General features: G+C 54.7%; 9 protein-coding genes and 1 long non-coding RNA gene across 22 annotated transcripts in view; 2 read left to right on the top strand and 8 right to left on the bottom strand.

Moving 5' to 3' along the window:
• The window catches only part of SYT2 (synaptotagmin 2), a 44,481-nt gene extending 31,142 nt beyond the window's left edge, over positions 1-13,339 (bottom strand). The window contains exon 1 of the mRNA XM_080650935.1: positions 13,191-13,339. The gene's annotated coding sequence lies outside the window, so the exon portion shown is untranslated. The remainder of the gene's footprint in view (positions 1-13,190) is intronic.
• Positions 13,340-21,634: 8,295 nt separating this feature from the next.
• Positions 21,635-62,735, bottom strand: KDM5B (lysine demethylase 5B). 2 transcript variants are annotated; one of them, XM_080651109.1, is made up of 27 exons: positions 62,397-62,735; positions 51,601-51,678; positions 50,178-50,300; positions 47,977-48,147; positions 44,863-44,997; positions 43,908-44,004; positions 42,257-42,366; positions 41,427-41,585; positions 40,917-41,036; positions 39,566-39,724; positions 38,403-38,584; positions 37,224-37,386; positions 35,642-35,761; positions 34,383-34,577; positions 33,585-33,766; positions 33,313-33,437; positions 32,388-32,538; positions 32,145-32,259; positions 31,501-31,856; positions 30,363-30,501; positions 28,029-28,208; positions 27,359-27,517; positions 25,692-26,177; positions 24,607-24,715; positions 23,838-23,992; positions 22,729-23,049; positions 21,635-22,285 (listed from the first exon to the last, which is right to left on the bottom strand). In XM_080651109.1, exons 1-27 carry the CDS (start codon positions 62,598-62,600, stop codon positions 22,148-22,150), a joined length of 4,632 nt encoding a protein of 1,543 aa, XP_080507235.1. In that variant the 5' UTR covers positions 62,601-62,735; the 3' UTR covers positions 21,635-22,147. The 2 variants fall into 2 exon arrangements, with proteins under 2 accessions (XP_080507235.1, XP_080507234.1); XM_080651108.1 differs by having other exon boundaries at positions 21,635-22,215.
• A 9,843-nt stretch (positions 62,736-72,578) lies between these two features.
• Positions 72,579-74,837, top strand: LOC308238734 (alpha-1,3-mannosyl-glycoprotein 4-beta-N-acetylglucosaminyltransferase-like protein MGAT4E; the record flags this gene model as incomplete). Its single annotated transcript, XM_080651057.1, has 2 exons — positions 72,579-72,681; positions 73,690-74,837. 2 exons carry the CDS (start codon positions 72,579-72,581, stop codon positions 74,835-74,837), a joined length of 1,251 nt encoding a protein of 416 aa, XP_080507183.1.
• Positions 74,838-79,477: 4,640 nt separating this feature from the next.
• RABIF (RAB interacting factor) lies at positions 79,478-85,476 on the bottom strand. 2 transcript variants are annotated; one of them, XR_013959594.1, is made up of 3 exons: positions 84,873-85,476; positions 80,048-81,972; positions 79,478-79,921 (listed from the first exon to the last, which is right to left on the bottom strand). XR_013959594.1 is itself a non-coding variant. In XM_080650838.1 (2 exons), the coding sequence occupies exons 1-2, from the start codon at positions 84,996-84,998 to the stop codon at positions 81,727-81,729; spliced, it is 372 nt and encodes a 123-aa protein (XP_080506964.1). In that variant the 5' UTR covers positions 84,999-85,066; the 3' UTR covers positions 79,478-81,726. The 2 variants fall into 2 exon arrangements, 1 of the variants encoding a protein (XP_080506964.1); XM_080650838.1 differs by having other exon boundaries at positions 79,478-81,972; positions 84,873-85,066.
• A 1,261-nt stretch (positions 85,477-86,737) lies between these two features.
• Positions 86,738-100,571, bottom strand: KLHL12 (kelch like family member 12). The gene is made up of 12 exons (XM_080650837.1): positions 100,422-100,571; positions 98,050-98,283; positions 97,444-97,597; positions 95,936-96,153; positions 93,204-93,353; positions 92,856-92,970; positions 91,437-91,543; positions 90,519-90,714; positions 89,719-89,877; positions 89,294-89,392; positions 88,373-88,559; positions 86,738-88,194 (listed from the first exon to the last, which is right to left on the bottom strand). Exons 2-12 carry the CDS (start codon positions 98,242-98,244, stop codon positions 88,068-88,070), a joined length of 1,707 nt encoding a protein of 568 aa, XP_080506963.1. The 5' UTR covers positions 98,245-98,283; positions 100,422-100,571; the 3' UTR covers positions 86,738-88,067.
• Positions 100,572-104,136: 3,565 nt separating this feature from the next.
• Positions 104,137-118,317, bottom strand: ADIPOR1 (adiponectin receptor 1). 10 transcript variants are annotated; one of them, XM_080651352.1, is made up of 10 exons: positions 118,164-118,272; positions 117,260-117,415; positions 115,061-115,113; positions 112,269-112,502; positions 110,446-110,565; positions 109,296-109,467; positions 108,617-108,803; positions 107,489-107,676; positions 105,656-105,849; positions 104,137-104,961 (listed from the first exon to the last, which is right to left on the bottom strand). In XM_080651352.1, the coding sequence occupies exons 4-10, from the start codon at positions 112,407-112,409 to the stop codon at positions 104,833-104,835; spliced, it is 1,131 nt and encodes a 376-aa protein (XP_080507478.1). In that variant the 5' UTR covers positions 112,410-112,502; positions 115,061-115,113; positions 117,260-117,415; positions 118,164-118,272; the 3' UTR covers positions 104,137-104,832. The 10 variants fall into 10 exon arrangements, with proteins under 10 accessions (XP_080507478.1, XP_080507484.1, XP_080507486.1 ...); XM_080651358.1 differs by having other exon boundaries at positions 117,196-117,305; positions 118,164-118,268; XM_080651360.1 differs by having other exon boundaries at positions 115,061-115,159; positions 117,196-117,305; positions 118,164-118,267.
• A 510-nt stretch (positions 118,318-118,827) lies between these two features.
• Positions 118,828-126,491, bottom strand: CYB5R1 (cytochrome b5 reductase 1). 2 transcript variants are annotated; one of them, XM_080651350.1, is made up of 10 exons: positions 126,365-126,491; positions 125,979-126,128; positions 125,790-125,862; positions 125,202-125,308; positions 123,994-124,123; positions 123,278-123,361; positions 122,364-122,449; positions 121,853-121,952; positions 121,326-121,541; positions 118,828-119,614 (listed from the first exon to the last, which is right to left on the bottom strand). In XM_080651350.1, exons 1-9 carry the CDS (start codon positions 126,377-126,379, stop codon positions 121,369-121,371), a joined length of 918 nt encoding a protein of 305 aa, XP_080507476.1. In that variant the 5' UTR covers positions 126,380-126,491; the 3' UTR covers positions 118,828-119,614; positions 121,326-121,368. The 2 variants fall into 2 exon arrangements, with proteins under 2 accessions (XP_080507476.1, XP_080507475.1); XM_080651349.1 differs by having other exon boundaries at positions 118,828-119,132.
• A 212-nt stretch (positions 126,492-126,703) lies between these two features.
• On the top strand, positions 126,704-137,625 carry LOC308238697. The gene is made up of 3 exons (XR_013959605.1): positions 126,704-126,828; positions 136,252-136,336; positions 137,053-137,625. It is a non-coding gene; the product is annotated as an uncharacterized lncRNA (long non-coding RNA).
• LOC308238665 (alpha-1,3-mannosyl-glycoprotein 4-beta-N-acetylglucosaminyltransferase-like protein MGAT4E) lies at positions 127,427-130,229 on the bottom strand (the record flags this gene model as incomplete). Its single annotated transcript, XM_080650934.1, has 3 exons — positions 127,427-128,634; positions 129,060-129,216; positions 130,128-130,229. 3 exons carry the CDS (start codon positions 130,227-130,229, stop codon positions 127,427-127,429), a joined length of 1,467 nt encoding a protein of 488 aa, XP_080507060.1.
• Positions 132,929-137,202, bottom strand: LOC308238696 (alpha-1,3-mannosyl-glycoprotein 4-beta-N-acetylglucosaminyltransferase-like protein MGAT4E; the record flags this gene model as incomplete). The annotated part of the gene is made up of 3 exons (XM_080651019.1): positions 132,929-134,025; positions 136,169-136,325; positions 137,098-137,202. 3 exons carry the CDS (start codon positions 137,200-137,202, stop codon positions 132,929-132,931), a joined length of 1,359 nt encoding a protein of 452 aa, XP_080507145.1.
• Positions 137,626-138,310: the final 685 nt, after the last annotated feature.

Here is a 138,310-nt window from a genome sequence, read left to right as displayed (position 1 = left end):
TCATCATGACGCACCAGCCACACTTCAAAACCAGCTAAAGACACGTTAAAAGATCTTGCCTGGGAAGTATGAACCCACCCGCCGTATTCACCAGCCCTTGCTCCTTCAGACGACCACTTGTTCAGATCGATGGCACACACACTTTCTGAGCAGCCCTTCAACACGTACGAAGAAGTGGACAATGGGGTCTCTGAATGGTCTGCCTCAAAACAAGAAAAGTTCTATTGGGACGGTACCCACAAATTACCTGAAGATGGGGGAAATGTGTAGCTAGCGATGGACATTACTTTGAATAAAGCACTTTTGATGTTTCTCTTGAAATTACCGTGTTTTCTTTGATGACAAAACCCGCATTATTAACCGGTATCCGAATTATTAACCGGTATCCGAATTATTAACCGGTACACCTGGTAACTGCTAAAGGGGCCACAGGTTAGGGGGGACGGGCCGAGGTGAGCGGCTGGAACTGGAAAAGGCTTCGGGACAAGGTGGGGTCTCCTGGGGACCTTGGACAGGGGCAGAGACTTGAATAGCCACAAAGGCTCCTGGGAAGCAATCCCATAAGGAATAGTGTGAATGGGCCAGGAGGTGGGACGGGACGTGGGACGCCGCGTGGTCTGGGGCGGGGCGTGCTCTGAGCTGGCGATGAGGCCAGGGCGCTAACGTGGGCTGAGCCTGGACCAGCCCACACCCTGGGCGAGCAGTGAACTTGACCCAACAGGAAGGGCTGCTGGGAACCAGGATATCAATTAACCTGGTTTCCAAAGCGACCCCAGTTCTTCTGCCTTGGGAAGCACAGCAGGGGTGGAGGAGGAGAGCGGGGCGGCGGGGGTGGGGGAGCCTGCAAGAGAGGGAGGGGGAGAGAGGAAAGTTTGGGGGAAGGCACCCTTGAAAGCTGGTGTCTGGGTGAGCTGTCTGCCTTATTCCTTTTTAGTGCTCTGTTGCAAAATACAGGGGTTTTATTTCGATCCACATTTCAGGGCAAATCTCCTAATGCCTGTCACAGCTCCGGGGAAAGAAGGAGTGCGCATTTCCCAGCTCCATTAGCTGGGGAGGCGGGCGCACGTTGCCGAAGGCATGTTCCCTGGGAGTGAGGAGAGGCCAGATCGTTGGGAATCGGACTCAGAGGGTCCCAGGTGCACAGAGGACTCGGGGTGAGTGCCGGGGAGCCCCTGGGATGGGGGCAGGCACACCCACCCGAGAGGCCTGGTCCGCCATAGCATTGTGGCCCGCAGGTTCACCCCCTACTCCCCCACTCCGTCACCTTCTGGCCCTCCAATGGTCTGAGGGACAGTGAACTGGCCCCCTGTTTAAAAAGTTTAAGGACCCCTGGTCTACACTCTGCAGGACATGAGCAGGCGGGGAACCACCCCTAACAGGCCCAAGAGCCACGGTACCGGACTCCCTGAGCCTCAGTTTCCCCATCTGTAAAATGGGTTGATGCAAGGCGCCACAGCTCCCTGCATGCCAGCCTCAGCAGGTGTGGATTTGAGGACGCGGTGAAAGCTTCCCTCGACGACCCTGTGCCCGCTTGTGGGAGGGCACAGCTGGGTCTGCAGAAGGGAGGACATTTCTGGGAGCCCTGCCTCGGCCTCCTGGCCTGTGGCCCAGTTACGGAGCAGAGAATGTGTCCAGTTGGAGATAAGCAAGCTACAGAGGGACTTGGCTCAAAACCCAAAATCCTGAGTTGCGTTTTCCTCCCTGTCAAGCGAGCACCATTCATCCAGGCCCACACCCGAAAAATTACAGGAGACCTTGCAGGGAAGCGTGAGCCGAGGGACCCAGGTGCCTGGTGCAGCGGGAGGGCCTCCAGAGCACGGGAGGAGTTGAGAGACGGGGACGTGGAGGGTCCTGACCTCAGGGGGCCCCTCACCCAACCTCCGGGGGGTGATAGGAGACAATCAAGCAGGTTCTGGTTGTGGCCTGGAACCGCGTGGAGGTTAAATGCTCACAGGGCCGCTCCAATGGGGCCACTCCTACAGCGACACAGCGCTGGGTTCCGCAAGGCAGGCACCCCCTCCACCACCTGGAGCCAGGCCCCCTGTGAATCCCCTAAACTGCCCTTGCTGCTGAGCCCACCAGGACAGGGCAAGTGGACGGAGGGGAGGGAAGGAGACCAGGGCTGACCCCTACGCCCACGTACAGAGCACATCACTCCCCACTTCACAAATGCAAGGGAGAACCCGCACACACTCCCCCAGCGCGTGCACACACACACACACACACACACACACATACACACACACACACACACTGCTGCTCCCATCATCCCCTCCCCTCCCCCATCGGGGATCAGACAGTCTTCTCAAGGCACAGGGCGAGGGCTGGGCTGCTGGTGGCTGTAATTCTATCCTGGGATCCCAGTGACATCATTCCCTCAGGGTCAGTGGGGAAGGGGAGGAGGACAGGAGCTGGGGGTGGGGTGGAGCAAAGAGACCAAGAGACTGAGGCTGCAGACACGCCTCTGAAGCAAGCCCGTTGTGCGTGTGCGTGTGCGTGTGCGTGTGCGTGTGCGTGTGTGTGTGTGTGTACCACGCCCTTGGGGGTGGGGGGAGAGGGAACTGGGGGCCTGAACTCCTAGCATCAGGAGCACCCAGTGCTCGGGTCCATTCCCAAGGCCATTGCCCAAGCAGGGAGGCAGGCAGTGCTGGGGTACAAGGCCAGCCTGCGGGGAGCAAGCTGGGTCCTAGTCTTACCGCAGTGAGCCCAAGGCATCGGTCTTCAAGAGAACTGACGCTGCATCTCATTTCTGATGAGGCTCAGGGAGCACAGGGTCCGTGAACATGCGTTTGGACCCACTCTTACAAAGAGGGTTCTGGTAGAACAAGAGCTTGGACCCTGACCAGTGTGGCTCAGTGGATGGAGCATCGGCCTGCGGACTGAAGGGCCCCAGGTTCGATTCCGGTCAAGGGCATGTACCTTGGTTGCAGGCACATCCCCAGTAGGAGGTGTGCAGGAGGCAGCTGATTGATGTTTCTCTCTCATCGATGTTTCTAACTCTCTATCCCTCTCCCTTCCTTTCTGTAAAAAATAAATTAAAAAAATTAAAAAAAAAAGAACAAGAGCTTGGTCTGCTTGGGGGTAAGCCTGGGGTCTTGTTCTGGGCCTGGCACCTGGGAGATGCTCGGGAAATATTTACTGAATGGATGTTGAAGGATTAGAACCGTCCACAGAGGCCAGGTGGCCATTCACCTGTGTGTGGCTGAAGGGCGCCTGTGGCACTGCCGGCGTGGCCTCGAGGGCCTTTTCTCTTCAGCTCTGAGAACCCAGGAGTCTGGGACCTCTTTTGAGGAAAGGTGACCTTCCGATGGGGCTGGGGCTGGAGCTGGAGCTGGCATCTTTCTCAAGGACACATCGCCCAGCACCTTTGGCCACGTCTGCTCCATCAACTTGCCACCACATATGCTGGTCGGCTTGGTAACGAGAGCATGTCTGTGTCTCGTTCTTGGAAATCCTTATGGTGAGGCTCCTGGACCCCAGTGCAGTTTGGCCTGTGACTGGCTGGCCCTCTGTTCTGGGGTGTGATGCCACCTGACTCCCATGGGCACTGTTCAGAGGTGGGTGCCCAGGAGGACCCCAGGGTGAGCGAGGGTGGGGGAGAGTGCTGGCTGCCTTCGGGGGAGGAGGTAGAGTGGGTGTGGGGTCCTGGCTGCAGCTGTTCCCAGGCTGCGTCCCTGGCTCTGGCCCTGGATGCGGATGAATAATTGATGGTGACTAATGGATCATTGCTCCGGGGTGAAATATTCAGCAGGGACTGTGGCGGGTGTGTGTAATCAGATGTTTCATGCTGCCCTCCTGGTTGGCGTGGGACTCCTGGGTTTCCCTGGCTCGCAGAACCATGGAGGGGGTCGGTGGGGGTGGGGGAGGAAATCGTACCCTTTGGGGCAGCATGGGGGACCTGGACGGTATTATGCTAAGTGAAATAAGCCAATCAGATAAAGACGAATACCATATGATTTCACTTATATGGGGTATATAATAAACAAAATAAACTAACAAATAAAATAGAGGGGGTGGGTGTGGAAGGCGGTCAATGGGGGGGTAGGGGGACATATGTAATATTTTCAACCATAAAGATTTTTAAAAAACAGAATAGAAACAGAGTCATAGAGAGCAGACTGGCAGCGGTTAGAGGGGAGGGAGGCTTGGGATTAAATGAAGGGATTAAACAAACAAAAACACTTCATCGACACAGGCAACCGTTTGGTGATCGCCAAGGGGATGGGGGCTGGGAGAGGTCAAAGGGGTCAAAAGGGGAATAGATGGTGGTGGAAGGAGACTTGACTTGGGGTGGTGAACACGCACACACATACACACACACACACACACACACACACACACACACACACAACCATGGAAGGGGGTTACTTCCCCAGAGAGAAGTGGGTTTTGTGCAAGGGGGCCTGTGGGGTAGCCTTCTCGGGTTGTACTTTGCAGGGGAGGGGGCAGGGGCCCACCGTTCTTAATTCTTGGGACTGGACTCGCCTGCTTTTTGGGGTGTCCACACTGCCCACCGTTCAGAATAGTGGTGGGCTCCCAGGAAGGGTCACTGGGGTAAATAAAGGTACAGCATGCAGCCCTGGGGTGTCTGAGGGGCATGTGGGATGCTGATGGTGGACAGGGGCAGGAACCCTGCTCTCCTAGGAGGCTCCCGCCCCCCCCCCCCCCGGGCACTTAGAACCGCCCTGCAGAGTAGCCTTGCGGTGCAACGGAAGGATGCTCAGAGGGGTCCACTGATTTGCCGAAGGCCACACAGCCCGTGAGTCCAGGGAGAGACGGAGATGGGGGAGGGCGGGGAAAAGAGACTAGAGGGGGGGGGGGAAGTTCCTGCACCCTGCAGGGTTCCCTGGGGCCTGGAAGTAGAACGACCCTGTTTAGCTGAGCCAAGAGGCCTGTAGGACGACTTTCAGACTCACGGGCTACAGTCACAGCCTGGCACTCTGCCCTCTCTCCCACCATCACAGGTTCCCCCAGGCTCAGAGCTCTGGGCATTTCCCAGCTTCTGCCCACCCTCTCCCCACACCAGGCCCCTGTGCCATTTGATCCAGCCAGGGCGCTCCCACGGCAGCCCAGCCTTCCTGCAAGCGAAGTATCTGGAATGCGCCTGTGTTCTCAACCTTTCAAAATGCTGGAGAGAGATGCGAGTGTCACTGACCACAGCCAGACTCCGGGACCCGCGGTCCTGAACTCCTATGGCCTACCACCCACGCTTCCCTCCTCCCCACTCCGCCCTCACCAGTCCATGCACGTCCAACGACCTCCAGGGAAGGACAGTCCTAGGCACTCAGGTTCACAGTGTAAAATGGGAGCTCACCCTCCCCATTTTACAGAGTATGAAGTGGGGCCCAGAGAGAGGAGGTGGCCTGGCCACGGTCTAAGTCAGTAAAAGGTGGAAGTAATTTTCACAACCCTCGCCCCTGCCTCTGTCTCCAGAACTGGAAAGTCAGTGAGAAGGGAGTGGCATGGGCTTTTGAAAACCAGCCTTATCTTTCCGTGACCATGCTGGATGGGGGGGGGGGGGGGTGGGGGCTGGGGAGGCCTCTGTCCGTGGTGCTGAAATCCGGCATCAGCTTCTCCTCACAGTCTTGTCGGTGATGGCTCTGTCCATGGTGCTGAAATCCGGCATTAGCTTTTCCTCACAGTCTTGTGGGGGTGTCTCTGTCCGTGGTGCTGAAATCCGACATCAGCTTTTCCTCGCCGTCTTTGTCGGTGATGTCGCTGTCCGTGGTGCTGAAACCCGACATCAGCTTTTCCTCACAGTCTTGTGGGGGGACGTCTCTGTCCGTGGTGCTGAAACTCAGATCCCCTCTTTTTTTTACGGTCCTCTGGTATAGAGTGGGTGTCTTTGTGCTCTGTCCATGGTTCTGAAAGCCAGGCCTCTTGTGGGGGTTGTGCCGGGTTCTGTCCGCAGTGCTGAACCCCGGTCCTGAGACCATGGTTTGCATTTCTAAGCATTGTTGGGGCCTTCAGTGCTATGGCGGGTTCAGAGAAAGGAGGCGGAGACTGAATCCAAGGGGACAGGGCGGGGAAATGCCCAAGAGCATGGGGAAGGCGTCTGTGCACCATCCCAAGCCATCGCCTCTTCTCATGATGTTGAACTGAGCATGGCCACCTGGTTCAAAGGGGAAGCTGTCTAAGAAAGAAGTAATGGGAAGAGAAGGACAAGACAAACTGGGGGGGATATGTGGACAACAGCAGACTCTTTAGAAGATGTGGGTGAATTTGAATGGCCCTACCAAGAGGCATTATTCTCCTCCTCTCTTCCTCTTCCCCGCCCCCCCCCCCCCGCCCTGCACTGCGATACACTCCCAGCATTCAAGTAAACCATGACGACTGTGTACAGTCAACTCTCTCCAGCATGTCTATCCCCACATCAACCCTGGGATGGAGGGGATCCTTTCCTCATACCTCCCCTGTCCCTGACTTTCCTTCTCTCTGAAGGAAGTCTTAGTACCTGTTCGGTCTTCTCTCACAACTGTCTAACCATGCTTACAGTTCAGAAATCCCCTTTGTATCTACCCGAAGTCCTTCATGCTATAGGTTAATTCTATTGCCTTTCTGACATTGTGCATATTTTTTATGATGTGGAGTATGTTTCACAGAGGAAATGAGGAGCAGGGTTCCATCGGACCTTGTGTAATCTGCAGGCAGACACAACATGCACAAGAGCAATACCCCCCCGCCCCTCCCCCCCACACACACACCTACATCCACACGAGAGCCTGTGACCATGGGTAACAAAACAAAAAAAATCACAAAGGATCCTTGATTCATCCCCCATTTCTAGAGATAGGACTGCTGTGGGGAAGAAGAGTTACCTCCAGCCCTTGTTCTGGATCTGAAACACGACGCGCCTTGGCCTTCCTTAACCCCCCAAACCCAGTCTCCGCAGCAATCACATTGCCAACAACGAATACACTCCTCGGAAGCCATGTCTACATTACAGCAGGACAAGAGAGCAAAGATGTAATTGGGCGCGATTTGATTGAGTGTGACAACTGCACAGTCGGCCACATGTGTCACCAAGAGATGTGAGCTGGGGATCGTTTACGCTCAAAAACTCATTTCCAAGGGGACCTGACAGGTTCTAGACAGCGCTGACAACAGTGGCAAGGCGAGGAGAAAAAAATACCGGGGCTGGTCTGAAGGAGGGACGAAGGCCATCCACCCGCCCCAGCCGTCCTCTGAAAGATGGCTTTGCCTTGCTGGGCCATCTATTTGACACGCTCTGTCCATCCCTTCGACCGCCTGCCCGCCATCACTGTCCCACAAGCAGGAAGGTGCTGCTTGATACCCAGCCAAGCCCTGCTTGCTTCCGTTCTCAACCACTGCTCCAGGGACGCCCTCCGTGCAGGGACGGCAGCCGGCTCCTACCTGCCAGGAGTGGTCCAGGGGCCTTTGCAGGCCTGTTCCTCAATCCCTTTCTTGTCTTCTTGTCTTCCCAGGGGAAGAACTTGGAAAACTTCTAAGACTTTTCTGGGACCGTGAGAAAGAACTGCCAGGACTTTCTGGTCTAATCTCGCTTTACAGAGGAAGGAACAGATACAAAGAGGGGAGGTGACACGCTCAAGGTCACCTGAAGGATGAGAGGCAGATCCTGCCTCCCAACTCAGAGCCCACCCTGCCAGGTGTTCTGTCCCATAGGCGTGCCCTCCACACACACCTGCCAGTGTCAGGCGTGCCCTGACATCCCATGAGAAGGCCCAGGAGTGCCTGTGCCCTCACCCCATGGACCATGAATCATGGTGGCCACCCACCCACTATTCCCATTCTGCCAGTGACCTCTTATCAACCCTTCGAGTGTTGAGCATCTTTTCCTTCGCCCCAATTATCATCATTGTAATGCAATAATCAATTCTGTGATCCTTTTGCTTAATGTCTTGCTTCCTTCAGACGATAAGGGTCATGAGGGCAGGGACCGCGTCCATCCTATCTTTGTCACCACCGTAGCCTGGCCGAGCGTGCTTGCTCATGAATTCTTGTTGCATAAATGAATGAATGAGTGAGTGGGGGACTGGCCAGTGTGACACAGTGAGAGGCTGCAAGGCCAGGGGTCCCAGCCTCTCGTCCTGGCTGCAACCCTGGGGACAGGGAACCGGCAGAACTTGGCACACAGGTGGAACCTGTCACCACGGGGGAATCTGAAGCAGCCCTTGCTTCAGGCGAGCCCTTCATGTCCGCGAGAGGGTTTACTCAGCCCAGATACTATCTTACATGCCTTTCTCTCCCTCCCCTCTCCCCCACGACCTCTGTCACTAGGACAGGGACTGGTCCCGGACCCACTGTCTCGTCCACCTTCCCACCATGCCTTCTGCTCTGAGCTCCACAGCCCGCCAATGCCGCCTCCGGAACGCGCTTTGCCGCTGGTCGCAGCCAAGCAACTTCGCCTGCCTTAGCTCCTGATCACAGATGGCTGCTGCAACGGTTTGGTGTCTAAAGTTTGCAAGCAGATCGCACAACTGCCAGGCTGAACATTCTCGGGGGCTCCCAGGGGCCCACGGACCATGCTTTGAGAATCCTGGTCCTAGGGCATCTCATGTAATCACCACAAGAGCCAGATCCCACCTGCTGTCCCAGCGAGGCCTGTGGAGCCTGGGCCTGGGGTGCTGGCCTCTTCTGCCTGCCCTCTCCAGGCCTGCAGATCTCCCTGTCTACACCCCAGGGAAGGCCCCATCCCCTGCAGTGGTGAGGACCTGGCTCTGTCACCGTCGTGGCCCCGGGGACAGCCCTGCTGCTCCCCCACCAGCCGTCCTGAGAAGCCCAGACCTCTGGCCCGGCTGTGATGCAGGCCAGGCCTGGTTGCTCCCCTGCCTCCGGCAGCAGCCACAGCTCCCAGCATCCAGGAGCTAATCCAATTTCTCGGCTGCGTTTTCCCTTCGCCTCCTGCAGCGCCAGGATTGATGTGGAACCAGGGCAGCTTATTAACTCGGTGAGAGTCAAACTGGGAGAGGGAGTGTCTCCGCTCCCCTCCTCCCCGCTCCCCTCAATTAGCTCCACGCTTCTCGCCGCCAGCACCGGTCCTAGCCCTAGCCCGGCCAGCCTGTGCTTCCTGGGTCACCGCTAACTTTCTGTGGTTCTCATTTGTGAGGTGATGTCAGCCCCCCGGGGTGTTTCCCCAGGACCCCAGAGCCTCTCCCCTAGGTTCTCACCCATCCTCTGCAAGCTCCGCGGGCAGGCAGCAGACGAACCCTCTCAGGTGGAAACAAAAGATCCCAAGGAGACCCTCTCCTGACTTTACAACAGCAGGGTACCCCCCCTTCTTTTCCTTCCAATTGGGGGGCTGCTTGGTAGCACCAAAAACCTCTGAGGTTCAGGGGCCGGTATTCTATGCTGCTAGTGGGCAAAGTCTGGGAGGGACCTGGAACTCAGCGCCCCCTCTCCCCCCCCCCCCCCCCGCCCCGGTGTGGGCACTCTGTCCTCATCCGGTCCAGAAACCCTCTGGGGGAGGAAGTTTGCCCGCTCCCTCTGTGTCCTGACGTTGAACTATGGACCCTTTGCTGAAGTCCAGGCCTCTTTAGGGGAAGCCAGCAGCCAGGCGCTCCCTGCAGTCCAGGCTCCCAGGGACTGGTCGGGGCGCTCTCAGCCTGGGGTGGGCCAAGTTTAGCCTTTACTCGGGCCACTGCCCTGGACTGTCAGTTCCAGGGATGAAAAGGGTCGCAGGGGCCGGCCCTTCGCAGAAGTTAAGCTTCGGCCAGATCGTGAGGCACGAAGAACGGCCTGAAGCTCAGAAGGGTGAGGTGCAGAGGGGCCACCAAGGAGGCTGGAGCGGCTCTTCCCGCTGCATCTTTAAAAAAATCGGGTGGAAAGTGCTCCCCCATCTGGGGACCCCACGGAGCCTGGCCAGTGGGCATGGGCAGGGGAGGGGCCTACTTTACAGGGATTGATTCCTTTCACCCTCCCCCAAAACAGCCTGCGTCACAGACAGGAATTCTGTCCCCATTCTACAGATGGGGAGGCTGAGGAAGATGGACCAACTTGCCCAAAGTCAGGGTGAGTGGCAGAAGCAGACGGAAACCAGGCGGGCCGTCCGGCTATAGCCACCCTGCTGCTTCAGAGGAAGAATATCTCTGACTTGACTTTTCTCCAATGAAGTGTAGCTCCCCACAGGCTTCCTGTGGCTGAATCCAGGCCTCTGCTTTGTGCCAGCGGAGAGACGACGCCGCTGGACCTGTCCAGCCGGCCAGGTAACAGTTACCCTTGACGGTGGGGTGGGTATCGTCACCTGTTCTACAGGTGAAATTCTCCAGACCTGGTCAGATGACCCCATTCGATGCTCTCAACACATCCTGCATGCCTTCCTAACACCTGTCACAGTTACGATGCGTTCTTTTAAAATATATATGTGTATATATATATATATATATATATATTTTTTTTTAATATATTTTATTGATTTGTTACAGAGAGGAAGTGAAAGGGATAGAGAGTTAGAAACAACGATGGGAGAGAAACATCGATCAGCTGCCTCCTGCACACCTCCTACTGGGGATGTGCCCGCAACCAAGGTACATGCCCTTGACCGGAATCGAACCTGGGACCCTTGAGTCCACAGGCTGACGCTCTATCCACTGAGCTAAACCGGTTAGGGCTAAAATATATATATATTTTTTAATTGATTTCAGAGAGGAGGGGAGAGGGAGAGAGAGAGAGAAACAACAACGATGAGCGAGAATCATGCATCGGCTGCCTCCTGCACATCCCACACTGGGGATCCAGCCCACAACCTGGCCATGTGCCCTGACCGGAATCGAACCCTGACCTCCTGGTTCATAGGTCGAGGCCCAACCACTGAGCCACGCCGGCCGGGCTCTGCTTTTGAAGAGCATGGCTGCCACCCTGGGCTTCTGCGTTCTCTGGCTCAAGGAGAGCAAACCCAGCTCCACTCAGAAGCTGGGTCAGGAAAGCCCACACTCCAAGTTCTGAACGGACTGGAAGCATTTCTGCTCACACATGGCCGTGCCTCCCCGAGGACACGCCTGTCCGGGACGGCTGACCAGCCATTCTTCCCGTCCACCGAGCCCCCACCTTTCCTCCATGTTCACTGTCCTGCCCACACCCACTCCCAGGCCTCCTGCCACCCCTCCCTCTACTCGCTCTCCAAGAGGCTGCACAGACTGGGGGTGGAGAGCGGAGACCCCACCAACAGGCGACCTCCTCCAGAGAAAGGAGAGGGCCTGGGGCTGGTGGGTGTGCGCTCCGGGAGGGCACCAGCGAGGCCTCTCCAGGGGTCCTCAACGCCCACCCCCGCCCCCACCCCCGCCCCCAGGTCCTTGCAGCCCCGTCCCATCCACCTGGAAGCTGCCTGAGGGGGAGGTCAGAGGCACCCAGACCCAGCTCCAGAAAGGGCCTCCCTGCCCCTGACATGCCTTTGACGCGTACATGCTCTGCCCTGGAGAAAGCCAGTACCAGCCAGAGAGGAGCTGCTGCCGGCTTGTCTGTGGGGAGAGAGCCATGTTTGTGAACCCCAACCCCGCTCCCACCCGGGTCCTGGGTCCTGGTCTGTGGGTACCAGGCTCATCAGGCTGCAAAGCTGAGAAAGGGATTGTGTTGGCATCAGCACCCCCTCCGCCCGCCCCCTCTCCCCCAATAAAGTTGCTCCTGGAACAAAGCTGACTCACAGGGGCAGGGTGAGGACCAGGACCAGGGCCAGGTGAGGTGGGAGGTGAAGCAATTCTCTCTGCCCCCCGCCCCCAGCTTCCCTGCAGCACCCCCCCAGCCCCTCCTCGGGCAAGACAGGAAGGGCAGGGGTGAGGACCAAGCCTGAGAGGCCCCCAGAAAAAAGCCAGGCCCCAAGGGGCTTCCTAGAAGATGAGGCCGGAGACCTGTCCAAGAGCCAGTTGGGCAGAGGCAGGCCACGTGGCGGATGGAGGCCAGGACTGAGGGTTCAGGCGGCCCTGGTCCTCCCCAGGGGCCCATGCAGGAGGTGGGGCTGGACTCCCTGGGCCTGGCCCCTGACGCCGACTCACCCCCCAGGCCCCGGCACAGGCTGCAGCTGGCAGTGCCCACCAGGCCCCTGCCTGCCAGGACGCAGGCCAGGCCAGCACGTCCCACTGCATCAGAACGGCCCTGCCCCTCAAACCCGGCCCTTGGGGGCGCTGGGCATGGTTCTCCTTTGCAGCTCGTCCTGCAGCCTGGAGGCTGGGCTCAGACCTGAGCAGGGGAGACAGCCACAGGGCTAAGGGCTGCCCTGCCCCTCACGGTCGGTCACCCCCCTGAAGCAGGGCTCGATGGTCCAGTTGGGGACCATCTATACCACACGGGGCAGCAGCGGGAGGAGGGGAGAGGGAGCCCTCCATCTCCCGTCAGACCCTCGCCCACCTGCCTGTCTTTCTGGGCACCCAGACCCTAAGGAGTTCCCCTCCTCATGCCCACCCTCCCCATCTGGGTGTGCCCACCCGTGGGCCCTGCTCTCCCTTCCTCTTGCTGGCCTGCGAGCACCCACTTCTCTCCCTAACTGGGAGGGGGTGCTGCCAAGGGGAGGGGGGCTCTGGCAGCCCCCACATACCCGGGGCTGGGGTGTCCCAGAGGCACCTTCAGGATGTGGGATGAAAAGGGGGGACGGTGGGGGAGGGGGCCTAGGGTCCAGGGCTGGAAGCATAAGTGATGTCTTTTCAGTTAAAAACCCGGTGCCTTGAAATAGGGGTGAGGGAAAAGCAGGGGCGGGGGGCCCCCAATGGGAAAGGTCAGGGAGGAGTCCAAGCGGGCTGAGTGGGGAGCCAAGCCTTGGGGAGGCGCTGGTGCGGACAGGACGCCCTAGTCCTGCTGAGTCATGAGATTTGCGGAGAGGAGGGGGGGCCGCCATCGCCCCAAGTTCCTGTCCCAGCGCCTCCCGACCCCGTCGTGTTTCCCACCCTCGCCAGGATCCAGGGCCTCTGCTTCCTGGGGCCCCGACCCTCCCCGCTCTCCCACCACGACGGGACCAGGTCCCCAAGTTTGAGGCGGGGGCGCCCTGCGCTGCGGCTCATCCTGGGAGCCGGCGGAGTCTGCGCCCCCCTCCCGCCCTGAACCCGCAGAGAAGCCGGGTCCCCCAAACGAGCCTCCCGAGGGGACACGTCCAACTCGCCTGGCCACAACTTCCCGACCACCCAGCCCCGCGCAGGGTCCCACCCGCGCCCTCGGCTGCGCAGAGAGCCCGCCGGGAGGAGAAACTTCGGGGGCAGGGGTGCCCCACAGGCGCGGGGGGTACTCACCCGGAGCGGCCGCAGCAGCAGGAGGACCCCCGCCTCGCGCGAGGGCGAAGTGAGGGGCGGCGGCGAGGACGCGCTGGCCCAGCCCCAGCTCCAGTCCCTGCGCCGGCCCGGCCCCAACTCGGCCAAGAGGCTCTGCCGCAGACTCGCGGAGCGGTGCCCGCGGAGCAGGGAAGGGGGAGGAGGGAGGCGGGGAGGAGGGGGAGGGAGGAGGGAGGAGCGGCAGGGCGGTGCGCGCTGCGGCGCGGGGCGGGGCCGGAGGGGGAGGGCCGAAGGCGGAGGGAAGAGGAGGAGGGAGAGGAAGGAGGGAGCGGGAGGAGGGAGAGCGAAGAGCAGGGAGGAGGAGGGGGGAGGGGGAGGAGGGGCTGGACCCACCCTGCCCACCCTGGCACACCCTGCCCACCCTGGCACACCCTTCGCTTGCTCCCCCCCCCCCCGCCCACCCCCTGCAGCGCAGCCCGCGGCTCCCAGCGCCCAGCCTCCAGCTGAAGGTCAGGAAGAGTCAGGCCTCTTGGCCCATTAAGGCCATATTATCGGGAGCCCCCACCCCAACAGCCATTTGCGATCTGAGCCCCTCCCCTCCCCTCCCCTCCCCTCCCCTTCCCCTCCCCCTCCCCCCCAGGACACCCCCGCCTACAGGTGTCACCTGGAGGGCAGGGGCTCTGAGCCTGAGGGTTGGTGAGGAAGAGGGGGATCCTGGGGAGAAGTTAAAGGGGCCTGGAACCCGGGAGGGGGAGGGGGAGAGGAGCGGGGGGGCGGGGGGGACAAGGAGGGGGCGGGGAGGAAGAGAGGGAATTGGCATTGGTTCAACACCAGGGTTTCCACACAAGCTAGTTTCTTCATGCTGACATGTCCCTGTATTTAATTTTATTATTTTTAAAATATATTTTTAGTGATTCAGAGAGGAAGGGAGAGGGAGAGAGAGAGAGAGAAACATCAATGATGAGAGAGAGTCGTTGATCGGCTGCCTCCTGCACGCCCCCCACTGGGGATGGAGCCTGCAACCCAGGCGTGTGCCCTTGACTGTAATCAAACCCGGGACTCTTCCGTCCACAGGCCGACGCTCTATCCACTGAGCCACACCGGCTAGGGCTGGCATGTCCCTTTAAAGCTTAAAGCGGGTAGTTTGTAGTGGGGATCGTGTGGCGGTGGGAAGGGCCTGGGGAGACAGCGGGGGGGGGGGAGGGGGGAGGGGGGCCTGCACAGACAACTGGGGCCCCTCCTGGGAGGAGGGGCAGGCCCCGCCCTTCCCTGCAGCACAATTGGAAAATCCACTTTGTCTGGGAGCCAACCTTTATAGCAAAATCCTGGGGGGAGAGGCAGCGGAGGTGTTTTTCCCATCACCTCGCCAGCAACGCCAGGTGGAACCTGGAGGCCATCCTGCCTCAGAGCACAGGGCGGGCAGTGGCTGCCACCTCCCGGCTGTCAGGATCGGTGATGACAGACCTCGGGGAGTCCTGGGGGAGGCAGGCGGTACCCACCGCCCTGAGGCCTGGAGGTCGGCCCCCCAGCCCCACCCCTGCAGCGCAGCCTGGGCACGGGCAGAGGAGGAAGGGGGAGTCCGTCTGTCATCGTGACGGGGACGGGACGCCGGGCCCCACCCTTCGCCAGGCGATCCTAGGACTGTGGCTTGACCAGACCGGCCGCTGTACCCCGTTCTCTCCTTCCTGCTCCCCACACAGACAGTGAATGTGCAGGACGCAGAGCCAGGAAGGGCCGCAGCCTCCTGGCACGGAGCCAGGCGCCCAGCCGAGCGACTGGCCGGCTCGCTGCCCCCCACTCCACCGGAAGCCTGTTCACAACCGGCTCGCGGGGAAAAGCCTGCCAGCCAGGGAGTCAGCGCTGCAGTCAATTTTATTCCGTGAAAAATGTGGTGTCCCTGGCCACGGCCGCAGTTTCTTTTAATTTGTCAGGACCGGGAGCGTCTCCGTTAGAAACCCAATCAGGAGCTCAGCATTCCTTCTTGCTTATTCCCCCAGGCCTCCGGTGACAGGAAAAGGAAGAACGGGAAAGACCCACACCCAGCCTCTCAAACTCTGTCCCGTCCAGATCAGCTCTTGGGGTCTCCACCACTGCCTCAGGTGATCCTTCTGAACCTCGAGGGTGAGGAAGGGCTGGCTGTCAGTTCTGACAGCTCTCCAGGGAGGAGGGGTCGTAACCTCTCCACGGCTCTTTCTTTTCTTTTTTTAAAATATTTTTTTATTGCCGAAACCGGTTTGGCTCAGTGGATGGAGCGTCGGCCTGCGGACTGAAAGGTCCCGGGTTCGATTCCGGTCAAGGGCACGTACCTTGGTTGCGGGCACATCCCCAGTAGGAGGTGTGCAGGAGGCAGCTGATCAATGTTTCTCTCTCATTGATGTTTCTGACTCTCTATCCCTCTTCTTTCCTCTCTAAAAAATCAATAAAATATATTTTAAAAAAATATTTTTTTATTGATTTCAGAGAGGAAGGGAGAGGGGGAGATAGAAGCATCCATGATGAGAGAGAATCATGGATCGGCTGCCTCCTGCACGCCTCCTACTGGGGATCGAGCTCACAACCCGGGCATGTGCCCTTGACTGGAATCAAAACCAACCGGGACCCTTCAGTCCTCAGGCTGACGCTCTATCCACTGAGCCACACCAGCTAGGGCTATTTTTTAAATTGATTTTAGAGAGAGAGGAAGGGAGAGAGAGAGAAACATCGATTTGTTGTCCCACTTATTTTTTTAAAAAAAATTTTTTTATTGATTTTAGAGAGGAAGGAAGAGGGAGAGAGAGATAGAAACATCAATGATGAGAATCATGGATCGGCTGTCTCCTGCAAGTCCCCCACTTGGGATCGAGCCCACAACCCAGGCATGTGCCCTTGGCCAGAATCGAACCTGGGACCTTTCCGTTCCCGGGCCGACGCTGTATCCACTGAGCCACACCGGCCAGGGCTGTTGTCCCACTTACTGGTGCGTTCACTGGGTGCTTCCTGCGTGTGCCCTGACTGGGGATTAACCCTTGTGTCTGGATGATGCTCTAACCCACTGCGCTACCCGGCCAAAGCATCCACTGCTCTTCCTGCTGGGTCTCCCTGGCTACGAGAGGGCACGGCAGTGTCTCCCCTGCTGGACCCTCCCTGCCAGTGGGCCCACAGCACCTGCACTTCACACACCCGCCTTTACTCCCCCCGCCCCCCCACCCTGTTCTGGTGAGGACTTCTCACGACGCTTTTCCAAGCTCTGCGGTCCCCAGCCCGGCAGTGTGTCCGCGCTGCAGGCACTGGACAGCTCCCCCTCCCCGCTCTCAGCGCCGCCCCATGGTCCCAGCGTGGACGCAGACTCCTGGGGCTCTGGCCCCAGCCTCCCCTGACTGGGCCGTGAGTGCAAATCTAGAACAAAGGCTCTTAACGCTTCAGCCTCATTCGTGTAGCCATCACCCATCCGGTCCATAAAACCCTACCTCCTCCTGGGATGCGCCTGCCAGGTGCCGGCCAGGGCTGCGAGGAGGTGCCTGCTCTCACCTGGACCAGCTCAGGCCTCGCGGGGGGAGACAGACTGAGGCAATCAGTCACCTGAGGGAGGGAGGGAGGGAGGGAGGTGCACGGGAACCTGAGAGAGAGCACCTCCTCCACCTGGTAGGAGGCCGGGAGTTGCCTGCCCACGGCCTCCAGGGCAAGGCCCTGGGGCAGGCAGGACTCGAGCGCGGAAGCCCTCACCGAAGGCCCCGGGGTTGGTGAGGGAAACTGTGACCTTCGGCATGTTTCTCAGCCTCTCCACAGCCTCAGCTGCTTTAGCTGTTGGACGATGAAGGGATTGCAAAGGTTCAATAAAACGTCTGACGCTGAGCAGGATCTTAGCACAGGGAGCCACACAGTCCGGCTTCCGGCAGTGAAAACAGCTCGAAAGCCGACAAGGGACAGCCTTGCCCTGAAGTCCCAGCCACCCTTGCCCACACCCACAGGGAAGGGTGACCTCATAGGTGTTAGGGTTACGTCCACGTAAAGCCTAAGAACAGACAGTGTGGGCACTCAGTGCTATGAAGCATCTGAAGAACTCAGCGACCTGGCCGAGGCCACAGAGCAGTGGGAAGCACGGCCCCGTGTTAACCGGACCTGGGTTGTGGTCTGGCTCAGCCACCGGCTCCAAGCCCCGTAAGTCCTATGTGTGTCCCCCCACTCCCGCCCACACACACACAACTGCTTCCCCGCGCTCAGTCTGTGGGCCAGAAACCGATCAGCACCCATGTCTGCCTTTCCTGAGGCCCCAGCCAGCCCTCCCGCAGGTCCGTCCTGGCCCGTCTCCTCTGAGGAGGCTCTGGGGCAGCAGTAACAGGTGCCCGGGCAGCACACCTGCCCTCCGACCAGGCCAGCCTCTCCCTGTGACCTCCCAGGATCCAGAGGACCCACGTCCTTAATCTCTCCTCTTCCCAGCAACAAGCCTATTCAAAGGCCAAAGCTGGGAAGGTGGTGTTCAGGAAGGGGAGGGAGCCCGGTATGCCTAAACACACCGAAGGCTGCCTGCACTCACCCCCTCTAGGTGTACCGGTTAGTAATGCAGATTATTAACTGGTTAACGATGCGGATTAGGCATTAACCGGTTAGTAATGCGGATTTTGTCATCAAAGAAAACACGGTAATTTCAAGAGAAACATCGAGTGCTTTATTCAAAGTAATGTCCATCGCTAGCACTTTTCTTCAAAATAATGAATGAAAACTTCCCACAAATGCTCTTCTTTTGGCACAAAATTTGACATTTTTAAGCGTAAAAATATCCACGATGTTAACACCTTCAGAAAATTTGACATATGAAGTTTTGAAGCTTGTTGTCAGTACAATAGCATACATATCAAACCGCATGTAGATCAAATGTGTAACCCCATCGATTGAAAAGAATCCGCATTATTCACCGGTTCACCTAGTAACTGGCAAGAGCGGGACAAACCCTGAGTGGCAGGAAGATCCATGGCTCTTGCGGGGACTCATGGTGCCCTCTGGTGGCCAAGCCTGGAGTGGCAGCCAGAGTTGCCCTCAGCCACAGCTCTCCTCTGGGCGGCTCAGTGGAAACAGGGCCCAGGCGAGCCTTTCTATCCAGGCACTGCCCCCCCTCCCCCCCCCCCCGCCCCAATCTCAGTCCCTCTCCAAACGGCCCTCCTTTCTGGACGCAGTTCCCACCCAAAGCTGTTCTCTCTTGTGCCTGAGGAACTTATTGGGGGGGGGGGGCAGGGCCAGCGGAGTGGGATGGGAATGAGATGGAGTCAGGATGGGCACGCATGGCAGGGCCCAGACCTGTGCCAGCCTGCCTCCTGTAGGACCGCCCGAGGCACAGCCCGGCGCCGCTGCCGTGGAAACGGCACTGGTCATCTGTCCTGTGTCTGAGGGGGACACCTCAGGCCTTTGTCCTTTTGACTATGGACATTGCAGCTCAAGACGGCGCTAGATTTCTAGATCTCGCTAGAAAACAAGCGCCTCACAACCTGGGCCACAAAAAAAGCAAATGACTCCTGGTGGCTGTGGCCCCAAGCCACACGGCCCACTCTGTGTCTGGGAACAAGAGGAGAGGGTGGGCGGGCAGGGACAGGCATGAAGCAGGCTCCCCAACACTGGGACCCCATGTGCTCAGGCCGAAACCCAGAGCCTGCAACCAGGAGCCAGCCAAGCGCTCGGAGACGGGCTCCCCCGGAACGAGGTGCAGGCCCAGGCTGGTCTCATCTCCTCTGATTGCAAAGCCCCCTTGAGCACCGGCCACCTCTTCAGTGAGACGGACACTAGCCACGTGCCGTGGAGGGCCACCGAAGGAACGGTGACCACTTACTAGTAGCGTTAAGAGGGCAGAATCCCCAGTCTGCCGGAAGGGCCGAATCCGTGGCTCGGGATGGCTCCAAGAGCCCCAAGCGTCTCCTCGGAGCCTCGGAGCCTTGCCAGCACCAGGCCCGGGGCTTCCCGCCGCCCCCTCGCCCGAACCAGCTCATTTCTTCTGAGAAATCACCCCTGGCCCGGGCCCACCGAGCACCCACAGCCTCCTCTTCTCACCGGTTCAGCTCCGTAATAGTCGATCTATTTTAATAGGGACCGCTTTAATTATTACATAAACCACTGAAATGAGTGCAAGAATTTTTTTAAATTTTTTATTTCAGAGAAGGAAGGAGAGGGAGAGATGGAAACATCCATGGTGAGAGAGAACCACTGAGCGGCTGCCTCCTGCACGCCCCACACCGGAGACAGAGCCTGCAACCAGGCATGTGCTCTTGACTGGGAATCGACTTGTGCATCCGTGACCTCCTGGTTCATAGGTCAGTGCTCAACCACTGAGCGACACCAGACGGGCTACACGTGTCTTTCTCGTCCTTTGTCACCCTTCCTATGCCAAGCCTGTGCAAAAGGGTCTTTCTTTTGTCTGTGTTCCTACTAGGATTATGGAAAAGTACTGGAAAGGGCAGGCTTGTAACCAGGGACGCTTGCCAGGAGCTCGGTTTTCTGGGGAAGAGAGGGTGTCTTTGGCTCTTGCTTTAAATAGAGCAAGGAACTCGGTTTCCTCAGAAAGGCCATTTTTAAATGTCTCTCCTTTCCCATCCTAGGGAAGAGCAGGAACAGGCCTTTCGCGTCCACTCACCTGGACGGGCCACGCGGCTCTGTCCGTCCTGTAGCGGTGCAGCAGGCGGCCCTGGAACAAGACGCATCCAACCCGCCGGGCCCGGCCCCGCGTCCTGGCACAGGGAACCAGAACCAACGGAGTGGGCCGGCTCCTGCTGACTTTCCATGCTCACTTGAAGATAAACGCGAGGCCGCATGCCTCCTGCCGCAGCCCTGGGACCTGCAGAGCTGCAAGAAGTGACACGCGCTTTACAAATCGGCTCCGTAAGCTTTGGAGTGGGCTTACAACCGTTTTCCTTTATGCAAGTTCCTACCCGAGACAATGTGTTGTTTGGGCGGCCATTTGTTAACATTTCTATTACAATCCCGCCCCGCACGCGCGCCCCCAGCACAGCCCCCCGCCCCCCGCCCCAATCTGGGGAAGCTGAGGCTTAAAGGGCCGGGCAAGGCTGTGAGGCCCGTGCCAGGGCTCCGTGATCTCCGCCGTGGCCTCAGCTCTTCTCCCCGGCATGCGGTTCGAGTACGAGGTCCTGAGCTCCGCGTCGCAGAATGAAGCGGGAGACTCAGGTTCTACCCGCTTCCCCCACAGGAGGCCGCTCTGGCCTTAACCTCCAGACAGAAACCTCCTGGGAGGCTGGAAGGAAGGTGCCAGAGACAGGAACCTCCTGGGAGGCTGGAAGGAAGGTGCCAGCCGCCGGCCTCCCACAGCGCGTCCGAGACCCTCAGGCCGGAGGCTGCACGAGAAATGCCGAGTCTGACCTGGACGCGGGGCCGGGCCTCGCCCACCAGGCTCTTTACCCGACGACCCTGGGCGCAGGCCCCTCTCAGGGCTGAGGGCCGACATGGAGAAGGCAGCGTGTTTGCCTTTGCTGCCATGTTCAGGCATTTCTGTGGGACACAGCCTGGCCTCACAGTGAACCCTCAACACACGGTTTAGGGAACCCCCTGCAGTCGTCCTGGCACCCCGGCACCGGCTGGAAGGCCATGTGCTGAGACAGACATCAGGGACGCGAGGTCTGTGGGATCGGTGCCCGGGCAGGGCTGGCGCACCGCCCAGCGGCTGGCGTTCTTGACCTTCGCCGCATCCGGGACCCGTGGCTCTCACTCCTGCCTTTCCCCTCAGCAAGGCAGACTCGCCCCAACACAGGTGCTTCTGGCTGGGACTGTGCACGGCCCACAGGTGAACAACAAGAGCTGGTGGGCAGGGAGCTGGGCACCAGGTGGGCAGACGCTCTCTGCAGCTAAGGCTTCCTCTAAGCTTCCCTCTCATCTCAACGCCGCGGGACAGCGGGCATCCTGTCCCAGGGCCGAGGGCTCTAAGGATCGGGACATTTAAAAAGGCCGCATCGCCGTATCCCAGACTGCACCCGGAGAGTTGTCTGTGGGCCCCGTCACCCGTCAGACAAGGCGACACCCTGCTTCCCAGGCCCTTAGGTGTCCTGACACTTCACCCAGCTCCCCGTCAGCTCACAGGTAACGAGAGGCCACTCCTGCGCGGAGCACGGAGCACGGAGCACGGAGCACGGAGCACGGATTCCGAGTCTGGGAGCGACTGCCCGCGCTGAGGAAGCAGGGCCTCAGACACCGTTTCTATCCCGAACACGTGGGGCAGGGGCAGCGGCCCGAGTGTGAGCGGCACCGCCCACGGCCGCGGCGCCCGGCGGAGCGAGAAGGGCTGCGGTCCGGTGGCTCTCGCAGGACCAAGCCCTAATCCACGAAGTGACCGCCACCTGGAGACGAGCTACCGAAAAGGCCGGGGGCGGAAGCGGCCGGAGACAGCCACTGCTGGGTGCCCTCGGCACTCTCTCCGGGTCACGGGCTCATCGGGGACACCGGGACCGACACGGGCGCTCCGCACGCCAACCACATGCTGAACACCAACACACTGTTCGGAAGTTTGTTTTGTTTTAATTCCAGCCACTGAAACAACATGGAAGTTATTGCTCAGATAAATAAACCTAGTCTACGAGGAAAAGAAAAGCGGATAAAGAAACAAACAAAACCCCAAAGTGAAAACTCAAGTTCCCAATATGGTAACAGTAAACGGAGAACTCCTCCCACGAGGATTTACGGAATTCTGTGCCTCTGGGCACCAGACGGAGCTGGGCTGGTGGGGGGTCCGGCAGCGCGTGGGGTGCTGTGCATGAGAAGGTGCGAGCGCCAGAGCCTTCCAGTGGGTGGGAGCCCTGCCACACAGCCAGCGTTTCACCCAACAACCACAAACAGCTCTTACGGAAAAAATACAAAAGGTGTCAAAAAATTTTTAGTTGTTTTTTTTCTTTTTTCCAAAGAGTTCTGGAAAACGATCCATTCGGAATAGAAATAGCACCGTGTACAGGCTGGTGTGACCCAGTCCTGTGGCTCCGCTGAGGAACGGCAGCGGCCCCTCCACAAGGGCGGGTTTATTTCCGGCTCGGCGCGGCCGTCCCGGCGCAGCGCGCACAGACGTAGTCCTCCTTCGCCGCCATCTCTGGGGAGACACCAACACAGACCTGATGGAACCACTGGTTGCAGCTGCCATCACACTGGACCCAGTCCACCTGGTTACAAAGAGCAGGGAGACGGGTGTTGAGGGGAGAACGGGCGCATCCGGGCGGGCCCCGCACAGCATCCAGGCCGGCGCCGCCGCGGCCGCCCCACCACGGGGACAGCAGCGAAGCAGCCGAGTCAGAGCCACTCTTCGGTCGTGGCTGCCTTGGGCCGAGACAGCCGCCCGTGACTCTGAGCCACGGCGTCATCCGCACCCCCCACCTGCCGAGCGCCAGGGCGGCGGCGCCGGAGGAGCAGGAAGAGGAAGGAGGGAGGAGAAGAGTTTCTTCAGGAAAAGGGAGAAGACCAGGAGCGCTGGTGAGGGCGGAGCCGGGCGGAGAGGAGATCACTCAGAGCAGAGCAGGCAGCAGGAGAGACAGGCCCGGCGGGTGCGGGCGGGCGCCAGGGCGCGGAGCTAAGGGGACGCGCGTCCTCGAGGCCAAGCCGCACTGACCTCATCTCCCTCCGGCTGCAGGCAGCTCCCAGCCGGGCAGATGGCGTCTTCGTCCTCAGAGTCCTCCTGCTCCGAGGAGGAGGTGTCCGAGGGCAGGGAGCGGGTGTCGGCCGCGCGGACCGACGCGTAGCCGCGCTCGCCCTCTAACTGGAAAGTGTCCGTGTCCTGGGGGTGGCCCAGTCTGAGCCGCTTCCGCCCGGGGGCCCACACCTTCCGCACGCGGCCCCAGCGCTCGCCGGCGAGGCCGTCTCTCTCGGGGCGCCGCTTCGGCTTCCTCTCCAGGCTGCTGCTTCCCTCCCGCTTGGCGCGGCAGCCGTCGCTCTGGGTGGGGGAGAGCCAGTGCGGCTTAGCCTCCGGGCCGCCCACAACCAACACCGCGAGCCGAGGGTTCGCCGTGACAGAGCCCCACGCGCCCGTCAGTGCTGAGAAACACTGCCTGGGCCCCGCGGCACCCCTTCCCCGGGCCCCGCTAGTGCCTCACGGGGTTCTGGGAAAAGATGCTACAGACACGCCTGACCCCCAGGCGACCACCCGCACGGGCCGTGGGAGCTGCCCCCTCCTTCCTTCAAGCGGCAGCCGGAGGCGGGACTGACTGCAGAGCCTGCCCCCGACCCCAGCTCCTAGGGAACCAGCCAGCACCCCCTCCTCTAAGGACGGGCCTCCACCCGCAGACGTATTCCAGGCCCCAAGGGTTACGGGTCAGTGAGCGCGGGACAGGGGGACGCAGCCCCTGCACCCGGTCAGCACTCGGCACCGACACCTCGGCTCACCCCGTCCTCCCACCAGCTGTCTCATGAGGTCAGAGGCGCGAAGCAGGTGTTAAAGAGAAACTCGGAGAACATCTGTGAATTCTGAAGTTTTCTCTCAAAAGGCCTTCCCGCTATGACCGCATCTCATCTCTACCGTGAGTCTCTTACGGGAGAAAGATAACCGCTTCTAGCTGCTTTTACCCCGAGGTGGTGAGAAAAGAAAAACCCAGACTCGCGTGCAGGACCAGACCCCGGGCGGGAGCCCAGGCGGGTGGTGCAGACACCTGCCCCTCCAGACGAGAGAGGCGCTCCGCCCACCAGTCTCTCCCCGCCCCCCGCCCCCCCCCCAGCCACACTCACCTTCTCGCCCCCGGGTCTGCCTGGGGAGCTGCGGCCCGTCTGCTGGGCAGGGCTGGGCTTCGCGAGCAGCGTCTGGTAAAGCTCCTGGATCTCAGGGAGGGTGACCTGGAGCAGCTGCGCCTCCATCAGCAGCTCGCTCACTTCTGGGCTCACACCTGCCACAGGGCAGTCAGGTCACCATGCTGACGGCCACGGGGTCGCTCACAGCCAGACCCGGGTCCCCCCCCGCAGAGGGACCCCGCCAGCCACCAGCACCCTGTCCTTCTGAGTCCGGCTCCCCCGAACGCCTGAAGCAGTGAACACACTGAGCCCAAACTCCATCTCCTCAGTCTCCTGACGACCGACTGGGGGCGCACCGACCCTGCACCGACCCTGCTCCCTCCGCTCCTCTAACGCCGCGGCAGCTCTGACAGACAGCACAGAGCCCCGGGCGGGCGCTACAGGCAGGCAGGCAGGGAGGAGAGGAGGCAGCTCCCCATGGTCATCTCCCGGACCCCCGTCTCCTGAGGGGGGAGGACCCGGCGCCCACGGCCTGGCCTCCGAGGGAACGCTGCCGGATCCTCACGGAGATGCTTCCCCCTCCCCCTCCTGGGGGGATGGCTGCGCGGCCTCCTGTCTCCGGACTGGAGCCGTTCACAGGCTCCCCCTCTGCTGGCCAACGCCTGGTCCCCTCTCCCGCGCGAGGACCAGGCTCTCGGCTGTGGTTGGCGCTCCTCGCCCATAGCAAGGACCCCTGCGCGACCCAGCCTCACACAAGCACGGAACGCACCCTGGAGGGGAACGCAGCTCCATCCGGCCAAGAAGGGGGCGTGCAGGGACGAGCTCCTGCTGTCCTGGTCGCCGGGCTCGGGGGACGCGGTGCCGGGAGGCTGAGGCGCCTGCAGGGAGGAAGCAGGGCAGTCAGGTCAGCACCGCCCACGAGCCTCGGCCTCCTGACTCCAGGGGAGGGCACCACAGGAAGTCAGCACCAACAGCCAGCGGAGGCCCTGCTGGCAGCCACACGCCCTCCCCGTCCCCACGTCCGCGGGAGGGGCCAGGAGAAACGCTCCTCGGACCCCACATCAGTAAGTGAACAGTCGTGCTCTCCCCTCGACGAGCAAACGCGCCCCGGCAGAGCCTGCGCACAGGGACACGCGTCTCCCGCGGGCTGCCCACGACCACCTCCCACCTGGGCAACAAAAGTGTGACCCATCGTGAGCTACGTGCCAGGCCTGGGTTCCAGACGCCTGGACAGAAACGTAAACCATGAGAAACACGAGGACCAGTTTTCTGTCCTGCTCTCTGGCCTGCTGACCTCTGAACTCACAGGATTCGTACGGCCCGTGTCCCTCGCTCTCGAGGGCGCCGTGGCCTCCTGCTGGCCAGCCGGTTCCCCTGGGGGAGGAAGCTGCCTCCGGGGCACTTCCCAGGGACACAGACTCGGCCCGTGTGGTCAGCACTCGGGCTTTCACAGGGAGCTCACAGACGGCGAGACCTCAGCCGCTCCCTGGTGCCGGACCCTTCCGCCTGTCCTTCCCCCAGAACAGCAGGCAGAGGGCCAGGTCCCGTTCTACTCAGCGAGTCCGAGAAGAACGGGGAAACAAGCAAAAAATACACACACACACACACACGTACCAGACACGTGCCTGGGCCCCACAGACACGGAACCATCGTGGGCACCTGCTCTAGAGACAGAGAGGCGGAGACGAGTCCTGGCCATTGGAGCTGAGAAAACAGCCCCGGGTGGGGGCCAGGCAAGGTGGGCGCTGTGCCAGGGACGGACAAGCGCCAGGACCAGCAACCCCGGAGCGCAGGCTCCGTGGGGAAAGATGCAGAGGAGCCGCTCCCACAGCCAGCAGAGAAGGCTCGGCTCACCTTGCTGGTCTCGGACGCCGGTCCCGCCGCGGCTGGCCACCTGCCGTGGGACAGCCCGGGGCCCGTGCGCGCCTGCACGGGCGTGAGGCTCCCGGACGCCAGCAGCTGCTGGGCCCTGTGCTGCCAGCTCACCGTCCTCTCGATCATGTAGCGCAGGGCGTCGCCCTCGGGCAGGCGCACGCGGAGGCGCTGCAGGGAGGCCAGCAGCGGCAGGATCTTCTCCAGCGGAGGCTTCTCCGAGCGCCGGCAGAGGGGACACAGCCAGATGCGGGGGCCTGGCGAGGCGCCGGGCACCGCCACGCAGCCCGTGTGGAAGGCGTCCCGGCAGAGCTCGCACTGGACCATCGGGGCGGCCGGGGCCTCCTGGCACAGGCAGACCTTGGTCTCCGCCTCCTGGCCGGGCGCCAGCAGCTTCCCCTCGTTGGCCAGGCGGAGGGACTGCAGAGCCTCCATCTCCCGCAGGCGGGCTTCCCCCAGCGCCGCCATCTGAAAGGCATGACAGAGGACGGCGTCACACGTGTGCCGTGCGGGGACACCGTGCCTGCCTGCCCGCGGCCGTGGGAGAGGCGTGGCTGGCACGCGCCCGGAGCGTCCAACTTCCTGCCCCCTCGTCTCCTACAGAAAGGCCTGCTCTGCGCTCGCTCCGTGCACTGACTGCTGAGCTCTCTGCCGGCTTCCAGCCCCGTTGCTGCAGACGGAGGCGCCTCCCGGAGCAGCCACATGACCTTTGGCCCCCGTCTACCACCTGCAGCACCAGCCGTGTGTGCGCTGGACCCAGCAACCACAGGCAGTGACCCCGGCTCCTCGTGAAGGGTCTGTGATGGGTGATGGGGAAGATGTGGCTCATACACAGTGAGACACTGCTCGGCCGTGACGAGGAGGAAGCCCCGACATTTGCAACAACAAGGAGGGACCTGAGGGCATCAGCTACTGTAAGTGAAACAAGTCAGACAGGGACCAGTCGCGTACCTCACTTTCACACGGAACCGAAAACCCCAAGCTCAGGGACAGAGAACTGAGTGGTGGTGCCGGGGCAGGGTGGCGAGTGGGCAATGTGGGTGCAGGGGGTCAAAAGGTCCAGACGTCCAGCTCTCACCGCAGCAAGTCCTGGTGCAGCACACGGGGTGGCTGCACGGAGTATGGGAAGGCGCTGAGGCCAGCAGACCCTAAAAGTTCTTATTAAGAGTCTGTGTGGTGAGGGGTGTTTAGACGCTGTGATCATTCACAACACAAATAACCCGCCGTGCTCTGTGCACCCAGAACCAAAGCCACGTTATACGTCGATTGTACTTCCATCCAAATCACACTCCTCTGCCCCGGAACTGTGCTCACTGCACACTGGCCACGTGGCTTCATCCTGGGACGGGCATCCTGGATCGCAGCGCCCGCTCAGCGCAGGCCCGGCAGGCGCCCAGCCCGCTCTCGGCATTTCTCCCTGAAGGTCGTCAGCGCCCAGGCCCCCGCCCCCGCCCCCAGGTCTGCTGGCCTCTGTGCATCCTCCCCAGGACACTTCCCTTCCAGCAACTCTCAGGAAGTCCTCCTGGGAAAGCTGTGCTTATAACTGACTCTCCTGCCCGCCCTCCCCAGACGTGTGATGGGGTGGGGGGTAGGGGGGAAGTGGGGAAGGGGGGAAGGGGGAAGGGGGAAGGGGGAGGGGGGCCACGCACAGCGGCGGCCGTCTCCTTGCTCTCGGCCAGGGCGCGCTCCAGGTCGCTCAGGCTCTCCAGCCGGCTGCTCCGCTTCTTCCCGCTGGGCAAGGGCTCCTTGAACTTCCTCTGCTTCCGCTTTGATCCCAAAAGGCCGACATCACAGCGAGGACACAGCACCTAACGGGGCGCAGCACAAGCTCGGCCACGGGCTTCAGACACGGCCCCACGGGCTTCAGACATGGCCCCGAGGCCCGGAGCTGGGAGGGGGGGGCGGGGCACGTTTCTGACCGTCCAGCATCTTATCTGCGACAAGCGGCCCTGACTGAGGAGGGAGACAGGGGCGAAGGGAGAAAGCAGCACGTCTCGCCAAGCACGGACCTCGATTCCAGGCCTAAGACACGACCGGCCTCAGCTCATGGAACTAGAGAGTGAGCGACAGCCCTCCCCGGGGCGGGCAGTGGTCAGCTCCGCCTGCAGGTGCAAGTCCCACCTCAACACGATGGGGAACGTCAAGGAGAAAAGCCCTTCCCCAAACACAGCACCTCCTCGCGACGCCCACAAACGCGTGGCCGTGGAGTCGCTGGAAGCTCAGGAGGAGCTCCTGCTCCGCGGAACGGACCGCTCCCGCAGCACAGACGGGCCGCGGTGCCTGCTGGGAAGCGAGGTGCGCGGCGGCCGCTGCGCTTACCTCCAGGAGCGAGTACGGGGAGTTCTCCATCAAGAACGTGTTGGCAGCACATTCCTTCCAGGCCTGGACCTCGGCCACCAGGGCCTCCAGCCGTGGCAGGGAGCTCAGGTGCACGGGGATGCAGCGGCCGCGCGTGACCAGCTCCACCAGCGTGTCCAGCACGGGCACACGCCCTGCAGCCTGAACACCGAGGAAAGGAGAGCAGCTCAGACAAGCCCGGTTCGGACGGGGCCCTCCACAGCGTCCACAAGCTCAACGCAGGCAGGACCCCCGGACCCGCCGGCTGACGCACGGCAGCGCGAGGGGGGGGGTCTTCTCCCGGGACCAGTGAGTGGAGAAGTCAGCAAACAGCCGGGCCCAGGAACAACCGTGAGCCCGACTCCCCTGTGGTCCCTTCGTTCCAGCCAGAGGCCCCTTCCGCTCACCGGGCACCTGGCTGCCACGGGAAGCAGTTCGGGACCTCTGCACCCCTGCAGGAGCCAACGGACTCCACACGGATAAAAGCAACACAACCATCTCTTACTCCAACCCACTCACCAGTGACCAGCTAACCAGACGAATTACCCGGGAAAGGACCGTGAGCCGAGCAAGCCCGCGGCCGTTCCCGCGCTCCCTGAGAACCCGCGGGAGGGCTGGGCAGCTTCCTGGGGCCCCACCCCCAGGACTTGACTCAGATCCCCAGGGAAGGCGGCCGTGGTTGGCATCTCTACGAGAAATGGTGCTAAGGCTGCTGGTACTGGGACCAGGCCTTGAGAATGAATGAAACGCCCCTGGAAGGATCGAGCATTGGGTGGGGTGGGGACAGCAGTGAATCACGGCATCACTGGGGTCTCCTGATAGGATGCAATAGACATATCCAGACCACAGGACAGACCTTTTTAAAATTGTTTTTACCCATTTTAGAGCGAGGAAGGGAGAGGGAGAGAGAACATCAACTGGCTGTGTCCTGCGTGCCGTGCCCCCTCCCGGGATCGAGCCCCCCACCTGGGCATGTGTCCCACCGGAAAGCCGACTGGCGACCTCGGTACCTGGGACGACGCTCCACCAACGTGGCCACGATGGCCAGAGCTCCCGGAATCCAAGTCTAAAAGGGGCAACTGAATCCTTCAAGGCTTCGACGCTAACTTCCAGTTCACAGGAAAAGGAACACACCACCAAGAGCCAAGCAGACAACCCGGAGGCCAGACGCGCTACACGCTACACGCTACATGCTAACGGTTCTGGATGACGACGTGAGGGAGGAAACCTATACCGACACCTGGGCTGTCCCGATCCCACGGGCCCACATCTCCTCGGGGCGACGACCTCACCTTCCGCTAATTCCTCGCGCTCTCAGACGCAGCGGGAACTTCCCTGTGGCTCGCTGGGCTCACGCCTTAACTGTGTGTGGACGTTCACCACCCCATACCCCGCTCTTCCCTGTTCACCGGGATGGATGCCCACACGGTGCAAACATCTGGCTAAAAATGTCCTGTCTGGCATTTGTCGGCAATTGATTAATTGGCACCTCTTAAAATAACACAAATGTTCAGAAAACAAGGTGGTATTTTATTCCTAGAATCTGATGGCTTTAAAAAAACAGAATTTGAGACTCAAAAACAATATAAATTAAAAACTTAAAGCACAGCTCATTGAGCAGTTCAAAGACCCTTTTTCTCAATAGGTCCAGAAGACCTTTTGGTCCAGAAGACCTTTTGGTTCACGAAGGTTAGAGAGAAAGGCAGACACTCCCACATCAACCAGATGAAGGTGCCACTGAAGCGGGGCAGGTCCCCGAATGCACTGTCTGTCACTCTCTCTTTAGCTGACAAACCAGCCAGTGGGTGCAGCCCCTGGCACCGGGCACGAGCACCGAGGCCAGAGCCTTTGGAACTCGGAGCGTCACCTCTGAGGGACCGAGAGGCACTGCTGGTCACGCCCCGCCACCTGGTGCATTTTCTGGGCCTCAAGGCCGCGTCTGGCTCTATGATCACGTAACAGACAGACCGAACCCGTGACCCTTGATGGCCTCCATCCAAGTTGCCGACACGCCAAACACAGACAAGCACGCTCATCGAAGATGAAAAAGCTCCATTTCTTTCTGAAATTCTTATTTAGCTCTTTTTCTTCGATCCCCATTTGTTACGAAAGACTGTAAATATTTGTGACAAATGGTCACCCAATAGGTGGATAAATACGTGGATAAATACATCAAAACACGGTTGAACAGAGTTAGTAACCGGGCCCACCCAAACACGGAGTCTGTGCAGTGAAATCCAGCGTAGTACCCTTCACGAATTTTCAATGATTCCTCTCACTGACACACGGACCCACTCGCGACCGTTGTAGACTGACCTGCAGGGCCTCCACGTCCTGAAGCCAGTCCCTGGCTCTCTGCACCGCGTCCTTCAGAACGGCCCCGCTGGGCAGGTAGGCGGGGATCTCCTCGATCTCTTTCACCGCCGTGGCCAGGCTGGTCAGCGACTGCCGGGGCCTGGCAAAGAGAAGCAAGCCGCTCAGCGTCTGCATGATGTCATTTCTCTTGGGGTTTACCAAAGAAACGAGAAAAACCATCTCGAAGGAATTTCAGTCTAGCAAGTCAGTTTTTTAAATGGCAATAACTACTAAATATTCAACTAATTAGTTTTAAATGGCTGCCTAAGACTTAAGAGCATCTAAGTGACAGCGAAGGACTTAGCAAAGCATTTCAGTTCTCCTCAATCCTCGCTGGATGGGCGTATAGCCACACACCTCCACTCGCAGCTCAGCAGTCCTTCATGCTAAACCCGATACGTGTCGAGACACAATTTCACTAAGAAAATTAAAGTCATCCAGGATGTCGCAATAGACAGATGATGTTTGTAGACCTGAAGCCTATATAACTTAATTAACCAATGTCACCCAGTAAATTCAGTTAAAAACCTTTAAGAGTTCTCTAGGGTAGCAACATACCAAAAGCAGAGCATGACAAATCCTTGTCCTCTGCCAATGACCACCACGTTAGGGCTAGAGAATGTCTGTGACTTAGATTATTTCTTGTGCGTTATGTTGTCAACTGGACCAAGCGACCATCAGACAGACGGAGGATGGTGGACAGTTTGCCTGGTCCCGTGCCCTCTCGGGAGAGACGAGGCGCCGGCAACTCCTCTGCGGCAGCCCCGCCGTCCAGCCGGCCCCTCGTGCCACAGAACCAGCACGAGCTCGGACCCTTCTCTCTAAGGCCCCCCGGGTCCCAATCATTCACTGAGTCAAACAGCAGCTGCTCTTGTTTGTCAATATTTCCTCTCTCAAAGATGGTGTCACGTAGAAAAGGCTAGAAAAGGCATGTCTATTTGAATGATTCCTTTCATAATCAGAAAGAAAAAATTAACCTTCTTTTGTCCAACTTTCAAGCCAGCCCAGCACCTCCGCGGTTTCTCCCTGCACCCCATGCACAGCTGAGCGCCCGAGCGCCTGTCCCCGCTCCCCGGCCGCCCGCCCGCCGCCGGCTCACCTGGCTCTGAGCAGGCTCCGGGCCTTGTCGTCCCAGTGCTCAGACACCGTGAGCAGCTCCTGGAGCCTGGCCATGGCTTTCTCCACGGCCGCGTACGGGGCCAGGCCCACCCCCAGGTCTATGAGGCGCCTCATGTCGTCCAGGGTGAGGGAGCTGGGGTCCAGGCACGCCTGCTGCACCTCCTCCAGCCAACGGGCCTGCTCCAGGCGGACGCGCACCTCCGTGAGCTGCGGGAGGTCGACGTCGAACTCAAAGCTGACGTCCAGCAGCTCCTGCAGCTCGGCCGCGCTGGGCGTCTCCTCGGAGAGCACCCTCTGGCTCTGCTGCTGGAACTCTTCTACGCGGCTCAGAAGGTCCTGGAAAGCACGGGTTGTGGCATCAGAACGGGGATTTCGGTCGCTGGTTTCCTCCGTACTTAGCCTCCCCCGCATAGTCAACACGCCCCTCATCGCCTCACCGAACGTTAGAAATAACGTAAACAGGGTAACGCACGGCTCAGTGACGCTGAGACAGCGACTCGGACAAGACCCTGCCAGCTCCTCTCCCCCTGCTGTCCTCGCCCTGCACACGCCCGTCAGCGCCACTAGCAGCACTGCCACGAAGACAGCGCAGGGTCCCCAGGCCTCCGGGCGCCGGGCAATTACCTTCAGCAGTGGGGCCTGGCTGAGGGCGCAGGGGAGTGCGTACAGCTGCGTCACGAACTGCCGGAGCTCGCTCACCGTCAGCTGGTTCGGGGACTTGCCTCCCCCAGATCGGAATCTTTAGAGACACAGGCCCGAGGCCACGTGAGCACACACCCACCCCCTCCCGGATCCGCGGAGCCAGGGCAGCGGGAGCCCCAGCTCCCCACCCAGCTCAGCCACGAGGCCGGCGGCCCCGGCACACACCTGGTCTGCCTTTTCCCGTTGAGCAGCTGCTGGGCCACAGAGGCGCACTTCTCCGCGTCCTGCGTGACCAGGCGAAGGTGGCGCAGGAGGTCGTTGTCCGGGAATTTCTTCATCTCAGACTCTTCGATCAAAGCCTTCAAGCTGGCGAGGCCTAGGAATGAAGGAAAGGCGCCCTCCTGTGGCCACCGCGTCGGTTCCCACGGACGGGTGTGCAGAGGGGAGCCCGCGTTCACCAGCTCTGACCCACAAGCACCTGCAACGCTTTGTCACGGCACCGCTGATGCTCAACGTGAGCGTTTCCAGCAAGTGCCTCGAGCTGCCCTGCAGTGCGAACCCTTTAGAGCCGAGACGTTTACATGGGAGCAGCCGACTCATCAGAACAAAGTCGGTGCAAACCCTGTCCGTGCCACACGCCCCCCCTCCCTCCGGCACCCCCTCTGCAGCTGGCCGGCAGCGGTGTGCTCACCGCAGGGCCCCGTGCCGCCCCTGAACACCGAGGGCACCCGTGAGGCTCAGCCAGGGAAGCCCGGCGACCTGAGGGGACAGGGAGGGGACGGGAGGCAGGAGCCGATGAGAACAGGACTGACACCAGCTCTCCAGAGGCGCTGCCTCTATCGCGACATCTCGTGAACAAGTTCCTAAGGTTCCGTGTCAAACGTGAAACACTTTGTTTGAGACAAAGAGGTGAGGGTCACTCTGCTCCCTAACCGTGTGGCCATCATGAAGCACGCCATCGTGCACTGCCCCCCACCGGGGCCTCGCTGGATGCAGGGGCACCTCCCCATCACTCGGGTTTAAACCTCGTCGGCTCGGGCTGGGTGAGCCGGGCTGCAGAGCCGGCAGGACCAGTTGCCGGCTGTGCCATCTGGCGTGGCTTCTTGCCACCAGCCCCCTGCCGGTCACCAAGTCCGTCCTGACCACGTACTTTTCTTCTTGCTGATCTTCGCCTCCAGAGCGTCGTTCACAGTCACGGCCCATTCGTTGTACGACTCCGCTCGCAGCTTCAGTGCGTTCATCATGGGGTAGAGGTCATCCAGGGTGTACCTGTACCTGCAACCGGCACGTGGGTTTGGAGGAGTCAGTGTCACACGCTGTACTTCGCCCTGGAACAGGGCGGCCCCTGAGCTTTTACCACAGGTTCCGTTTCCCACAGAAGACAGCCATCTTCCTAAAGCAAAGGCTTAAAAACCTACTCACCGCAGCTTGTACCGGCCGGGAGGACAGGAGCACAGCTCCGGCACGTGGTGCAGGCACACCAGCAGGCCGGGCTTGCAGGCACAGGACACGGCCGACATGAAGCACGTCGTTTTGCACTTTATACACTGACGCTCATCGTCCGGCAACAGCTCAAAATCCATTCTTTCCGAATCAATGACGCCCTGCAACAGAGCGAGCTTGGCGGTCTCTGCAGGACCGTGTGGCCACCGCCCCCAGGACAAGCACGCAGAGGCCGCTGGACCACCACACGGGCACAGACCTGCTGAGAGGGGGACGATGCCAAGTGGCACAGAGCCCTGCACCCCACAAGTTATCTGAGGGACCCCGTTCTCTGAAAAGGTCAGACCGTCTGTGCCAGGACGAGGCCCCATAAAGCATCTGCTAGCGGAAAAGGTGTCGAGGAAAACCAAGGCTGACGCCAGTGACCTTCACCTGCAGCTGCAGCTGCAGCTCGTGCCAGCCAGACCCGGACGCACCTCGTGGTGACCGAGCGAGCCCGCCCCCTTCCTCCCTATTGGGCCAACCCGACATCAGGGTGCCGTCGGCTCGTGAACCTCAAGCTCCTGTTTCACTCTTTAATTCTGACTGTGGGGTTCTGAAAACCACCCGTATTTTAGAGAGAGAGGAAGGGAGACAGACAGACAGACACCTGTTGTTCCGCTCGTCCGTACCCACGGAGAACCAGACGAAGACACGACTTTTATAAACGGCACTGAAGTGCCCACGAACTCCGCTAAGTAAGACCCACAGCCCAGTGCTGGGCTTCCAGAGCCTCACCAGCTTGCGGACGGTCTCGCGGAGCGCCCTCTCGTCCTCGATCATGATGGCCATGTCCTTCTGGACGGTGGAAGCCACCACCACGTCCAGCACGCCGGCCTTGGCGGCCATGCGGCAGATCATCTCGTCGTGGGAGAACACGCAGTAGCGGTGCAGCAGGCGGTAGTGCTCCACGCACTGGCGGCCCAGGGGCAGCTGGGGAGACAGGGAAGCACATGAGCCACTGTCGTTGGCGTCCTGCTGCCAACGACACCGACCTCGTGACACCATCCCCAAAGGTCACCTTCTGGGTCCTGCAGAGCATGTGTCAGCTCTAGGAGCCTTGGGCCCCTTTAAATCCTGCATCTCCAAGACTGGCATGAGTCACCTTCATTAAAAAGTCATTTACGCCCTGACCGGTGTGGCTCAGTGGATAGAGCGTCGGCCTGCGGACTGAAGGGTCCCGGGTTCGATTCCGGTCAAGGGCATGTACCTTGGTTGCGGGCACATCCCCAGTGGGAGGTGTGCAGGAGGCAACTGATGGATGTTTCTCTCTCATCGATGTTTCTAACTCTCTATCCCTCTCCCTTCCGCTCTGTAAAAAATCAATAAAAATATATATTTTTTAAAAAGTCATTTACAAGGCCCCAATGTATTAACATTGCATTGCTGTTCACAACCAGGAAGAATGGAATTGGAAATGTGGATTTACACATTTTCTGAAGCAGCTGTGCCGAACGGGGCGTGGCTAACGAACTTCAGGGACCAAAATGCTCCGAACGACACCCAACAGTTACAGGTGCAGGAGCCTCGTCCCTCAGAAACAACGAGCAGCCATCACTCGTCAGAGCTAACGCCACACTCAAGCAGCACCTTGTTGGTGAGTGACAGTGAGAATACTGACAGGAAACCCGCCCTCACACACAACTGAGACCAGCGGTGTCACCGGAGCGGCTGCTGGGGACACTCAGTTAGTGCTCAGCGAGGACCGGGCTTCAGACTGGACCGCCATCCGTTTGCAGCGAGATGCTGAGCTTCAGTTAAAGTGTGAATCAAGAGACCGTCTGTCGAGCCTTTTACACAAGAAACAACTGTCCGCTGACCCGAGCAGAGGGCTCAGGACAGGCCGTGGGCGAGCGCCTGGTCTCGCCCCGGGGACGGGGAAGGGGCCACTACCCGCCGACCAGCCTTCTGAGGGGCAATAGGTTTAAGCAAGCACACTGCCCGCAAAGCCTTCTGCCCGAGAGACAGCAGCAGAGGCTCCTGGGCATCTCCCATACCCAGTCCACGGTGCAGAAGTTCACGGCCTCAGCAAAGTTAAAGCCTTGGTTGAAGCCGCTGTGGTAGGCTCTCGGGAACGTGATCACAAACTCCCCGGCACACTGGTTAGTCCGGTAAACCTAGGGACGGAGAAACGGGAGGTTCTCAGTGACACTCGCACGAAAGGCCACCTGGACGGAGACATCAGAGGAGACGAAGGGGTGGCTTTCCGCTCCGTAAAACTGAGCCGGAAAGAAACAGAACCAGCTGCTGGGTGAAGGACAGACACAGGGTCTGAAAAGGAAACATGGCTACACTCCGGTCAGGACACACCTTCCCAACGCAGCCGCAGTAAAGAATACCCTAGATCATTAAAACAAAGCAGGTCGCTGGTTCAACTCCCGGTCAGGGCACATGCCCAGGTTGTGGGCTCCATGCCCAGTGGAGGCATGCAGGAGGCAGCCGATCAACGATTCTCTCTCATCATTGATGTTTCTACCTCTCTCTCTCTCTCTCTCTCTCTCTCTCCTTTCCTCTTTCTCTCAAGTCAATAAAAAAGAACACATTTTTTAAAATAAGCCCAGCCTGGCCCAGCCGGTTGTGGCGTCGCCCGTGGCACTGTCCCCACCCCAGGGGACACTGCTCCCCCACAGGCACGCACCTCCTAAACTCTAGGGCTCCCATGAGACATGCAACCAGGGGCGCAGTGAGCAGCAGCAGCTCATCCCAGACTCACCCCTTGAGCCCAAAGCCCCCTTTCCCGTCGGCCAAGCCGCCGTGCCGTCTCTCCGGCTGCTTCCTCTGGCCTAAGCCCTCCCTTGTCACACGTCCCCAGCTTAATACACGTGCTCCCAAACACAACAGATCGACAGGTAGATAGGTAAGTTAATAAATTAATAAAGCTTAATTGGGGGGATTACTGTAACCGTAATCTACCAAACATGCTATTTTCAGTTCATCATTGAAAACTAGGATCCTATAGGTTCAATACATTATTTTGTAGAGCAGGGACAGAGCATGGATTCTGACGTTCGAGTTTAGTTCTGATCATAACAGAATCTAGCCTTTTCCCCAGTGCTGTATACTGACAGGTAACGTGTGTTATTTAAGGTTTTGTCTTTTTTTTTTTTTTTTTAATATATTTTATTGATCTTTTACAGAGAGGAAGGGAGAGGGATAGAGAGTTAGAAACATCGATGAGAGAGAAACATCCATCAGCTGCCTCCTGCACACCTCCTACTGGAGATGTGCCCGCAACCAAGGTCCATGCCCTTGCCCGGAATCGAACCCGGGACCCTTCAGTCCGCAGGCCGACGCTCTATCCACAGAGCCACACCGGTCAGGGCTGAGGGTTTGTCTTGTTGCAGAAAGAAATGAGGCATAAACGAAAGGACAGAGAGTGTGCGGTGGTGACAGCTGCGTGACCTGTGAATGGACTGAACACAATGACGGACACAGACAAAGCCTCTTACAGTGTGAGGACCCCGACACCTCACCGAAGCCGCCGAACAGCTTCGCCGCCGGGCTGCACTGCGGAGGGCACCCCCCAGCCCACCCGACCCCCAGCGCCCCGGGTTGAAGCAAGAGGAGGCTGAGACGTACAGGCACTTCATGTGTCATCAGGGTGTTGGGGTTCATGATGGTCACCAGCTGGTGCAGCAGGTCCGGCTGGGAGACGAAGAGCTCGGGCGCCAGCCTCTTCATGACGCTCTCCAGCTGCTCGGCCGCGTACCCGGGGACGCCGTACCAGGTCTTGGGCTCACCCCTGGTAACAGATTAGAAACACCAACCCATCTCAAAAAACATGCAAACGTGCATTTCAGTAGCGTCTTCAAACCACACATTCACAACATCAACCCCCAACATCAACACAAGCTGGCTGAGCGGGCCCCATGCCCGGGCCTGCGCTGGGAGCTCACCACCAGCTCACACTGGGAACCTGGGGAGATGGGACCCGAGTGTCCGTGCGCACGCCTTTTCCCTCCAGGCATGGAGGCTGAACGTCGACTCTCCACCCGAGATCCCTGTCCGCCCTCGCTTTGTATGACCCTTTAGAAATGCAGGTATCTAGAATTTCTAGGAGTCTCCGGTGTCACCGAGTATAGGATACTGGGTTACCACCATTTCCTAGGCTGACAAGGAATGACAGCTCTCCATCTCCCTTTCCATTAAGGCAAACACTAACGGGGCAATTAGCATTTCTAAAGGGCTCTGTTTCTTCAACGCACTTTCGATTGTCAACCAATTAACCTGAGCATCCCGTGAGGCATGGTACACGCAATCCTCATCTTACAGCTCAGAGCCATTGCCTGGGGACGCAGAACAGATCCGCTACAAATACATGACCACGCCCTTTCTTGTGGTACATCCTTAAGTTCCCGGTGTTGGGATTTACATGAGTTACAGATCTTCAATATCTTTGTACTTAGAAAAGAAGGGAAATGGGGCGGAGGGGGGGGGGAGACACATGTGGGGAAAACCCTCTGTGAGGAAAGCCTTGGACAACTGGGTAACAGCTGGTACCCTCCCCTCAGAAACACGTCAGACGTGAAAACAGCGTGTGCGCGATTTCAGGGGCTCACGGGCTTCCTAGAAATAAATACTTGACAACCACTTCCTTAACTTGGCAGGACGCCTGTTCCAACAGCAGTGAAACATCTTGAGGGAAAAAACACAGGCCATCACTCTTCGTACAGTTAAGAGACGTGTCAGTCAAGAGCTGAGACATCAGAGAGAGAGGGTCCAGCGGCTGGACCGCTGCCCGGGCTGGGGGCCGCTCACCAGTGCAGGTAGTTGATGGAGTAGCTCCAGTGGTCCTCGATGTGCCAGCAGAAGGAGGAGAAGCACATGCCCACGTACAGCCAGGGCAGCTTCATGCCGCAGATGTCGGCCGTGATGTGGGCCAGGACCGACTGCTCCATCACCGGCATGTTGTTCAAGTTCCAGCCGCTGTCCAGGTATTCCTGCACACAGAGCGCACACGCACGAGGATGGGCTACGGCATGCTCACATTTCAGAGCGGGGCTTTGTTTAAAACGGTGGTGAGTGCAGTGCCCGCGGGATGAAAACGCTGGGAGGGAGGGAGAAGCCACTCGGCTGACCCGCGGACGCCACAGCGGCTTCTGGCGTGGCTGTAAATGGACGCCCACAGCGCAGGTTGTGTGCGTGCCGCCTCCTCACGTGACTACCGAAGCGTCTAGACAACACGCGTGGGTTTGCATAAGTTAAAAATGGGCCCATTATTCTAAGGTGTCGTAGGTCAGGACAGTGCTGTGGGGCAGTGGCTGTCTGAGACGGGAGGGGGGAGAGCAGAGGGGGCAGAGGACCACGGGGCAGCGGGTACCGTCCAGGATCTTCCTGTGCGGGGAGACGGGGGTCAATGGTGAACACGCATCAAGCTCCACGCGTGTGGTTGCGTGCTTTTCGGTGCCAAGATTAGATTTCAAGAAAGTTTACCCCAAAACCCCGCCTTCTTACTAGGACAGGACCAGAAACCAGGCCAGGAGCTTGCTAGTGTGGAGAACGGTGGACTTGAACCTTAACATTCAGAGACAAGCAGGTCTGGTCCCAAACCCTCCGATTCCCTCAGAAAGAGAACCGAAGTGAGAGCGTCTGAGGGCCAAGGGAGCGAAGCCGCTGTCCTGCCGTCCCTCTGGGTGGCACAGCTGGGACCAGGGTTACTTTGTGGGTTCTCCCTGCTTCTCTTTTCTTTTCTTTCTTTCTTTTTTTTTTTTTTTTAAGTAATCCCTACTTTTCTTGAAATCATTAAAAACCTGTGCTTAAGGGTTTTCCTGAAAGCAGTCGCCCATCGCTTCCGGCCGACCAAGGGGAAATGGAGCCGCAGCGTCCCTCGCTGTCTCCTGTGCAGCGAGGCCGCCGCCGGCCCAGGACGCCGCCCCCTTGGTCAGAGACAGGCTCACTAGCCGGCCGCGAAGGGCACCCACCTCCTCCTCAGGGGAGAGCTTGGCCTTGCCGTCGCGGACGGGGAAGCCACTGCCAAACTCCTTGGAGGCGATGTCGGCTCCGTACTCGACGGTGACGTCTTCTTCAATAGTGCTCACCAGGCGCCAAAATTCCTTCTCAACCAGCTCAGTGGGAACCATCTGGAGACAAAGCCATCGTGAGCAAGAGCAGGAGCGCATTTCCGGCACGCACTGCCGGCGGCCAGCCTGACCGGGCCGTGACGGGCCCCAGGGCCGCACCGAAGGAGCGCGCTTCTCTGCTCGCTCCACCTTGGAGTCCAGACAGTAAAGCTACTTAACAACGAGAGTAACGATGGTTAAGAGTTCATGTTTCTCGCCCAAGCCGGTGTGGCTCAGTGGATAAAGTGTTGGCCCGCGGACGGAAGGACCCCGGGTTCGAATCCGGTCAAGGGCACATGGGCCCAGGTTGCGGGCTCCATCCCCAGTGGGGGCGTGCAGGAGGCAGCAGGTCAATGACTCTCTCTCATCATGGATGTTTTTATCTCTCACTCCCTCTCCCTTCCTCTCTGAAATCAATAAAAATATTTTTTAAAAAATACACAAAAAAGCCAACCAGAGACGGACGAGGCCATGGACAAGCGGCAGGACTGGGTGAGCAAACACCTGGGCAACGAAGCAGAAGGGGCCGGAGAACAGAAAGGGGAGCGTCATCGGAGCTTCAGCCCCATCACGTGAGCACACACTTGACGTCACGAACGTCACAGCTGACGTTCGTGATGTCAGGGGGCCAGGGTCCCCCAGATCCTCGGGGCCATGGATGGCCAGCAGCGATGTGACGTCACCACCCCACGAACACGACCCAGCGGCACGATCGTCGTGCGGGAGGTTCCCGCAGCACCCGCCCCGGGGGGAGGAGCAGCTCAGGAATCCACCCTCACGGCAGAAGCCTGTAATTCCGTGTGCGCCCGTGATGAGCGTTAATGCTGGATGAAGCACGCTCGACAATGTAACAGTGCGTGAACGTGTCTCCAACGCCTGGCGCACTGAGTGGCACACGGATTGGTCATTCAGTAAATCTTGTGAATTTTTCTTTAAGTTACATTTGCTGAGCTGGGGGGATTATTGGAGATCTCGTGTATTGACATTGTTACCGCTGCTGTGCCGTCTGTGTGGCAACACCGACCTCTAGAGAATCAAATGAAACCCTGGAATGCATGTGACAGTTCTGTGGATGTAACACCCCTAAACGGATGGCAGGTGTCCGTGCACGAGCAATGACTACCAGAGGAAGTGCCATCTCCAATTTGCCTTCAGACCCACCTTTCCCAAAAGTTATTAAAATCCTAAATCAAAGCAGTATGTATGTACATACGTGGACTGGCATGTTGAAGTAGTCAGACTTGAACGCATCTGCCATTTCCCCAAAAGTACGGAGCGTGTAGTCTCTGGCTGCTTGCTCGAAGCCAAATGCCTCCTGTGGCTTACTGCACTCCTGCCCCAAACACAGTAATTACATACACACCCAGCAAAGCAGATCCCTGCAAGTGCTCACGTGATACAACCCACCCCTTTGAACAGAAAGAAGTCTGGGTGAATATACATCAAAACGGCAGCCGTGGTTACGTGTGGATCATAGTCACACTTTCCTTGTTAAAGCCGTTCAGCATTTAGGAATCTCTGCAAAGAGCGCACAGCGCGTCATTCGTGGAAACAGCTCCGAGCGTGTTATTAGCGCTCCCCTGCCCTCGCTCGGCTCAGCGTGAGACGCCGCCTCCCTGCAGAGGCAGCCCAGTTCCTCGGCGGACACGTCCCCTAAGGCCACGTCTGCACCCAGAGGCACGGACAGCGCTCACCGCCTCCCTTGCCCTGCTGTCCTTCTCACCTGGGCCACGCACTTAGGGCACCGCCAGTCTCCCTTGGGCACGTCGTGCAGGGGCGGGACCAGGCAGAAGGTGTGGTAGCTGTCGTCACACCCATCACACAGGAGCAGCCGGTCCTCGTCGCTGCCGCTGCCACACAGGAGGCAGACGTACAGGTCCACCTGCAGCCAGGACACGGCACGGGCACTGGGTCACCGGCTTCATGGGATTCCAAGCACTAGCTGGCCACAGGTGTGACCCAGGCTCTCCCGGCTTCGAACAACGTGCCCCCGCCCCCCCGCCGCCCACAGGACCCTGTGCACACACAGGCCGCCCAGCACCTGTCCCCACCCTCCCTTTTCCTTCCGAGCTGCAAAGTTGGAAAACACCTGCTTGGTTTTCAGAAAAGTGCATTTGAATTCATTTCAGAGAGAGGACGGGAGAGGAAGAGAGAAATGTCAGTGATGAGAGGGAATCATGGATCGGCTGCCTCCTGCACGCCCCCTGGGGATCAAGCCCACAAGCCAGGCCTGTGCCCGACCAGGAATCGACCGTGACCTCCTGGTTCATGCCAGGTAGGTCGACGCTCAGCCCCTGAGCCACGCCGGCCGGGCAACACCCGCTTGGTTTTTGATCTGGCCTCCAGCTCATCTGGAGGAGCTCGTGATGCGTGAGCAATTCTGAGTCGCCAGCTCCCCGCTCAGTGCTCACGCATCCGTGTGTCTCCTCATTTACAAGCTGATACGATAAGCTGGCTTGGAAAGGTCTTCCCATTGTCAGACACCGAGCTAGCAGGCCTAAGGGAGGCACCCAATACGAGCTTGGGGTAAAGTGTCAAAGGAGGTCAACTCACAGCACTGGTGGTTTTTTTCGGTCGGCTCTTGGGTTTCTCCCTCTCACTTTCCAGAAGGTGCTCTTTCTTCTCGGTGGGCTCCTGCTTGATGCTGCTTTTCATGTCTTTCTCTGCAAGAGGTAATCCACTCAGCGCTCTGTCCCGAGCTCAGCCTCCTCCCCTCCTCACTCCCCCCACTCGCACACAGGACGCCAACACAGCCTCCCGATCCTGCCCGCTCAGCAGCAGTGGCGCCCAGCGTTACTGTGCTCAGCTCATGATAAACGCTCACCCCATTCACACCCAAGAAGGGGTACGGATGCTGCTCAGATTTGTGACCGATTAAAGCACCGTGTACTGAGGGTGAGGGCGGCAGAAGAGGGTGAATGGAAACGGAGGGAGACCTGGGCTGGTGAATGGGGTGGAGCACGCACAGCACAATATGCAGATGCGGGTTACAGACTTGTACACCTGAACCCTGTACACGACAGTCCTCGGTCACGTCGGACTCGACGTGCGTCGTTTCGTGGTTACGTCGCCATCTCCCATTTATTTATAAAAAAAAAAAAAAGTTCCGTCATTTCGACGTATGCACACACGTGCTTTATGTTCCTTATTATTTATTTACCAAAGTAAAGGTCAGGAATGGCTCTCTTTCTTTTAATTTTTTTTACTGTTTCACTTCATTACTGCCGTGTCTGTGCTCCACGTGAGTGACTAGGTGCTCACGTAGGTGGGTTCCGACTGACGGCGAAAATCGCCTCACGTCGCCCGTAGGCACGGATCTCCGCCGTAACCCGAGGACCTACTGTAATTTTATTAACCAACGTCACCCCAAAACATTCAGTAAAAAAGTAAAACCAACAACAAAACACATACTGTGTCAAGCAAGCTCTCGTGGCCCCGACTGAGAACCTGGACCTGTCCCCCCCCCCCCCCCCCCCCCCGCCTGCGCTGACTCACCTCCCCGACCTCCCGGTTCCAGAGGAATGGTGGCTGAAACCCTGGCCGTGTGAACCACCCTGCAGTGGGGACCGTGCTAAAGGCTTCCCATAAAGCATTAATCCTTCGCACAAATCCATCCCGGAGATGAGAAAACCAACGTTACAGGCCGTCAGAGTATCTCTGAGGCCATAAACAGCCAGTGGCCAAGCCAGGGCTCGGTCTGTTTTTAAAAATCACTTCCCATTCCACGGCACTGCCTCCGTCTCCCTCGCCCATCACCAGGAACCAGGCCGTGACGGCCTGCCCAGGACACAGGACTCCTCCTGCGAGTCCCAAGCCCACACCTCTCCGTGCCTGGCATCCAGCAAGGCCAGGCAAACGACTTTCCGCCCAAATTCAGGTTCAGAAAGCTGGTCCGCCTGCCACGCGGGAGTGAATCTATCAGACACGCACAAAGCACAGGGCTTCCCACGAGCCTCTGCTCCTGCACTAACTGCTGAGCCGTTTCAGAGCCGCAGCTACATTCCGTGTGCCCGCGTGTGCCCGCGTGTGCCCGCGTGTGCCCGCGTGCCTGGCCGACGTCGCTGTGAGAAGGACATTAACACGTGACGCCAGTTCCTAACCTCGTGCTTCCTAGGCAACAGCTGCCACAGTGTTTTCTCAACAAACAAAACAGCGTTTTTACTTCCTTTTTACGACTTTCCTAGTCACCGATCAACCTCCTTACCATTTTCATATTTTGGAGCTGGACAACCCATTCGACGTCTCAGGTTGTGAGTTCTGGCTTCTGTGGTCTCTTCTGGTTCTATTTTAATATTCATGGCCTTTAAGAAAGTTGACATACACATAAATATATCCTTTAAAAACAAATACATCTCAGCTCTACCTGGAGTCTCAAGGTGGCGATAACCTTATGAACTGTCTTCCTCAGCATGGTATTCAAGCGTCCCTCTCTCTACCCTCAAGATGACTGTTGAGGAAATGGATGAGGAACTGGGTCCTCCTCGTGGGTCCTCACCCTCCACTCTGACGGCTTCTGACACAGTCAAGGCTCCCCCCAAAGCCGCATCATCGTTTTGTCTCAGCACCCATGATTGCCAGACTCCATGCTCCTTTTGCGGGAACATGAGAAAAATAGCTTCACTATTATCTAACGTCTCCATTTCTGTAAAGGCCCTGGCCATTGGCTCAGTGGATAGAGCGCCGCCGGCCTGCTGATGGGCGGGTCCCGGTTGGATTCCCGGCCACAGGCACGCACCTGGATGCAAGTTCCCCAGCCCCGTCGGGGTGCGAGTGGGAGGCAACCAGGCGAAGTGTCTCTAAGGAAACGTATCCTCAGGTAGGATTTAAAAGTCCTTCCCAGCAAACATACGTCTCCCAGCCTCACAGCTCCTAGCTCGCTCCCCAGTGGCACAGCCGAAGCCCCTGAGGTGGCCCCTGAGGTGACGGGAAGCCCAGGGCCAGCATGAGGATGCCTCTTCCCACGGCCGTTAACAAGCAAGCGGCCGTCCGTCCAGGCAGCACACACCAGAGCGAGTCCTTGGATTCCTCACCCCCCGGCAGCACAGCCCCACATACAAGCCAGAGCACACCCAGCCCCGCTGCGGGACCAAGGAGGCTGGCGACGAGCCACGAGCGCCGTGGGGGACGACCACCACCGGTCAGACACGCGCAGCTCTCACCTCAGCTCGCATGCGCTTTGCGCGCCGGGCGGGGGGGCAGGTCTCCACGGGCTGCACAGACTGCCTCTGGGGAATGCCGTGGGGCTTGTACTCCTTGTCCTTCGTGTCTGTGGCCAGGTTCGGCTTCTGCAGACACTGGAAATAAAACACAGGAATTCCCGTTAAAGCTCAGACAATTCCACTGGGAGGTACGTTTAACAGTTACTTATTACAGACATGACAGGCCTGCAATTTTTTTAAATCTAAATAAACACGAAGTCCACACTTGCCTGTCTCACACACACTTGCCTGTCTCACACACACAGAGGCATGCATGCACGCACACACACAGAGACACGCACGCACACACAATGCTGCAGCTTTTCTTCCCCATCAGTCCTGCCCAGCAGCCGTGTGCCGGGACGGGGGGGCCTTGGGTGTCTGTTCCCAGGAAGGCCGCGAGTTCTGTGTCCCTGTCCCATGAGGCTGAATTCCTGGGGAGCATGTTGTGAACCGAGGAGCCATGCTTCAGGCCCTGCTCTGCGCACACCGCATGGCATCTTCGCAGCCGGTGGGAGGTGTGCTTTGGTTCCTTTGGCTGTCCTGCCATCAGGAGGCCACAGCACTAGGGCATTCCCAATACGCCAGCTGCACCGTCAGGGCACCGAGGCCCACCTTGTCAGAAAAGCCCCTCCAAGTTCCGAGAACTCTTTCCGCACTGAAAGGCCTCGCCTTCAAGCGCTCAGGGTGGCCAACAAGGGCCCGACCTCAGCGCAGGGCTCCCTCACCGGGGCGTGCAGGAGGCAACCAACTGATGTGCTCTCCCAGATCCACGTCCTTTCTCCCCGCCCTGCCACTCTCCCCAAAAATCCGTGCAAAAATAGCCTCCAGTGAAGATTAACAACAAAAAAACTTGCCTTATCGTTGACACGGCAACGTTCTGTTATTAAAAGGCATGACCTTCCCTAGCTGGTGTGGCTCAGTGGATAGAGCGTCGGCCTGCAGACTGAAGGGTCCCAGGTTCAATTCCCGGTCAGGGCACAGGCCCGGGTTGGGGACTCGATCCCCAGGGTGGGGCGTGCAGGAGGCAGCCGGTCTGGTCCGTGATTCTCTCATCACGGATGTTTCTCTCTCCCCCTCCCTCGCTGACATCCGTGAACATGTATGTTACAGAAAGGCACCACCTGAATTGAGAAAACGGGTCCTGGACACAGGAGTCTCCCTTCCAGGCTTCCTACCAAGTCTCCCCACAGGCAGAGGCTCCCAGGTGAGGCAGCCCCGCACAGCTGGCTTTCATCAGGGACGACGTCGCCTCGCTTTCTTTTTTCTTTGGTTTGATTCTAAGCTCGCCGAGGAGGATGTTTAATGACGGTACAAAACGTGCCATCAAAATCCACAGGAGTTTCCCTGGTCACAGCAGGCTCCCAGGAGCACCCATGGGGATCGGTGCACACACCAGCCTCACGTGGGGTCAGCAGCACTGACACCGGGACCTCCTACGCCTGCTCTGCGGCACCATCACCACCATCCGGCTCACCTCTCAACGGGCTCCTTCCTCGGAACACTTGCAGAAAGAACCCAGGACAGCAGAAGAGAACAGACAACCCAGCACCCATCCCATACACCCATCTCTAACGCCTAAGAAGTGTCGTAAGAACCTTTACGCCTTCCTTGGTTCCATCGTGTGTGCGCACATAAGTAAGTGGAACAAGAAATGGACGTCCTCCTCTCCCCCATTTGAAAAGGCGTTACTGATGCAGGTGACTGAGGCCTCGACCGTGCCCAACTGCCTGTAAATACCGAGGATCACAGCACAGCTGACAGAAGGCCCAGCTGCCCCGGCCCCACACATGCACAGCTTCCCCCTGGTCCACGTGTCCCACCAGAGCAATCGTGCGTGTGCACATGCATGAGCCTGCACTGACACGTCACCCCCACCCAGTCTGTGGACACAGGAGGGTCACAGGGTGCGGCACACCCTATGGGTCTGGACAAGTGTATGAGGACGTAGGCACCGTGACAGCATCCCCGGAACAGGTCCACTCCCCAACACTCCTCTGTGCTCTGCCCACTCACCCCACCCCCCCACCCCCACCCCCCGGCACCACTGAGCCCTTGACTGTCTGCAGGTTGCCTTTTCCGGGAAGTCGTGTAGTTGGCATCGTACACGGTGTAGCCTTATCAGATCGGCGTCCCTCAGTCCCAGACTTAAGGTTCCCTGTGATTTTCATGGCCTGAGAGCTCATTTCTTTCCCCTTCGCTCTGAGCATACCAGGTTATTTACCCACTCACGCCCTGAAGGACATCCATCTTGGATGCTCCCAGGCTCTGGCAGTTCTGACAACGCTGCTATGGACACCCACGTGCAGGTTTCTGCGTGGACCTAGGTTTCCAACTCCTCCGGGCAAACACCAAGCAGCACAAACGCTAATCACATGTTTCCTTTTCCAACAAACCACCCAACTGTCTTCGCCAGCGGCTGCACCACTCTGCTGCCCGCCCGCCCGCCCGCCCGCCGGGTGAGCGGTCCGTTCCTCCGCACCCACCTTTCTGATGGGTGTAGCACTGGGACCCTTTCTGATGGGTGTGGTGGCACTGTTGTTACGTTTCATTAAAAAAAAAAAAAAAAATGTATTCCAATTCTCCCTTCCTCTGGACATTATTTCCCAGAAATGAACAAAAATGTATGTAGAGCCCCAGTCGGTGTGCACATACAGGAAGCAACCAATTGATGTCCCCCCCACCCCCTTCTTTTCTGAAATCACCCTGGAGGGCTCAGCGGGCCGAACAGCCAGGTTGGCAAGGCGTCCCAGGCTGCACTTGTGTGTGACGAGCAGGGTCACCCTCAGCAGCAGGCGAACGCAGAGCACCAGGCTCGCCAGGTGGGAGGCAGGGACGTGTGGAGCAAGTCACTCCAGATCTGGCTTTGGACGGCAGAAGGGCTTTATGTCCTCCACAGCCTTCCTCGTCCCAAAACAAACTTCTGAGCACGGCTGCTCTCAAAACAGAACAAGAAACTGGAAGAATAATTCACAAAGCAGAGTCTCCCACACACAGTCCAGGCCTGCTCGTTCCCTGGAGACAGCGTGCGGGCCATCCGAGGACTACAACGGGGTGAGGCCACCCGACACTCACCCTCAGGCTGTCTCCCGACAGGAACAGGTTGTAGGGGTGGAGGATGCGCTCGTAATGCCCTCTGATGTGGGAGCCCACGGCTTTGCCAGGAGCAAACCCCATCTTGGTGGCAATTTTGGTCCATTTTCTATCCTTGCAAACAACGGCAAATCCACCTTCTTCTGCGACTAACTGTTAATGAAAGAGCAAACGAAATTGGAAACACCTACCTGGAACCACTGCTAATCCCTCGTGCCTAGGTATGACTCCAAAAACAAATGTCCTCAGCTATGTAATCGTTTAACAACACATGTCCCAAGCCAAAAGGAAATACACACACACTTCTTCTTTTTAAAGAATCTTTTTTTTTTTTTTAATCCTCACCAGAGGATATGTTTTTTAATTGATTTTTTCTGAGAGAGAGGTGGGGGAGGGAACATGGATGCAAGAGGAAACATCAGTAGGTTGCCTCCTATACATCCCCCAACTGGGGACCCAACTCCCAGCCTAGGTAAATGCCGACCGGGAACCAGCGCGCAGCTTTAGGTCCAGGGATGAAGCTCCAGCCAACTGAGCCACCGGCCAGGGCGACACTGTTATTTTTAAGCTGGAAAATTACACATCGCTTCTGGCAGCACACCCCACCACCGTCTGTACCCCAAAGCTACTTCCCCAAAGCAGGGAAGACCTTGTGGGAGGAAGCACTAGATTGACAATGAAACCTCCCTCTAAAGAAAGGATCCGACTTATGACCCTTTAAATCGCCACAAGCTACGAAGGAGGGAGGTTGGCAGTGTGTTTGGCAGGAAGAACGTAGACGAAGACTGGAACCTTAAGTTATTAAATTATGACTCGAACTTTTTCTCTGAGCCTCAGTTGTCCTATCTACCCTATATAATAAAAGCCTCATATGCAATTTGTCCCCTTGGGCAGGAGTTCAACCGCTTGCTATGACGTGCGCTGACCACCAGGGGGCGTTGTGGAACATGGCTGGCATCGGCAATGCGGCTCTGGCAGCAGTGGAGGCGCCGCCGGCCCCGATGGGCCCTGACGGGAGCGGGACCATGGCAGAATGGTGGAGCAGGTGAGTGGGTGGCACCCGGCCAAGACGGGTGCAAGCAGGGGCCCAATTGCCCTGCCAATCGCCCTGCAGACGGCAACCAGCGGCAGCGGTGGGGGTGGGACTGCCGCCCGGCTCCAATGGCACTGAGGGAGCCGGGCAGGAGGCCTGGCCCCGACCGATCGCCCCGCAGGCAGGATGGGGGAGCAGGTGAGGGGGTGGCGCCAGGCCATGGTGGGGTGCCAGGCGAGGCTGCGGGGCTGCAAACCTGGGGGCGCGAGCTGGGGCACGATCCCCGCAGGCCACCACAAGGGACCCCACCCGGGCACAAATTCATGCACCGGGCCTCTAGTATATACATAAAAGCCTAAGCAACCGGCCAGCTGGCCAGTAGCTATGAGGCACACTGACCACCAGGGGGCAGACACTCAACGCGGGAGTGAAAACCACAGGGATGGAAACATGGAGCAGGCTGATGAATCTCAGAGGGAAGGAGGGAGGGGGAGGGGGGGAAGAGATTAACCAAAGATCTTAGATGCATACAGAGGCCCAGGGCATGGATTCGTGCACCAGTGGGGTCCCTCAGCCTGGCAAGGGGATCGGGCCAAAACCGGCTCTCCAACATCCCCCGAGGGGTCCCGGATTGCAGGAAGGCCAGGCCGAGGGACCCCACTGTTGCACGAATCCGTGCACCAGGCCTCTAGTTTGTAATAAAATAGGCAGGTTTAAAAAACAACAACAGAGCCCTAGCTGGTTTGGCTCAGTGGATAGAGTATCAGCCTGTACACTGAAGGGTCCCAGGTTCAATTCCAGTCAAGGGCACATGCCTGGGGTGCAGGCTCAACCCCCAGTGAGGGGCATGCAGGAGGCAGCCAATCGACAATTCTCTCTTATCATTGATGTTTCTATCTCTCCCTCTCCCTTCCTCTCTGAAATCAATAAAAATATATTTAAAAACAAAACAGAAAAGCAGGTGGCAGCAAAATATTTCACAAGATGAGCCTTTCAAGACCTGCTAAGTAAGGGCCCAATCAACTAAACAGAATGAAGAATTTCATCTTACACATTTCAAACAATTAAGTTTGCGCTTTAAGGCAAAGAAGATCCCATTCGTCCTGCCAGAATGATGATTAAGTGGGAGAGCCGCTCATTCGCCCTTTACCTTATTAAGCTGAAACAAGTCCAAGATCTTTCTCTCCACGTGTGGGATTTTCAGCGTGCTTCCCTGTAACTCCCAGTACTTCGCAATCTGGTCCAGGAAATTCAGTTTTACCCGGGTTTGAGCCTAAACGACAAAGAGCTGTGTTTTCATCTGAGGTTAAGGCATTTTCCTCCTTACAATATATTTAAGTGCAAGAACACTTGTGAATTCAATGGAGAAACTGTCAAAAAGACACAAAATAAAGCTGGTTAAATAATTAAATATTAACTCAACAAAAACGTAATTCCACTCCTACCGTGTGCCAGCAAAAAGCTAAGCGCCCAGGAAGGCCCCACAGCATCAGCGGGCCCTGTGAGTGCTTCCCGGAAGGGCGCTGGGCGCAGTGCTGACCCGGTTACGAGTGTACGACAAGTAAGCTTCCACACGCTCCCCTCCACCTTCTCACCATTCAGGTGCTTTCAAGGCCTGTTCTCTCAAAGCACCGGTTTCCTTACCTGCTCACACACCAGTGTGAAAACAGATTGGCGACAGTGATTCTGTATGATTTTAACAAGTGCTGAGGACTTAGCGACCACAGAAAAGCAGGCACGTTTCTTAAGGGCTGTCCCTTTAACAGATTACCACAGTTGTCTACAAGTCCTTTAAAATTTTGTCATTTTTCTTTTCCTTCCTTGTAAAATGTTAGGCAGTTTTAGAAGTTTTAACTGGCACAAGAACAAAACTGAGAGCAATGCTCAGACCTTCCCAACCACCTTCCAAGACCTCAAAGCTATGCCTATCTCCTGTCGTTCACGTTCAACTTGAAAATGCACGCCAGTGCTGCCACCACCGGTGCCACAGAATCCCGGGGACACACGTTCCCGCTAAGCTAAGAACGTCTGCTTAGCAGAGAAAAACAAAAGGTGGTCTGGTCCAAAGCGAACATCAGATCAGCAAACATGACGGCGAGCATCCTGCCTCCTCCGTGACCCACACCAAGCCCTGCTCGCCCTGCAGTCAGTCTCAGCAGACGGGGCTGAGACCCCGCCCTTCTCTCTAGCCCAGCTCACTCGTCGGGAAACTGAAGTGCTAGCAAATTGGGGTGAAGATGTGTATTTGGAAGAGAGTCAGAGCTGAAGAATCTCTCCCTTTAGATGGTTCTCAAAGGACAGTCCTATCAAAACCTAAATCCGTGTGGGTGCCATCTGAATGTGGATTGCGATGAAAGAATAGGCCAACCAGGGACAAAAATCGGTGTTTTCCATGAAAATGGGTTTGCTGCAAAGGCCTCGTTGCCGTTTTCTTTACCATGATCTTCAGTGATTTGGCCAATTTTAGTTTCACTAAAACCACTAGCCCTGTGGGGGAGCCTCTGGCCAGGGGCTCCCCCCACCCCCCGCCCTGACCCAGGCCCCAGCGCAGCAGTCGGCAGTGAAGACAGTACCTCCAACTCGTTCAGCCTCTGGATCCGGGGCGTGAAGTGAAGCTTGTCGACATCACATGCGAACGGTGGCTGCCAATCCTGGGGACGAGGCAAAGGCTTGTGTTATAAGAACTTCTAACCCCGGCATTTTAAAAATTATTTCCAATTAAAACCCGGGTCCTAGGGTTTTAACTGATACGTTTAGGTTCTTTCCTTTACTTTCCAATAGTGTTCATTACAAACAAAACACCCATGCTTTAGGGAAGCTTGCTCCGGCCTCCTTCAATGGTCCAGATCTCACATCCTGCAGTTTGGGGGGGATCAACCCGAGCACAGCAGCCTGGACTCTCAAGAACGGGGCTTCGTTTGGCTCGACAGGCGACACCAGCTACTTGTTAGGGTAACAACGGTTTGCAAAGAGGAATTAAAAATTACAACTGCCTTCATAAAACAGTGCTACTGGTGCTCAATAAATGTCACTGAGCAAGTAAAAATTCTAATTAGGAAAGTTAATTTCTTTTTACTTTATTGATTAGAGAGAGAGAGAGAGAGAGAGAGACCAATGTGTTGTTCCGTGTGGGTGCATTCATTGGTTGATTCTTTTTTTTTTTTAATATATTTTTCCTTATTTTAGAGAGGAAGGGATGGGGAGGGGGGGGAAGAGAGAAACATCAATGAAGAGAGAATCATTGATTGGCTGCCTCCTGCACACCCCCTACTGGGGATGGAGCCCACTGGCATGTGCCCTTGACCGGAATCGCACCCAGGGCCCTTGAGTCCACAGGTCAACGCTCCATCCCCTGAGCCAAATGGCTAGGACCACTGGTTGATTCTTGCATGTGCCCTGTCTGGGGATGGAACTCACAACCTTGGCGTGTTGAGAGGACGCCCTACAGCAATGGCTGTAGGAAAGCCGAATTTAAATGTCCCTGTAGAGCTGGAGGTGAAAAGGAGGAAATCGAAAGCTGACTGCTAAAACGTTGCCAATCAAGACAACTTAGTGACAAGACTCTGTAAACAAAGAGAAGAACTGTTTAGTAAAAACACACCCACTCCTTACTTCAATGGCAACTGTATCAACTGAGGTTCGCACTGTGGCACGGGTTTCCCTTCACCGAGAGGATTCAAAAGCTCCCACAGCTTTAATGTTTAAACCCTCCCAGACAACAGGAAGAGACTGCAAGAAGGGACAGATGTCCCTTTAAAAAAAAACACAACAACTCCGCTGCTCATACACCCAGTCTTACCTTGAGAAAAACATGAAATAAATTCTACAAAATACCCAGCCGGTCAGCACTCCTCAAAACCGAAAACCAGGTCGTCAAAAACCAGGAAGAGTCTGAGAAGCCGTTAACGCGAAGAAGAGCCTCTGAGACGTGGCAGCTCCATGAGCAGGGCCGCCTGGACGGGGTCCTGCCCGGGAGAGGGCAGCAGGGGGCCTGCCCGGGAGAGGGCAGCAGGGGGCCTGCCCGGGAGAGGGCAGCAGGGGGCCTGCCCGGGAGAGGGCAGCAGGGGGCCTGCCCGGGAGAGGGCAGCAGGGGGCCTGCCCGGAGAGGGCAGCAGCTAAGACCAGGCCATCTGAGGGAGATGTGGGCGGGGTTCATGACAAAGGGGTTCACGAAGGACAATAAAACTTAATGGAATGACAAAGGGGGCCAAAGGGCCTGCTGGCTATGTGGAACACTGTACTTTTTCACTTCATGGAAGGGAAGATGGTAACTAGCTGAAGCCGTTACCAAACCCTCTCCAGGTTTCACAACGGCCTCTTCCTGGACGAGCGAGAACCCTCTTCCTGAGCGCGGCGTCTTTCCTACGGAGTCCAGCCTCTGCCTAAGCAACGTTCCCTTCTTACTAACACAACCTCCCTCAAAGTTCTGGCCTCGGGATCCCACCCCCTTTTTTAATATATTTTTACTGACGTCACAGGAAGGGAGAGGGAGAGACAGAAACATCTATAATGAGAGAGAATTGTCCATAGGTTGCCTCCTGCAGCCCCCCCGCCCGCCCCCCACCAGGGATTGAGCCTACAACACAGGCATGCACCCTTGACCAGAATCAAACCCGGGACCCTTCCGTCCATAGGCCAACGCTCTATCCACTGAGCCAAGCCAGCCAGGGCAGGACCCCTTTTTAAACTTAAAAGGTGAGGACATCCAAGAGCTTTAATTTGTATGAGAAACAGCTATTCATTTTTATCACATTAGAAATTAAAAGGCATTTTAAAAGTCAACTCGTTTATTAAGCAAAAGATAGTGGCGTTGTTTTATTTCGCAAACGTTGTCCAATTCTTTGTATCTGGCTCAATAGGATAAGCTGGGTCTTCCTATCTCCCGCAGCCCATCGGTTGTTGTTTTGGTTCAAACATAGAAAGAAAAGATGGTCACTGGCATTTAGTTGACAAGAGGAAGTTCCCTTGGACCTGCTGAAAGGGTCTTCGAACCCTCCCACGTCCTCAGTCCAAACTCGGAAACCAGCTGCCCTCACTGAAGCCGCAAGGGTGCCCTGTCCCACCTGTCCTTCCAGCGAACTGCCCACCAGGTATCAGAAGCAGCCTTTCACGTGCTGTCTCCTTTCACAGGTCACAGTCAATGCCTGACCGGTGTGTAAGGCCACCATTCCTTACACGCATGTCAAACCAGTGTTCCCCAAGTCCTACCACCAAAATGATCCCGAAAACACCAACACCATCGTTTGCAAACATACGTGGTATTAACACAATAGGACCAAAGGGTAAGGACACTGTGAAAGTGATGACCATGGACGGAAAGGCCTGGCGAACGCATCAGTCCAGCTTCACAGAGCTGCTTCCTTGAAAGAACGTTTTCATTTCTGAACACTGAATACTTGGAAAGGCGCCGGCCCAGGTAGCCCCGTTGGCTGGGCTTCAGCATGACCAGAGGAGCTACTTAAAATTCAAACGCTCGGGCTCTGCAGTGGTCAGTGAAACTGATGAGCCACGGTTTCCACACACATGAGCCAGCCAACCAATCAACAGCACAGGAAATGGCCACGCTCATGCATATTGACAAACTAAAAAAATGAAGGTAGGATTTAAATGTTATAGACAGCCCTGGCTGGTGTGGCTCACGGGATAGAGCGTTGGCCTGCAGACGGAAGGGTCCCGGGCTCAATTCCAGTAAAGGGCACATGCCTGGGTTGCGAGCTCGATCCCCAATAGGGGGCATGCAGGAGGCAGCCGATCAATGATTCTCTCTCATCATGGATGTTTCTCTCTCTCTCCTCTCCGAAATCATTAAAAGTATATTGTAAAAAATAAATAAAATTTTACAAACAAATATAATAGACAGAAGACAGGGTACGTTGAGCAAAACTAAACAAAGGAACTCATGAACATGGACAACAGTGTGGAGATTGCAGGGGGAGGAGGGAGGTAGGAGGGTAAAGGGGGGATAGATGGTGATGGGAAAATTAAAATGTAGGAAAGAATTAAAAGGAGTGGTATGATGATGTCATACACGTGCATCTTACGCTCTTAACTGGTTTCCCTGCAGCTGTGTTTGGACGGCCAGGAGGAAGCTGGGAGGGGAGATGAGAGAAGCTGGGTGACTTCTGTATCTGTGAGGGAGCCCCCCGTGCTGGAAGAACACCGCCTGTGGAGCTCCTCATCTGCCCTTCCATAGCTCTGACATCTTAGGCAAGTCCCTTAACTTGGCTCAGCACAGTCTCCATCTATAAAACTGTCACACCTTAGCAACAAGGAGGAACACGTACCAGAGGCCAAATGTTTTATTCCTGCCCTAGTGTCCTTTCCACGGGGTCTCTATTCTCTAATACCAACCAACTTCCAAACCAAATTACCTTGGCTCTAAATCAAACTCTAAACCCTGCCCCCTCAAAGAATCTTGGTGAGCAATGATCTATTATATAAGAAAAAAAGGTATTTTTGCAAATGAAGGTTGGGACAGCCACAAGGTTAGTGGTGAAAAACACAGGTGTGGAGGAACCCAGAAGAATGGGCTGCCGTCAAGTACAACTGTCTCAACCCCGAAACCCACACCCCAGAGCCCCGATGCCGGCCTCCCCCTGGAGTTTGGTGACTCTCCTCAATTTGTCCAAAACGTACCATCATATGGCGAAGAGCCTCTCCAGAAGAACAAGCTGGGGACACCTGGAGTCTTACAAACTGAAGGTTATATGCACTCCCAAAGTGCTCTTCACAGATGTCTCTCTCACCTCCACCCCCGCCCCTCTGACCCTAAATTAAGACACCAGAATGCAAACCCTAGGAGATCCTGCTCTCCCGGTCTCCTCCCTCCGAGTGAGAGCTGGCGAGGACGAGGCGGTACCATCTGGTTTAAATATCACCAATGATGAGCTGGTACAACCACACAGAAAATTGGGAGGATCTTGCCTTAAAGACCTTGTAATTATGTGGTTTCGATTGGGATTTGTTCTTTGTTTCTGGAGTAATGAGATTAGAGTAAAATGGTAATGTTTGGGTATCTTTAGTCTGGAGTATGTATGCCTCATAGGAATATGCTTAATAAAGGCTCGAACCAAGTGTTCAGAGCACTCGAGGTTTTAGACTTCAGTTCTCTTAACGCTATGATTTGGTCAAGCTGGTGCGAAGGCGAGAATTCACACAGGAATGCTCAGCTCAGCCTGCAGCATGTCCACCACTCAACTCCAACACTGACAGATGTGAAACTTGACACAGGCACCCTGGGAAGAACATGCCGTACATCTCGAAAGCAGTGTCAAGGGAATTTCTAGATTCAAGATAAAGACAAACAAAAAAAACCACTCTGGAAACAAAGTATGCTAGTATATGGGTCCGCCTCAGAGGCAATGCTCCCAGGTCCAATAACAGCACATTTATTTAACAAAGCACTGGAGAACCCAGGTTTGTGTGATTACATAGAAGTTCTAATTAGCTTTTTGTTAGGTCTGCCTGATAGTAAAGAATAAAATAAATACAATCCAGCCTGTGAATTTTACCCCATCCCTCGCCTCTTCGACAAGTAAAATAATTGTAGAATATTTATTTTTTTATATATTTTATTGATTTTTTAAAAATATACTTTTTAGCCAAAACCGGTTTGGCTCAGTGGAAGAGCGTCAGCCTGCGGACTGAAAGGTCCCAGGTTCGATTCCGGTCAAAGGGCATGTAACTTGGTTGCGGGCACATCCCCAGTAGGAGGTGTGCAAGAGGCAGCTGATCGATGTTTCTCTCTCATCGATGTTTCTGACTATCTATCACTCTTCCTTCCTCTCTGTAAAAAATCAATAAAATATATTTAAAAAAAAAAATATATATATATATATATATACTTTTTATTGATATTTTACAGAGAGGAAGAGAGAGGGACAGAGAGCTAGAAACATCGATGAGAGAGAGACATTGATCAGCTGCCTCCTGCACACCTCCCACTGGGGATGTGCCCGCAACCCAGGTACATGCCCTTGACCGGAATCGAACCTGGGACCCTTCAGTCCGCAGGCCCACGCTCTATCCACTGAGCCAAACCGGTTAGGGCTAATTGTAGAATATTTAAAACTCAATCCATTTACCCTCCTGTCAGGCAAGAAGTGGATTCCACAGCATCACAGCCACCCCTTACTAGGGGCAATTAAATAATTTTAAACACTTCTTAACACATAACTCACCAAATACCAGCTCCTGCCTGTGTACACACACTACTCTAAATACACATAACACACACGAACCTGCAACTTTCCTGAAATAATTTACCACACTAATTTTTTTTAAGTTCCCAGGCACGGAAAAGCTCCGCCTAAACCCGTGGTCGGCAAACTGCGGCTCGCGAGCCACAGGCGGCTCTTTGGCCCCTGGAGTGTGGCTCTTCCACAAAATACCACGGCCTGGGCGAGTCTATGTTGAAGAAGTGGCGTTAGAAGAAGTTTAAGTTTAAAAAATGTGGCTCTCAAAAGAAATCTCAATCGTCCTGTTGATATTGGCTCTGCTGACGAATGGGTTTGCCGACCACTGGCCCAAACCGACGGAAGAATTACATTCTGTATGTTCTCGTTTTGATGCTGGGAGGGCGTTTCACTTCCCAAGTTTCACTTTTTAAATCCCTTCACTAGAGGAGAAAACGAGGGACAGGTATTTGGCACTAACCCGTCTCGCTACGTCTGTCCCCAGTCTCCTCGCGGTACGCAAAGACGCGTGGGGTAAGCTCCTTGCAAGCCATCAATTAATTAATCCGACAGCAGCCCTAGGTCAGTGTCAGATCCCCTTACGCTTACTTAGGGGAAAAATAACTTTGTCCGAGGTCATGATGGAATTAGATTCAAGATTCTACCCGCTCATTCGTTTTTTAGATTTAGAAGCAGTTACTCCTCCATTTGCACAAGAGAAACTGACTTTTAAAAACACATAAAAATCCACTCTTTCTCCCCTTGATAAAACTTTTTATCCCAGCGAAATAGTACTTAAGTTTTACATCTGTTGTAAAGTAACAGATTGCCAAGTGAAATGAAATCAACAAGTTCTAAAAAGCATTCATTATGTGATCTTCTGCCTGGCAGTGTTAACTGGTCTTTCATGGGAGAAATGAAGTTATTCTTGTGAGGGGAAGAGCGCTTAGATTTTAGGGGTATTGACAGAAAACATTTTCCAGTGACCTGACTGGTAAATGGTTCTTTAGCTGGTACTACCTACACATTAGATAGCAATTCTGCTGCAGAGAAACTGCGGTCCGGGCTGAGAGTCAAACCTGACCCAACTCATTGGGGCCTTTCGATTCGTTTCCGTGAAACTCCCTTTCCAGAAGCGGACTAATTCTACTTCCTGGTGAGTCCCGACTCCCAGCCCTGTTCAGTCGGTAAAGCCTGGCGGGGAGGAAACGGGACCAAGAGCAGAATGGAGAATGCCCCCACCCACCACCCCAATAGAGTGCCAAGAGGCGGCCTGAAGATAGTCAGGTTCCACACAGGTTCCACCCAACGTGCAACAACGCAACGAAACCACCACTGAGACGGAAATGCAACCCCACCCTAACGGGACACAGTGACCAGCACTCACGGGAGGCTGGCACCCCATTCCTAGCTGCCCAAACCCACTCATCCCCAGGTCAGACCACAGCTAGGTCACGAGTTCACTCTCAGCCTGTTGCGTCTGCTTTGTGCTCTCCTATCCAGGAACACTGCTAAGGGCACTCTATTCCTCACGCTCATGCAGATGCGTGAATATTTCCATAATAAAAGTGTGTAACTCACGCCTGAAAGTGACGGCTCTGGCATAGGGAAGACAGCTAGGCTGCAGGTTCCAGTCCCGTCAGGGCACATAAGGAGGCGATCCATCCATGTTTCTCTCTCATACTGATGTCCGTCTGTCTGTCTCCCCACCCCCCACCCGCTCCTCTCTCTCTCAAAATAAAAATAAATCAATAAACATATTCTCAGGTGAGGATTAAAAAAAGTTCACAAATGGGTATGAGGTTTCTTTGGGGTGATAAAAATGTTCTAGTGCGGACTATGGTGATGGTTGTACAATTCTGTGAAAACATGAAAAATGGATGAATTGTATGGTATATGAATTATATCTCAATAAAGCGGCTTTTTAAAAAAATATATTTTATTGATATTTTACAGAGAGGAAGGGAGAGGGATAGAAGAGTTAGAAACATCGATGAGAGAGAAACATCAATCAGCTGCCTCCTGCACGCCCCCTACTGGGGATGTGCCCGCAACCAAGGTAACATGCCCCTTGACCGGAATCGAACCCGGGACCCTTCAGTCCGCAGGCTGACGCTCTATCCACTGAGCCAAACCGGTTTCGGCCCCCGTAAAGCGGCTATTTTTTAAAGTAATTGTATGTTCTTCCTTCACTTAAGAATGTTCCTATTAATAAGACTTTTCTCCAAATGTCAAGGGTTTCACTTGGCCAAAGAATCACAGTTGCAGAAAATTTTGTGACAGACACACACACACACACACAGAAAACCAGGGGCGGTTGGCCCAGGTCAGTCAATCGGCCCCTGCGGGTTTTGCTCAGTGGATAGAGGTCTGCCCTTGGACTGAAGGTCCCGAGTTTGACTCTGGTCAAAGGCACATGACCAGGGGTGCAGGCTCGGTCCTCAGCCCTGGTCCAGGCGTGTGCGGAAGGCAACCAATCCCCCCCCCCTCATGTTTCTCTCTTGCCATCTCTCCCCAACTCCCTTCTTTCTACTCTCTCTAAAAAAACCAAAAACCAGTGGGAAACATATATATCCCCCAGTGAGGATTAACAACAAAATCAAGCAAACTGAAAATTAGGGAGAATGATAGGCTGGAATAAGCGGGAGCGAGCTCCATATCACTAACACTTCGATTGCACACAAAAAGGGTTTAGTTCTTATCTGTTCCTACGGGTGGAACCAATAGGCTCACTCAAAGATGCTGACTGTGTTAAACACTGTTTTACACTTTGGCTACAATGATGAAGGGATCAAATTAATGACCACAGGAAGTTAAAGGCGAAAAAATGTGCCTCCTGTGCCATCTGGGGTGTGACTTAAATCCCTGACTTTTGGACATGCCACAGAAGAAACTCGGGAAATCTTGCCTTCCTATGGCCAAACGTCTGAGGGCAAGGAAGGAAGTTATTAAAGCCATCAATACATTCCCATCAAACTTGGGAGATGCCCAAGTCAACCATGTCTGCCTAAAATTATCATCTCCACACACCACAAAGTGACATGGCAAAGGGAACTTATCCTTAAAAAGACGCCTGAGTACATCCAGAAGGAAACGCAAATTTGCATTTTAAAGGTAACAAAATGAGAAGTCAGGGTAACTGAAGAGTGAAAGAAAGCAGCCCAGGACACAAGCCTGGTTATCCCACAGAGCTGATGGAACTGGAAACCAAGGTCCACTTCCCCTCTCAACCTTGACCTCAGTAGTGATCTTAATTCCCTTATCACATGTATCTCACTACATTTCCACAAAGTTCTGTGGAGCAGAACCCCCATGGTTTCAAAAGGAAGGCAGTTTAGGCCCCTCCCTCACTGAGGAAGCAGCTACCCACTACCTACAAGCCACTAACTGAAGACCCAAGAACAAAAGCAAACAAAAGCTTTGTAATTCCTGCCCTTACCTCCTAACCACACAACACCAGGAGACCGGCCCCCATTTTAACAGCCACTCCGGGTCCAAAACTTAGCGAGCAAAACTCACCTAGAAACACAGACATTATGTAACCATTGCCACGGAACACGCCACACCTCTCCTTTTCGTTACTCTGTTTCTACAATACGAAGCCACTTGTTCGCAATTAGCTTCCGAAAACACAAGTTTCTGAAACACTGTTTCCACCTCCCAGGGAGCCTTTGTTCCCACAAGACCCCCCTCCAGAGCTACACTTCTGCGCAGATTTCCTCCTGTGATTCCACCCGCAGCAAGCGCGGCCCCAACTCTGCCCTGGGCCCAGGAGTTGGAGACAAAGGAGGCAGCGAGGCCCGCCAGGGCCCGGGGAGCAGGGCCAGGTGCGGGGCTGCCTGCGGGGCTGCGGGGCGTCCTCTCCACCCAAGATGGTGCCCTTCGTGTCGCCACCGCCCGTGGGAAGCCCACGCGACCGCACACTCTGCAGGGACCACCATGCACATCTGAGCCAAGCCGGGACCTGAGCCCCTGACCCAGCCATCTTTGTGGGGAAAAGCCCAGAAAAGGCGTCGAGGAAGTCGGGCCCGGGTTCACCAGCCCCGTTCCCACAGCGCGTCGCGGGCAGCTCACTCCCGGGGGCGGAACTCCACGTTCCGGTGGCCGAGAACTCTCTCCGGCTGCCCGTCGCCTGCGTAAACCCCACGAATGCAGCGAGCACTACCTGCTGGCACCCTTCCCACCCCGCTGCCCCGCGTCTGAACCACGCGCACTCGTCAGACCGAAGCCTGGGCTGGAGCCAGGCCCGCGACGACGCGTGCGGGTCCCTGCGCACTGAACGCACCACCCCGGGCTGCGCCCCGCTTCCCAGCCCCCCGCCCCCTACCCCCCATCCCGGCGGGCCGGTAGTTTCCTGGGCGCGCAGGTCGGGTCCGATTGCAAACTTGAGAAAAACTACAGCACGGGGGTCGGTGTCTTAATTGGGGGGGGCAGCTGAAATACGGGGTTCTTAGTGGGGAATTCGCTGAAAACAGCTCCCCAAACGCAGGGATCGCCGTAGGGAGTCGCTGCAACTGCGAAGGTCACGGCGGAGGCGCCCCGGGAGGACCGGGCTGGGGGGCGGGGAGGGGCCGGAGGGGCCGGGCCTTGCGGAGGGAGGGGCCGGAGGGGCGGGGCGGGGCAGGGGGCGACTCGTCGGCGGCCGTCGCAGCGGCAGTTAAAGCCCGTCCCAACGGTCCCCGCCGTCCAACCGCCGTCCGGCCCAACGGCCCCTGCGCCCCACGAGGCAGGCGGGGGTGGGGGTGGAGGGTGCGGGGCGCGTCCCACTCCGGCGGGGGCTCTGCTCCGCGGACGTTGGAGCCGTTGGGGACCGTTTAAGGGCCCCCACCTACCCCGGCCCCGGCACGAGGGGGCGCCCCAGCCCCGGGCAGGGAACCGGCCCATCCCCGAAGGGGGTCCCGCCTGGCGCCGCCCCCGCGCACCCGCCTCCCCGCCCGCTCGCCGCACCCGTCCCCCGGCCGCTCGCACTCCCGGTGCCGGGGCCGCCCCCGGTGCCCCGGTGCCGGCCGAGCGCGGCCCAGGTGAGGCCGTTGCCGCCACCGCCACACAAAGGACCGGGCCGCCGCCATATTGAAACTTTGCTGCGCGCACGGGACTCCCCGCCCGCACCCGCGCCCCGCGCCGCCCGCACGTCCCCGCCCGCCGGCCTCCGCGCCCGCCGCCCCCGCTCCCCGCAGCCCCGGCCCCTCACTCACCGGCGGCGGCCGCACCTTGCAGATGCCCGTCTGCTCGGCGATGGGCCGGATCTTGTGGATGAAGGCGAACGGGTCGGCGAACTCCTCCCAGCTGGGCTCGAACACCGGGCACTCGGGCGGCGGCAGGAATTCGCCCAGCGGCCCGGGGCCCCCGAGCGGCGGCGCGGGACGCGGGCAGGAGGGCGGCGCGGCGGCCGGCTCCATCGCCGCGGCTCGGGGGGCGCGGGACGAGGACGGGGTCCGGGCTGCGGGAGGGGACGGCGGCCGGGCTGCTCAGCCTCCGCGGGGCCTCGGCCTTCCTCCTCCTCCTCCTCCTCCTCCCCCTCCGCGGATGGCGGCACCGCGTCTGCGCAGCCACGCTGTGCTCCTCCGCGCCGCGGCAGGAAAAGGAGTCCCGCCCCGCCCCCACCGCCGCCCCCAGGGAGGGCGGGCCGGGCCGGGCCCCGCGGTCCCGCCTCCACGGACCCCTCCCTGCGCGCCCCGGGCACTGCCCCCCACCAGCCGCCTCTGGCGTGGGAGGGGGCATGCGGTCGCATTGCGCCCGGAGTGTCGCGCACGGTGCTACGTGCCGCGGGGGAGGTGCACCCTCGGGGGACCCTCCGGGGCACAGGCCCCAGCTCCCCGTGGTGACACCCAGGAGGGGAGCACAGGGTCGTGAACACGTGAACACCCAGCTAATCCTGAGCGTCCGCCCGTCCTAGGCCCCTTCCTAAGAGCTTCCATGATGAATCCCCTCCACGCAGCCACCCTCGGAGGCCGGGCCCCTTATTCCCATTTCACGGAGGAGGACGGCGAGGCACGGGGTGGTGAAGTCATGGGCCAAGTCCACGGGGCCTAGGGATGCGGCCTCTGTTTAGGGAGGTCGGCGGTGTTGCGGGAGAAAGAGGGGTTCACGGGCAATATGGGGGTGAGGCGGCTCGGGAGAGGAGCAACAGACTAGAAATACTCCCAGAACCAGAGAGCGTGCTGTTCTCAGGAGGAAGGGATGCGGACGTAGGAGGTACCATGGGGACGTGGCGATCAATTGGGGGGGGCGGGGGGGGGGACGGACGTGGAGGCCTCGGGATGACTCGGGTGCCCGCGGCTGGCGAGCCAGGCAGTCAGCTGGGGAGGGGCACAGTGTGGTCCCCTCCGGACGCGGTGACTTGGAGGGGTCTTTGGTGCAGGGGGGAGACCCCGCAGGCCCGAGGGGAGACATGGGAAGAGGGGGTGTCCGTCTGGAGCACTAGCATGTATATGCATGATAAATAGCTATCTGTGGGTGAGGAATGCTTGGCCTACATGAGTCTGTTGGCTTATCGGAGCTCCACAACCATCCTGTGGGGTGAGAACTGCTAGCATCCATCCCCACTGTGCAGAGCAGGCGACAGGCACACAGAGGTTAAGGAACTTTCAGCCGTGAACACGTTAGGCACTTTTTTTTTGGGGGGGGGGGGGTATGTAGGGCCCTGCCCCAGAAAAGGGGAGAGGGGAAACTCAAAAGATAAGCCTTAACACTAAAAAGATCTCTTTTATCCAGAGAGCAGCCAACCCCCTGGGGAAGGACTGTTTGCTGGGGCCTCCTTAGGAGGGGTCCACAGAGGCCTAGCCCAGCTTGGCCTTAAGGATTCCTCAACCAGAAAGGGGGGAAGAGGGGAAGCCTCCTCAATAAACTCTTTCCGGAAAGACTTGGCCCCCCGAGATTTCAGGGGGTCCTTGGAGAGGCAGCCTTTCCTTGGCCCTCCAGGATCCACTGGCTGCAGACCAAGCCAAGGGCAGGTGGCATCGTGTTAAGAGAAAGTCGCCAGTGTCAGGCGAGTTATCAAATGTTCATGGTGGGATCTAGGTGGGCATAGAGGAGTTTGCTGCAGAAATGTTTTCACTTTTTCGTAATAAAATGGGGAGAACAACCATCCTGTGGACCTTTGTCAAGGGCGGGCTGAGCTTTTGAGGGTCTCGGAGTGGAGTTCCTGCCCTGGGGGGCCTCGAGACCGGTCACACTTAACACTGGCACCCTCCGACCCAGGTGGGCATCACTTGGAGGAAAGTTGTAGACACGTGAATTATGCCTCCCACTTGGCTGGGGCGCACAGAACCCGCCTCGGAACACCCGCTAGCTGCGTGGCCCGTGCTGCCGCCGCAACCTCTCCGCTCCCAGCCCCAGGTGCGCCCCAGTTTCCGGCGGTGGCCCCCAGCGAGGAGCGGCAGGGCTCCCAGGTGAGGCGGACGCCGTGACGTCAGGGGGCGGTGCGAGGACGGACGGGCGGGCGCGCCTCCGCCCTTTATGATGCGTGTTTACATGGCGGAGGGATCCTCCAGCTGGCACCGCCGCCCGGACCTTCTTTTTTTAAAGAGCCCGGCCACGGGCGCCGATTGGTCGCGGGATCCTGGGGGCGGGGCCCGGCCGCATTGTCTGGTCGGGGCCACGGGGCGCCCCGGAGGCCGGACCGGTCGCCCGGGACGGCGGGCACCGCGCAGGGGCTCGCGGGACTCGGGACGCGAGGCCTGGGCCGGGTCAGGCTCGGGCTCCCGGGAGAAAGCGGGGCCGGAGCCCGGAAGGCCCAGGCGGAGCCAGCCCCGCTCGCAGTGCCACGTCCCCAGGAGCCCCCCCTGCTCCCGACACCCCGCCCCGCCGTCCCCACCGCCCGCCGTGCAGCCGGGAGCCTCGGAACACACTCCGGGGTCTGCATCCTCCCCCGGCCCGCTCTGTCCCCACCTGCCCGAGCCCATCCCCCGGTTGGCGCCCCCAGGGCCGCCGCCCTGTGAGGGGCGCGCTCCGCGTTCCTTCCGGTCGCTTAGGGGCCCAGTTTTGGGGGGCGACGAGCTTTCTCCCCCAGCCCAGCCCCCACGCACCGCCGGGGCCCGGGAAGGATGGGGGCGGGCCCTGCTCCCCGCGGCCGGGGCGGGGGAGGAGCGCTCGCGCAGCACGTAGCGCACGTGTGGGGTGCTCGCCCCCCGCCCCGCCCCCCGCAAACCTTTCCCCGCGGCCTCCCCAGCTTTCCGGGGCTCTCTTCCGCCCGGGCCTCCGGCCTGCGCCTTCCTGGAACTGCGGCCCTTCTGCCCGCAGCTCTCCTCCGGTCTGGGGTCCCTGCTCCCTCTCCTACCCCACCGCCCCCCGCCCCGGCCGTCTCCCCGGCCCGGGTCTCCCCAGCATCAGCGCGTCTCCGCTCTTCTCCAGTTCAGTGCGGGCGCCCCGCCACCTTCTGGGCCTGCGATGCCCGCGTCGGACGGACGTCCCGGGTGGAGACCACAGGCCCTGCGACCTCACGATGCGCTGCGGCCTTTTGGGCCTCCTTCTTGTCTATTGTGTCCCCTCGACGTCTCGTTCCTTCTGTGGGCGTATAACTGGGTGCTTGCCTTCCCCCAGTCCTCGCTGCCCCCTGCCCCTGCCCCTGCCCCTGCCCCAGCCCCAGCACACACCCTCCCTGCCCCTGCCTCTGCCCCTGCCCCAGCACACACCCTCCCTGCCCCAGCCCCAGCCCACACCCTCCCTGCCCCTGCCCCAGCCCCAGCCCACACCCTCCCGCATCTAAGCTGCAGAGGGAGGAGGAGTGGGCTCCAGCCCTGGCCCCGAGCGCCTATAGAAGTACCACAAATATTTGTTGAGGGGGAGGGGTGGCCTTGAGCGTTGGCTGGGGATGGAGTGGGGGCTAGACAGGAGAATCTGGCTTCCTGGTGGAGAGATCACACAGTCGGTCAGCACGTGGGGATCAGGGGCGCCCCATTGCCTGGTCCCGTTCATTACCCTAGAACCAGCCACCCCTTCTCTGAGGGGCTGGTCTTCTGTGTGTGGCCTCTGAGACCCCGGTTCTGTCCCAGCCCAGCCATGGACCCCTTGCCCCTTGCTGATCAGCTCCCACCGTGACAAGGGCCTCATTTCTGAGTTTCTGTCCCTGGGAAGCTGGGTCTGGGTCCAGGGAAGGCACCTACTCCTCCTCCCCACCCCTCCCCTTCCTCCCCACCCTTCCTCCTCCCCTCCCCCTCCCCACCCCCTCCTCTTCCCCACCTCTTCTCCTCCTCCCCACCCTTCCTCCTCCCCACCCTTCCTCCTCCCCACTTCTCCTCCTCCCCTCCCCCTCCCCACCCCCTCCTCTTCCCCACCTCTTCTCCTCCTCCCCACCCTTCCTCCTCCCCACCTTTCCTCCTCCTCCCCACCTCTCCTCATCCCCACCTCTCCTCCTCCTCTCCTCCCCCTCCCCTTCCTCCTCCTCCCCCCTCACCCCTCCCCTTCCTCCCCATCCCCTCCTCCTCCCTACCCCTCCCCTTCCTCCCCATCCCCTCCTCATCCCCATCCCTTCCTCCTCTCCATTCCCTCCTCCTCCCCACCCCTCCCTTCCCACCCTTCCTCCTCCTCACCTCTCCTCCTCCCCTCCCCCTCCCCACCCCCTCCTCTTCCCCACCTCTTCTCCTCCTCCCCACCCTTCCTCCTTCTCCCCACCTCTCCTCCTCCTCACCCCTCCCCCTCCCCACCCCCTCCTCTTCCCCACCTCTTCTCCTCCTCCCCACCCTTCCTCCTTCTCCCCACCTCTCCTCCTCCTCACCCCTCCCCCTCCCCCACCCCCTCCTCTTCCCCACCTCTTCTCCTCCTCCCCACCCTTCCTCCTTCTCCCCACCTCTCCTCCTTCTCCCCTCCCCTCTCCACCCCCTCCTCCTCCCCACCTCTCCTCATCCCCACCTCTCCTCCTCCTCCTCATCCCCACCTCTCCTCCTCCTCCCTACCCCTCCCCCTCCTCCCCATCCCCTCCTCATCCCCATCCCTTCCTCCTCTCCATTCCCTCCTCCTCCCCAGTCCTGCGACCCTTACTCAGCTGCCTCAGCTCAGGGGACCCAGGGTCCAGGGCCCTGTGTCCCTGGGTGTGGGCCGCCTCCCAGGAGCCTCCCACAGGCACTGGCAGGTGGGAGGTCCCCATGGGCCCTGCCCAGGGTGGGGTTGGGCAGCGCACCCCACACCATGGCTTTGGGTGTTGCCTGGTTGGGCCCCTTTGCAGGTCCCAGACTCCCAGCCTGGAGCTGCCGAGAGGCAGAGGGGGAAACTCGTGTTCCCTGGTCCTCCTGCCACCACCACCCCTACCCCCGGTCTCTGGACTGAGGCCCCCCCCCCCCCCCCAGCGTGCTCCCCGGCTTGGAGGGCTTGGAATTCTCTGTCAGTCTTCCCCACACAAATTATATCAGGATTTCAGGCAGCACCAGGCTCACTTGAAACACAGTGTCCAACCAGACTGTTGTGTCTTCAGCCCACGGAGTACAGGGTCCGACATCTGACGTCCTAAAGCTAATCCCTTCTTCTGGCAGGAAGGGATGACATGAGCACCTGGAAATGCCGTCCTATCAGGAATAAGACAGGACCCAGGGCTGGGAAAATCTTGTCCTCTAGTGGACATATCAACCCCGTGAATGGGCATCGTCACCATTTTTCAGATGGAGAAACGGAGGCTCAGAAAGGTTAATTAGGCCTCACCGGTTTGGCTCAGTGGATAGAGCGTCGACCTGCGGACTGAAGGGTCCCGGGTTCAGTTCCTGCCAAGGGCATGTACCTGGGTTGCGGGCACATCCCCAATGGGAGGTGTGCAGGAGGCGGTTGATCGATGTTTCTCTCTCATCGATGTTTCTAACTCTATCCTTCTCCCTTCCTCTCTGTGAAAAATCAATAAAATATATTTTTAAAAAAAGGTTAATTAGCCAAAGTGACACAGGTCGTAACAGAGCTGGGCCCGGAATGGCGATCCCAGCGCCTCTGGCCTTCCCCAAACTCCAAGCTGACGTCTGTAGAGCTGAGGGAAGGGACATAGAAACCGATCTCCCATCTCGACCGGCTGCCCCTCCCCCTGTCAGCATGTGTCCATGCCCCCGAAAGCAGCTTCACACTGTTGTCTGTGATCTCCAGCACGAACAGGTTCACAAAATAATACGTGCCCTTGACTAGCCTGGGCAGCGCGGCTCAGTGGTTGAGCATGGACCTAGGAACCAGGAGGTCAGTGTTCCATTCCCGGTCAGGGGACCTGCCCAAGTTGCGGGCTCGATTCCCAGGGTGGGTCCTGCAGGAGGCAGCCAATCATGATTCTCATCATTGATGTTTCTCTCTCTCTCCTTCCCTGAAATCAATAAAAACATATTTAAAAATAATGACAATACTTGTCCTTTTCAGTGATGCTGGTTGAGACTAATGCAGTTGGCTTTGTAACCTAGTAACCCTGTGTGACCCTCCGTTGGCAAAAAGCTCCTCTGAAGTCGGTTTTTCCTGCTCAGGTTGGGGTCAGGCCTGGAGATCAGACCAGCCTGGAGTTAACAGTTCATGTGGATGTGTGTACCCACGTATGTGTGAGATGGTGTGCACACATACATGCACACACTGAATGTGTACATACACATGTTCACACACTGTACGTGCGCGCATACACACATGCACACAGACACTCTCCCCTATTCGATACAGACCGTCCTTAAAGCCACAGGCTGGGTCAGATCACCAAGGAGGGCCTGGAGGAGGAGGAGAGCCCTGAGCAGCAGCAGCGGGCTCAGCTGGGGCTCAGCTGAGCCAGGGAAGAGACGGAGGAGGAGAGGACGGGCAGTGTGGCGGGGGCAGTGTGGCGGGTGACACACGCACGGAAGAAAGTGTTCCCAGGAGGAGGAGGCAGAAGGCAACTGCGTCCAAGTTGCAGAGAGGCTGGTAAGATGAGGAGAGGGGCTGCGAGAGGAAGTGAGAGCGTGGAATTCGGGGAGGGGTGGGAGGGCAACTGCAGGGGTGAGGAAGGAGAAGGCGAGGGGGTGGGAGTCGGGCACCTCCCGCTGTGGGACCGGAGGGTGTGGTGCAGGGGGTTCAGGGCCATCAGTGCTCGGATCTCCTTTCCCTGAAGAGATGCTGGTGCTGCCCCTCCAGACGCATCACGGTGCACAGTGCCAGTCCCTGCGCGGGCTCCGCTCCGGGGCAGCCCTGTCCCTGGGCGCCTGTGATGCTGGGCAGGGGCCCCAACAGCACACAAGGGTAACATCACAGAGGCAGCCTAGTTCAAGGGTGGACACCTGAGGAGGCCTCCGGGTGCCCTGCCAGCCCCGCCCCCCTCTGTTCAGACGCCTACAGTGGGTCCTGGGCACCCACATCCTCACCTCTCGCAGACGCCTGTGGGGGTCTGAGGGCTGGATGCTGGTGCCCCAGAGTGACAGGTAAAGGACACGGGGGCAGAGGGGACAGAGCCACTGTGTGGACGCCTCCGGCTGTAACAGGAAAGCCTTCTCGCGTAGTACACACCCTCCCGTGCTCTCCTGTCCTAGAGCAGAGCAGCCTGTTTTTTAAAATGTATTTTTATTGATTTCAGAGAGGGAGGGAGGAGGAGAGATAGAAACATCCATGATGAGAGAGACTCATGGATCGGCTGCCTCCTGCACGCCCCCTACTGGGGATCAAGCCCACAACCTGGACATGTACCCTAGGCCTGAATCAAACCTGGGACTCCTCAGTCTGCAGGCTGACGCTCTACCCACTGAGCCAAGCCGGCTAGGGCCAGCCTATTTCTTTTCTTTTCTTTTTAAAATATATTTTATTGATATTTTAGAGAGAGGAAGGGAGAGGGATAGAGAGAAACATCGATGAGAGAGAAACATCGATCAGCTGCCTCCTGCATGCCCCCTACTGGGGATGTGCCCGCACCCAAGGTACATGCCCTTGACCGGAATCGAACCTGGGATCCTTCAGTCCGCAGGCCGACGCTCTACCCACTGAGCCAAACCGGTTAGGGCCAGCCTATTTCCTTTATGTAAAGTGGTTTGTATCTGCATCACCTCTGACAAAAAGGCCTGGTAAGAAATGTTTAATCTGTGAAGCCCTACTATTACTATAAGTATTTTATTTTATTTTTAAAATATATTTCTTTATTGATTTCAGAGAGGAAGGGAGAGGGATAGAGAGATAGAAACATCAATGATGAGAGAGAATCATTGATTGGCTGCCTCCTGCACGCCCCCTATTGGGGATCGAGCCCACAACCCAGGCATGTGCCCCCGGCCGGAATTGAACCTGGGACCCTTCAGTCTGCAGGCCGACGCTCTATCCACTGAGCCAAACCGGCCAGGGCCTATAAGTATTTTAATACCTCCTACCACGTGGGCCTGGCCAGTGTTGCTCAGTGATTGAGCGTCGACCTATGAACCAGGAGATCAGGGTTTAATTCCCAGTCAGGGCACATGCCCAGGTTGTGGGCTCGATCCCCAGTATGGGGCGTGCAGGAGGCAGTGGATCCATGATTCTCTCTCTCCCTCTCCCTTCCTCTCTGAAATTAATAATAATAATAATAATAATATATATATATATTTTTAAAGCTAAATGGTTAAGGGAGAGGAGCCTGCTAACCTCCATGGAAATTCTGACCTGGCAGGGTTCCATGGAAATGGAGAGATTAGAGAATGTTGTGGCCTCGGGAGCGTAGAAATTACTGCGATTTCTTTTGTGTCCCGAATACGCCCGCTCAGAATCAAGAGCTGGTGACAAGCATATTAAAGGCTTTCCTCTGATCACGTAGAAACAGAGGAAAACATTCTCTCCAGAGAAAAGCCACAGAGGAGGAAAGCGCACGCGGGCGTTTGAGGCCGAGCCAGCGGAATTCCAAGAGCCCCACCCTCAGGAAAGGGGTGATTTACTCACAGTTCACAGGATCCTGTTCCAATCAAGGCCAGTGAATGAGATTACGGCTCGGGGGGGGGGGGGGGGAGGGGGAAATGAAGGGTCTCCTTTATTAAAAAGCAAAGCAAGGCACCCAAGTTGCTTAGCACTTACCACCCTTCACGAAGTTCAGCTATTTTATGAAATAGTTTCACTTTTGTTAGGAAAAGCAGGGTGGGCTGGCGAACATCTGTTTTCTAAGACAAACAGGCCTCATCCCCGAAGAGGCCGCCGTGAGTGTGAGTGTGAGTGTGAGTGTGCAGCTGGCACCCTCCATTTGAGAGGGAAACACGTTGGTAAAGTGAAAGCTGCAAAGAGAAGTCAGCAAGAGGTCCCAGGGCAGGCGGGCCCCCTCCTGGAGGGTTGAGCGCGGCCGTGAGATCCCAGCACAGATGAAAAGGCAGGCTCGGTTCCTGGCCAGTTGGTCTCAAGACAGAGCATTGGCCTGTGGACCGAAGGGTCCCGGGTTCGCTTCCGGTCAAGGGCACGTACCTCGGTTGCAGGCTCGATCCCTGGCCCTGGTTGGGGCGCGTGCAGGAGGCAACCAATTGATGTGTTTCTCTCACATTGATGTTTCTCTCTGTCTTTCCCTCTCTCTTCCACGCTCTCTAAAAATCAAAGGAAAAATATCCTCGGGTGAGGATTAAAAAAAATTTTTTTAAAGAAAAGACTAGCTTGGGCAGTAATTCACCATGAAGAAGAGGGTCCGGCTGGTGTGACTCAGTGGCTGAGCGTCGACCTATGAACCAGGAGGTCAGGGTTTGATTCCCGGCCAAGGGCGCATGCCCGGGTTGTGGGCTCGATTCCTAGTGTGGGGTGTGCAGGAGGCAGCCGATCCATGATTCTCTGTCATCGTGGATGTATCTGTCTCTCCCTCCCTCTGCCTTCCTCTCTGAAATCAGTAAAAACGTATTTTAAAAATAAAATAAAAAGAAGAGGAAGAATAGGGCCTGGAGGGTTCAGGGATGAGGCTCTCGGGGGGGGGGGGGGGGGATAAGGGGAAGCTGTAGGCGTGGACGGGATGGGCCGTCCCCAGGGTGCATGTCGACTTTTGGCTGCAGGAATCCAGTGCCAGCGCCGACGCCATGCGGTGTTCCCTCAGACACTGCCTCCTGACCTCCCTGGCCGTCGGATTCCTGTGGCTCTTCCTCACTCTGCACATCCCCAGGGACATGGACGAGCATGAAAATGTAAAGGCCAAGCTGCTCTCAGAGGGAACGGAGGCTATGGGGGGTGGGGGAGGGGTGGAGAGGCAGACGCTCAAAGTGCCTGTCCTGTCCACCTGAGAGCAGGAAGCTCCAAAGGGGGTGGGGGGTGGACTGGGACCTGTTGATCCATAACGAAGCCGCATCCCCCCTTCCCATCCCCCCTACATGGGCTGAGGTAAGAAAGGCAGCAAATACTGCCGGAGGCCGGGTCCTTGGCCCAGTGGTCAGATGTTCTGAGAATGCACTGGGCTCACCTAGGGGACCGACTCCCCCTTCCCTCCCCCCGAGAGAAGCTAAACCTGGTTCTTTTCCTGAAAGAAGGTCCATCCTTTGCTGTCGTCGATGCCCCCGGACAATTACGGCGAAAGGAAGGCCCCGAGACCACTAGCAGACTGGCAGGACCTCACCTCCAAATACATGAAAACGATCCAGCAGAGAAGGAAGAGTGAGTTCCAGGGAGGGGAATGGGCACCCACGGGAGGCAGGGGCATCCCGAGACACGTAAGGTAGCGAGGAAGGAGAGAGGGAGGAGAGAAGAATCGCAGCCCTTTGCCCGGGAATATCGGAATCTGGCAACTTTCTCCCCACCAAGTCACCTACCCGTCAGGCACCAGGACGGCGGGCAGACAGTTACTTGTTCTAGGGAAGCGGAATCACGGGATTAGAGAACCCCGGGACCAGAACAGGCCTTAGAGTCACACGGTCCCACCCGCTCCGGTTTACGGATCAGGAAGGAGGCTCAGGGGTGAAGGGACTTGTGCAAGGTCACACAATCAGAGGCGGGAAACCTTGGGGGGAGCCTTGGGTTCCTAGCTTGTCGGAGAAGTGCCTTTTCTAATGCATCTTCTCCAAGGAGAGCTTTGGGGAGACGGACTGGGTACACAGAGCTGATAGCTCCCGAGCGCGTGGACCGGGTGCCATAAAACTGCTCAGAGGCGCCTGGTGATGTCAGTCGAAGTCAGGCTCCGTCCAGTCCAGGTCAGGCAGGGCCCACGTGTGCCTGTCCGGAAGCTTCCAGGCGAGGCTGGTGTTGCTGGACTGAGGACCACACTTTGGTAGCAAGGACTCGAACCTCCCTCCACCGAAAGGCAGACTCCATGGAAAACAGGAGGAGGGCCGGCTGGCATGGCTCCGTGGTTGAGCATTGACCCAGGAACCAAGAGGTCCCCCATTCGTTCCTGGTCAGGGCACATGCCTGGGTTGCAGGCTCAATCCCCGATGGGGGGTGTGCAGGAGGCAGCCGATCCATGATTCTCTCTCACCATTGGTGTTTCTATCTCTCTCCCTCTCCCTTCCTCTCCGACATCAATAAAAATATATTTAATAATAATAATAATAAAGAAAATAGGAGGGGAAGAAAGGAAGAGAAGAGCCCCAAAGAACTTCCCACCCGCCCCCTTGACGACGCCCCACCCCGTGCGCGCTGACCGCTGTCCCTGTGTTACTCCCCCAGCGTGGCTGACGGTGGGCATCTCCTCGGGGCCAGGGCGGGACCCAAACGGCCTCCTGTACACGCTGGGCTCCCTGTTCCGCGCCTCCTCCAAGGTCGAGCAGAAACACCTCACGGTGCTGGTCCACCTGGCGGACTCCGATTTCACGTGGCTCCGGGAGACCGTCGTCCAGATCTCAAGCCTCTTCAGCCCCCACATCCTGGCGGGGCGGCTGGTGCTGATCCACGCTCCCCCGGACGCCTACTCCGCAGCGGGTCCTGTTGGGGACCAGGAGGCCCACCGTGGGGTCGCCTCCTCCAAGCAGAACGTGGACCACGCCTTCCTGGTGAGCTTCGCCGCCAAGCTCTCCGACTACTTCCTCTTGCTGAGGGACAACACCTTCTGTGCCCCCAGCTTCCTCACCCACATTCGTCGGAAGGTGTGGGCCATGCGTGCCCACCCCTGGGTGCTGCTGGAGTTCTCCAACAGGGGCTCCCTGGGCAAACTGTTCCGGGGCGGCGACCTCCCCCGGCTGGCCCGCTTCCTCCTCCTCTTCCACGAGGACCAGCCCCTCAGCAGGCTGATGCCGCGTTTCAGCATCCTCCAGGCCCAGAGGAGGCCCATCCTCTGCAGGCCCTTCCTCTTCTACTACCGGGTCTCCTACTACCGAGCCAGCCAGGACCTCAAGGCCAGGGCCGCTCAGAGCCGGGGCCCGCCCGGCCCCCACAACCCGCCGGGAGCCGTGTTCACGGACATGAGGGTCTTTGGTGTCCACTCCCCCTGGGAGGCCTACACCCTGGACGAGTCTTTCTTTTGGACCCACAACGTCAGCGCCGGAAGCCACCTCACGGTCATTCTGAACCGCCCGGCGAACCTGAGCCGCGTGCAGGTGCTGACGGGCACGATCGTGGAGGGAAAGCACGCCCTGCAGAGGGGGCAGGTGGAGCTGGGCCACAACCCTGAGGGGGTGCCCCAGTTCTGCACCAGCTTCGTCCTGCTGGGCCAGCTCCTGGAGGGGCAGCTGGATCAGGAGGTGCTGCCGACCCCCATGGGGTCCGACGTGAGCTGCGTGAAGCTGGTGGTGAACGCCGACCAGGCGGGCGGGCTCATGGTCAGGCACATCTACCTCTGGGAGGAGCGTGCCGGGGCCACTGCAGCGGCTCGGGGTTGAAGATACATCGGTAAAGGGTGTGAACAATAAAAGCCTGGACGCCGTTTCATTCCAGCCCCGAGGGAGACGGCTCCGTCACGCGTTCCGTTCCACAGAGACGGACGTCAGGAGGCCTGTCCCTTCCCCTTGGTTCCCAGACGAGTGACTCATACCGTTTCTTTCTCTTTTTCTTTTTTAAAAATATTTTTATTGATTTCAGAGAGGAAGGGAGAGGGAGAGAGAGACCAAAACATCCATGATGAGAGAATCATGGATCGTCTGCCTCCTGCACGCCCCACACTGGGGATGGAGCCCGCAACCCGGGCCTGTGCCCTGACCTGGAATCGAACCACGACTTCCTGGTTCTTGGGTCCACGCTCAACCACTGAGCCACGCTGGCCGGGCTCATTTTCCAAACTTTTACTGAGTCTCCCCTGCGTGGGGAGTGAGGGTGAGGGCCTCAGTGCAAACTTGTCTCCGGCAGGCCTCTGTGGGGAGCCCGCGCCCTCTGTGGACGGGCTAATGAGGTTCAGGTGCAAGCCCACTGCTGGACCCACCTCTTTCCACCCCTTCCTGCCCAGGACTGCTCCCACCTGGCACAGGGGGGGTGGGGTGGGGGGTAGATGAAGGGTGAGGGGGGACTCCAGAGGGATGCATACTCCGCCCACTGCCTTCCAGAGCCCGTCCCTCCTGCCCAGGAGCGTCAGGGGACCCAGGCAGGCAGGTAGGACAGGCCCAGGCAGGAAGGATGCTTGGCCCCACCCCCAGTAGGTGGGGAAGGGTGGGTTTTCCCACCCGAAGGCCTGGGGGCAGCGTCCTCCTCTGCATGTGGGTGGCAGAGGCAGGCCCAGCTCAAGGCCGAGGCCAGAACTCTGTCACCAGTTTTGTTTCTTGCTCCTTCCTTCCCTGGGAAGGAAGACCGAGCCTCATGGTGCAGGTCAGGTGGTAGGGACACGGGAGGTCCGATGGCAGAACACAGGGTCACCGACATTCATCACACCCCCGGAACCCTGACTCCCTGACCCTGAGGTCCCAGGTGGTCAGCACCGCTCTGTCCACAGTCAGGTACCACAGCTCCTGCTTCCTGCCTCCCATGCAAGTCCCTCAGCCAGCTCAGGACACACGTGTGCATGGGGCCAGCTCAGGACACGCGTGTGCATGGGGCCAGCTCAGGACACGCGTGTGCATGGGGCCAGCTCAGGACACGCGTGTGCATGGGGCCAGCTCAGGACACGCGTGTGCATGGGGCCAGCTCAGGACATGCGTGTGCATGGGGCCAGCTCAGGACACGTGTGTGCATGGGGCCAGCTCCATGTGCCTGGGACTCACACACACACACACACACACACACACACACACACACACTCGTCTCACGCATCAGCAGGACCTCTTGTTGGGTCAGGATGTCCCTGCTCCATACTTGGTACCCGTTTCCGCGGCTCTGCTCTCAGCCTTGGCCCCAGCATGAGAGCCAGCCTGGTTCTGAGACCTCCTACCTGGCCCTCGACCTCTTCCTGCCTGGTCAGCTGCTGTCCACGCCCTGAGACTGTCATGGGTCCCGACTTGACTCACATTTCTACTCCCGTGTATCACCCTGCATTGCAAAGGGTTCCCCTATCTCCCTCTCCTCACTGTTTCTTCTCTTCCAGGCTCCAATGGGGTGTTCCCCACCCCATGGGCCTGGGACCCCTAGCCAGTGGCCTTGGAGGGCCACGGGTCCTAGTGTTGTAGTGTTGGGGGGGTGGGTGCTGCCCCATGAACCTACCTTTCCTAGACTCACTGCGTCCTCAGAAGGGCCTGGTGGGTTCTCTCTCCCCTGAAATGCTTCTTCGTAGAAGATGAAATGCTTGAATAGCATCTAACTCCTTTCTTCCCATTCATGTGAACGAATGAAAGGGGAATTCTCCTACGTTAGGTAAAAAATAGGAGCAAGGGATTCCTACTTCCCACCTGTCGCTCTGGAGTTTATGAGTCCTGAGCACCAAAAGCAACCTCCCCACTGCCCCCCACCCACTCTGTCCTCGTCCCCATTTCAGCTGAGACTGAAACACCTCGGCTCCGAAGCTGCTAGAAGGTTCTGGCACCATGTGGGGAGGCAGAGGTAGTCATCACAGTGCTTCATCCGGAGCCGAGGTGGGAGGGGAGGGCTGAGCTGCAGAGACGTGAGCTGCCAGTGGGGAGGGGTCGTGGGCCTGACCCACCTGTGGGAGGGGTGGTGGACGTGACCCGCCTGTGGGGAGGGGTCGTGGACGTGACCCGCTTGTGGGGAGGGGTCGTGGACGTGACCCGCTTGTGGGGAGGGGTCGTGGACGTGACCCGCCTGTGGGGAGGACGTCAGGGGGCGACCATGGACTTCCTCCTTGGGCCACGTGGGGGTGGGGTCTGTCTGGTGCCTTGTAGGATGGTGAGCAGACTCCCTGGTCTCCTCTTCTGGTTTGGGGCCCTGAGAGGAGGTCCTGGCAGGGAAGTTTATGCAAATGATGATTAGCTTGTCCCGCCCCCGGGGCCTGCCTCCCTGGCTGGCGTGTCCTGGGAAGACAGGAAGGAGAAGGTCAGCTCCTGGTTTCTGGGCGAAGAGACCGGTGGAGCCTGCCCTACAGGCCCAGCAGACACAGGCCCATCCTTGGATGTGTGCCGGGCAGGTTTTCCTAACCGCCTTCCCTGCCGACTGAGCCCCAGCTCCACCTCTAACCCGAGCCCTTGGGTCCCAGGGAACCTGGAGGCCGAGAGTCAGCCAGGACAGCTTTGCCGACACACACAGCCTCACGTAGAAAGTCAACAGCCATGACACAGCTTTGGAGGGATTAAGACGAAGAGCTATCACAGGCTGAGGGCCTTGTCTCTTGGGACTATGGGGACTGAGGGAGCAGGGGGAACCCAGGAGCCGCAACGATGGAGGGAGCTGGGACACCAGAGAGAGACCACGGCCCCTGTTAAGTGCAGGCGCCTCCCCGGCAGGGGTCCTGTCCGCGGCCTGGGCCCTGGGCTGATGGGCCCTGGGCTGATGGGCCCTGGGCTGATGGGCCCTCAGATCCCATCCTCTCAGCAAGCCCTTCCCAGGGACTCCTCAAGCAGGACACACAGACGAATGCTAATTCATTCATTAACCCAGGTTAATGCTAACAACTAGACCCCCAGTGGCATTTCCAGGCAGCCCTGAAGCTCACTGGTGCTTACGAAGAACAGAGACTAAACACCCCTGTCCTTCAGAATCCTGGCTTGGGGACCCAGGGACCACAAGGCCTGGGCCGGGCCCTGAATGGGAAGCTGGCCCCTGCGGACTGGCCTGTGGCTGCAGCCTCTACTGCCCTCTGCTGGCTGCCAAGAGGGAGGACAGGCAAAGTGCAGGTTGCTCCCTGACATTGAAATTGAGTACTTTCTGTCCAGGATGCTTGGGGCAGGTACACTTTCAGTGGCTTTCACCAGAACCTTTTTTTTTTTTTTTTAAATATATATTTTATTGATTTTTTACAGAGAGGAAGGGAGAGGGATAGAGAGCTAGAAACATCGATGAGAGAGAAACATCGATCAGCTGCCTCCTGCACACCTCCCACTGGGGATGTGCCCGCAACCAAGGTACATGCCCTTGACCGGAATCGAACCCGGGACCCTTCAGTCCGCAGGCCGACACTCTATCCACTGAGCCAAACCGGTTTCGGCATCACCAGAACCTTTACAAGGCTGTGCCTAATTGGCTGCTAAAACCTTCCACTGAAATCTTAATTTTGGTTATTGGATTAAAAAAATTTTTTTTTGGCCCTAACTGGTTTGGCTCAGTGGATAGAGCGTCGGCCTGCGGACTGAAGGGTCCCAGGTTCGATTCCGGTCAAGGGCATGTATGTACCTTGGTTGCGGGCACATCCCCAGTGGGGTGTGTGCAGGAGGCAGCTGATCGATGTTTCTCTCTCATCGATGTTTCTAACTCTCTATCCCTCTCCCTTCCTCTCTGTAAAAAAATCAATAAAATATATATTTAAAATAAATAATTTTTTTTTTGTTAATCCTCACTTGATATATTTCCATTGGTTTTCAGAGAGTGGGAGAGGGGAGAGACACAGAGAAACATGGATGTGAGAGAGACCCATTGACTGGCTGCCTCCCGACCAGGGTTGGGGATCCAGCCTCCATCCGAGGAACGTGCAGTGCACTTGACTGGAATCGAACCTGGGACCCTTCAGTCGACAGGCTGATGCTCTGTGCGCTGAGCCACACTGGCTAGGACTGATGCCTTCTGATTTAAAAGGTATTCTGTCCAGCCCTTCTAGCGGCCATCGGTGGGATGGCCGGGCCAAGTGACCTGTCCGTGCTTTTCAGCAGAAGTCCTTGCTAGTTATGTCATTAACTAACGTCGAGCAGCCTCCTGCACAGCAGTCACACATATGTACGATGTCAGCACACCACGGTCCAGCTTTGATTCTGTGTTAAAAAAGAATTCTGTAGAAACAACGAGTCTTTAGGAAAGTCAACCTCTCCCCCACAGGAAGGCGGCTTTCTATCCTCAAAACAGCGAGTGTGCGTTCTCTGCCTGCCTTATGCTGTGAGGGAGACCAAGAGATGACGATGAACCAGTGCGTTGACAGACCTCAAGGTAAATCTTAAGTTTCAGCTCTCCTCTGCTGTCTAAAATTATATGTTCTTTCCAAGGACGTACAGGAGCATAATTTCCATTGTTTAAATGCCTTTATTTCTTTCAGATCAAACTGAAAAGGCAGGATAACAACTTGATATTTTTGGCTACTGGGCAACAGTGTTTGGCAATTCTCAAAAAAAAAAAGAAAGAAAAAAGAAATACAAATCACCACTAAGTATATAAAAACTTCATTAGAAATAACAAATGCAAATCAAAATGAGACTACTGTTTCTCTTAAGGTGGCAAAATATATATTTTTTTGAGAGAGAAACGTCGATTTGTTGTTCCACGTATTGGTGCATTCATTGGTTGATTCTTGCATATGTACCCTGACTGGAGGTTGAACTCGCAACCTTGGCGTATCTGGACGACACTCTAACCAACTGAGTTACGTGGCCAGGGCCAAATGCTCTCTTAATGATAACACGTGCCCGGTGTTAGAACGGTTCAGCAACGCGAGTCTGTCTGCCTTACTCTGGAGGGTAAACAGCGCGGCCAGTTCTGAGGCATGGGCATAACACACCTACCACCCCACTTCTCACCCCGAGGGAACCATTAGGAATGTGCGTTCAGCTGCAACCTAACAGGGGACGGCTTACACGGATGCAGACATGCAATGGCATGCTAAACACAAGGGAGGCACCGGGGGTAGCTACACGCAAGAGAAGTTGGCGTGTTGTGAAATGGAGAAAGCTAGTTATAACCGAGTCCGGGATGGGCTCATATTTGTTTTAAAAGCCATACATGCGTACGTCCGTGTAGAAAACATTGAGATGGACATACACAGCATTACCATCTGCGGATGGTGGAAATACGAGGGATTAAAAAAATGTTTATGCCCCTTTTTGTGTTGATCTGCAACGAATGGGTACTATTTCTGTGATTAAAAAAGCAAAGAAAAGTCCAAGCCTAATTTTAGAAAACGCTTTGCCTGGACTTGGCTGTGCTGGAAGGGGCCGCTCGCCCATAGAGGCATCTGCTTGGTTTTGTCCCTTCCGACCTGAGTGGAGAATTCGCACAGCTGTCTTTCTGTAAACGCCATAATCACGGACCCCAGACCACTTGTCTAGAGAACGGCTCTCTCATTTCTGCTGGAGCTCCCTGGGGCTCTGACTGTGCAGGAGGAAGTAGGCCAGTGGCAGAACCGTGCCCAAGGCCCACCCGTGAGTGACGGAGTCCTTAGAGTAAGCTCTGGGAGGAAGGGGACAAGCGGACTGCAGGGAGGCCGTCTCGAGTTGGTCCTCATGCAAGGCCAGGTCTCCTGGATCTGAGGGGTGCGTGATGGGGAGGAACCTGGACCTGGTTGCACAGATTCCTGCTGAGGTGAGTCATTCCAGAAGAACTGAAGTCCTACTGAAAGGTGAGATACTTCGCTAAAGTCACACGGTTAAAGCAACTCCCCAGCTGTAGCAACAGAGGCCTCTGGATGGAAGGTAGGCATTGGGGGTTGGTGTAGAGATTCCAAATGAACCAGGCCCGGCAGGTTCAGTCAATGACATGATCCATTAAGGAAGTCTTTCTTGAGAACAAAGGAAGCATTAAACTTGTCCAGACAAGACAAACCTACTAAGGGCCAATTCCTCTTAGACCCCCCCATCCAGGGTCTTAGATCCTGGGAAAATGGCTCCCAATGGGGTTGAAAGTCTGAAAGTCAAACTCAACTTACAGGCTGTAAACCTCATCAGGGTTTGAAGGGAAGAGGGGCCACATTCGTCTTCACCACGAAAGGCTTCTGACAACCTAGAGGTGAGGATCTCACACCTGGCATAGAGGCGCACCCGCAGCGTTCCTGATTAGGAGCCTAAATACTAAAGCTTGTAAAGGTTATACGTTTAAAAAGAACAAAGTCAGCCACACAGCAAAGCCACTCTCAGACATCCGTGTGCCTTCTGGAATGAGGAGAAAGGCGAAGCCTCAACTATCAGCACACGAGCATCGCCGTGGCTGAAAGGTGGGCGATAACCCGTCCAGAGCAAGCAGCCAGGGAGCCCTGGGTAAAGGAGAGCCCAGCGAGATGCAGGGGTGAGAGGAGAAGTGTGGGATGCTCCCCGTGTCCGCCACTGGGGGAAGGGCGCTTAGGACATGGTGTGATGCACCGTGAACTAGAAGAGGCACGCACGCCAGGCTCTAAGGAAGCAGGGCTGGCCCCGCCCGTCCAGCTGGATGCATCCACGTGAGGACAGAGAAGCAGCAGCAGAACCGTCGCACCAGGTTAAAAACCAGTTCTTGTGAAGGGGCGGCTCTGACACTTGGGGGTGCAGCCGAGCCCCCTCCCCTCCGTTACTCATGGGAAACCCGTTCCAAGGCCACATAGAAGCTGTTCTTGTCATCGAGGCAATGCCAGCCGATCGGTCCGATCTCACAGTCGGCGCAGACCAGGAACTTGATGTTGCCCACGTCCTTGGTGAAGCCCACGTTCTCGAAGATGAACATGTCCTCCACCAGCCAGTGCTCCTGCAGGAGGTCGCCATCGGGGCTGCTGCCGTCGGCCAGAGCCGGCTTCTTTCTCATGGAGGGAAGGAAGAGCTGCGGGGGGACACAAGGAATGCCATGCTGAGTACCCGTCACGCCAGCACCCCGTGCACCGTGGACTTCACGTGGTGCCCTCACAAACAAGACACGCAGTCCTATCAGGTTACAAACGAGGATGCGGGTTGCTCCTCTGTTGTCTGTGCCCAAGGAACTCTAACCAGCAGGTAACTTGTCTTCACTGCTATCCTGACCTTGGGCTTCGAGGCCCCATCGGCTTCTATTCTCCCCCGCCCCCCGGCTTACTCTGCTCCAGCCACGCGGGCCTTCCTCAGACAGGGTAAGCCTACTCTGCCCTCAGGTCTTGGCAAGGCCAGCCCCTTCTGCATATTCAGCTCAAAAGTAACCTCCTTGGTAGTCTTCCTTAGCCAAACAATCTGAATTAGCTTCCCATAATGCCCGTTGTATTATTATTATTATTATTATTATTATTATTATTAATTTATTTATAAGGGAGAGAGAAACATTGTTTTATTGTTCCATTTATTTATGCATTCCTTGGTTGATTCTTGTATGTGCCCTGATCCAGGATCAAACCCGCAGCCTTGGCGTATCAGGATGGATGATGCTTTAACCAACTGAGCAACGTGGTCAGGGCTTCCCAAACTCTTTAACAAAACAGCACGCCTCCGAGTGCTTATCTGGCATTGGCAATCACAATACCAGGTGTACCGGTGAATAATGCGGATTTTTTCCAATAGATGGGAGTCACACATATGTTGATCTATATGAGATTTGATATGTATGCTATTTGTTGTAATGACAACAAGCTTCAAAACTTCATATGTCAAATTTGTTGGAGATGTTAACATCGCAGATATTTTTACGCTTAAAAATGTCGAATTTCATGCCAAAAAAAGAGCATTTGCAGGAAGTTTTAATTCATTATTTTTAATAAAAATGCTGCTGAAAGTGATTATATACTTCGGGAAGCTTACGGTGAACATGCTCCATCTCAAGATACTTGTGAAGGCTGGTTTAAACGCTTTTCAAGTGAGAATTTCGATGTGAAAGACAAAGAACGTCCAGATAAACTGAAAAAGTTTGAAGACCAACAATGACAAGCATTATTGGATGAAGATGCGTGTCAAACTCAAAAACAACTTGCAGAAAGATTAAACATTGCTCAGCAAACAATTTCTGACCATTTACAAGCCATGGGAAAGATTTTAAAGAAAGGAAAATGGGTGCCACATCAACTGAACGAAAGACAAATGGAAAACCGAAAAGTCATCAGTAAAATGTTGCTTCAATGGCACGAAAGAAAGTCCTTTTTGCATCGAATTGTGACTGGCGATGAAAAGTGGATTTATTTTGAGAATCCCAAATGCACAAAATCATGGGTTGATCCAGATCAACTATCAACATCGACTGCAAGGCCAAATCGCTTCGGAAAGAAGACAATGCTCTGCGTTTGGAGGGATCAGGAAGCTGTGGTGTATTATGAGCTTCTCAAACCAGGTGAAACCATTAATACTGATCGCTACCAACAACAAATAATCAATTTGAACCACGCTTTGATCATAAAACCACCAGAATGGGCCAGCAGACAGGGCAAAGTAATTTTGCTTCATGATGACGCACCAGCACACACTTCAAAACCAGCTAAAGACACATTAAGATCTTGCCTGGGAAGTATTAATCCACCCGCCATGTTCACCAGACCTTGCTCCTTCAGATGGCCACTTGTTCCGATCGATGGCACACGCACTTTCTGAGCAGCCCTTCAAAACGTACGAAGAAATGGAAAATTGGATCTCTGAATGGTCTGCCTCAAAAAGAAGAAAAGTTCTATTGGGACGGTATCCACAAATTCCCTGAAAGATGGGGGAAATGTGTAGCTAGCGATGGACATCCCTTTGAATAAAGCACTGTTCAGGTTTCTCTTGAAATTACTGTGTTTTCTTTGGTTACAAAATCCGCATTATTAACCGGTTAACAGTTAATCCGCATTTTTAACCGGTACACCTAGTAAAAGCAGGCAGTTTGTAAAAATTAAAAAAAAAAAAAAAATTGGCCCCTAATGCTGTACGGACTCCTCAGATATAGTTAACCACCACAACGCAGCAAGATTCTGTTGACGCCGCAGTTGCTTTTTCAAGAATATTTTCTTTGTAGAAAATACATTCTTAGTGTAGAAAGCTTGGCAAGCATGCTACAATGTAGATGAGAATGAAAACTGTTACAATAGAGAATAAACTTGTTACCTTGTTTCTAATTTCTCCCTTCCTCTGAGAACTTGAGGTGGTTTTAAAACCCGGCCACAAATCCTGCGACAACCCTTCCACCCAGCAGGCCCTGTGGTGGCCCCGAGGTCAGGGCCCTGGAGGCGACACCTGCGCTGGGAGCCGCTAGGTACCCCACTGCTCCGGGGTCGCTGCGACCTCAGTTCAGGAAAGACCCCGAGTGAGAACTGTGGGGACACAGGCCTCCTGGTGTCGCGGTAAAAACGAGTATCACAGCCCCAGCCGGGACCCCAGGTGTGGGACCCCAGATGTGGGACCCCAGGTGTGGGATCCCAGGTGTGGGGTCCCAGGTGTGAGGTCCCAGGTGTGGGAGAGCGCTGCGTCTTCAGGCCTCCCCCCGCGAGGTGCCACCAGCCCCGCTACACCGTGTCCCCGTTCTTAGCTGAACCCCGGTCCCAGTGACAGGCGCTGCGGGCGGAGCCCCCGGGAGAGAATCCCGGGGGACGGGCGCGCACACGGTGCGGATTAACCGCCTTTTCCTGCGGCAGGTTAACCGGACATCCCTTCCGCCTTCTCGCTAGCGGTGACGGCGGAAATAGGGCATTAAGGCCCGTGACTTGGAGGAGGCAGGACCTGGGTCCCAGGAGCTGAGGCTCGGCCCTGCAGTGCGGCTCCTCCCAGCGCCCCGCTCGACCCTCGCCCGGCGCCTACCTGCCGGCGGGAGAAGAGCGCCGTGCCCGGCTGCAGCACCCGCGAGCCGCAGCGCTGGCACAGCACCGCCTTCCGGTTCCGGCCCTCCGCCGACACTAGCTCGTTCCGCGGCGCCGCGGGCTCCATCGCCGCCGCCACAGCTTCGGGGCCCGGACCGCGCAGGCGCGGCTCGGCTTGGTCTCGCCCTACTGCGCCGGCGCGGCTCTCGTCGAGGGCGGAGCGGACGGCCACTCCTTCCTGCGCAGGCGCCCACTGCCCGCGCCGACTCTACTGCGCACGCGCAGACCCGCCCCGCGGCCCTGAGTGGCAGGCGCCGGCGGCTTTGTGACAGGACCAGTGCAGGGCGGAGGCGAGTCCTCTGCACCCTCACCCGGTCACCGGACTCCCTTACTATTGAGTCATCAGAGTTGCTGGTAACTCCCTGTCTCCTGAGACGTGAATTCAGTGCCGAGCGGGAGGGGACGGAAGGCAATGTGGGTCCCACCCGCGGGGACACGCACCCTTCGCTGCCGGAAGCCGAGGGCTGGTCAGTGCTAACCAGTGAGCTCTCACCAGCGGCACAGCATGGGGTGGAAGCGCTTTAGAACCGAGCTGGATCGTCACTACCTCCCAGCGTTGTCGCTTATCCATCCGATGGGCGCAGTGAGAAGGTCCGGGTCAGAGGTGACCTTCCGGGATGCACGGGTCCAGGCACAGCTGTCATCACGTCCCCTGGGACAGGACAGAGTCCCCAGGTTCTCGGTTCAGAGCCGCGGGCACAGAGTCCTGAACCCAGGCGTGCACTGGATCAGGCCAGGTGTCACTACCCACCACCCATGACCCGCCTGCATTTCCTCCTCTTCCGTCAACTCAGCGTTCATCAAGCACTCACATTACATGCTAACCCCCCAGGATCCATGGTGATGGGCACTTTGTGCCAGAAATAACTTGGACATTTCCTGAAAACTTGCTGCATGTCAGGTACTGCAATGATCCCAGCTGTGTTTTGGAAGCAGGACAAATGGAGGGCCTGGGCTGGAAGAGAGAAGGCCACTGCTCCATGGGTCCGGGCGAGAAAGGCCTGCACTATGAGGGAGTGAAAATACAGGAATGGATTTGGGACAAAGATAAAACCATGCAGAACCCAGAAACTAATCAAATGTGTGCCCACAAAATGAATGATAGCTTTCCGCAGTGGATAACCAAGTGACTGGCTTCCAGTTAAGCGACGGAGAAAGGCAGGAGGAACCACCAAGTTAGGGGCACCCATGGGTGGGCAAGATTTATGTATGACGGGGAGGAGCACTGCCAAACATCCGGTTCGGTGTCATGTCAGAACTACCTGGGAATTTGGTCTGAAACTCGTTTGAGGAGCCGCCTAGTCCGTCTCCCCAGGGGCTCCGGCTGAGAGACGCATTTTTCGAAGTTGTAGTTTCATCAGCAGGCACAGTCCATCTGCTAGAGAGAGCTTGGCAGGCTCTTCAGCGAACCAATTCCTCTTTGGCTCCCCCTTCCCTTTGCTCTGGGAATACCTGGACTTCTGCAGGCCTTCTGCATAGCTGTTTCTATCACGTGCCATAAACTGAAGCAAATGGAGGGGCTGGAATGATCAAAACCCTGAAATTCAAGTGGATACTAAATGAGCGTCTTCTTGATTCCCTTTAGGGTTCAAGGACACTCCAAGTGTGAGAGGAGTCAATGGATACGGCAAACTCAAACATTTCCTGGTGAGACTCTCGTACCTGCGTCTACAGAAAAACAGTGGAGCTAGTTGGCAAACACAAGGTCAACATGTTGAAGACTCGGGACCCACAGCTGATCTCTACGTCTGCTCCCCCAACTGTAGGAGGGCAGTGCTGGCTTGCCACAAATTCTCTTAAGGCATTTGAGACAGATTATTTTTAATATTTTCTTAAAAATATACAAAGGAAATGAACTCTTTAGGTCAATTCAATTCAGGGAGAGGAGAAAATGGAATTTCAATGTAAAGGGAGTGTTTTCTTGTTTAGTAGGTCATCACATTCCCACACTCCCAACACCCATAACGCAAGAATTTCACTCGGTAACACAGGAGAGCCTAGAACGGTGGCTCAGAAACGGTGCGAGCAGGTACTGGGTAACACAGGACTTGGGTTGTCCTTTGATTCTTCTGTCCTGGAATGAACATAATTCACTCTAAGGACAGGGTGGGAACCCGACAGTAGGACAAGGACGAAATGTACCAAACAGCAGTAAAAACCACACTTAGCAGAAGTGTGCACTTAAAAGGACAGGCAATACCAAGGAGCTGAAATTCCAGGCTGCTGCACCCCCTCCCCTTCCCCCAATAAATAGTATGGAAATGTTACAGCATAGTAGTATCTGATTCAACAAAGACCTCTCACCCCAAGGCGAACGTTGCTGCGGGGCATGAGCAGGAGTGAGATGAATATGAACTCACAGGTACTTCTTTGTCCCCCACTGACTCCACTCCGCCCACCTGACACTTGTTCACCGGTGATGGTCTCGCACAGGGCCAGGGCCAGGCAAGCCACACTGCAGTCCAGAAAGACCGGGGCATCAGAAGACCCTTCCAATATCCACCCTGCCTTCCAGGTCTCACGTTGTGGAGGTCTAGGCTCACTCACGCCAGCGAGTTCAGGTCACTGCACTCTAAGCCCAGTTCGGATACAGCAGGTCTGCCCCGGGAGTGTGACAAAGGTGTCTTCCAAGCCCACAGCTGTGACAGGCGCTTCCCTTGGTTCCCCTCCAGAAGAGAGCTATGCTGCAGCTCCCTGCAGACCAGGAAATACACTTAGTCCTGAAAAACAGGACTTGCACTTCATCAAGCTGACTCAAGTTGGAATCCTTCCAATCCAGACATTGGCTGGACACTGCCCACCTCTAGTAGGTCACCCTCACTTTCGTTCTCTGCAACACACGGGCGCAACATGGTGAGTCAGACACGGCCAGAAAGTGCTGCCCAGACCAGGAGGTGGCCTGGCCTCGCACACTCACTCAGTGCATTCTTTTCCCGTGAGTGCCGTTCACCACGCTACTCAGGGACAAGTCCCAGCGCGAGGGGGAGTGTGTGCAAATAAAGACCATCATCACCGCCCCGTGCTTGTAATCGCCCTGAGCACACAGCGAGAAGCAGACATTCTGGACACGATCCTTGATTCTCCTGCTATCTGGGCCCTGGACTGGTCACTAGCTCTGGATGGAGCTCCAACAAGGTCACTTCTCTCGGAGAACACACACGCCAGCATCACAGCGCTGGGTTCCCATGGAGGTCACCACTTCCCAGCTGTCGATGACAGGGTCATAGCACTCGATGCTGCTCAGCAGGGAGTTCCCATCATATCTGAGTGGGGAAGAAGCAAGAGAGGGAAATGAGCTTTCTGTTCCTCTCCACCCACATCCCACACTGAGGTCGCCATGGAGACATCTCCCCTGACCCACTCCCTGTCTCCACCCAACAGTGTGGATGGGATCATGTTGCCCTGATGCATGATGGCCCCAGCCTGGTTTTAAATCCTCACCCTGCAATTGCATAAAGTCGGCCCCGAAGCACAGTGGCCCCCACATAGCATCGAGGGGTGGTCATGCAAGTGACAGCCGTCCAGGAATCGGTACGGATGTTGTACGCTTCAACGGAAGAAAGGTGGGCTGTGCCATCAAATCCCCCCACCACATAAATATGGTCATTCAGCAGGGCTACTCCTGCACCTGGAAAAAGGTAGAGCAGGTCACTACTACTGAACTGAGGCTAGATTCCAGAAAGAAAACATGGTCGCTGATGGCCAGCTGAATCCTCAGGTAGCTCAGGGATGTGCAGAGAGCCAGACAGGCCTGAAATAATCAGCCGGCACAGGTTATCCCATCTGTAAACCCACTGGTAGGAGTTGAAATGGGAAGAAAAAACACAAAATGGTTCTCACCTTCACTTCCATGAATTCAGAGCCCAACCCTCTCCGTTAACAGAAAAGAAGGAAATGGAAAAAGGAGGCAGTGAAGGAGGAAGGAAGGAAAGGAGCTGTGATGGTTCTGGAGCAGTTTTTACAGGGAAAGTGAATCAGAACAGCACAGCGTTCTCCTGCCTCAGCCCAGCTCCTCTGTCCAGGAAGTTCTGCCAGCACTTGCCCACGTAACATGCTAAACACACACGACTGTACCAGACGTGACAATGCTGGGATTTAAAAAATGAAAACAAACAAAAAAACCACCACAACAACAAGAAGGCTTCTGTCCTCAAATGTATACTCCATTTGAAAAGCTGTCTTCATTCTCAGGACACGGAGATCAGAGGCAAGGAGGAGGGTGAACTCTGACTCCTGCTTCACTGAAGTCGGAGCAAAGAGGAACTAAAACCCGGACTGACGGGCTGTCCTGTGACTGCGCGCCCACCGTGCAAGCAGAGACCTGACCGCAGGCTGCCTCTCCCTCAGACCCGACGGTCTTACCCGAGCGCTTGGTGGCCATCGGTGTAACATTAGTCCAGTGTCCTGTATGGGGGTCATATTTCTCAACTGAATTTAAGATATTCAAGCCGTCGTATCCTCCTGAAAGACAAAGGAGAGGCCATTCCAGAGAGAACGACAAATCCGGACCCCCACTCCCAGCCTGCCTTTCTCTGTGTTCCGACTTGATCTTTAATCTCAGTTCTCCTTCAAGGGTTCCAACAGTCCAAAGAGAAATCTAACAGAACCCCATGTTCTGCTTCCATGAAAAAGACAATCCCAGTTAATGGAACTGTATTGGGATAGACCAGGGTTTTAGTTGAAGGCCATCTATGAACTTGATTCTGGTAAAAAGAGAACCCTCGCCCCCCCCCAAAGGCTGCCACTCATTATGCCCTCTCCCATCCCTGCCTCCCCGGGGTCAGCACCTAGACAGTAGATCACTCCGCCGGCCACCACCAGCCCCGCGCCTTCCCGGGCTGTCTGCATATCTCCCAGCATGCTCCACTGGTCAATGTTGGGGTCATAGCGCTCCATACTGGTGTGACGCCTGCTCCCGTCAAAGCCTCCCGAGACGTAGATCATATCTGCTCAGAATGAGCCAACCACAGACTCTTAGAGAAGTAGAGATTTCTTTTTTTTTTACGTTGTGAATTCAAACATTTTAATCATAAATCACTCTAATTATATCAACAGCCTCATTCTTCACTAAGAAATTTATTTTCTTTTTAAATTTCAGTTCTTTATTGTTTCAAGTATTACACAGGTCTTCTTTTCCCCCCATTGAACTCTCCCCGGCTACCCCCACCCCCAAGGAGAGATTTCTAATCCCTCTTTTCTCTACCAATTCCCAAGTCCTTTACATGTTTGGGGGCAAAACCAACGTGTTTCTTATGGGACAAGTCAATGAAGTCGTATCGGTAAGGAAGAGCGCACAGGCCACACATGCAGACAGTGGATGAGGTCTCAAAGCACTCCAAGCCCAGCCGCAGGTCCCAGAAAGCCAGGCCAACGTCCCCCTCAGTGTGCTGCAACCCTGCCCAGCGCGCTGTCAGCGCGGAAGCGCCCATGCACACTGCACAGCTTTGTAACTGCCGCTGCCACGCAAACAGGAGCTCTGACCTCAGCGGGACCCTCCACAGGCCATGCTCCCGCCAGACAGCAGGGAGGTGTGAGCCCCGATCCAGCCCCAACAGCATGGCCACACCACCCTGCACACCCAGCCTACCTCCTAGGGTGGTGGCGCCGGCAAGGCCTCGTCGGACATTCATTGGGGCCACGGAATACCAGACCCCATCCTCATCCGCTGTGTAGTCCAGACACTCCACTGAACTGAGGCGGGAACGGCCATCGTAGCCACCGATGACATAGATCCGGTCATGTAAGGACACGGAGGCCACGTACCGTCTCTTCCGAGTGATGCTCTGTGGTTCAGGAGAGAAGGGGACAGAGCACGTCAGTCACGCAGCCTCGGCCTCCTCCCGGCTCTCCGCCCTGTTTCTGCCTCCTCACTCGCCAGCAGGAGCCTCCGGGAGCGGCTCTCCTCAGTGGCCTCCAGCTGTCTGCCCCTGAGCAAACACTTTCGCTTGTTGTGATGCTCTAGCATCAAGCCTTCTGCGCCCCGGCCTCCGCCAAGGCTTTCCGTTACCCAGTGTCTCATTCCTTTCTACGCCATAGGGCTCTGTGCTACAGACTAAGATCCTCCCACAGAGTGGAAGTTTTCCCGCACTGCTAATCAAAGGGCCAGACTCGACGACCCTGAAGTCATGAGGACTGATTGAAAGATTTCCAGGTTTCCTCAGAATTATTATTTCAAACAGAGACAGACAAAGTGAGAAAGATACAGACTTGAGTTCAATTTAACACAACTTAACACCAAGCTCAGGGTGACAGAGCAGGACCAGTGGAGCATGCTGGGAGTTACAGACAGCTCAGGAAGGCGCTGAAGCAGGGTGGCAGCCGACACTGGCCACTGGCATTCTGAGGTCTAACCTAATGAAAATAGCTGATAACTATCTACTGAATACCTACTGTGCGCACGACACTGTTGTAAGGAGCGTTAGCAGTTACTAGGTTTTCCTATGTTTAGAGCTGGGTTACGGAGGACATGTGAGCTCTTTCCCCACGCGGGTTCCACCTTACGTACGGGCAGAAAGCTCCACTCCTGAGTCTTGGGGTCATACTTCTCCACCACGTCGATGGGAGACTGCTGGCTGCCGAAGCCCCCAACCACCAGCAGCACTTCATTGGCTCCTGAGGAGAGAGGGAGGAAAAGGCAGGTCTCCCCGCCGTCCGTGGCTGGGTAAACACTCACAGGGACGTATAAGCAGAAACAGTTCTACAATGAAGGTCTTGTTTACGTGGCCCAGAGAAGCCATCTGAAATAGAAGATTCTCTGTAAGGTTGCCTAATAGGAAATTATTTCTTTTAGAGGCTCTAGCTCTTGAGAACTCAAATATCTTACATTGAAATTCCTGGACACTAAAACTGCAGAAGGCAAATTTGAGTCCCCACCTTTCCAACCCACCCAGACGCCTCTGGCCGACACATCAACTGAGGCTCCCCGTGCAGGCAGGAGCCAAGAGCAGCTCCCTCCCTTCCCAGCCTGCACCTCAAAACGCAGGTGTTCTTGGTGGTGAAAGACCACTCCCCTAACCTTGCCTCAAAAAAGCTGAGCGTTGTGAAATAGGAACCAAGTGATATACTTAAAAGTCTCTTTCCCATGCCCTGGCTGGTGTGGCTCAGTTGGTGGAGTGTCATCCAGTGCACTGACAGGTCACTGGTTCGATTCCCAGTCAGGGCACGTGTCTGGGTTATGGGCTTGATCCCCAGCGGGGGCCGTGCAGGAGGCAGCCGATGGATGTTCCTCTCTCATCGATGTTTCTATTTCTCTATCCCTCTCTCTAAAATCATTAAACATGTATATTAAAAAATACCTCTTTTCTATGAACTTCTATTTTTCCAGTTTAGCCAACTATGTCATCAAAACTGCCAAGTAACCATAAGACGAGGCTTTTAAAGGGAGTCTTTTTCTCTACAATTTTCCCAAAGAAGATATTGGATAACCTTTCCCACCTTGTTTCTTTCCAAAGACAAAGTCTTTTGAGGAAATGCCCTGTGTAGCTGCACCCACCCAGCCTGGCTCGAGTGAGGGCTCTTCCCCACTGCAGGCCCCTGCCCATCCCTGGGCTGTCCCCACCACCTGCTCCTCCTTCCTTCCTCACCCCGAAGGGAAAACACACGGGGAGAAGGGGACAGGTGGATGGGAACATACCAAGTCCTACATGACATTCTAAATAATTCCCAATTCACAGGCTCCAAACATATTGAAACTAAACTTGACAATTTATAAATTGTCACACTTTGTCTCACTGAATCCTCCAAAGAGTTGTGCAAAACAGATATGGAAGAAAGCTCGGGTGGTAAAGCGATCTGTCTGAGAGGACCTGATGAAGAAAAGACTGAAAACAGGCCTGAAACAAGGTCCTTGTATTTTCCATAGAATGTTCCTTTTAGCTACATCATCCACCAGGCAAGGGGCCGTTTTCTGCAGACGCCAGCTCACCCAGACGAGCCCGTGTCCTGGGTCCCTGCATCTGACTCCGCAGCTCGGGCCTCAGGTGGAACTTCTTTGCCTCATCGACGAGGTCCCTGCACTGGAGACTGCAGCGGATGAAAGGCTGGAACACAGAGCAGAGGGCGCCGTGGCCCCACTAGTGTCACAGGATAAATGGCATGTTTATGGTTACGTTGTCATTAGCTTCTTATCTAGAAACCAGTTTCCAAAACGTGGTTCCACGAGGCTCTGGTAGTAACTACGCTGTGGCGTCCGGAAATGACGAAGGACCCCGAGGCCACAACACTACGCTGTAGGACACAGTCAGGCTCGGGTGCGGTGCCTTCCAGGACTTACCTCCGCATCGATGACGTCGGTGATGTACCTGGGGGTCAGCAGGGGCATCCGGACGTACTGCAGCAGGTCAGGCAGGGACTCTTCTCGCTCCTTCTTGGCGTGCTTCACCCAGTTGATGACGGCCTCAAAGACTGGCTCTTCAGAGTCCACCTATCAGTGCACAGTTACAGATCTGTGTTCTGGCCATCGCCTCACAAGCTCAGAAAGTAGCCATGCCTGCCTTTCCCCTCCTGTTCCCCGTCCCCCGCCACCATTACTTAACATCTCCCACAAACAGCCAGGTTCTTAGGAAAACATCTTTTCACACACAACGGCCTAGACCAGGAAGAAGATAATGGTCCAAGTGTGTAAAATGTCTGACACACAGAGTGCCTAATAAGCCCTCAGCCACAGGCTGGTGTTTGCTTCAGAATGTCCTCCACGCCCAAACCTTCTCACTTCTCAAGCCCTCAGGGGCGTGGGGGAGGACCTGTTGCCGATTCAAAGCTGGCTCTAAGGGAACGTTCACTCCCTCGTGCCGTCGAAGACCTCTGGCTTCTCCACATCACTATGGGCCCAGCACCTGGGCACCTGCTGTAAGAGGCGTGGAGCTACTGAGACAATATACAGGGTACCCCCAAATGCACCCACATTCTAATTATAAAGGCAGTGTTTATTAAAATGCATTTCACTCCAAAACGGAGCTAACAGCTGTGAGAGTGTGGATACATTTCTTGGGGACACGCTGCACATAAGCACCACCTGGGGACCTGAGTCTAGGCTTACCTATGACAGACTGGATCAGGTAAGAACCACAAACAGCTGGCACTATTCCCCTGGAAGAGCACCAGGTGTGACAGCACCCAGGACCTTCCAAAGATGACACCCGAGTGGGGTCCTGTGTCCTCCCACCAGCCCGAGGGTGTCTGTCCTGACAGACGCCTTCCAGCGTGTGATAGGACCTTCGTAGATAACCACTCTGTGAACTTTTCCTAAGAACTGAAAACACAGAAAATGTCCAGAACGTCCCCTCATCCGAGGGCTTTCCCGAACACCTAGGGAGTGCCAGGCACTGTGCCAGAGGCGGTTACTCAGTGGTGAACAGGCCAGACACGAACCGGCTCTTCAGTGGGGAGATCATGGTAAAATTAGAAAGTGGAGTCTCCGTTCTGTCCTTACACACTGCACTGGGAAAGCACAGGGGCACGAGACAGAAATGCACGCGATTTCCTCGTTCCCACTGATGGGCCAGGGAAGGCCTCCCTGCAGAAGCAAGAGATTTAAGTCTGATGGGTGAGCGGCAGCTCGCCAGGGAGAGAGGCCTCTGGGCAGAGAGAGCACACGCAGAAACCTGGAGCCGCACTGTCCAACCCGGAGCCAAATGCATTGACATCAATCCAGATTAAGTGAAACTGGAAACTCGGCTGCTCGGCCACACTCGATGGAAGGCCTTTGGTGCTCCAGTGGCTACTGAGCTGGACAGCACGGACACAGTTCCTTTCCATCTGCTCCGGACGTCTAGCCCGCGGCGCTGTCCCAGCGCGAAGCAGCACTGACCACTTGGGGCCTGAGGAGGCAGGTGCAGTGGAACGGGCTGTAGAAGATCAGCTGCAGAAGCAGTCGAGGCCAGTCACAGCCTCAGAGGCTGACTGCACTCCAAGAGCGACTGGGAGCCATGAAAAGCCTTCAAGCCGGCCTGTGACCTAAGCACACTGAGGTCTGTAAGGCCACCGACGACCTTGGGTAGAACAGAGCAGAAGGACCGAGCGCTGGGAGCCCTTGAAATTGAGGAGCCACTAATGTCTAGGAATCCATGAATTTAAAATTCATTTTTACTATATCCAAGGAGAGCAAGAGGGGACGTGGGGAGGAAGAACTCTGAGCTTCCTACGGAGCTGGATGTCTCCTAACTGCGGGGACACAGCCAACAGGTGGACCCACCCCCCACGTGGCTCTGCGAGGTATTTCCCAGACGCTCCTGACTGGATCACAGAACTGGACCACCGGAGAGGAAGGCCTTAGGCCTCCTGACACGAACAGCTCTGTGCTAGACTTCTCACGATCCCGAGGCCTACGTGCACTGAAAACTGCGCGGAAGTGGGCCGAAGTTCCCTTGCCAGGCTCAGCACTGAACGCTGCCTTACACCATGTCCCAGGCCCCTCCCTCTCACTTCCTCGTCCCCCACGCGGCACTCAGAACCTGGCTCCTGTTCACGGTCTCCAACCTCTGTCCCTTCCTTTCTGATCTGATTTAAACCAGGTTCACTCTTTGTCCTCCGATGCAATGTCCTCCCTTTGAGTAGGCTCGTGATCCTCATTACACTCTACGACAATCGGTTTTGGTGCTGGTGTTGTCTGCACTGAGAATTCTCTGAGAACAAGAACTGCCTCTTACTTCTGGGCCCACAGAACCTGGCGCCTTGATTGCTATGTCACAGATATTCGAGGTAGGTGTCTGTAAGGTGAGTGAATGGGTAACAGAGAAATCCACTTTCCTTCCAATCTCTGCGTCATCCACTCTGTACAGCAATGATTCTTCAACACTGGGATCACACACTTCATTCGGGAAGGTGGTGAACTCCCTCCATAAATATGCCAATAATTTGGGATGTAATCTCAGGGGCATTTAATGAAACCTGTGGAGCCAATGTGGACGTGGAGTAAGAAGCCCTGCTACAGAAACATGGAAGTCCACCTTGCTTTTTGTAATGGCCCAATCTTAAAGAAGCCACCGTAAGAAGCCAAATCTGTACCTGAATTTCATCACACTTGATCAGCTTTTCCACCTCTCCTTGACTCAGGAGGATGAATTCTTCGTGCTGTACCACTTCAGGAAAGTGCTTCTGGCTAAAAACCTCAGCGGCTTGCATCAGGTCAACACAACTGTGAGTTTCAGCAAAATCCCTGATACCCAGGCAATTAGAAGGGTCCAACTGACTTTCTAAGAACTCACAGCAGGCTTGCTTCACACCTAGGACAAACACAGACATTGAATACTTCAGGACACGTGGCCAGCTGTGCTCTGGTCTCTATTCTCCATTGCAACACCTTCTCTACACAGAGTTAGAGAACCCTGGCTCAGCTCAGCACTAAGGACCAGATTAGAAATTTCATGCTTAAGGAATGCAAACCTATTTCGGTGTTATGCACAAGTGACCTCCAACAAGGCCTTTATGATGGTCTCTGCTTCAGCTTTAAAACAAGTAGAGCAAGACAAATTGCTTCTGCAGACACTGGCACAATTAAGCAAAACTGCCAATAAAAGTCTTGAAAATCAAGCTATAAAACCAATTCTAATTCAGCATAATGTACCCAATTTCTACTCTATGTGAAAATTTACCACGTAAGTTACATAAATGTGAAACCACTACACTGTATACCCGAAACTAACATAATATTGAATGTCAACTGCAATTGAAAAGTTAAGCGTTTTTTTTTTTTTTTTTTTTTTTTTAAATTTGCTAAAAGACTCGTGAAAAAAAAATAGGGAACTAATATCTAGCTCAGGGGTGGGCAAACTTTTTGACTCGAGGGCCACCATGGGTTCTTAAACTGGACCGGAGGGCCGGAACAAAAGCATGGATGGAGTGTTTGTGTGAACTAATATAAATTCAAAGTAAAGGAGCGGAGGGGAGAGCAAGAGAACCGGATAGAACAGCTGGATCCGGCCCGCGGGCCGTAGTTTGCCCACGGCTGATCTAGCTCATGCTTCTCTAACTGAGAAGTTCAGAGCATAAACCGAGCTGTGCAGTAATGCAAAACCCTCCCATTGTTTCAACCATCAAAACGGAAAACAACAGAAACAGTGCTGGAGGTGAAGCAGCGGACGGGGCCCTGGAAGGGTCAGCACCGCTAACTCCGTGAAAACCCGACACTTCATTTGTGTGTGTCCATTAACGTTTCCAACACACACTTTGCATGGCGCAGAAGAGTATGGTGCAAAGGGTTCCCATGAGCAGTCCCCCTTGCCTCCCTACCCCCCGGCCATCGCAACCCTCTACGTGGGCGACAACAGTATCGGTTTTGTGTGTCCTTGCAGGGTTACTGTGTACATGCATGCAAGGAAGCGTATCTGTCCTCTCCTCCTCCATTTTCCTGAAAACAGGACAGAGCCCGACACTCACACTGGGTGGGAGAGGCCCTTTCTACGGCGCCTGCAACCCGATCTCTGCGCCACGGGCAGTAACTGTGAGCGCCTACGTCTGTCTCCACTTTAAACATTGCGGGGCCGTCTTGGCGTGCACAACAGTAACACCTGTACCTTTCAGCTGGAGCAGACAAGCCGCAGGGAGCAGCTCCTGCACGTTCTCCACCGTCACGTGCACCGTTTCTGTGTACACAAAGTCCAACAGGATTTCCATGGTGGAGGCAGTTAAACCTTGGATATCGACGTACGGTTTCCCTTTCTCTGAAAGCTGAAAATTCAGAAGGCGTGAAATACTCGTGGTTATCATTCTCCATGATAAAGGCAGCATCTCATACCCAACAGCCTGAGGGATGTTAATAATATGGACTGAATACACATCTTTTTAAAGTTATAGTCTATTTTGTTTGGTTTGTATAAAGCATGCATTTGTAGCTGTCCCAACGGGGAAGGAACTGAATGTAACCCAGGAGCACACAGTGAGATGACAGCTTCCTGGAATATCAATTTTACCGAGTTGTTTGATACTCTGCAAGATACGGGGTTAACTTGATTTTGGGATCACCGAATCGCTGATGGTATATTTTGCCTAGAATACATCCTTGGGGTTATGAGTAATAATTATTCTTAAAAATAAAGATGAAAACTCTTGAGAATCAAGCTATAAAACCAATGAATTCCTGCCAAACTTCTACTTTCATACTAAAAGGGCAGGTACCTCACCTCACTGGTGAACATGGCACAGAAGTAATCGCTACAGGCAGCCAGCACGATCCGATGGGCCGGGAAGTCCTTCTGCTCCACCCTCAGGGTCACGTCACACAGGGTGTTGCTCTTCCTGAGCGAGTTCATTGAATTGAGGATGGACTTAGCATGTGTGTTTGTCATGATATCTTTGGGGGCCATAATGCCTCCCATCAAGCAAAGTGGAGAAACAATGAAAGGGGTCCTTGGATTCTGGAAATACAAGAGGAAAACAAATATGCAATGAGCATGTTTGAAGGACTGGGGAAACGGAACATTTTTCACGTAGCTTTACAAATTAAGGCGGCTTCCTCAGAACCAAACACGGAGTCGAGAGCACTCCTCTTCCTGGCATCACCCCCACAGTGCAGCCACCAATCATCCCAAGTAAGAATGCTCTCCCTTCCTCTGAATTCCCACAGTACAGAGTGCCCCCGCCACTTGGCACTCACCATCAACACTCAACTCTAAACAGAAACTATCCAGGTCCCGCAGAGCCTCACAAGGCTGTTGTCTGAAATGGTGGAAAAATAAAATTGCTTAAAGGCCTCTATCACTATTATTGAATATCCATAAGCAGATTAAATGGGTAAGTATTTAGAGGATGGGGATCCATTGTGTATATATACATATATTTTTAAAAAATATATTTTTATTGCCCTAACCGGTGTGGCTCAGTGGATAGAGCATCGGCCTGCGTACTGAAGGGTCCCAGGTTCGATTCCGGTCAAGGGCATGTACCTTGGTTACAGGCACATCCCTAGTAGGGAGGTGTGCAGGAGGCAGCTGATTGATGTTTCGCTCTCATGGATGTTTCTAACTCTCTATTCTTCTCCCTTCCTCTCTATAAAAAATCAATAAAATATATTTTTTAAAAAATATTTTTATTGATTTCAGAGAGGAAGGGAGAGGGAGAGAGAGAGAGAAACATCAATGATGAGAGAGAATCATTGATCGGCTGTCTCCTGTACGCCCCCTACTGGGGATCAAGCCTGGAACCCAGGCATGTGCCCTGACGGGGAATCAAACCCAGGACCTTTCCGTCCCCAGGCCGACGCTCTACCCACTGAGCAACACCGGCTAGGGCCATGTGTATATATTTTTCTATCACAGCAGGTGTACAATAAATATGTAGTAAATGAATGCAAAAAAAAAGAATTGGGTATTCAGCTTAGAGCAGTAAAAGCCAGAGCCAGCAAAAATAAACTTTTTTCCAAAGAAGAATGCAGAGAAATATGTATGAAGATTTCCAAATATACCTGGCCCCCCTGAGGACCCAGTACCTACACACTGGACCATGGAAACCATGCAAGCTTGTCTATGGACTTTCACTTGGCTAAGCTATTACACATCTTTCACGGGTGGGTCTTCCTTCTCTACATCATTAGTAGATGTCCATCAACACCAGCAAATCAGTATTTGTAGAAATTCTTCTATACTGAAACAAAGCCTTACTAGGACAGAAACTTATCAAAACTCACTATACTCATTTTCTGCCACAGTCCCTTGCAAAGTTCACTTGCACGCATCAGTTAAATGAACTCAGCAACAGATCCCACATTGAAAAGAAGTCAACGTACGAAGCGCTTTCTCGATTATTGGCAGGCTGTAGTCACACTACATTTTTCCTTAACGACAACTTGTGGGGAATGAAATGGGGCGGTTCCTAAGAGACTCTGTCTTACTTGGATTCCAACACTTTCATCGATGATTCAAGAAAAACAAACCAAACCAAGCCACAAGCCCACAGCTCCCAACCCTAATTTCTGAGGAGCAAACAGGACATCCTGAATTCCCACCACGGCCGTTCACAGCTGGCCTGTCGCTGTGCAGTTCCTCTCACAACGCCCCCCCCCCCCCCCAGCCCTGCCAGACCCAGGTGACAGAGGAGGAGTGAGTCATCCAAGCGGACGATGTTTTTCAGCTTCGGGTGCAACTCTGGAGATGTAGGAAGGTCTGAACAAAGCCCGTTTGCAGGGGGTTCCCACCGGGCTCGGCCTGGACTGGGCTGCACCATTTCAGGGTCAAACCGGGTCGCCCTGGTGCAGCGTGGGGATCGGCCTCGGCGAGCGAAGCCAGCATTCCCCTCTCCCCCCAGAACTTCCGAGACACCGGAATAGGGTTCCCCCGCCGGAGGTTCGGGAGGGGCGTCACATTCCGGAACCGCCACGGTCCAGGTGGGAGAAGAGCGGGAAGCCCCCGACGACTGGCGCCGCAGGTGGAGGCCCCTTACGAGGGGCTGAGAGCCCCCGCCACCCCGTCCCCGCGAGAGACTTCGTGGGGGCAAGGCCCACCCGGGCGGAGGGAGGGAGGGACGGAGAAGACCGAGCGCCCCCTGCCTATCAGCTCACCTGCGCCCGCCGGTGGGGTCGAGAGGGGGGCGCGCGGCCAGCAGGCGGCTCAGGAGAAACCCAGGCGCCGCCGCCGCCGCCGCCGCCACCCCGACCCGGAGGCTCGGGAGCCGTCACTGCGCTCGTCTCGCTCTGTCGGCCCCGCGGCCGCGCGACGTGATGACGTTTCAGCGCAAAGACCGCCCCTTCCCACATCACGTGATCACAAGGACCAGCAGGCCGCGCGACGTGATGACGCTGCGGTGTGTGAGCCGGCCCGGGCTGCATCACGTGACCCCCCCAGGACCCGGCGCCCCGGTGGCTGCGGACCCGTTGCGGGCGGAGCGGGAAGGGGTGGACGGGGAGGTCGGGCAGCGAATCTCCCGGAGGTGCGCGCGGCCCCGCAGACGGAGGCCGCCAGGGATCCCTGAGCCCAGGAGCTGATGGCGGCTGTGTCTTCCCCGCGGGACACTCGGGAACCCGCTCCCGTCGGGAAAAACCCACGGAGGCGCCCAGTTTCTCCCAGGCCGTTGCCCAGCGTGGCTATTCGGGCGGACCCTGGCCGTGGGGCCCGCAGTCACCCGAAGTCACTGCGCGTCGGAAGCCTCGGTCCTCACCGCCCCCGCTCCCCGGACTGAGCGGTCAGTCTGGGGATTTTGCTTCTCATTGATTTGGGTGCACTTAGCCTAGTGCAGTGGTCGGCAAACTGCGGCTCGCGAGCCGCGCTTTCCCGCTCTGTTGACTAATGAGTTTGCCAACCACTGACCTAGACTCTCGATTCCAATAATTACAGGCTGTTGTTGTTCCTTGTGATTAAGCCCCTATGCCTGTGACTCCTTAGAGATAAACCATAGCCGAGTGGGTAGCAACCTGATTTTACATAGAGTTTCCATCTCTCACATCCTCTCTCTCTGCTCCAAAATTATCCCTGACATGGTGGGTGGGAGAGCAGGACAGGTACAAGTTCTATTGGAACCGCCACGCCAGGTGGGAGAAGAGTGGGAAGCCCCTGACAACACATTTTGGAAACCGTCACTGAAATTATGAGTGCAGACATCCTTTAATGAAATTATCCTTCGTAAATACTCTTGCACATGGACAGTGATGTGTGTGCAGGACTGGTTCAGTAAAGTACATATATCCGTACAATACCACGAGGTTGTGGACACGACGTATAGTTTGCTTCTATTTGTATAAAAAGGTTGGGAGAATATATTCATATCTATTTGTATATGTATAAAATGCCCTTGGAAAGATACAAAATAAAGTGGTAATTTCAGTTTCTTTGGGGAGAGGAACTGGTTGCTTGGGAGACTAGACGGTAGGGAGATTTCCCCCCTCTATGACATTTTGTGCTTTTTGAACTTTTCAGTGCATTAAAAATATGTACAATTTTACAAGTAAAAACAACCCTTGTTTTATGAATGTGAAGGCTAAATAAAAAAATTTTCCAATGTGAGAAGGAACTTAATAAGAGATCTTAGTTACTCACTGAATATAATCAACACAGGGCCCCAGCTGCTGCTCTGAAATTCACCCCTGAATCTGCATCCAGGCCAGGCCATGCCTCCTAAGGGTTAGTTCGTAGCCCACTGGGGACAGAAATACTAAAGCGGACCTTTTCTGGGGAAGATGGGCCTCTTTTGTCAGCAGACTTTGGGTCAAGGACTTGTTCTGAAGGGTTTTGCTGCACCTTTCTTAGCATGCAAGGTAGTCCAGGGCACTTCAAACTCAGATGCCTCTAGAGCTGGGCAGGGACAATGGGGACCTGATGAGCACACCCTCCACCTAGTACAGTTAGCACTGACTTCCCACTGCAGGCCAAAGCGTGTTTGTGAACCACCGCGGCTTCTGCTGTCAGCTCAAGTCTTTTTTAAAACCTAAAACAGTTTTTATTAAATAGATATACTTATTACATATATACAAGAAAAATAATCATGGCTGAAGGGACATCCAGGTCCTTACCACCTAGTTAAAAAGAATACAAGCTACAGTAATGAAATAGCCTGTCCTCCTCCCCTCCTCCTGTTCTGAGGTAACCGTTTATTTCTGAATTGAAATCCCTTTTAAATTCTTGCCATATTTGTGTCCTTAAACTATCCTTAGTTTCGCAAAATTCTGAGCTTTACTGAAATGCAGTCAGACCAGTTATGTTCTGTAAGTTGCTTCCCTCCCTCGCTCTTGTGTTGTCGCTTGTCACTGTAATTAATTTTCACTGCTAGTCTTTCGTTATAGGAATAAGCCAAAATTTATTTTTCCAGCGAACAGTTTTGGATATTTGGCTTCATTTTAGTGCATTGCTAATACAGTCGGCAGCAAGGAATCTTTTGAAAAATATTTTTATTGATTTTTAGAAAGAGGGTGGGGTAGAAAGATTGACGTGAGATGTGAATGCTGAGCTTCAATGGGCTGCTTCCTGCACCGGCCCCCTCCAGGGACTGAGCCCGCAACCCAGGCCTGTGCCCTGACTGGGAATCGAATCGGCAAACTTTGGTGCACGAGATGATGCCCAACTGAGCCACACCAGCCAAAGCTGCAATGAATCTTTATACCCGCTGTTTCTCAAGAGTAGTGGTTTTTAAACTGTGGGATATGCCGACTGGGGATCAAACCTGCAACCTTGGCAAATCAGGATGACGCTCTAACCAACTAAGCTACCGGGCCAGTGCCAGAACCAACATTTTTGAAATGAATTAATTTAGGATGAATTTTAGATACAGCTCATATTGTAAGGTGGTGTTTTACGCAGTGTTTGCATGTTGCAACACACATCCATATTCTCTTCCCCTCGACAAAACCGGTCCTACCAACAGTTCCTGGTCTGCTCCACATCCACACAACACTCAATAGTAGGGTTTTTAATGTGCGCCAATCTGGTGGTAGTGAAATGGCTTATCACTTTGGTTTAATTTACATTTCCCTGATTACCACATGAGGTTGAGAAAATTTCTTTTTTGTCAGCCTAGTTGGATTATTTTTTAAAAGGTAACTTATTCTCCCAGTTGTACAATCTTAATCTTGAACAAATCCATCTTTGTAACCCGAGAAGACTGCCTTCTAATTGTCGACATTCACTCGGAAATGACTGCTGCGGGCCGCACACACAAACACAATCATCTCAGGGAGAGTATGATTTCAAAGGCAGAGAAAGGCATGGAATGGCCTCTTGATGAGAGACAACCTTAAAAGAACTGAACCCTAGAGTGATATACAGTAGACCAGTGGTCGGCAAAGTCATTAGTCAACAGAGCCAAGTATCAACAGTACGATTGAAATTTCTTTTGAGAGCTGAAAACCAACTTCTGCGCATGGGCCACGAAGTTTCAATCGCACTGTACGTGCGCGCCCGCACGTGGTATTTTGTGGAAGAGCCACACTCAAGGGGCCAAAGAGCCGCATGTGGCTCGCGAGCCGCTGTTTGCTGACCACTGCAGTAGACCGTTGATAGTCACAGGGATATAACCCAATACCTTTGAGAATCATTTCATTATTAAATACTGCTTCAGAATGATTTCTCTAGGAGAAGCCTGTGCAATAAGTAGAGGAAAAGAAGGCCGTACGTAGGAGCCGATGCTCGGAAATCAGTTGGGCTTATTCACTGGCTCGCATACGCCAGCCTGTCAGTTCTGATTCAAATTTGTGCTTCTGCAGGATCTGAAATTACTTTTCTGGTTTTAATACTTTGGAGTTAGGTGCAAATAGTGGAGACCACACGTGTTAAATATTTGAATGCTAATTGTCTTCTGCACTTCCTTTTATTATCATCGTAGCCTTTGCATCAGAATACACAGCAATGATAGCAGATTTCTTTTTAAAGCTTAGTATTAAATATTAAATATCTCTCCCCATTTTAACTTTACATTACTCTGCCAAGAAAAAAAATTAAAACTCAAGTTATCTGAAGCCTGGACACACTTCCATGATTAGCTGCTGCCTCAAAGTTGGTGACTTCTGCCTGCTGTCAGCAGATCCAGGCCCCAGAAAGACGGGACCGGTTACAATCGTTTCTGAAAAGTGTGCTACAAAATGGATGGCCTGTTCTAAGCCAGGTTACAAAGTAAGGACGGGGGTAAGGGAGGGACGTTTTCTTCCAGAAAATGAATTTCTGAAGAGTCCCAGTCCATCATTTTTTCCCAAAATGGTTGGAGGAGGGATAAAATCTCAACATGAGTTTCAAAGCGCTCTGTGCCAAGGGGACAGAGTTGCCTGGCTGAGGAGGGGCATGGCCAGGTGGATTACCCCTCCTCGGCGAGGGGCATGGAAAGCTTATCCCCCGCCCTGAGGTGGGAAGGTGGGCTGAAGCCTGGCTGGCACTGAATTCTCTAAGAGGTTTCTTCTAGAAACAGACAACTCAGACGCTTCCTTTCACTTCAGCAAGGAAGTTATTTTTGAAAGCACTTGGGAAGTTCCCCTCCAGCCTGGAGTGGGAGGCTCAGAGAAGAGAGTCATCAGTACAGCCGCCTTCCAAGCCGTAGCGGAATTCCTGAAGGTTGGAGACCCCATAGAAGTGGACGAAGGCTGCTGCCACCACCAGGACATGAAAAATTTGATGCGACTGGAACTGTAGGAACAAGAGATGACCCTCAGGGTGATGGCAAGGAGGGACCAGACATGAGAAGAGAGCTCTTACCTCATCTAACTCCTCTCAAAGTTTTATATCATGAAAATGATATATTTGCTATAAATTTTTTTAAATGTTTTTATTGATTTTAGAGAGAGGAAGGGGGAGGGAGAGAACATCAATGAGAGTGAGAAACTCATCAATTGCCTCTGGCATGGACCCTGACTGGCGGATTGTATCCACAACCTGGGCATGTGCCCTGACTGGGAACTGAACCAGCGACCTTTTGGTGCACAGGACGGATGGTCAAGGAACTGAGCCACACAGGCCAGGGCTAGACATTTTAAAAAGCCTTATCAGAGCTCAGCCAGCTTGGCTCAGTGGTTGAACCTCCACCTAGGGACCAGGAGGTCATGGTTTGATTTCCAGTTGTGGTCAGGAGGCAGCCAATCAGTGACTCTCTCTCATCATGATGTTTCTATATTTCTGTCTCCCTTCCTCTCCAAAATCAATAAAAAAATATACATGTATATAAAAAGTGTCAGAAATACACCCAAATGTTCATCCTGATCACTCCTCGCCCTGCCCACTTCCCCTGTACATACATGTACCCCATGTCTGTACTGCCTGTTACTCAGGCCTTTCACTGGGGCCAGTCCCTGACCACAGGCACTCCGGCAGAGCTGTTTCTTACCCATATGTCAAACTTTCCAGGAAAGAAGCGCTCAGGAATTCGAGCAGCGTAGAGGCCAGCCCCGGTGATGTACATCACAGCCATGAGGAAGAACCAGCCCATCTGGCCCACGGTGGTGGCCTTGACAAAGCCCTCGGCGATGGTAAAGTGCATGGTGGGCACGACGCCGCTCAGACCGAGGCCCAGGAACACCCCTGCAGAGCAGACAAGACTGCCAGGGAGGGGGCAGCTGCCACCCGGTGCGCCCTGCTGCTTCTCTCTGGAATTCAAGTGTCTATGACCATTAGCTACTTTTCAGGACATTTGGCCACAAAATGGAGAATCGTTAGCAGCTATTTCTTCAACATCCGGAATGGGAAGAAGGCTGTGAAAGTGCTTATATAGATATTACCCTCTAATCAGCACCAAGAACAAACATCTCACATTCTTCACTATCTGTTAGGCCAGTGGTCGGCAAACTCATTAGTCCACAGAGCCAAATATCAACAGGACAATGATTGATATTTCTTTTCAGAGCCAAATTTTTTAAACTTAAACTTCTTCTAACGCCACTTCTTCAAAATAGACTCACCCAGGCCGTGGTATTTTGTGGAAGAGCCACACTCAAGGGGCCAAAGAGCCGCAGGTGGCTCACGAGCCGCAGTTTGCCGACCACGGTGTTAGGCAAAAGTGACAGACCAAACCCTCTGGGGGCATCAGATCTGCGAGCAGGTGAAGAGCAGGAACAACAGTTAAACGAGCCATTCTTCACCTGCTCGAAGCTCTGCTGCCATCAGGACTCGGATGGCAAAGCTCCAGGTGCCTTTGAGGTGGAGAGGAGTAGACAGTTTCCCGTAAGATCAGACAACATTAGGTACCCAGGCTCTGACCTGAGCACGCAGACATTCAAGTTGGAAGCTGTTGTAGCTATTGGGACAGACAAGTGAGGTAAGAGGAAGGTAAGAACGGGCACCTGTCTCAACACCACTGCAGTGCACACACCGGGGGTGGGGGGTGTGGGGGGGCCGGGAATAGGGACCACCTTCTCCACTCTTAGATACACCTTGTTAAAGCACCATGCCCAGCATGTGCTGATGCTTGATGAACATTTAATTCTCTTATCTGAAAGTTCCAACATTCCAGATAATAAGAAATCTAAGGAGGTCACTGGTGTTGCTGCAAGTAATAAAGCTGAAAAGAGGAGTGTCGGTGGCACAACCCAAAGATGCTCATGCTTTAGCTATTCCAGTGGTTGACATCCATCGGTGGCCTCCCGTATGCACCCTGCCTTGGGACCCACTGACAACCTGGATACATGCCTTGACTGGGAATGGAATTGGTGACCTCTGGGTGCACGGAATGATGCTCAGTCAACTGAGCCACACTGGCCAGGGCTGTACATTTTTATAAGAGCAGTCACTTCTATACTTGCAGCTAATTGACAGACTTGGTCCTTATGTGGCTCATTAGCATTCTTATGAAATAATATGAAACCTGGAGATCACGGAGCTTTAAAAGCCCATACTGTTGCCTGAGCGCCGTGGCTCAGTGGGTGAGCATCGTCCCATGCACCAAAAGGCTGCCAGTTCGGTCAAGGCATATACCCCAGGTTGTGGGTTTGATCCCCGGTGGAGGGCATACGATCAAAGTTTCTTTCTCACATCGACATTTCTTCCTCTCCCGCTCTCCCTTCCAGTCTCTCTAAATTAATAAAAACAACAACACTGCTCAGGATTCTAAACACAAATCAGGGTTTGAGTGGGGTCCTCAAACTGCCAATCTTAGGGCCTAAGGTTGAGCCTATTAGGGTCACGGTTGAAATACCTGTGAGATTTACCTCACCTTCATACCCACCTGCTCTTGTCTGCCGGTGTTTAGGAGTGGCAAACCGGTCCCACTGTGCCACAATGATGGCGGAAATGCCCAGGACACAGATGATGGAGAGGTAGATGAGCCGTGGCTGTGGGGAGCAGTAGAAGGAGTAATAGAGCCAGGGGACAAAGCTCCCCATGATCAGTAGGGCAATCCCTGAATAATCCAGTCTGAAAAAGAGCCAAAGTTAAAACGCATCAGTGGAGAAATGACTTCCTGTGGCTCGTTTAGCCGTTTTGTTTTTTCTCTTCTCCATCGGCTCGCAGACCTGACCATCACCCGTCTCTCATCTGGATCCTGGATTGAAATCCCACAGGCCAAGCCCTTGTCTTTGCAGTGGAAGAAGTGCTAAGAGTCCCCAACCTCAGAAGTCTCTTCCCCTCAGTCGTGAACAGCCACGTCCCCCACTGGGCACTTAAATTCAGGAGCTCCGTCACGACCGCTGCTTCCCAGCTTTTCGCTCGGGAGGGCTCTGACTGTCCCCCAGTTCTGACAGGTTGAGTTCTAAAAACAAACCCTTAAATTGGAAGTAGTATTAAAGGGTACTGCTGTTCTAATTGACTTGTAAATGATAAAAATGTATTCCGATTACTGGTGTTATTGGGAAAAAAACAAAATAACCCACCAACAAAATCAACAACAACACTAAGCAAACATGAACTCCAAGCTCAGGACGGGGGATTACGGAAGGCACCAGATGACAGGCATCTGGGGCTTCCAGCGATGTGTGGGCAGCGAAGATAAGCTGCTTGGCTGTGGGTAGGAGCACAGCAGAACGCAGCACAGGACACATCGCCACGCCCTGCTCGGCCCAGGCGCTTGGTCCGGAGAGTAGCCCACTCGCTCCCAGCTCACACAGGACAGCGCTAAGCAGGTGGGAACTACATTCCACAGCTGGGTTCCAGCTGTTGAAGCTGCCGTGAATTTTTTCATGAAGGACTTAAAAGAGCCTCGCCACTCTCTTACACCTACAAGTTAGAAAGCCTTTCTGCTGGCACAGCAGGGTGTCTTTAGGGGTCACGGGGGGGTCCAGTCCTCAGGTCACATGATGTGACAGCAGGGCCTGGTGTTCTCCCCCACCCCCGCCCCAGCGCCAGGTCTGTCACTCACTTGGAAAAAGTCCGAGAGACTTTCTCTGAGTGACAGTAGACGGTGTGAAAGAGCCAGGAGAAGCTGAGGCAGAGCACTGCGCCCAGGAAGAACATGCCGAACACCACCTTCTCCTGCAGGGGGGCCATGAAGTACATGTTTGGTCTCAGCATCGTCAAGATTCCCAGAAACAGAAACAGCACAAAACCTGGAGGAGGAAGGAGAAAAGAAAGCCTGAGGAAGAGGGAGTGTGTGCATTCTGACCGTGGACGGTGTTAAGTCAGTACTGAAATTATAGGGTTTAGCTGTGGGAACTAGAGTCCAAAATTCCTGAAGAAAATGGCACCAGGCACATAAACCCAGACAAAAGGATCCTTTAAGAAAATGCTGGCATTTTGCTGTGACAATGGGAATGCATGAAATGGAAGGAACTGCCTCCATGCTGGATAATGCTTCCAGGGATGACCAGACAACACAACACCTAACTGCATTTCCTTCTCCCGTTTCTCGCCCCCTGCCCCCATGCCTGTCTTACAGACCAATGACCAAGAGCCGACCAAGCTCACTGGCAGTTTGGAGGCACAATACCAGCTTTCAATCAGCCAGAACAACTTTGTTCTTCCTTCCCAGAGACAAAGGCTATAGAACTCCTTTGCACTTAAGGAGACAGAAATTGCATTTTCCCACCCAGATCACTCACCAAGCAGATGGGTCCAGATATTGCCGGTCTCTGTGTGGATGCGGAAGATGCTCCTGAAGCAGGCCCGGAAGGAGGGCATGGGCGGCCTGTGGCCGTGGAGCAGGTAATCGTTGTCTTTCAGCCAGTCAGGGAGCACATCATACGGGATGACCCGCCAGCGTCCCTCCCAGACCTGGAACAGGTGGAACATGAATATGCAAATGGCTTTTTAAAACCAGACATTTCAGCCTCCTTGACTTGCTCCTGGAGATTCTGGCTGCCCCTGCTCTGCCCTTCCCAGGAAATGACATCCTTTAGAGCAGGGGTTCTTAACCTAGGACACATGGACAATGAGCAGAGTCCAGGGACGAGATGGGAAAACTTGGTTTTTACTCACCTCTAACTAAAATTCAACATTTCCCTCAACTGTAAGTGTGAGCAGCAAACCACAGTAGGATTAGAACTGTGACTCTGTCACCAACAGAAATCACAGATATTTTCATACATTAGTTTTGCAGATATCAAAGTATTTTTATTCATCACTACTTAGAACTTATAAATTTTGTCCTGGCCAGGTAGCTCAATTGGTTAGAGCTACCCAATACATAAAGGCTGTGGGTTTGATCCCCGGTCAGGGCACATACAAGAATCAACCAATGAATGTATAGATAAGTGGAACAACAAATCGATGTTTCTCTCTCTCTCTCTTAAAAAAAATCAATAAAAAGTTAAAACACACAAATTTTAATACAATATTTTAAAGCTTGTCATTAATGTGTATTTAATGTATTAATAAAGGAGCCCAATCACATTTTAATATTTTGATGACTGCCAAAGGGATCCACAGCAAAAAAAATTGAGAGCTCCTGTTCAGAACATATATATTTAAATATTTATTTATTTACTTATTTATTTTTACTGTTTAAAGTATTACACGTGCCTCCCTTTTCCCCCAATTGCCCCCCCACCACCACTCCTGCTCAGAACGTATTTTGAATAATGCTTTAACACATCAGGCAGTAAAAACCTGCTAGCCCGATATTTACGGCACCTTAAGCAAAAACAAATCCGCATCCAGGAATAAAGGGTCTTTAGCCCACTGTAGGCCCACCCGCTGGGACACCCCTGGTCAGCCCACCGCCCCTCCGCTCCAGGACTGAGCCCTCAGCACCTTATACACGAACTCCTCCATCTTCTCCATGGCATGGTGTGCTTGCAGGGGGAGTGTCAGGACCCTCACCTCCTCCTCCTCCTCCTGGGGCACTGGGCATGCCTGCTCTTCTTCAGGGCCCTGTGTGAAAAACAATAAACACAAACCAGTCCTGGCAGTCACCGCGTAAACGGTGCTAGTTCAGGTCAGACATAGCTAGGGAACCCAACTCAATGCTTTGTGCACAGGGCCTGTGGCCGCTTCTCTGAAAGCATGACAGTCAAGTTTACGACACTCCAGGTCAAAGTTTACTGATACTGTGTAAACGCGGGTGTGAGCGCTCAATTCACACACAGGAGACCGGCTGATGCGAACTGGCAACGGAGGGAGCACACAGGACTGGCACACTAGTCCCCACGTTCTTTCAGTCTGAACCCCCACCCCCACTCTCTAGAACTGCGCTTCCCAAGTCCCCCAATTTCCCAAATACGTCCATCTTCCAGACCACGAGATTCTCAAACAACAAGCAGGACTGAGTCTCAGAGATCCCTTAGGGCTGAGATCTGCTCACAGTTCCGTTTGCTGACTTTGGGGATGCCATGACGACAAAACTTTGTATCCTCAGGACCAGGGCCCGGACTGATCCCACAGAAGAAAGCGGCAGTGACACCTGTGCCGAAGGAGCCTGGGCACTAAGTGCACCTGGGGGAGGATCGCCCATCATGGAGGCTGTCCTGAGGCTCCAGACCACGGCGGAGAGCCTGGCACTTCAGCTCCTTCCCTGAGCATCCTCTCTCTCTCCTGCTGACGTCCCTGGTAAGCAAATGGCCCCTCTCAGGCTCTGTGACACATTCCAGCTTGCCTACCCACAGCCACACTCCCCCTTGTCCTCCGTAACAGAGTCCTTGGTTTTGTCCAGCAAAGTCCGTGGTGTAGTTACTGTAATTTTACTCAGGCCCAATGAGAAGGCTGCGTGGCCCAAGCTCCACTGCAGCTGAACACGACCCCACAACGACTTCCCGCAGGTGGTATCAAGGGCAGTGTCCTGAGACACTTCTAGAAAGGGCGGGTCCTTCTTCCCCTCCTCCTTGGTGGTGGCCAGTGTGGGCCTGATGGGCGACCTTAAGAATGAAGGAGGTTTTCTTTTTGCTTAATCCCTTCACCTTTTTCACCCAGCCCCACAACGGCCTCCCTTCTGACAGCTGTCAGTCTGTTCTCTGTATCCACGAGTCATGGTGCTTATCCGAGGGAAAGAGGCGGGGGAGGTCGGAGAGGGTAAAGGGGGGAATAAATGGGGATGGAAGGAGGACACGCGATACAATATACAGATGATGTATTATAGAACTGCACCCCTAAAACCTATGTAACTTTATTAACCAGTGTCACTCCAATAAATTAAAAATATTTTTAAATGAAGGAGGAGCAAGACAGGTGCCTGACCGTGGTGCAGCCTCCACTCAGCCTTGGCCAGTTCCTTCTAGAACCCTTTACTGGACAGACTTTTGTCTTGCCAGAGCCATAGGGATTTCTGTTTGTTATATGAAGCCAAACCTCACCTAACTGCACGCTTCGTTCACTCAGACATTTACTGATGACTTACTGGATTGCGGCCTTGTGCTAAGCACGGGGGTGATAAGGATGAGTGAACTTGTAAAGGCGTACAGTGGGGAAAAAGAGACAAGTGAAAAGATACTTTAACACAGCATGATGAGGACTGAGGGGAGACATTCCCAGGGTGCTCTGGTTCTTCTTCTGGGGAAGGAGTTGAGATCTTAAAAAATGGAGACAGAGAGGTTTAAGGAGAACGTCTGATGGAGGAAATAACGCCTGGAAAGACAACTTACTTTGGCTGGGTCAGCGATGCCGCGGGCGCCCTTCTCTTCTAGCAGGGGTCCCAGTTCAGCCAGCTCCACCGTGTCAGTCTCCCTGTTGTTGGCAGGAGCCCCATTGCCCTGTGCCACCACCGGTCCTTTGTGAGAAGACATCTAGCTGGCACCTCAATACCCTGCAGCTTCAGCTTGGGGACAGGCTGGGTGTCTCGGCCCCAGGGGGCAGAGATCTCCCTGTGACGGCAGACACTAAAAGCAAACACAGACAAGAAGGGCGCTGACAGTTGGCTCCTCTTACCGTTCCATTTCCACAAGCCAGTCCTGAATAAGATGCTAGCTGATAAACTCACATTCTGTCTCCAATTCTCAAGGCCAATTAATTGCTAGAATGAAATCTATTCCTTCTCCCTCTTTAATACTACCCTTTACTCAGAACCTCACTAATCTTAAAGGTAAGGCTGAAAATAGAGCACGTGGTTGCTTGCCTTCAAAGCATCTGTGGTTTTTGTACCAAATGGTCACCACAGAAAAACAGGTGTCTACCCTCAACTCCCCCCACCGCCCCCCCATTTGTATGGACCCCATTCAGTGAGAAGAAATAGCCCATCAATCCTAAAGCTATTATGCCCAAGAAAGGTCTGGCTTTGAGTCTGTGGAGCAAAAATATGAAGTCAACACCTGGCTGTAACTACAAGACCTCCCAGTCTTAGAAAGGAAGTTAGTGCCAGCCGAACTCAGCTGGGTGTTCCCTAAGTGCAAATGCCCGCATGCAGAAGGAGCGTGTGGGCTCGCTGCCCCGTGGTTAATTTCTCTGCAAGGCCTCCTAATTCTATTGTAGGATTAAAGCTGGGGTCCAACACTTCGGTAACACACTTCACCACAATTCCCCTTTAAAGTAACCATAACTTACCTGGAAGCAGGGAGCGGAGGACAAGGAGGCAGCCTTGCCCTTTGCCACACAAATACCAAACAACCGCTCAGCCAGGGCTTGGCCAGCCACCGCAGGTCGTAACCAAAGCCCCACTCAAGTCAGCTTTTCATAAACCAGACAGGCACACAGATTCTTCAGGAAAACCAGAGAAACCTAGAACTCAGTTTTCTAGGAAGTCTCCAAACCTTCAGGTGTTCCGGACTTGGATTTCAGATAGCAGTCTTTAATCAGGCCTCAGGGTGCTGAAAATAATACTGAAAAGTGCCCGAAGATTTCCACTATCTGGTAAGTGACCAGGCTTTTCCCTCATAAACTCACAAACAAAGGAGTTCACTCCTCACGGCTATGGCAGCAGCCATCATATTAGCGTGGTCTTGCCCTGGTCACCTGTGTCCCCGTAACTCCAGGGCAATGCAGAGAGGACCAGGTAAGCCTGCCCACAGAACGAGCTGCTTTACAGGAGCGGAAACCAAGCTTAGGGAACCAAACCTTTACAAGGGGCGGGGAGAGTGACTCTGCTCCCAGGGGAGACCGTCTCTTCCATGGCTGTTGACTACATTTTGTACCAGTTCTTCTTTTAAAATCCAAAAGGAACCACACTTCCTTCTCCGGGATTATCGCTGGGTTTATGTAGTCAAGTGAGGGCAATCCTCAAGTTCCAAAAGTCATGTTGTGCTCAACTCTCAAGCACAGCTGAAAGCAACAAGCAAACTTAGTTCAAGAGACAGACCATAATTCAGTGTACAGAGGCCTTTACATGTGTCAGCACAAAGGAAGTTCCTCTTTCTTCAAATGTGCAAGACTGACAAGCCCGATGCCACTTAGGCAACAACCGAGCCCAGGGGGAACAGGAAATGGGAGGCCCCCGAAAACCTCAGGAGAGAGGCAACCCACGTGAGAAGAAACGTTGGGAAATCCTTTTCAGGAGGCTGACCGCAAAACACGCTTCCTCACAGCGAAGCACTACCTTATCGACAGCTCTCCCAAGAAATAATCTATATTGGAAAAAATATACAGATAGCTTTGGGCATTTTCAGAAGCCTCAAAAGGAGAATACACGAAGCTTAGTGTACTGCTGGCAGTACTTCAGGGGCGGCCAAAAAATCATTCTCGGGTGCAGGGGTCCAGTACCACCTCGGTAACAAGTGGATTCACACCCCTGATTCTGGGCAGAGCCCACAGCTCACAAGGAATGAATGGATGAAGGGGGCAGCTTTCCAGCCAGCAAGCATGTGACTCGTTAACTTTTTATCACTAGCTAAGGATTTATGCACTTTCTCGTGCTTGGGGAGCTTTCTCCTGTCACCGAATACTGAACAAATGCATTCAGTGCGGACCCTGAGGCAGTCTCAGGTACTGTGCAAATACAAAGTGGAACAAGGTAAGTCCTTTTCCTCAAGGAGCCTACAATCAGATGCACAAGGTGACTTGTGGCCCGTGCAAAGCCAGGGATACAAGAACCCCTAAACTAGAACAGCCGTACACAAAGTTCAGTTACTCTGAATGCTGGGAAACTATTTTACGAGAAGCCATCAGAATAACACAGACAAACTGTAAGTTGGGTAATCAGGGTCAGGAGATCAGACGCAGAACCCAGCTTGGTAGTCTTAACATTTCATTTGATCTGAAAAGTTCCTACGCCCTCAAGTCTAGCATTCTCCTAGGATAACCTCAGTCTCTGGTCATCATCAAAGTCTTTTTTTGTTTCTGTCCACATCACTTGCTAATTTTTCTGATCCCCTCCAACTCCTCTATTGCTCACTCGTACACTCCCTCCCCCTAGCATTGTCTCCTAGACTCGGTCACGAACCCTAACACCCGGTAACTCATAAATCCGCCATCAGCTACAAGGTATGTCATGCAATGAAATACATACAGTGGAGGTCATCATAGTGAGCAAAAGTCCACTGTCCACTTTGGTCTTCTAAACTGTAGCAACACAGAGACAGGAGAGGGAGAGAGAGGGATCGGAGGTCTGGCAAGAAAGAAGAGCAGGTAATACTAGGACCTGAAAACACAGTTTCTGACAGGGCAGACCACTCAAACAGCTGGGGGTTACTACACATGTTAGTCTCTGTGACCTATAAAATCAGCACAAACCCTTAAGTTGTTAAGACTGATTCTGGGAGCACTAAGGACTTCAGCCAGCTATTTCCTTATGTATTTTAGAAAATTCACCACACCCAAGATAGCAAATTATCATTGGGCCAAACCCCACCAAATGCATTTTTGAGGGATTTCTTCAATTCCAGCTAATAAGTCTTTACCACTAAGCTTTCTATCCGGATAAACCAGTATCAGAGAGTAGAATACGGAGGCAGGGAGGTGGCTGTGCTCCTATAAATAAGATAATCTTGTGCCAAACTTGGGAAGGACTGATTCTCAATCACTCGCCAGCCAGCGGGAGAGTTTATGTCCCTCGCAGGTTTCTGAGACATTTGTGCTTGAACCAGTTCCCAAATGTTCCAGGCTATTGCACGCTCCTTCCCTGCAGTCAAAGGCACAAAGCTTCTAGAGGTTTTATTCTTGTGTCCCTGCACCCCTAGAGGTTCCACGGGTAGGCTCTGTCTATGCCTACTGGATTCTCACTATTTTAAAGCAAGACTAGTCTAGCGGAAAAGACCAGAAAGAGCACAGCTGTCTTCTCCTCTCCGCACTCTCTGCTGGGGAAAAGGCCTATGCTCGAAAATCACCAACTGCAGTAACGGGGCCTCCGCTTTCCTGCTTGATGCCAAGTCACTGGCTTAAGAGTCTGAAGCGGAAAATCACAAGCTTACGTCCTTTGTAGCTCTTCTCCAGCTAAGCAGTCCCAGCAGGAGAGGTCTTCCCCCCCCTCCCCCCCGCCCCCCGCAAACAGACAGGTAAGCTTTTCAAATGCCATGATAAAAAAAAAAGAAGAAAAAAGTAAGCGGTACACAGGCACATGCAGCAGCCTCAGCCAGTCCCTGCTTTTACTTGAATACCTGGCTATCAGTACATCCCAGATACACGGGTAGGAGTCACACAACATGGTGGTCACTCACACTGGGTGCCCCAGAAGCCCCGGTGAAACAAACAAAGGCAAACCAAGCACACACTTAGAAGCCAATTACTGGGAACAGGTTTGTCTAGGGGGCACTTTCAGGGTCCTTTCCAACCAAGATAGCTACAAAGTTTATAAATAATAACCACACCCCAACACTTCTGAGCAGAAAAAGAGAATCAGCTCTTGAGTGTAGGGAGAGGAACAAAGTCCAGTGAGTGACATTAGGGACAAATGGACATTAAGGAGAAAACGTAATGATTTCAATGGGTACCAGCACCAGAAAACCCTCAACACAATTCATAAGGCTTCTAATTTAAAGATGAATGTTCAGTTCGCCAGTGCAACCACAAGGAGAGGGAACATAATAATGCCATGTATCAGGAGGGTCAGTTTGGCTTTACGTTATAAGGAAGTAGAGACCTTCCAGAGAAATAGAGAACTGGCCTGGAAAGAAACACAGATTTTGTTTTTGTTCTTTCTTTTCCTTATTTTTTTCCTTTTTAAGTCCCCCCCCCCCACCCCACTTTTCCATAAAGGATTCCCGGAAAGGTAAACTGAGGCCAGCCTGAAGAAACGGAAGCTGGCCTGACAGCCGACCTCGGGTGGTGCACTTGACTCATCAGCAGTGGGAGCCTCCTGACGCTTCCCGAGATTCTTTCCGACTTGCAGGCTAAGTGACTGATTTTTCTAATCCCTTGAGAATCACATAAATGCTTGGCCACTGAGAACAAAATGCTTTCAGAGTCTACTCTGCAAGCGGGTACACTGGACGCGCTCCAAGGTGGACCTCCACAGGCTTTTAGGACTGATTCCCCAAGTACCGACCAGGACAGGGGGCAGAAGGCACTCCTGGACGAACCTGGGTGGCTGTGAGCTGGGACCTGCTCTCTGACACTGCGATCTGTTAAGCACCGCCCAGTGTGAATTCCTCCTACTGCAGATGCCATAAAAACATCGGGAGCAGTGACAGGTGACCCGAGCCCTACCAAGAGGAAAGCGGTGAACGGACCCCACCACTTCATTTCAGAAAAGAACCAGTACAGTATTCACTTGGTCTAAGTTGGCAGCTTCAATCCCTGTCGCTGACAGTCTTCTACTGCTGGGGGCAATACTATGGTTAACTCAGTGAAGTCCTACGTGGGCTCCTATTGCTCCTCCCACACCGGATTCCGTGTAAACTGAAATGCCTCGTCAGTTTCCCAGCGCCTAGGAAGCAGGAAAAACGGAGGGAAAGCATGGATCTACTTTATTTTCTTAAAAATCAAAGGCGTGAAGGACAAATCTTAAACATAAGATGGCACACATCAATGCAAAATTTCTGAGGGAATGAGATTTCGTTTCCCCCCAGAGTAGTTTAGCTTTTGCTCCATTTCAGCGTTTAGGATTCCCGTAAATAAAGGTAAACTGTCCACTAACCTCCCCTTTTCCAACACCAAGGAGCGGGGGCACTGTCTGGGTCTGATCTGACAAAGACTGTAGCTCGAGGATCCTTGGGGCTCTCAGGCCACCAAAGGCAGGTCTCGCCGGACAGGCGGTCCTGCGAGCCAGGCCCCCACCCTCACCCCCGCTCCCCACGCGCTCGCGCCGTGGCCGGGACCGGGGCCGGGCTTCATTCTGGGCCCGGCCCGCCCCAAGCCTGAGCCCGAATCCCGACGTCTCCCCCGGCGGGGCCAGGAGGACACCGCACTCACCAGCACGGCCGGCAGCTCGGAAGCTGGGGCCGCGGCCCATCCGCCCTTAAGTGGCTTTTGAGGTCGCCTCGGAGGCGGCGCGCAGCTGGGAGGGGCCGGAAATGTTTACAACACGGACCGCGGAGGAGCCGGAGGCGCGGCCGGCGTCAGGGCGGGGGTCTCGGACCTCGGGGCGGCCCGCCGCGAGCCTGGGCCTAGTCACACTGCCTCGCGGACCCCCGCCCCTCTGCTACTCGCTCGCTGCAGCAGCCCCCGAAACTTACCGCCGGGCGACGGGCTCAGCTGGGGCCGCGGACCCCGCGCTACATCCCGCAGCGCCGCAGGCGGCCTGCAGCCCAGCGGCCCTGATCTTTACGCTCCCCGCGCCGGAAGGGGGCCCAGCGCTGACGTCACCTCCGCGACGCAGCTCCTGGCCCCTCCCACGGGGGGGTCTTCCCCCATCAGACCAATCACAGGCCCGCTCCCCTGGGCCACGCCCCCGCGCAGCTCCAACCCCGAGCCCCACCTCCTTGGCTTCGTGAGGACCACACCCCCAGCTGCACGCGGGAGCGCCCGATGGAGGACTGTCAGGGAGCTGGGCTGAACCCCGCGGAACTTCATCCAGTGCGCCCGTCCTCTCTGCGGGTAAGTCCCCTCATCTCACCGTGACCGATGCCAGTTGTTCGCTCCTCCAAACACTCCTGAGTCCCTCTTCTTCAGCCTCTTGGTCCCTCCCATATAGATTGAACGGAACCATCACGTGCCAAGTGCTGGGCTAAGCGTTAGCTTGGCGCCTGTTATTTCTTGCATGAACAGAACTGCTTCCATCCTTACTGGAGAACTCACTGCCAGTCTGTGCTCCCACGCTCCTGCCTGAGTGCAGGTCTGGGAGACACAGGTGGTGCAGCCCTCCTCTAACCACAGAAAGTGATTCGAGGCAGCGATTTTCGACCGAAGAGCCAGATCAGCAAAGTATTTATTTTTTTAGTGCTACGGAATTTTAGTAATTAGTTTACATGGGCCATGAAATGAAAAAGGTTGAATATCACTGATCTGAGGGACCACTTTCTCAGTTCTCTGGAGGATGGTGCATAACTAGTGCTATTTTAGATGGTAGTTGGTTACAATCTATGGATGCCTGGAGGCAGTGAGGTTCTCTTGGTGCTGGTTAAAAGCACGGGCTTGAGTAACAGAGACCCAGGTTTCCATTCCTGGCCAGCTGATGATCTTGAGCACCTTACTGAATGACTCACCTGAAAAACGGGAAGAAAACCGTGCTACTTCACTGGGTCTTTGTCAGGATTGAGATGATTTACGCAGGCTCTTGTATGATGCCAGGCAAATGGCAAATGCTTCATACATGTTAGCTGTTATGTGATGTCTGTTGTATAAAACCCTCAGAAACATTCATCGTCCACAGGACTGACTTTAATTTTCTTCAGCGAGACCTTTGCCAAATCCTTAATCTTAGACTCAGGATTATCATGAGGATTAAATTGTGAATACTTAAGCAAGTGTCTGGTTTGTGGCTGTGAACTCAGCAACATTTTTTCTTCTCTTCCTCCTCCTCTGAATCCTCCCCCCATCCACATCTTGTATCTCTACTCCAGCCATGTGTTGTAATTATTTATCACACGTCTATCTTATTTTAGACTGGGAACTCTTTGAGGGTCGGAGACCAGTCTTGTCACAGTGGTGTCCTGCGCCGAGCACGGTGCTTGGCACATGGCAGGCCCTAAAGAAATGTTTGCATATTGAGTGGATGAGACAGAAACCCGTGCAAACAAGGAACGGTGACTTCGTGTGTGAAAATTTTTCTTTGCTGGGCTGCTGTACTATCTGAACCCAACAATCCTAAGCACGATTTTCCTTTTTGGAGATATCAAGCAATGTCTGATGGAATACCAGTAACAGAATTTACTGATGATTCTGCTTTATGGAAGGGTTGAATTCTCAGGGTCCCATAAGCCGTCTTTTAGGGGCCCCAGAGAAAGCAATACGTGGTTCCATGCAGAAAACCAATGCTGGCCTTTCCTCCTGAGATGGTGTACAGTTCTATCCCAACGGGACTAACAAATATCTCAAAAAGCTGCCTGGTCCAACCCTGGGAGTTGGCAGTGGATTGGATCATGACGTCATAACAGGAGAGGGCAGACAAGACGGATGGGCCGGGGAGGGCAACTCTACCCAGGCACCAGTAAGTCTGGCTGGGTTGGTGATGTCAGGTTATTGTTTTTTTAAAATGTATTTTTATTGATTTTAGAAAGGAAGGGAGAGGGAGAAAGAAATAGAAACAATGACCAGAAAGAATCACTGATCGACTGCCTCCTACAGGTCCCCTACTGGGGATTGATACCCCAACCGGGGCATGTGCCCTGACCAGGAATCGAACTGTGACCTCCTGGTTTACAGGTGAACACTCAACCACTGAGCCACACTAGCTGGGTTACTTTTAAAGGAGAAGGCTTCTCTTCCAAACTGAAAGACAATGCTTTCATTTGTTTGCCAGGTACCCTGACGGATGAATATGGTGAAGGAAGGGTCAAGAGGAGGGAGAAGGAAATATGACCAACAAAAGGACCACTGGACCTGGGCTCAAAACGCATCCCCTCTAAACTGTACTCTGTCCCCCACCTGAAAAGCCTCCAGGGAGAAGCTAAGCTTGTGCTTCTGCTGAGACAGCTGCAAAGATGATCACAGTTTGTGAACAGCTCACATTTTAGCACACAGGACAACTGCACAAGGGTACCTGGGAAGACCTGGAAGAATTCTGTGCTGGGAAGCCCTTCCTCCCAAAATTCTCAGGTGTGAAAAGCCTTGGAGACAAGACCCCCAGACACAACAGCCCTATGGTATACCACTGGGGCCTTAGTCCATTTATTCGCATAGCCAGGGGTTCCTGTCACAAGCAGCAGTCTCAGACTGTGGCTAGCCACTTCCCTCTAGCCTGGGCTGGGCAGAAAGAGACAGACATGCACGTACATATTTGAGATTCTTCTCTCTGAGGCCTGCGGGTCTGAAGAAACCACTTGCTCCTTTCCTGCAACCTCTGTAAGACTAGCTCTAGAAGTCTGCTCAACTTGCACTCACACAGAATCTGCTACGAGTTAAGCACCGAGTAGTAAGGAAAACCCATTACATAGGTTGTTCCTTTCAACACAGACAAAGAAGAGTGTGATGCTACCCAGGAATTAGCCAGGCTTGGAACGAACGTACATGCTTCCTTCTTCCTGACCCATGGAAGAGACTGCTCCATGGCCTGACCTGGACCTTTTATCACAGGGAGGTTTGGGGGGCCCTTCCAGGGAACGACTCAGCCTTAGCTCTCTTCCAGGGCTACAAGGATGCTGTTCCTGTAGGTACCATCAGATTTCAGCTTCAGAGAAAAACAAAAGGCTTATCCTTCCAGGAAAGAGATCTAGGACTTACAGCATGCGAGTACTGACCAGGAACATTGCCGGGAACGGGACCGGGGAAGCCAGGGAGCGATCAGTAGGTGAATCGCATCTTTTGAGAGTAGCCCAGTTTGTCCAGGTTGGGGTGGCAGGCCAGCTGCACCATTGGGGGAGGCCCACAGAGAAGCAGCAGCACATCGTCCCCCGGAGAAGGCAGGTGCTCCTGGATCATGTCCGCAGTCACAAAGCCCTGGCTGTAGGCCCAATCTGAAGTGGAGAGGAGGAGAGAACAGTCACTCCAGACCCATGCTGGCAAGGGGTGTAGAGCCCTGAGGTGGGGAGACCCAGAAAGGCTCTGGGGAAGGTGTCAAGTGAAACACAGCCTGCGCTCAGCCTGCCTCAGCAGCACAGCCGTTCCTGCCCCCGACCGGTGAACAGGAACCATAAGGACGGCTTATGGGACCCTGAGAATTCAACAGACTTGGGAGCCCAGCAGTGTCAGGAGGTTGGTTCCACCGAAACCAGAACCCAACAGGGGCAAGGCCCTGGTGCTGGGATATCCAGAATGGGGAGGGTACCTGCTGGGGGGTGATCCAGAGTGAACCAGAGTTTAAAGCGACTGGGATACTGGGCCTGCAGTTCCTCCAAGTCCTCCCGTAAGATGATGTCCTTTTCAGTCTGAAAAGAAAGGAGAAACAAAGTCTTTAGGGATCTCCTCAGGATTCTCCACATAACGTTTTGTAACCAGGAGAGAAAAAGAAAAGATGACTTTTAGGTTGTTCGGATGAGGGGGAAGGAGGGGGACAGGTTTTAGTCACACAGCATGAAGAAATAAAGGTGGCGGACTGAACCAAGGTAACCCGAAGAGCCAGCTTTTATGCTCAGGACGACATTCCAAAAATGTGTTCTTTTCTTCTTTCCTTGGGCCCGGGGAAGGAACCGGCTCAGGGATTTGTCCTCTTATTGTAGCAGAGGGTCCTCTAGCTACAGGGGGGTCTTGGGCACTGGCCTGTTTCTGCCCACGGGTGCCACATCTCTGAGCTGACCCACACAACTGAAAAGTCCCAGGACCGAGAAAAGCAAACCAACCTGGTTGGCAAAAAGCAAAGAGCACTGGGTTGGATCTGTGGGGTCTTTCAGGATGGCCCGGATCAGCTGAAGCATCGGGGTGATTCCTGCACAGACAGCCACAGGGAGACATGGTAGCCACAGCTTACCTGTTCCAGCTCCTCAGCCAACCAACGCTTTCATCGGAATGCTTCCCGTTCACCACTGCATCCCACCTTCATTCAGTGTCCAAATCCTCTAACCTCCTGTGTATTCTCCAGCACCCACATTTCTGGATAGACATGCCTCTTACCATAAACTCACAAACATTCCTATCTGGTAGGTAAACTGTAGTCATGCTCAATGTTCACATAAAGCTCATATTCTTCAAGTCCCTCTAAGACTTCCTCTGAACGGCCCCTGTTGGCTAGGACTCAGATGTCACAGGTGCCAACTCAATGGGACAGGCCTGAACTGGGCTGGCAGGTTAAGGACCAGTGCTCTGGGACCAGGCAGAGCTGGATACCAATCCTTTACCTCTTAACCTCTTTGCAGCTGCATTTTCTCATCTGTAAAAGGGAAAGGCAAGCACCTACTTCACAGACACAGGCGTGAAGAGACTACCACAGTGTCAAATATGTGGAAATGTCCAATGAACTTCCTTCTTGACTGGCCTGTTTCTAGCTGTGTCCCTGTTCTCACCTGAAGGAGATCCATTCAGCGTGAGGTCTTAGGAGAGTACATGTGAAGTATTTCTCATTTTATCGGTTAAAAAACTTGCTTTTGGTTTCTACCTGATCGTGATTTTGTTTTTCAGGTACTGGGGAGCCCTGGGCATTGCTGGGAGTCCCAATTCCCAGCTTGATCCCGATTCCAAAACCTCCCGAGGGTCACTGGGAAGTTCTCATGGCAACGTCAACAATGGTGGGAGAGACGGGCCCCCGAGCAACGCACACCTGTCCCGCCGGCGATCATGCCCAGTCTCTTCGCCACGCGCGGCTCTGGTGGAGACATTTTGTTGGGCTGAATGCTAAAATTCCCTGAGAAGTCAAGAGAAGAAGGGATGGAAGCGTGGAGTCAGTGGAGGAAACGAAGAAAACAAATGCAGCACTAAAAATATTGTCCCAGGCCAGGTGAGCAGCTGCAATGAAATCTGACCCTGGAGCCGGGTGGACATCTGAGTTGAGCCAGCCCTAATAATACACAGGAGGGACAATGGGGCCAGGACCATGGGGCCTGTATTATTAACTACCAATCAGGTCAGGCCCACACAGTGAGTCAGCAGCTGCTTCGGGCAGAGGGTCACCCCTAGTCAGGGCAACTGGCCTGGGGACAGGTGTGAACCAACCCTTCCAAGTGCACAGAGCAGCCCCAGGGACTTGCTGGTGCTGTTCGCTGGAAGGCCTCAGAGCTCTCTCTGGCTCCCTAAACAGCTCAGGCCGAGGAGTGAATCTGCGAGGCAGGGCTGCTTATCGCCTCAGCTGTCATGGTTGGCGAATTCAAGTGGACGGGGAACTGATCCTGATCCCGGTGACAAGCGGGCTGAGACCTCTGCCTCTCTATACTGCCAGAGCTATGTGTACAGGAAGGGCAGCCCTGGCCCCTCTGCACGGCACATGTGCCCAGAGGACTGGAGAGCTGGGAGAGGCTCAAGGAGCAGAGGGGCCATTACCTTTCCCTGTGTAAGTGAGCAACCCACTTGGCCCTCGAAATTCCACCACATCCCCAATCTCCAGGCTGTCCAGATACTGAGACATCTTCCCTCCCTCAGGAAATTTGGGGTGCACACCTTTCAGGTAGACCTGATAAGAAAGAATGGAAAAGACTTTATTTGGGAATACATACAGAAGGTCAAGAGACATATGAAAACATGCCCAAAGTCACTAATCATCCGAGAGAAGCAAATCAAAACGACAATGCAATACCATCTCACACCTGTCAGAATGGCTATCATCAACAAATCAACAAACGACAAGTGCTGGCAGAGGATGTGGAGAAAAAGGAACCCTCGTGCACTGCTGGTGGGAATGCAGACTGGTGTAGCCACTGTGGAGAGCAGTATGGAGTTTCCTCAAAAAACTAAAAATGGAACTCCCATTTGACCCAGTGACCCCACTTCTAGGAATATATCCCAAAAAAACCCGAAACACCAATCAGAAAGGATATATGCCCCCCTATGTTCATAGCAGCACAACTCACCATAGCTAAGATTTGGAAACAGCCTAAGTGCCCATTAGCAGATGAGTGGATTAAAAAACTGTGGTACATCTACACAATGGAATACTATGCCGCGGTAAAAAAGAAGGAATTCCTACCATTTGCAACAGCATGGATGGACCTGGAGAGCATTATGCTAAGCGAAATAAGCCAGTCAGAGAAAGATAAATATCACAAGATTTCACTCATTTGTGGGATATAATAAACAACATAAACTGATGAACAAAAACAGATCCAGAGACAGAGAAGCATGGATCGGACCGTCAAACCTCAGAGGGAAGGTAGGGGAGGGTGGGGGTAAGGGGGAGAGATCAACCAACAGTCTTGCATGCATGCATATAAGCCTAACCAATGGACACAGACACCAGGGGGTGAGGGCATGAGTGGGGGTGCTGGGGGGGGATAAGGACACATATGTAACACCTTAATCAATAAAGAAAAAAAAAGACTTTATTTGGACTCTCAATGTTATTTCTGAGGCCCCGTTGACTGAGCCTCCCTAGCCTGGGGCCATATACGCACATGCTATCTTTTCCCCAGTCTATATACTCTTCATATCTACAAAGGACACACATCTCCTGCTATCTAACAAACTTAGAAGTTTCCTCAAATCCCAGAAAAAGTAGGGTGGAGAGCTCCTGGGGTTCCTTCCTACCCCCTTACCTTGATGACAAGATCCACATAGCCTTGGTCTTCATCACTGGTGACAGGCGTGTATGGCCTGATGACCAGACTGCCATCGATTCGGGCTGAGAGGTAGACATGTTTGCCTGGGGACCATGCAGAGAACGAGGTGAGGGTGGCTTGTGGATGTGCTGCGTTCCAGTTACCTTTCAAAATACCCAGGGAGGTTTGAGAGAACGAGGACGTCTTGCCCCCGTAAGCTACCAGGCAGGGAGGACTCACCCCTTGGAGCCCCCAGTGGGACCCCTCTTCAATGCCCCAAGGGATAAACTCTACTCAGTCACTACCAGGGCCTTAGCAGCAGCGGCAGAGATACTAATGGGTATAAAATCAGTGTTTGTCAGGGGGAGGTAGAGCAAATCCTGCGGGAAGGAGGAGGACTGCTGAGTGTTAAAGATGTCTGGGGCACAGAAGCCACGCCCTGAATGACCCAGTGACAACCTGGAGGATCCAGCCAGGCGAGGAAGGGGAGAGTGCGGAGGGAGGGAAAGCTGCGTGTTTTGGGAGACTCCAGAAGGAGAATCGCGCTCTTGGGATGCTAGGAAAAGGAGCCCACACGTTCCTTACCCACAGGCAGGCCCAGAGTGTGCTGGGCGGTGGGCAGGGCAAATCGGAACCTCTTGGTGTTGTGGCTCACAGTCTGGAGGACGGATGACAGTGTCACCAGGACATCCCAACCACAGTGGATGCTGTGGCTTCACATCAGGAGGGGAGCTCTGGTTCTGCCTCTACCCCGCCCCTTCCTCCGCAACTCACTGTCTTATCTAGCAGTCGCAGCAGGTACTTCTCATTGGGGTCCAGGAGAGTGACCCGTGGGCGGCGGGACCTCCGAACCAAGTAGGAGCCCAGAGCCAGGCCGAGTAGAGTCAGCAGCCCTGCCCCGAGAGAGGCCAGCAGGCCTGGGCTCTGTGGGGAGAGGAGGCACTGTGACCGCCCCGCGAGAGGAGAGTCGGCGGCACAGGAGGTGACCGTCCCGCCCGAGTCCCAGCGCGGGAGCAGGCGCAGGACGGAGGGGTCCCTTGGGCAGGGTCCTGGGACCCACCATCAGGGCGAGGGCGGCGGGGAGACCCCAGGCCCATAGCTGAGGGGCCAGAACCAGATGGAGTGGAGTCCCTGGGGCAGGGCCTGGAGCTCGGTCTCACCGGCTGGAACCCCATGACCGAGCACCGCGTCCTCCACCGCTGTGCCCGCGGGGCGTTTCCACGAGTCGCCGCGGGGTGGGCCAGAGGCGGGGCCTGGAGAGAGCTGGGCTGGAAGGGGCGGTGGGGGGCCTGGCACCGGGGAGGAGGAAAAGGCGTGGGTCAAAAAAAGGCGGGGCCTCGCAAAAGAGGGGCGGACCTCACGGAGAGCTGAGCTGGAATAGGCGGGACTGGACCCGTCGGAGAGGGAGGCGGAAGGGGCGGGGCAGGAAGAGGTGAGGCCTCACTGGGAGCGGGCCGGAAAGGTAGGCCCGGAAGGGGCGGAGCTAACAGGAGTAAGGGGCCGGAAGCCGGAAGAGCGGGGTCTGGCGGCAGAGGACCAGAGGGGCGAAGGGTTGGGGGTTGAGGCTGGAAAGAGCGGGGCCTGACAAAGCGCGAGGTAGTGTCGGAAAGCGCCGGTGTGAAAGGTGCGTGGCCTGGCAAGAGTGGGTATGGAAACGGCGGCATCGGAAGGGGCGGGGAGGCGGGCCTGACCACAGTCTCAGCCCGGAAAAGGCGGGGCCTGTGCGCGGCCGCGCCGGGGAGGAGGGGATTGTCGTGAAAGGGGCGGAGGCTGTACGGCAGGGGTGCAGGCGGAAGGGGCGGAACCGGACCCAGGGTGTGGGGACCGGAAAGGGCGGTGCGGAAAGGAGCGGGACATTCCCTGGACTTGTGGTTCCAGGCAGGGAAGGGAGTCCTTGGTGGAGAGATGCGAGTGTAATGCTTGTGTGCGGATAAGAAGTAAGGCAGGTCATGGTGCCTCCTTCCCTCTCGCTGGCCCTTGGGAGCCTAAAGGACATTGTCTTGTCTCTCCCCCTCCCCAGACTGTGTCGCCTATCTTACGTGGCCCACAAAACTGGATTAGGTTGAGCACACACCTCTGCTTGCCGGGGCCAGGCTGGATTACCTCTGCGGTTGTGTGGTTTTCAGTAGTGCTTGCTTTCCTTCTCACACGTACCCCAGTTTGGACAATAACTTACGCGGTCACCCCACTCAGAGTGCGCAGGCCTTGACCCGTTTCTAGCTTTATTTCCTGCCAGCCATGTAGGCTGCATTCCCAAGACCAATCCCTGCAGAATCCCCAGTGTGCCTCCAGCTCTCCTCTTCCTCGGGCTGAGTCCAGACCCTGATCTGCCTGATGAGGAGCCAGGAGTCCTGGGAGGCCAGCACCAGCAGTCGTATGCAGCTCAGCTGCTCCACGGTGCCTTCTTCGTAAAACACCCTCTGGTCCAAATTCCCCTGCACCAGCGGTCCCAGCAGGGTGTAGCGCGCACAGCCTTCGGAATGCGCCAGGGGGTTGTAGCCCAGTTCTACTTGGCCCTGCTGCAGCCGGTACTGCCCTTCTTTGTCAACACCTGTCAGCACCTCTATGCGGATGACTTTCTGTGGCCTTTCCAAAATCACCACCAGGTAGTTGCCTCTTAAGGCATCCAGGGTGACGTAGCCCTCCTCGTTCAGAAAGTAAGCGTATTGGGGAATCACATTCAGTATCGGGCTCATGTCCGTGAGGACATTGGCTACGGGGTTGTCTGGTTCACCAAAGACCACTTCCTTCTCCACAGGAAAGCAGGTGTCCTCAGACGCGGAATAATTGCCCATGGGATAGAAGACTGAGGGACTGAAACGAATAGGAACATGTTGGGCCAAGAGAAGGCGGAATTCAGAGAGAAGCAAGTGAGTAGGCGTGTCCTTAGGGAAGAGGAGGAGGAAGGTGGTCAGGCGGGAGAGGTCGCTGTTGTGGAATACTTTCCCGGAGAAGCTCAGGCTAGAGAACTCCAGGGTCACCCAGGGTCGTTCTTTCCAGGCTGCCAGTGCCCAGTAGATGGTAGAAACAAATTTGGGGGTGCAGTCAACGTGATCTTCTACCATCAGAAAGTATTCAGAGAGGCTGACAGCAAAGTTCATAAGGAGGGCATAGTCGACTTTCTGCCTGGAATAAACAGCTTCACAGGGTGAGGAGTCATTAATGTTGTCCAGATCTCCTGGGACAAGAGAGCCACTGAGATGACCGTGGATCACAAGCAGCTTCTGGGCCTCAATATGAGCTTGGAAGAGGCCTGATATGTTGGCGACCATTTGGCTGAGCCATGCAGGGTCAGGATCTGACAGGTGGACCAGCACCACAATACAGTCCAGCTCAGACTCCGAGGAGGCTTGGAACAGGGACTGCAGGGTGTGCAAGAGGGTGCTCCCATGAGGATGCTGTGCTGAGGAGATCCCCACTGTCAGTAGTTCTGGGGGTGGGAGGCATAGGGCACCATTAGCACTCTAGGTGGTGACAAGACCCTCCTCCCCTCTCCCCTTAATGCCAACCCCTGGGGACAAAGTCACATTTCCTTTCCCTTGGAGAGTGTGGTTGGATAGAGATTAATCTTTGGTCAGAGGTTGTGAGGTGGTTTTATTTGATTACTACTTTGCAAAGTCGTTGGAGGACAAAGCTCTCTGATGGGGAGGCTGCCATGTACCAAAGGGAAATCTGCTGGGGTGGCATATGAGCCTGGCATTGACCTCAGACCTGGATGGCAGGGTCTACAGGGATGGAGGAACCTGAGGGCTCTCGTAGTACAGTGTCCAGTGAGTTGGCACCCATAATGTTCATCTCCCGCTGGGTCCTTTCCCTCCCTCTTCCCTCAGTCTGACCTCTCTCCCACATACTCACTCTTCTCCTGGGGAAGGGCTCCAGCCAGGACCTTGTAGCTGGTGTGCTGGAGCACAGGGGAGCGTCTCTGCATCTCTTTGAAGGTCTCCAAGTGGTTCTTGCTTTCAGAGCTGATTTGCTCCTGGTCCAGCTGCTGCAGTATTTTCTTCTTTTCCTCCTGCTAAGGATGGATAAGCATCAGCCCTGAGCTTCACCTCCGCTCCTCTGGGGACAAATGAGGGCAAATCCTCCTTCTGGGACAGACCAAGGAAGCCCCAGGATCCAGTCACCAGGGAGCTTGAGTATCGGGGCTCAGTGAAGCACTGTCCCCACCTCATCATGAGAACACCCGTGGTGCTAGAAGGGGTGGTGGGCCCTGGGGTCAGGGAAGTGGGGCTCTCCAGTTCCGTGTGGAATACCTGTAGAGTAAGAACCTGCCTGCCCCACCTTGCCCATGTCTAATTTCTTCACCATTACAGGCTGGCAGAGCCCCTGACTCTGCTTGTACTGTGCTGGGTGCTGAGACAGCTGCTGAAGACCAAGCTATCTTGTCCTTAAGGAATTACACATGGTGCCTCAATTCTACAGCCGTTTCTTTGCTCAGTTCTGGCCGCACACTTCCCCACACCCACCTCACTCTCTGCTCTAGCTGGTCTGAGGCACATAGGGAGAAGGTGGACCCCAGAACCTGAGCATGACCTTGTCCACTTGCAGACGCTGTGCACGTGGGAGGAGTCATCTTAGGGCTTGAGTCTGTCCCTGAAGGGAGAATGGGAGGAGCACCATCTCTCCCTTGGTGAGGAGAGTGGCAGCACCCAGGCAGCTCCCTCGCACCCTGGGCCTGGCAGGCAGACGGCCGCCTAGAAGGTCTGGGTAAGGCTCTCTCCACAGCATGGCCCCTTCCTCCCTCTCCCTATTCACATCCTAGCCATATTCAAGGCTGGGTTAATATCTTTTTTTGACACTCTCCTGAATCTTCAAGTGCCCTATTCTTAGAACTATGGTGGTCCTTGAGTGTTTACATAACTGGACATACTTCCTCCCTGCCAAAGTGTTGGCCAGTAATCCACCTCAATTTCTGGCACTTACCAATGACACGCTGTACTCGAGGCGCTTGTCCGTATTGTCCCGGAGGAAGAAGCTCAGGGAGATGAAGGACACAGCCAGGAGACAGTATTTCCATAGCGTCATGGTGCTGGGCCTGGCACTTGGCAGGGAGTGAGCAAGAGTTGGATCCTGAGTGAGAGAAGCCAGGGATGTCCTCCTGTTGCCTGTGGCCTCCCCTCCCTTCCCCCACCCTTCCTCTTGGACACCTCTGCCAATTTACTTCCTAAATCTTTTCCACCCACTTCGACTGTCTCCACACCCCCCCCCCCCCCGCACCCCACATGTAGCCATCGAAGGAGAGACAAAGGTCATGGAGTTTGGTTCTATTCAGCTGCTGCCTTCTGCAGCTCCTGTCCGGGGTTCCAGGTGGAACTGGGGCACATTAGTTTAGCCACTTGGAGTAGAGGCCCCACCAGAGGGCATGTGTTGCCAGAAATCAAGGGCTAGGTGTCAGCTCCCTAAACTCAACCTTGAGTTAAAGTCTCCACTGGGGGTTACTTCGGACAGATGATGAGGTTTTGAATCGAGTCAGAAGGGCCAAGGGAAACTCTTGTGTGTCTCCCCGACCCTGGACTGGAAGGAAGGATGGAAACCTAGAAGTGGCCGGAGATTTCTAATCCTGAGGAAGTCTTGGCCAGGTTTGCAGAGTCACAGCGATTGGAGGCTTTGTGTCTAGAAAACGTGGCTTGATAAACCATCAGAGAGCAGGGATTTCTCTGAAATCACAGAGAAAAAAACTTCAGCGATGCAGGGTAGGAGCCCAGAGTGGCTCCTCTGAGGCAGCAGAAACTAGCCACCCTCCCAGGAGACCCTCCCTGACAACCATTGTTCACCCTGAATGGGAACTGCTCACATTAAGCACCTGCTTCTGGATACGGTGGGAATAAGGGTTTAAAGCCAGCTTTCCAGTCTTATCTCAACCCAGAAGCTGAAAATGAACTGTCAGCTTGAATCAAATTGACAAGGGTGGATATTGAGTGATCCCTTCCCTATGAGAGGGCCCCATACAGCTCCTGGAGGAACCATCCATGTCACAGGATATCCAGTTATAGGGCATGTGCCCTGACTGGGAATCGAACTGGTGACCTCCTTAAATGTCTGGGTGTTTCCCTTTCCCCAGTTTACAGTTACCCAAGTACATGTTTGTAAGGTGCTGTGGTGGTGGTGGTGGGGTGACTGGGGACTCTTACAGGATTTGTGTCTCAGGGACCTTCCTTCTAGGGACCTGCCCACCTCTCCCATCAGTGTACATGGACCTGAAAATTGGCTGAGATCCAGAACCAGGCAAGGGATTGACTTATTGGGGTGACTGTCCTCAACCTCCCGCCCCTCCGTTTTTACCTTTTGTGGTTGTCATCTCCCTACCTACTTTACCCACAGTGATGATGTTCTGTTAACCTATTTTAACCTCTATTTCCATAACTACCTGAGTATCATGAGGAAGCCAGTCCCAAATCCCCACCTTGCTGTCCATTTCCCCAGAATACTCTCAGCACCCCTGTGTCAGTTCACACCTGCCCAGCTGCTGACAGGAACATGGAATTATACATCCCAGAGCTTCATTGGTGGAGGGGAGGAGGCAGGGGGAGGCTTCAGATTGCCGTCAAGGTCTGACAAGGGTGGGAGGTGACGAAGGAAGGCTTGGCCGGGAAGCTCCAGACTGCAATGTGGTTCTGGGAGTTTGAACAGGCTGAGGTCACCTGTCAGAGGCACCCTCCATCTTGCCAGAACGGGCTCTCCACCAGCTGGGACCATTCTGTGGAGAGCGTGGCCTTGCCACCAACACTGTGGTGGATCCTGTGGCTGCCTGATGCCCAGAGCTTCTCCCTCCTGCCCTTATTTGGTCCCCCCACCCCTCTCCTTGTTTCTGTCCCACATCTTATTTCCAGCTCCTGCATCTACTGGGATTATAGCTCATTGGGATATACTGCCTGGCTTTTGATTTGGGTTCTTCCCAAATATCCCTCTTAGAGCTCCCCTTTCCTTTTCTCCTCTCCTCACCTTCATGGATTATAGTCAAGCTAGCGAAAACTAGACACTGCACATTAGCTGAGCTCAGGACTTAAGATTTTTCTGGAAATAAAGATCTCATAGCCAAACTGAACTAAAAAAAGTTAGTGAAATATCCAAAGGTTTTCCTATCAGAAACCTATATTACCTGATAGTCCCAGAGATAAGACTGCTGGACAGGAGCTATCACAGATCAGAACAAATGATTTTCAGTAATTTGGAGGCTATTTGAAAAGGAATACCTGACGTGTTGGGTGACCATGGAGAAGAGGACTCTGCCTGACCATAAAGGGATCAATAGTGTGCATTGAATGACCACCTTTAATGGGAAATGAGACCACAGAGCACACAGTTGTGTTTCTTTACTGCCACACAGGAAGTTCCGCCTTTAATGAGTCCATTTCTGCTGGTGGAGAGACCCCCGTCCTGTCGTCTTGTCGTGTGATATGAGCATCAATCAGTCCTACCCACGTGCTCCTACTGTTTCTGCGAGTCTGGTGTTCCTGCTCCAAGGGAAGAATTCCAAATGGTAGACCTTCTGGTGAGTAAACCAGGAAGGCTTTTAACAAGCCACCTCGTCCACCAGTGGTTCTGGGACCAAGAGCACGTGACCTTTACTCTGCCTTTCAACACGCATCTCTTCTGAACGAACAATCCTGAAAGGACCCAAGTTCAACATTTTAATGTTTTGTTTGTTTAACCTCTGTAGACTCTAACCTCCAATCTGACCACTTCCAGAAGTCCTGGTGGCTTCTCCATTTATCACTTAGACCTCACTTGGTCCAGAGGTGGATGTGCCTGACCACTATTCCAGAGGGAGCAGCGGCTGTCACAAGCAGTCTCACACATTTCACCTTCTTCCCAGACGTGGGAGACAGCACCTGCTTGTTCAGGACACCATTTACCACCAGCCCCAGCAGAGTGTAGTCGTCACAGTCACTGACCCTGTTTGTAGAGTCACAGCCCAGTTCTACTTGTCCCTCTTCCAGCTGATTCCAGCCTCTCGGGTCAGAGCCAGTCAGCACCTGAACGCGGGACACGTGGGCAGGTACATCCAAAACCACAGTCAGGTGGCTGCCAGGCTCAGCCGGCTTGGTGTAAAAGAAAGTCTCATCCAGGCTGTAGGCATGTGAGGGAACCGAGTCGTTGGCAACCTTCAGGCTGGTGTGGATGGAGGCAGCAGGGTTGCTGGGAGAGCCAGTGTCATCTTCCTCAAAGGAGGACGAGTTGCCCCTATGCTGGAAGAGGGAGGGCAGGAACTCGGTTGGTGTGTGCTGCACGAGGTCCTGAAAATGGGAGAGCAGGCAGTCCCAGGGCATTTCTCGGTAGAAGAGGAGAAGGAAGTGAATAAGGCGGGGCAAGTCTCCTGTTCGAAAGAGTGTCCCGGTGAGGCCCAGCGGGGAGAACTCCAGAGTCAGCCAGGGTCTGTTTGCCCAGGCCGATACTGCAGTAGCTATCTGGGTGACAAATCCGGGGGCACATTTCACATCATCTTCGACCATCAGGAAATAGTCGGAGTGCTGGGTGGCAAAGTTCATGAGGAAGGCATAGTCCATGTTTTGCTTGGAGTGGACGGCTGCGTGGCCAGGAGGGTCATTAAAGGTCACTTTAAGATCTTTCAAAGGAAGGTAGCTGGTGAGAGGAGTAGTGATCACCACCAGCTCTCTGGCCTGGATGTGTGGTTGAAACATGGTGGAGAGGTTGTAGATCATCCGAACAAGCCATTTGGGGTCAGGACCTGCTAGGTGTACCAGAACCGTGAAGTGTTTCCGCTCGGATGAGGAGGAAGCAAAGAAGAGAGACTGCAGGGTGTCCACGAGGCTGCTCTCTTCCGGACGCTGCCCTGAGGAAATGCCTATGGTCAGCAGTTCTAGGGGTGGGAAGAAGAGAGGACCTTCGTCAGCGTACAGAAGTGAGAAACATAGTTGCTGCGGGTGAGATCGTAATACTCGCAGGTCTTTCCATACACCAACTTAGTGTCTTCCTGTGGTTATTGTACATTTTCTCCCCAGGCCCACGAATGGACTATGTTAGGAGTTAATAATCTGGTCATAAGTTGTGAATTAAAAAAAAATCATTACCTTCGAGAAACTATTGTTGGAGAAATAAAGATGATAAACTAAAAACATTTGCATTTATGTCTCCTCAACCAGAGTCCCACTGAAAAACCAGAGAGCTTGCCATTAGAGAACTGTAACATTTGCAGAATTCCTATAAGATAGAGAGTATGGAATGGGGTGGAGAAAAAGTCTAAGTAGAAGAATTCATAGTTCAGAAGACACATGGAGAAAACAAACGCACAGATGTAGTTTCATACTGAAAGCCTCAGAGGAATTCTGAGTTCGAGCCCCCAAACGAAAGGTATGCCCTGGGATGGTCACCTGGATAATCAGTCGCAGGATGCTTCCAGAACCACGGGACCACTGACCACTAAGGGGCTGGCTGTGGCAACATCCATCGCAGGCAAAAGTGCTACGGTTTTCTAAGTAAAGTGGAAGGTCTGCCTGGGGAGAGCCTATGGGTGAGTCCTGGGCTGGCGGGAACCCGTGGGCTGGCGGGAACCCCAGGACTGGAGCAAGAACTCCAGGCAGCAGCAGGAGGAGAGGGCAGAGCTGACCTGGCTGTTGCCTCTAGGATAAAGCCCTGGGTGTGGCTCCCTGAAGGTGACACTGAGACCTGGAGAGGCATCTGTATAAACTCACGAATTTCACGTTTCAAACCACTGAAATTTGATCCTATTGAGGCTCAAATTGTCCTATCTTTGGCAAACAGCCTTTTGAAGTTGGATCTTGAGTCTTTTTGATACAACTTTAGTCATTTTTAAAGGCTCCCTTGCTATCTGATAGGACATTTCTTGCCTTGGACCTGGAATCAGCCTGGTTATTTTCAGTGGAAAATAGTATTTATGTAACAAACGCTCATTTCTAGGCCATTGGATAGAGCCAAAATATATATTTCTAAAGAGATAAAATACCATCATGAGTTCATACTGATACTTCATAGCGCATTTAATTAAAAAAGTACAGCATCATAGCTAGTGAGGTTTATATAAAGTGGGATTATTGCTAATTGAAAAATAAAAAGCATGTAATTTTAAAGAAAAAAGTAGTTTTCCTTTACTCAGCATTCTTGTGTTATTGTTTTTTAAATTTATTGATTTGAGAGGGAGGGAGGGAGGGAGAGAGAGAGAAGCATTGATTTGTTGTTTCACTCATCCATGCATTCATTGGTTATTTCTTGTATGTGCCCTGACCGGGGATCGAACCTGCAACCTTCGCATATTGGGATGACACTCTAATGGGCCTGGGCTACCCAGCCATGGCAGAGTTCTTGTATAATTAAGGCCAACATTCTTCAGCCCCCTTGAACTTAACTGTATTTTATTAACATAATAGCTTAGTCTTGCCCTTTGAATTCTAAAACTGTTTAAGTCAGAAAAAGCTTATTCTGTGTTAAGGTTTATTTTTTCTTATCATTGCAACTTATGAAGATCCAATGAGTGTCATAGTCCGACCTCAGGAGGGTACAGTCTCAAAGGGAAGCTTGCCCTGCAGGAGTAACGACGAAGTCGAACTGAGCTGACAGATCAGAGGCCACATATTGTCTAGACACAGATCTTAGCAACAGCTGCCAGCATGGTTACCGTGGCGGGAAAAGGACACTGCAGGGGTCAATGAGGACCACAGACAGATCTAGCTGGAGCTGTATTTTGAGAGTAATCGGCCTATAGATGGTACTTAAAGCTGTGAGACTGGGTGCGGTCACCAACGCAGTCCAGACAAGGACTGAGCTCTGGGCACCTCAACATCTAGATGCTGGAGAGAGAAGATCAACCAGCAGAAGACACTGAGGATCTGTGAGTGAGGCTGGAGGAAAACCAGAGCTTGGGATCCTGGAAGCAACCGGAGAGAGTGTTGACAGGGGAGTGGTCTACTGTGTCAGATGTCATAGGTCCCTGCTCTCCACCTGCCTTTCCTGCCCCTTCATGGTCTAGACCCCTTGTGCACACTCACTTTTTTTCCTAGGAGGGGCTCCGATCAAGATATAGGAGTTCACGTTTTTGAGTGGTTCTGAGTTTTTCTGCATATCTTTGAAGGTTTGCAGGTGGCGTGTTCTACCAGGGTTAAGCTGCATCCGGGCTCTCTGCCAAGCTACCAGCTCCTTTTCCTCCTGAGAAGAGAGTAAGTTGCAGCTCTGAGTCCTGCCCTTTGAGAAGAATGGCTGGGTGGGTTCTGCTCTGCATCACATAATAAAACATCTCCAGGATACAGGGCAGGTTGCTCAGGGCTCAACTCAGTTTCTTCCTTATCTTCTGATAAAGTCCTACCCTGGGGATTCTTGTACAGGTTATGGGTCCTGGGATGAAGGGAGTCCGAATTACATGTAGGGCATGAGATGGTCTCCGTCCACGCCATTCTTCCCCCACTGTCATCTCTCTGACTAGTCTGATGTGGGCCACTTAATCCCATGAAGGACAAAGCATGTGCTAGGCATGAGAGGAAACACAGGGATGCCACTGCAATGCCCCAGTCTAAACTCTTCACCCTCCAAGTTCATTCCCCACCCCCTGCTTTTTTTTTTTCCTTTTCTCGGTTCTGGTGAAATTTCTCATCCCTGTACAGTTTTTCTTGGCTTGGAAAAATGACTTAACTTCTCTGAGGTTCAGCGTCCTATGGAATAAAACAGGGATAAAATGTGTAACTTTGAAACCATAGGAAAGAAGTGTAATTTCTTCCCAACCCTGAATTCCTTCTTCCAGAGTGCCACCTCCTTTATTGCCCCATCAAAGAAAAATATGTTGAGTCCTCAGGTTTTATTATCTTTCTTCTTTGAGTGTCTACAATGTTAGTGAGTTTGCACACAAACGGACACTTAGATAGTGTCTCCTTTTTCTCAGTCCAGGGACTTCAACTTTGCCCGACCCACAGCTTCTGGTACTCACCAAGGACAGGAAACTTGTAGTGTCAAAAGGGTTTTCTTTAATGAAGAAGAAGACTGAGAACAGTGCTGCTGCAGCAGAGACGAGTATGCAGAGGACGTCTCTCATGGTGCCGGGTTGGGGAGGACCTACAGCGGCTTCTTCATCTGTGACCATGGGTGTACACTCAGATGTCTGCGTCTACACTGTCGAGAAAAGTTACCATTTGACAGTAATGTGGTTTTTTTAAAAAAAATTTTATTTTTATTGATTTCAGAGAGGAAGGGAGAAGGAGAGGGAGAGATAGAAACATCAATGATGAAAATCATTGATTGGCTGCCTCCTGCATGCCTCCCACTGGGGATTGAGCCAGCAACCGTGGCATGTGCCCTTGACCGGAATCGAACCCAGGACCCTTCAGTCCGCAGGCTGACGCTCTATCCACTGAGCCAAACTGGCAAGGGCTAACAGTAATGTGTTTTGTGAATCAAGAAATGATTGTATAAATAATATATAAATATCACTGTTTTTTAAAAGACTTTTTTAGAGAAGTTTTAGGTTCAGAGCAAAATTGGAGGAAAGTATCGAGATTTCCCATATACCCCCTACCCCCACATGCACAGCCTCCATCATTATCAACACCACTCACCAAGCTAGTGTGTTTGTTATAACTGATGAACCTACGTCCACACGTCACCATCACCCAAAGCTCATTGTTTACATTAGGGTTCACTCTGGGTGTGGTACATTCTAAGGGTTTGGACATGACTTGTATCCATCATTATAATACGTATATTTTCACTGCTCTAAATATCCTCTGAGCCCTGCCTATTCATCCTCCGATCCCAACCCCATGGCAACCTTTTTTTTTACTATTTCCATAATTTTGCCTTTTCCAGAATGTCATTTGGTTGGAGTCATACACTATGTAGCTATTTCATATCGGCTTGTTCACTTAGTCATATACATTCAAGGTATTACCATGTCTTTTCATGGCTTGATAGCTTATTTCTTTTTAGCACTGAGTAATATTCCATTATATGAATGCACCACAGTTCATTTATCCATTCTGCTGACAGATTATCTTGGTTTCCTTCAAGTTTGGGCAATTATAAACAAAACTGCTATAAATATTTATGGACAGTTCTTGAATGGACATGTTTTCAACTTTTTTAAAAAATATAGAAATAACTTTTAAAAAATGATTTTAGAGAGGAAGAGAGAGAAAAACATTGAT

The sequence above is a fragment of the Plecotus auritus genome, assembly GCF_963455305.1.
Source record: "Plecotus auritus genome assembly, chromosome: 14".
Lineage (NCBI taxonomy): Eukaryota > Metazoa > Chordata > Mammalia > Chiroptera > Vespertilionidae > Plecotus > Plecotus auritus.
This window is presented reverse-complemented; position numbering and strand designations above follow the sequence as displayed.

Coding starts and splice junctions, on each gene's coding strand:
- KDM5B (XM_080651108.1), bottom strand. CDS start 62,600: ATGGAGCCGGCCGCCGCGCCGCCCTCCTGCCCGCGTCCCGCGCCGCCG. Junction 42,367..43,907: donor AGCTCCAAAATATGAAAATG/GTAAGGAGGTTG, acceptor TACCTCTTGCAG/AGAAAGACATGAAAAGCAGC. Junction 41,037..41,426: donor GCCCTAAGTGCGTGGCCCAG/GTGAGAAGGACA, acceptor TGTTTGGGGCAG/GAGTGCAGTAAGCCACAGGA.
- RABIF (XM_080650838.1), bottom strand. CDS start 84,998: ATGGAGCCCGCGGCGCCGCGGAACGAGCTAGTGTCGGCGGAGGGCCGG. Junction 81,973..84,872: donor CGCTCTTCTCCCGCCGGCAG/GTAGGCGCCGGG, acceptor GTCCCCCCGCAG/CTCTTCCTTCCCTCCATGAG.
- KLHL12 (XM_080650837.1), bottom strand. CDS start 98,244: ATGGGAGGCATTATGGCCCCCAAAGATATCATGACAAACACACATGCT. Junction 91,544..92,855: donor CAGGACACGGGCTCGTCTGG/GTGAGCTGGCGT, acceptor CTCTCTCCTCAG/GAGCCAATGAAGTGCTGCTG. Junction 90,715..91,436: donor AGGAGTGGAGCTTTCTGCCC/GTACGTAAGGTG, acceptor CCTGAACCACAG/AGCATCACTCGGAAGAGACG.
- ADIPOR1 (XM_080651356.1), bottom strand. CDS start 112,409: ATGTCTTCTCACAAAGGACCGGTGGTGGCACAGGGCAATGGGGCTCCT. Junction 110,566..112,268: donor GCATCGCTGACCCAGCCAAA/GTAAGTTGTCTT, acceptor TTTTTCACACAG/GGCCCTGAAGAAGAGCAGGC. Junction 109,468..110,445: donor TGGAGGAGTTCGTGTATAAG/GTGCTGAGGGCT, acceptor CACCTGTTCCAG/GTCTGGGAGGGACGCTGGCG.
- CYB5R1 (XM_080651350.1), bottom strand. Junction 125,863..125,978: donor TGCGACTGCTAGATAAGACA/GTGAGTTGCGGA, acceptor TCCGTCCTCCAG/ACTGTGAGCCACAACACCAA. Junction 121,953..122,363: donor CTTTGCTTTTTGCCAACCAG/GTTGGTTTGCTT, acceptor CTTTCTTTTCAG/ACTGAAAAGGACATCATCTT.